General features: G+C 32.3%; 1 protein-coding gene across 3 annotated transcripts; it reads left to right on the top strand.

Annotated features, from left to right (window-relative positions):
- Positions 1–8,986: 8,986 nt before the first annotated feature.
- Positions 8,987–62,574, top strand: LOC132945965 (ABC transporter G family member 20). 3 transcript variants are annotated; one of them, XM_061015819.1, is made up of 16 exons: positions 8,987–9,146; positions 43,357–43,662; positions 46,018–46,177; positions 52,645–52,799; positions 52,873–52,980; positions 53,075–53,168; positions 53,302–53,472; positions 53,615–53,862; positions 54,162–54,369; positions 54,452–54,629; positions 54,734–54,849; positions 54,950–55,020; positions 55,099–55,187; positions 55,848–56,024; positions 56,083–56,169; positions 59,786–62,574. In XM_061015819.1, exons 2-16 carry the CDS (start codon positions 43,394–43,396, stop codon positions 59,998–60,000), a joined length of 2,346 nt encoding a protein of 781 aa, XP_060871802.1. In that variant the 5' UTR covers positions 8,987–9,146; positions 43,357–43,393; the 3' UTR covers positions 60,001–62,574. The 3 variants fall into 3 exon arrangements, with proteins under 3 accessions (XP_060871802.1, XP_060871800.1, XP_060871801.1); XM_061015817.1 differs by lacking the exon at positions 8,987–9,146 and adding an exon at positions 12,728–13,115; XM_061015818.1 differs by lacking the exon at positions 8,987–9,146 and adding an exon at positions 34,455–34,841.
- Positions 62,575–125,154: the final 62,580 nt, after the last annotated feature.

Here is a 125,154-nt window from a genome sequence, read left to right on the forward strand (position 1 = left end):
GATTGTAATTTAATTTAATTTAATTCAATGGAATGTATTATAATATTATTATAAATGTGTTTATTAATGACTATACATTAAATACCTTCTGAACTATTATTAAACTTTGGAATTTTTACTGAAAAATAAAATAATTAACAATATAATCATGTTTTTTTTTAAAAAAAACCCATACCAATATTGTGCACAAATATTTGTTAACTATAATAATATAGTATATTTGTGTATTTAATATTAGATTCTGAGCGAAGCGATGAATGTATTTCTATATTTAAATCATAATTGCATGTAGGTACGGACATCGAGCTCAGGTGACAAGAAGTGAAGAAAACTCGAGTAAAAAAATCATTACTAAAAAATACAGATTGAGTTAAGTTTACAAGTGGTATCATGTATGCATTATCATACATGGTTAAACGAAATACTCAATATCAGTGAAATTTCTAGAATTTACTAAATTTTTACATCTAGGTTTTACCGTGTTGTATTATAGCTAGGTATTTTTTATGAATCAGTTAAAAAAACAAATATTTTGTTTCCTATTTTCCTGACGTGTTCCAATCATGTTAGACGAAACATAAAATATAACAGATAAAAGCGTTTTATCGGATACGTACTTACCTACTTAAAATTTTAATAAATAATTAATTCAAGACATACCTAATTATCTGTTCTGAGAATCACTATATGTTCCACGATTCGTTCCACAATTGTTATAAAAAATTCTAAATACGCATTTTTAATCCCATTAATATTTTTAAATAGTTCTATATTATAATGTTAATCGTTTGTTGTACACAAAGGAAGCTGTTTACATTATTATAATAATTTACTTTATTACGTAACAACACAACATAATAATATACTACTTGGCGAGGTATTGACGGTAAATTATTATATTAATTTTTGTCTTTTTTACTACACAGCATTAATATTTGTGCAGGTGCATACCTATACTGACTTATACGAACTGAGAAATTCACATATTATACGTAGCTTAATCGTAAACGGCATTCGTGTTGGCCTCATTATCTATCCCGCTCTAACAATCATTGTCCATTGGTAAAAAAACAATATTCTATACTTTTAACACAACACTATTCAATAATCATTAATAATTAAATTATCTTTGACTTATGCGATGTTATGCGTTTGCTCCTTGTCGGGACCACAGAAGTTTGAAAAAAGTATACTTAAGCCAATAAAATCGTAGGGAATTCCAAGATAATAATATATCAGTTAAACCTTTCTTTAAAAAATGATGTGGTTTCGATACTCTATAATTTATAGTACATTAATCGAAGTATTTAACCGTCTGTGTTGCAGTTATTATTTATAAAATTATACTCTACTGCGTCATAATTTGTTTTTTTTTCATATATATCGACAAGTGTCTACTATGTAAAGTGGTCAGATAAAATTTTATAAGATCCGGGACAACAAATTCCAACTTGACCTAACCATTATCTACTTTACGGTTTATCTTACCATTTATAATTATGCGTAAAATGTATTGCATTATACGCGTATTGGCACGTGGGATTACTTTACTACACCGATTGACGAGTTGACGGTAAACATATTATTTTCATCAACCGAAAATAATAAAAATAATATATTAAAATATATTTTACTTGGGTTAAAATCCGGGACTTTGTTATGTTACTGGTGAAACCAGGTAATAAGTCCAAATCAAAAGAACGTCTTCGGGGCACGAATTCTTTGAATTTCCATTCAAATGTCACAGTATGTCAAACTGGTTGCATCATGACGTATACGTTGGTCGTAATAACAGTAAAATATTGGACAAACCCAGACTCACCCTCGTCTACTATCTGCCTATGTATCTGTTGTGGTATTAACTATTATGATACAGTCGAGTCGCAATCACTTCGAGATGTTCTTATTATTTTAGGAACCTATCTCGAATTTAACTTAATCTTACCTCGAGGGAAATAAAAAAAAAATCGAGTTTTCGCGACTCGGCCGTATTCGCGTTAGGTATATTATTTAAATAACCAGTACTTATACTATACTGTATACAATATGTGTACAAGGCTAATTGATTTAAAAATTGACTTTTACAATGAGTCAATGACTCGAATAAAATAATATGATAAATAATATATATTAGTATATCAAAACGAATATCTAAGAAATTTTTAAATAACAAAAACGAGATAAACCATATGTAACCATACCATAGGCTGTAATATTACGTACAACAAAACTAAAGTGATTGTTATGGTAAAAATAGAAAAAATTTTAATTTAAATTGAATTTAAATAAAAATAATAATTTCTCTACATTATAGATAGCCAATTTATGATATCAAAAAATACCTCTCAGTTTACGAAATGCGATTATTTAATCACTACCGAATTGAAAATTAAATAGGTATACCTTTATAAAATTATAAATAAACCATTATAATTAATGAACTATGAGATTTAACAAGTAATTTAAAGTTGTTTACCATAAAATATAATACTTGTAATATTATTGTGTTTTTAATATTTTCCAAAACAGGAAGTAAATACTCGTAAATATTTTTCTTCGTTTTTTTCATTTAATTATTATTATGGTATAACCATAGCTGGATTTAGATTTAGAGGTTTAACTTATCCTTCTAAAAATCACCCAATTATAATAATTTTGTTCGTAAAATATTATTACTTATTTCAACCATCTAAACATTATGCTTGACAATGACATATTTATCACAGCGTATCACATTATTAAAAACTACCTAGGTATACTGATTGGAGAAGATATAAATTCATAATCATATTTTTTCCAGCACATTTTGAACGTTAATTTGACACTGTTAAAAATCATGTAGATACACTATCCGGCGCTGATATACCTAGGTACTTATCTTTTATTTTTCCAAACTGAATTGATTTGAACTTCTTTATCCTGTTCGTGTACTGTTTCAATATTTTATTTATTCAAATTAAGTTTATTATTATTAATCAGATACCTTTTTAATCATGTAAATATGTAATAATAAATTTAAAACATCTAAACTGATATGTTTCCTTTTATTAAATATACGAAGGTCATAACACATTACACAAATTAAAAACAAAAGTAATGGTAGGTAATCATAGAAAATTGCCACCATATGGGGGGGGGGGGAGGGGGTAGGTATCATTTGTTTTGTGAATGTTAAATTTCAATATAAATGCTTCCGTGGAAATTAACTCCATTTCGATTAAACGACATACATGTAATGTGTTAGACTGGCTATACATTTTTTTTACTCAATAGTCAATTGTAATAGGTTGTGTTAAGTATAATAGGTACCTTCATTATTATGATACAAGTTAACAAATTTAATAGCGTATAGGTACCCAGCTGTATTGCATTTCTGTTTCTTCAGAAAAATATTCAGAGCCATAGACTTGTAATTGATATTCACATGATAAGTGTGTTAACATAAATATATTATATTAAATAATATTCTCTCGAACATAAGAACTAAAATTAATTACTCTAGATGCAAATATTTTTACTGCTTATTCGCTCAACATAAAAATATGAATATTATAAAAATATAAAAGAGACGCTATTTTATTTTATTACTAGTGTTGCATAGGTATGTAAACATATCTTGCAGAAAATAAATTTGTCGAACATACTTTCACCATCATATCTGCCCCTTCCGTGTATACTTTCATTTATACGCATATTATTCGCTTTATTCTTATTGGTTTATACTTTATACATATTATTATTATTATTATTATTATTATACCAAAACATTGATAACAATTTTCGATAAATCAATCATACGCAATAATATAATATTTTTTTTTCAATTTTTTAAAATTTGTTTGACTTATGATACAATATTAATTATTTCTATGCATATTGATTATATATTCTTATCCTGTAATCATAATAATACATCATACTATCGTAAATAATTACATTTAGGTACCTACGTTTTTAAATTCTGAGCGAAGCGTCTTACAATAATGACGTGTACCTTTTAAAAGAAAATTTTTCAGTCTGTAATCTCTTTTTGGGACGATAAAAACACTTCAATCAGTTCTATGGTACTTTTCAAAATAATCAGGGAAAAACAATTCAGGGACGGAAAACAGTGACCTACTCAATGGTTAGGTACACTTGAAACTACCTACTACAGTGCACAGTGATTTTCTCTGGTTTTTATTTTTATTTTACAGTTGAGAAATATAAATAAATACAATATTACTCGTATTGAGTCAGTATCGGGTACATAATTTAGTATTTAGATATTTGCTCGGGCATATATTACTATCGGATTACCACAAATCGATACATTTTACATTATTCAATTTGGTTTTTATATTTTATTTATAATATTATAACGAGTCTAACGAACCATGAAAATTCAATAAATGATTACGAATAATAAACGGGTTTTATTAAAAAAAAAAAAAAAAATGTTTTATCAAAAACCTGTACTCTGAAATAATTTGATTGTTCATATATTTTAACTGCACCATCCAGGCATCTAATAAATATAAATTATAACACACTATAATGTAGGTATTGTACTAAAATCAAAACATTTTAAAACAGTAAAAACGTCATGAAATATAATCCGCAACATATTTAGTTATTAGTTTTTTTTGTTCCATTCAACGAAACCAAAATATTATTTTACTAGCAATATTTTCACTGCCGTTATGTAATAACTAATAACTAATAATATAAACAAACCGTGATTTCTGGTAAGTAATATTAGTATAATATTACAATAAACTCGAGTAAGTACGAGACATTTTCGTAATTTTTTTTTTCATATATCGATCTCATTGCATTAAATCAAGAAAAAAATGTATTCAACTAGGTGAGTGTCTCAATATTCTCTAAAATAAAATATCAAAAAAAATATTTTTAATGGTTACTCAATGTTACTCATATTCACACTGTTATAACTTTTCAGTTCAAATTACCTTGTTTATAAAAATTGACAAATCATGCTATATACAATATACATAATATTATATATATATAGATATTTGCCCCTTGTTACACAACAACTTTTTCCATTTTCTCCTTTTCAAAAAATAATAATTACCAATCAAACAAGGAGTTTTTTTTTCAATTTTAGTGAGCCTTCAAAACAATCAAGTTTACTATTTGGTTTTCAATTTATATTGAATTTGAATTGATTATTTTATGTTTAATATTGTAATTTCAAATTTGTAGTGTATGCCTACACTTCAGTCATTAAATTACTTTTTATTTGCTTCCACCAATTATAAATTTTTCATTGGGTTCATTTCACCGGCCTCGGCATTACTTCATTTTCAATCAAAACTGCAGTATCCGTTTATGCAGCAGATCGTATGATCGTTTAAAATGTAAAACCGTGCTGTGTTTAATTTAATATTGAAAACGCAATTCAGTTATCAAAAACAATCTTATAGATATTAAAATGTAAGTAACAAAGCTGTTTAAAGGGTGAAAGTTTGGCTTATTTTAAAAGATAAACATTTTAAACCATAATTTAATGTATACTGCAGCGAATAATGATAACAACCGACTTCAATGTCAACAAAACTCTTTTCTACATATTTTATATTTAGAAAATAAATATAAAAGTCATATACATAATACATATTGACATTTTGTTATAAAATATTATATCAGTTTAAAACGATATTGATAAAACAAAAAATCAATTACAGCCAATTTTTTTTTTTTTATTAATCGATTTCTGATTTCATGCATATTTAGTGGTTATCAAAATTAAAAAAATATATATAAATAATTTTGAGTTAACAATGCCGTTTATTCCCAATTGTATCGAAATTTCTGTTTTAATAATTGGTTTTCATTAAAAACTTTAACTGAAAGTTTAAGTTTTTTCTTATTTTTTTCAGAACGTCTTAAAGTCCTGGTAAACTTACATAATTAGTGTGGTTAGGTTAGATTATATACATTAAATATTCTCCGTCTGCGTTGAGCATAATAATTTAACTCAAATCGTTCTTCATTTTAGAATCGTCACGAACGACAACAGAACCTTTATTATATTTCTCTGATTAGCCTGAGGCAGGTTAATCTGGTCGAACTCGTTAGCTACATCTCCTTTAAATTATGTCAAATGTAATACCGTAGTCCCAAATCTCAATAGACATCAAATCTAAAAAAACTCAAACTTACAAAATATAATGGTCTATTATTTAAATTGTATTTTCTTGTGTTCGACTTTTTAATTAAGCTACTTAAAAAAACAATTTTTAAAACTATAAGTAGGTATTTTAAGTTGAAATTATTGTTTTTATATAAAATAGAGTTGAATAATATGTTATGTACATATTAAATGTTATATGAATAAAATTATTATATTACTCATATTTTGTTCATGAGATAATTGTTTGATTAAAATAATGTAATTGTAAGCTCCTCGAAATTTTAGTCGTGGTGTAATTATTTGAATAAACCGCCATGAAATAAAAACTAAATTAATTATAAACTGCAGGACTGGAATAAGGGTCTAATGAAATAAGATTCGGCGATAAAATGGTGAGGGGAGGGCTACATTAAATAATTGTGGTTAGGAAATCATTATGATTTACAGTAAATACTTTTGTCAGTCGAAAGCGGATGCTCATAAGAAGGACGTGATTTATGACCTGCGGAGAATAATCAAACAGCTGGTGAACATGCAAGGATTACTACTGAAGCTTCTGGAAAGGCAACCAAGAAAAGTTTACGCATCTGGCATCTTATCACTTATCAAAAGATGACGTTTTTCGATGATATTTTATTAATATTATTATAACAATTAAATTGTGTGGAAATTAAATTCAATGAATAAATATTAATATATAATACATTTATTATATTAATATTATGATCTAAACAAACCATTCATAGGTAATAATTATTTAACTTGTTTACCTATCAAGTGACACTGCATTTTATTACGAAGTAAGTACCTATTGGTAGGCAGGGGCATCGACTTTCGCGCGTTTGTTTGTACAAAATTGTTGTTTGTCGGAAAATGATAATTTCATACAAAAGTTTAACAAAACACATTCAACGCACTATCCACAGACACTAAGTGAAATAATATGTATATACGACCGGCGCTAATCAATGGTTGAGTTATTAGTCTGAAAAAAAGAGTAAATGCGCAATTAACCTATTTTAGTTTTTAAGAAAAAACTTTCATAAATGCACGCAGGTAGGTACTTTAGCGGTTAATTAATGATAATATTATTGGCCCATATTATATCTGTATGGGTACAATAGAAGAAAAAGTCGAGTCGTAATAATCAAGGCTTATTCAACCACTAATATTTTAGTCCACGAGCAATTTTTGTAATATCCTCGAGGCAGTATTCATAGCGTATGTATAAACATCTGCAGTAGGTATTGAAAACATTTTTTTAATTTTTTTATTTCAATGCGCATACTGTACATTATAACGTGCATAATAGTATGTATAGACTAAAAGCCGAGTAAAAAATCTTTCAGTTATTTTACTTGTCTATATAATAATTGAATGACATACCTGTGGATGGTGTAGTTTTTTTTTTGTTTAAATATACAACAGCACTACGTCATTTTTTATTTTCGTTAAATATAAAACTATATGTCATCGTTTGATTTTTCTGAAACCGACTTGAAACGAGATTATTTAACATTGACTACAAAATATTGTTTTACCTATTCTCGAGTAACGCATAGAACGAGATAATAGAATCGTACAAAAACACATGATAGGACAAAGGTGCTTGTTGTAAAATTAAAAATTGAATGAATGAAATATGCGTTAAAACGAAATATGTAATAAAATAATATAATACACATATAACCTTAAACCTTTAATTAGTGAACAACCTTTAATTGGCACAGTGATGTTTGAGAATACAATAAATAATGATTACGCGTTAAACAATTGTCAAGAAAATGCAACCATGAGTTTAGTTTTTATTATCATATTGTGTGCGTTAATGGTAACCGCTGAAATGATAATATTTAAACACATTATTATTACATATGTTATATAATAACGAAATGTTAAATTTAAACATTTTTTTTGCCATTTTTTTTTTATCGACGATAAATTTAGGAGACGTTACGGAAGTTACCTCAGACCACTGAAACATATTATCATAACATACACAATCACCGCAACTACACTGACCGCTGCGAGCTGCAGAATATCAGACTTTCTCGACTTTAATAGCTCTAGCTGTAGTTTACGACCCACACGTGCATATATACAGATAGATAGGTACTATGTAATAATCATTGTCGCGTAACTGATAACGGACGACGCGTCAGAAAAATTATTTGACGGTTAAAATCCAGATCTGCAGTCCTTGACGTCAAATTTGGTACCTAAATTGGAAGGGTTGAAACAAAAATAAAAAAAACGTACATAACCTACCTGTATACCTACCCGCAATATATTTCTCGCATGCAAATAATATAAAATGCGACCGCCGCCGTTTAGTTGTCACGCAAGCAGCGATCATTAATAATTATTATTATTACAATTTGTCAAACTATGGCGTGTACACTATTATACATATTATATACTTACATGATAAGTTATTTCTTTGAGCGTAAGCGAATTACTGAATTATTAAATTGTACGCATATATGTAAATAGTTCCAACCAATAGGTCAATCGGAGCCCGCGGGAGTTTATCTCAGAGCAATATAATTTGTTAAGACAGAACAATTATAATACACTGCTGCAGTGTAGCCCACGGTTGCTACACTGAAAATATAACACTTTAATAATAATAATAATTATAATATTATTATTATTGCGATAAGAGTTAACTCGTGTTCGCTAGATATTATACACGGACAAATTAATACGAATCAAATTAGTCATGTTAGCACATTGCGATGCACTAAAAAAATTCTTACCGGCAAAATATAATAATAATAATAATCGTTTTACCATAATAATGTTATAGTAGTGAATTTATAGTGTGATTTTGACCGTGTTAAAATGTATTGTTCATTCGCAAAATGTTTGAGACAATACGATGAAGTAACACGAGTTTTTCGTTTGTTCTGTTTTTTCCTCAATGTAAATTTAATATAGTGCGTGCACGACAGTTTTTAATTCGCATAGTACGTACACGTTACGCATTTAATTCAACAATATCAAAGTAAGTGGTATATCGCAGGCGTATTGCATATCTGAAATAGTCTTAATCTCACATTTGCTTTGATATCCAATATTCTTGCGAGAAAATCTCGAAACACTCAGAAATTTTGCAAATTGTACTCTTAGTTTCAAAAAAAAAAACACAACAATGTCTTTTGTGTCATGAATATTATTTTCCATCAAAAGTTACAACGGTCACAGTGATATTATTCTTATATGATTCGTCATGACTACACAGTCGCAGATATAAAAAACTTGATGATTACATGTGAATTAGTTGAATTATAATGCAATATACATCATAATTAATTTAACATTCTTTTTTTTTTTTACCTATCTCAAACGATTTTACGATGAAATCCGATTGATTTTTAATAGTAGTTGACTAATATGTTGCACTGTGACCGCGTGTTATCACTGACACTGTAGTGATGCCTTATTTTAATATGATAATATCATAGATATAACAGATAGGTACAACTTGAATAATTATCTATATATTTTGTAAAAAGGAAAACTTACAACCAAATAGGTACCTACTTATGTAGATGTAATATTTACACAATATTATCTCTGGCGTATAATTTTAAATAAGATCATGATTTATTTCCTACGTGCAAATATCAATCAAATTACAACAACGGTATTTTAAATGTAAATATTAAAGCTTAAAGCGTTCAATTCCCTAATAGTTTACGAACTTTATATTTTCGGCCAAAGTGCGACCCTTGCCCTTTTTTACCATGTCCGTTTTCTACCAAAGGTTATATTCCGATTTCCACAATTTTTTTGTTTATTGTTTTAGATATTTTTTGACTATTTTTTATATACCGTATTATTATTATTTCATTGCGACCGGAAACCTAAGAAGCCTGACCGCAGATGCTGACAAAAGCTTCAGTTGACGTATGGATTTTCGAATTGATGAGTAACTGTGTTGTTTGCGTTTATTGTACAATGTCTGAAAATATTGAACTGATAACGTGTAACAATGATCATAATATATAATGCTAATTTATAATAATTTTACATTTATCCATGACTGTATATATCTCAAAATATCATTACACGATGTAGGTTCTAGAAAAAAAAAGTCTTATATTCGTATAATATTAAGACTTGTAATTAACGAAATGCTTACAATTTTGTACTTTTTATAAAATTTAACTTTATAATTTAATATACTTGGACGCTTAGTGATCTTGATATGACATAGAGATTATACGAAGTGAGGTGAGCTGAAATCATTATAATGTTCGATGGATGTTGGTTCGAGAATTCTCAACAAATATATAAAATAATAATATAAACATTTTTTTCTGGCAGAAATTGAAGTATATAACCTTTGAAGGTGAGGGTCAATTTTGAGGAAAACTGTTACGCGCCTCTAGTGAATACTGAATAACGATGACGGAGAGTACTCTATAACATAGTTTTAATAATTGTATTGACTATTTGATTGTTATCCTTATATAATACTATAATAGACATTTTTAAATTACTTAAATGTATACCTATTACCTATCGTGTGGCACGCATAGAATTTTATTTTACAGTTTTTCTATTGCGTTTAATACACAATTTGCGACTTTTGGATACTATAATAGAGACATATTTTGATGAGCAAAAATATAATATAATATAGATTGAATTAAATAATTCCGTTTTAAGATCTGAGTTAAGCGATACAAGGCTATCCGTATGATGTTATCGGATATAACATTCATGGCATTTTAAAATTTGGTTGTCAACAGTATTTCTTTAGAGATTTAAGGTTTCAACTATGGTGATTATTTATTTTTTTAATTTTGATAATAATATCACTCTAGATGCACATGTTCAAGATTGGTTATAATAAGAAAACTACACATACGACATATTTCCATAGGTTTGTGCAATACTTACATGACGTTTAAAGTTATTGATCGTTAATGATTTTTACCAGTAACTCTTATAACGGTTTTCTAAGAGTTCCACTTAGGGTCTGTTATTTGACCGACACGAATATTATAGTATTTCATCAAGATCAAATTGTTAATAAATAATACACCACCTTCCTGTGGCGAGGTGAGCTAAACTATATAGACATGCCACTTACCGCACTTGATCATGGTGTCCGAACATTTTTTTATACCTACCTACCTACTTGGTTATGCGCATACCTAGGTTCATTTTGATCGTAATCGAAAACAATTTCATCCGTAGATATTATCCGTGCAGTTGTAGTACCAGCTATTATAGGCGGCCTATAGCGCTTAAGATTATTGATCGATACAAATACGAGTGGTTTGATTATTTTCATTGAAAACCTAAAGTCTTATATTATTGTCGTATCTGCGTATGTGGGTACAAATTTTGGTCGGTATGAGATCCGCGAGTTTTGTCTGCAATAAGCATTATTTCGTCAAATGTATCATTACGATATCGACACGGAGTTACGCAAGTATAATATGTAGGTAAAACAACTACTCTAAAATAGGTCTTTATAGTTATATAATAATAATATATCAAACTATTAATGTTTTAATATGCAAGGCTAATAGTATTATATTTGCAAGGTGATGAATTTATCTGTTTTACGATGAAATATTCTTTATATATTATAATAATATTGCAAAATCACGCGAATTACCTAAGCAATTTGTATCACCGCAGCGCCAACATAGGTCACCGCTATAAATCCAGCCTAAAAAGTGTGTAGAATATATATTATATATGCTTGCCTCTGCAGTTACCTGCAGAACCTCCACGTATTTTGATCCTTATTGCTGTTTTATTTTTAACTTGTAATCATTTCGTCCTTCTTGATACATAATAATAATATTTATAAGTATATAGGTGCCGCAGTTATAATTTCAAACGTGTTCATATTAATTGTAATATTATTACCAACCCGATCCGCAACAGTCGGCCGGAGACCGCGTAAAGACGGGCTTATAATAATATCATTATATTAGATAGGTAGGTATAAAATATGTGTATTATAAAGTATATACAGCGTACGAAACATTCTAACGCGTATACAGCTCGAATATCGGATGTTACGACTACGTCGATGATAAGTCGTTTGTGATAAAATATAAAAGAGAAAGAATGAAATGAAGAAAATAAAAAAAAGCGAACGCGCGTTACATTATTATTATCACTACCATTATTATTATTAGTTATTACTATTACTATTATGTGGGACCATCGTCGAATGTCGTCGTAGGAATGTCGCACGTGAACCGGTACACCCGGTCGACCTTCCTGGGCGAGCGCGCGCGCACGTACCCGATGTTCGGAGGACGGTGCCACCACGAAGAGTGAAAACGAGCTCGCTCGAGACCCGACACACACACACACACACAAACACAAAATATGCAACTCACACACACAAAATATACGACATCTTACACACACACACACACACACACACACACGCCGATAGATATTATTACGCGTGCGAATAATACGCGTTCGCCAAACTCGTAGCGCCTCTTATTGCTATAATGTGAATTATATATTATTCTTCCGGCACCAACCCGCTGCAACCTGTGGACGACGAAGGTGGCGGCGGTGGCGGTGGAGGTGGCGGTGGCCAAGTCTGCACAATCGTTTCACTTACGTCGCGTCGGTGACTCGTGCAGTGTGAGCGTGAATGCAGTGTGCGTTCGCGTCGAAACGTAAAAATAAAACAATAACACAATAATATTATAATATTATAACGTCGGAAACACGTCCGCACGCGACGTTCAAACGTTATCGTAATAATTAGTTTTTCTCCTGTTTTTTTTTTTTTTTTAAATTTTCTTTCGGCATTTTCGTTTTTTCTCTTTTATCTACATATACTATTATTGTATAAGATAATTCGTGGTCGACACGCGAGTCGCTAAGGTTCGCCACACGTATACGGCGAAAACGACGACGACGACGACATGGACGACAAGGATAAGATACGGAAGATGTTCAGCTGGAGCACTAGTCTCACGTGAGTACACGAAAACACGTCATTCCGTCCGCGACACCACGGAAAACAGCCCCTACCAGTGTACCCCGTGTTGATTAGGAAAATATCGATAGGTCCTAGTCATTAGGTATACCGTCATTCAACAAAGTGTCGCAGTGTGCCGCGAGTCGTAAAGGCGCCTTTGCGACAACCGTGTTTTTTGCGTGTCGTCGCCGGTCGTTCAAGTCTACGCGCCATCAGCGGCTGTCCGATTGCCCGGAGAACGGGGCGACGGTCCCTCAAATTTGACCCTGAACAACATTATATTACTCGTAGGTGCAGGGCAAAATTTGAATAGTTGATTTTCTGATTTGAGAAACTGTGTTCAATGATTAGGCCGTCGCCCCCCTGCAGCAGTCTCGGGCAGTCTTATATCGTGTACACCATATTATTTTGTTTACGTTTGCCGTCGTATGACAGCCACTGGCTCGGGATCTTCGCGGCGACATCATTAGATGTTGTAAATATAATAACATACACAACTATATATTATCATAATGATGTATCCCGTGTATAGCTGTTGTTTTCCAACCTTTGTTATTCGCAGCAGCCGTACGGTGGATTAACATTATTATTTTTCACGTGAAATGGATTTTTTCTTCTTTCTTTCCCGTTTCACACGCAATGTTACGACCGCACAGTGGCTATAACCTAACCGTGGTTACGCAACCGAAGAAGAAATCGACGGTGGCAGCGGCGGCCGCGCTAGTATATTATGGCCAGTGGCGATGGCCGGCAAAGGGGGACAACCACCGCGAATACCGGTTTGTTACGCCACGGACGACGAGCGCTCCCACCGCCACTGATGCAGTCGCCTGCACGCGCGCCGGCCATCGGGAAAGCTGGTTTCGGGGTGTCGGCCGTGAGACCTGATCGTTTTTTATAAATACTATGTTTTTTTTTATCGTGTGCTGAACACGTCGATTAACAATAATAATATTAATAATAATAATAGATAATAATAACTAGTAATAATAATCGATAATAATGCGTCGTGCGTTTCTTATGTACGTATTACATACTCGCAGCAATTAAATAGGTATAATATAAAAAAAATATTGTATTTATTTTAAATCTTCGACGTTAGTGTGTTACCGAGCGAATGCAATCGGAGTTCCGGAAACGAGAAAAAGAATAAATAAAAAATACACCTCACGAATAGATAACTAACAATACACGTGGTCATAAAAAATTGCCTACACTAGTAGTTCTACGGCACTATGTTGTTTTTGTCAATTATTTTTTCATGTACCGTTTTATTACAATAATAATATTATAGGTAGGTACCTACTAATATACCTGGAGTTACATTAATCCGATGTTTTATTTATATAATAATATAGTATTAATATTCTATCAACTCTCGACGTTCGCCGTCGCGTTAAACTATTCAGTCATCTACGACTTTCATTCGCATACATAATAATATTATTCTATTATGTTATTTTTTGGCAAACTATAGCGATGCAAAATAATAAGCCCATTATGCACATAGTCAAACATGACGCGTCTGAAACATACCAATGGCTTTAATGAGAATTTGAACCGTCAAAATGTTGATAAAAGACGTAATAAATCCAACTTTTCAGTTGACAATCTATTGCTATATTTTATTATACCCATCACCGGAAGCTGACTGACTACTTATTTGTGTCAAGGTCAATTCGTAACGATACAAACATTCAACAACAATAGTAAAATCCTACATAACTTTTGTACGGAATTTTGTTTTATCATAAAATATAATAATAAATTAAAATACGAATTTTAGTTTTTTCTTATCAGTTTCCGATGATTATGGATTATTTAAAATTTGTATGTACAACCCAACCTTTAAATAATAAATCTCAATTAAACCATACATATAATACTCATAGTAGTACACAATATTTTACCATAAGATTTATTTCAGTACCCACAATAAGTCAATAGTTATCTTAATATTATATTTATAATTTAGTGTAGGTACCTACCTTATTATACAATAAATACAGAACTTACAACCTTGCAATGAATGGTTCAATGATTTGAACTATTGTACAAGTACTGTTAGATTCATTTTAACTTTTAATAATTTTAATTAAAATTGTCCAGTTATCTGTGATCAGTAGTTTGGTCTTAAAAAATAGGTATTCCGTATTCCTTTGGGTAGTTATGGTAGTTTCTACACTCCTGAAGGTCAGATCTCGTAAAAAGTGTCGTAATACCTATAAATTGAAACTTGAATATTATGTTTATATTTTGAATGTACCTTTTCAACATAACATATAATTGTGTTTATTATAAGTGCACGTTAGGTATACCGTGGTAAATTATTTATAATTTATGTTATCATTGTTACATTAATATAATACTGCAAAATACTTCTTAAACATAACAATCAATTATTAAACAAAATTCCAACGATTTAACAGAATTGTATGATTTAAATTGAATGCAAAACTCTAGCCATAGCTACTAAAATATTCACACATTGTTGAGATGTATGTAGTGCTCGTTCATTTGATTAAAATATGTAATATACGTTATTCGATAACGGAAGACGATTCAAAACTGAACGACTGAAAAAAAGTGAACGTAAGTGAAAGGGTAAAAAAGATAACGAAACCGAAACCTTAACAATTCATTTTGTAGGAAGGAGAATAATGATATCAAATAAATAACATAATATTATACATTTATGCTTACCAATGTACTTATACTTAAGTATAAATATTAAGATAATTAAAAATAAATTGATAATAATCATAATATTTTTGGATTTACAGTATCTTATAGGCTGGTTAATAAATACAATATAAAACGACCAAAATTAAATAATTCAATTTCATGATATTTTGAGTCACGGCTTGATGTTTGTATATTGAATGCTAACTTATAATGACATTTAATGTGGTAAACGTCGTCCTTTATAGTTATTTTGATTTTTCTTGATAATATAATATATTGATTTGGTACGTTTTATATAATATTATGATATTTTCTTCTTAAGATCCAATTCGTCTTCGAAATACTGTCAGCAAAAATTGCACTACTAGAATCGTCAACTAATGTTGTAATGTTTATCTTTATTAAATTTAATAAAAATCTGTCACCAACCAAGTCCAGATTTGTGTGCCTTTACATAATATAATACAATAAATTAACCGAATATATGCAGCTTTCAGTGGTGAAAAATGAGAGCGATTTGTAAAACATGGCGAGTTCGTAGAAAAAAAAATATATTGCCCATATAAAAGCACATTTTAGAGATTATGTAATATTTATCGTATTTATCAAATATGAGTGTATTATTTTGTAGAAGCCCGTGTAGAAAAATCGTATATTTTATCATTTTCACTGTCAATTTTTTTCTTCTCGTTTTAAAGGGGATGAGATATTTCGATTCATTTTTCATCTAATCGTCTACTCTATGATTTGTGTTAAGAAAATGTCTACGTCGGTTTTCCTATAATACAACAGCCATCCGCATGGTAATGTGATTTCATACATGACGTTTGCCTAAAAACTAATAAATGTATTATGGACATTGGCAATCAACCATGAATTATAGACTCTCTTGATAATGGATACAAGCGTTTAATTTACTTTTGTAAATACACACTATATGTCTATATCCTCATATCGATATATACGCGACAACGTCTAAACGCATACCTAGTACCTACATACATTCTACATGCTGACTTTTGATAAGTTGAAATTTGTTTTTATCTTAAGTTATCGATATACAAGGTTTCGACGGACATGCTAAAAATTGTTGATTTTTTGTTCACAATTATTATTATGAAAGGTTAATTCGGTATAGTTTAAAAAAAAATTAAAATAAATATAGAAATATAAAAAAATTCCTAGCTTTATCTCGAGGTCAAATTTATTGTATTCGTCAGAAATCGTCAGAAATAACACCTGCGCCTGTATGATTTGCGTCGAACACATAATATGACCATATTTTATTTTGTGTATTCGAATCTATAATAATATAAGAACTTAACAGGTACAAATACTAACGGAAATCGACTTATTAGTCCTGTAGTGAATGTGTACATCATAAATTTAATCAAAATGGAAATCACGAAACATATAAAACGCATAACTAAAAACGATCTCTATCTCAACACAATATTTGTCAGAGTTTTATGTTAGCTCGATCAAACTAATATAATTATATAAAAGTATATAAAAGTAGATACATATTATATGTTATGTACACACTATTTGAGTATGAAAATATAAATATAATATGTACCATAACTATTAATGATTGTACAATGTTTATAATAATATGTTAGACATATATAATATTATATTATATACACGCTTCAAAAAAAATAATATAAGTATTGTAAGTAGTCGTAATGATTCGAAATCACTATAAAACGACCTTCGTAGATTATTCCGTAGGTACCTACTGACGTAATCATTCATAAATGAAATCGAATACATATTATTATCAATCACCAATCAGCCTGAGAAAATGATATTGTTTTACCTAAAAAAAAATGATTTAATTTTTCTTATTAAGTGTACGGATAATGACTAAAAGATAACGATTGTACAACGGACGTTACGTTTATAATTTAAAAACAAAAATGATCAACCTTTTTAACGTTATCATGGCAATATTAAAAACAAAACCTATAACGTCTTATTAACCGTTTTGGAATCTACCTAAATGTTATTAAATTTATTTTTTATACCCATCCATAGTATACTTATTGGACATTAAGGACTTTAAGATTATAATATTATATTATGCTCAGCATCTCCTTGTTTAAACGACACAAGTCACGTTAATATTTTCCGTGAAATCACTATTCATTGAAATGTGTGTATGTGTGTGTGTTGTTAAAATTAATACAAAACAGAACAATGATAATGTAGGTCAGTAGACAAATATTCTTTTTACAATTTCTTCTAACCATTTCATCTTTTACATGTAGGTATAATATGTCAGTATTTTCTATAATGTGTTCATGTAAGTACCTAATTATAATCATATTTTTAAACCACAATACAGACATCAAATTTATTTGAAAAAAATCAAATAATAATTACTTAGAGCGTCCTTGCTTGTTTTGATTTAATTATAATACTCTCTTATAGTAACACATACATATTATTCTATTATATAATTGCCATTTGCTGATTGCCCTAAATTATAAAACACGTTTTTATTGATTATAAATCTACATTAGGTAAAACCTTCATTTATTTTAGTGGTTTCTTTTTTTATATACTTTCGTCAACTTAATACAAAATGATATACTATATTTATTTTACTTAACACATCAAAGTTAAGTAATCTATACTTAAATTATGATTATCTTGTAAAATAAAAATATGGTTTTCTGAAATAGGATGTTTGTGAAATTGTTTTCTTCTGATTTTCGTAATATTTTGTATTTTTTACATATATAAAGATGTACTGACTGTTATATTATTTTAATAATTGTGTGTAGGGTGTAACAAAAATGTTAAGGTTTTTTTTATTTGTTTGTTTTTATTTTTCTGTTTCAACATCAAGTTGATTTTCAAGTCACATCGTTTAAGACATTTACGTTCAAGTCATAATATCAACTGCTGTGTTTTTTAATTTGTTATTTTTAAATTAGTCAAATTAAATTTAAACTAACATTATAATTTTAATGTCTAATTTAAAATGAAATGTGTATTTTTATTGACTTTATTAATTACAATTTTAAAAAAATCATGCTAAAATCAATACATACTGACATTAAACGTGCGAGAAAATTTAACGAGTTATTTGCAAGCGTATTGTAAGGTTATTTTACGATAACATGACTGAAAATAATAATATAACTTGAAGGTTAGAAATATTATTATTATTTTAATAAACGATCGCGGTAATAACGTAGATATTAAAATATATAAATGCTGTATTCATATTATTTCATTCCCATACCAGGTAACTAAAATATACCACTTATATGCCAGATAATTAAACGAGTAAATGGCCTACAGTATACCTACCTAATACGTATATTTTACTTCGATAAAAAATATAAATAAAGGTTGTACATGGATACACTTTAATGTATTAGTAAACACTGTGTTCGAAACCTTTTAAGAATGGATAGAGATACCTTCGCAATATTTGTTGTATATTCTAACAACTAATATTGTTGTATTTGTATAACATAATATACATTAAGCAACATAAGTATGTAACTGATGCATTTTGTAATTGTCGGAAAACAACAACTGAACAACGTTTAATTAAATAAACCAAAGGAATGTTTTAATCCAAAGAGATAATAAATAACCTTCGTACAGAACCACACTAAATATAAAAATAAATACAGATGAGGACATCCATTACAATAGATGTCATAATGTATGGTTTTATGATTTATTATTTTTATATACCTAAGAGTTAAACGTAATGAACATCATACACGGTAATTTGCAAAACGTCATCGAATTTGATTAACAATCGAATTATGGTCAAGTGAAATAATTGCTTTTGATTTACGTCAGACTAAAATATATAAAAGCATTTCCTCGTGGCAAACTAATACAATAATTTATTTAACAATTGAACCACGTTGAAGTATTAGTTTTTGGTCGGTTTTTCAATAATAGGTACTAAACATTTTATCACTGATAAAATAATGGACATCAATTAAGTTTTTAATTAATTTGAACATGTATGTGTACAAAATAAGTGTTTGGGTATACACTATATTATACTATACAGTATAATATATTACATAGGAAAATAATTGCGTACAATAAACTATATATTATTATATTATATGTGCACACGATATATTTAACTTTTAAGAACTTTTTTATGAACGTTATACATTATTTTTACACAACGTTCTAGAAACAATTAATGTTTCAGAAACTAATTTCTATTGCGTACGTTATAAATAAATAAATGATTAAACGATATTGTTCTTTAACTGCTACAACGGTTTATTATTATTTTATTTTTTGTTTATTGAAGTATAGTACGTTCCGAATGACACCTGAATAAACAACCGAAGACAAACACGTCTATGGTATATACCTACAGTACAATAATAAGGTATAATATAATAATATATATATGTATAGAATACCTACCGCATTACGACAGGGTCAGGGTCAATTATAGTACGGGCAATTTTATCTTTAACTCCTTGTTTTCAAAATTCTACACGCTTTTCCAGCGGTCTGCGCAGCAGCCGGTAGATAGGTATTTTCAAAATTATTTATACTACACCCATTACAGTGATTACAATAATAATAATAATAATGTACCTAGGTACTTGTAGTATAATATGTATAACATTTCAGCGAATGGCCGATTTAAATGGGTAAAATGTAGTATATGTTGTGCCTACACAGCAGCCGCAGCTGCTGTATTGACGGCGGTCAGGTAAATTTCAAAATAATATGTACCCGTGTGTATAAAATTAACGCGGATAATACTGTTCTACCTTTGGATTGGATTGAATTGCTTCTGATTGATCAGATCCGTTTTCAATTAATTCGTATAGGATATTAATATCATATTCTCTGTTACTAAAACCCGTATCTTTTTACTTCGTAGTCCGCTGCAGTGAACGTATAGGTATAATGCCATTGAATAAATATACAAATTCATATTAAATATATTTATATAGTCACATTCACATATAGTACATACAAACATAATATTACAATATATACATATTCAATCAATGGTAATACCTAAAAACTATTTTAGCCCAAAGAACTTGTTGGAGTACTTAATGCAGCGTTAAACGAAAAAAGGCGGGGAATTTGTGCGCCCCATATGACTATATTACAGTGTTGCATTTTGTGAAATTTGACCAACGAATTAATTTCATATTAATTTTACTTTTTTGAATACCAAAATACTATGAAATTGGAAAAGTTATTTCAGAAAATAATACGTCTTCAATTCATTATTGTCGTTTTCTTTATTCTCTATTTAACAATAATACGTTTAAAAAAAAAAAAAATTTGAAACCGTGCATGACGAATTACTTTCAGACGAAAAATGCACTGTATTAAGTTCGACGTCGGTATTTGAACTAAATTTTAACTCACGTAGTTTGTAATGTACACAAATTTATTTTATAGTATATTCGTGTGACGTTCGAAAACAAATTTCTACTCCTAAGAAAAGTATAATTAAAATTTGTTTGTTTCCAAATGCCCCGGTGTTTTTTATTCTATTTTATTTATGTATATTTTGTTTTAGAGGTGTATTAATTGTGTTTATATACTTTCGATAATCGTCATCTACTGATTTGTTCATTTATTGAAATACAATAATATTATTATCTTATCAAAACCGTCGTGGGGGGACCGCCAAAAGAATATTAAAACAGAATCATACGAAAACAAATAAAACATCACAAACTCGATGGCATGAGTCGGTGGCGAATGGGCCGACGGTCGTGATGATCGGCGGTTTGGCCGATTTCAAAACATGTTTACACGGACAAATGATAAATCATAATACGAAACGGCCAGCTCGCTGGTTGATGACCCCCAAAAATCGTAACGCCCGACGGTTTTTTTTTTTTGTTTTCGATATAATAACACGTGGACATAGTTCGTTAGGTAACATTATTATGGTCGCGGACGGTATCCGCGACACGCGTTTTCCACCGGTTCATCGTACGTCATCGATGGTAATTATTATTATTATTAATGCATATTCCGTCGTTCGGGGAAATAATATATTATACGGAATTTGTGCCACGTGCGCACCGCGTCGTTCGGAGGAGGACTTGTGTCATTATTTTTCGACATTAAACTAGAATAATAATAATAATATGTTTAATGCCAATATACATCATGATGTATATTATCCTATAATGTTTTCCAAACTTGTTTTATTTATTTATTTTTTTTTAATAGCTTTCTTTTACGGTTCGATGATTACAGTACAGCAATATCACGAACGACCATATAATAGTACCGCGGTTATGTGCGCTCGTAAAGTATATTTGGACTGAACGCCGCCGCCACCGCGTCTGACGTTAGGCGTCTTCGTTTTGTTTCACGACGTGTCCTCTCCCATCAAATAATAATGAGCACGGCCCCCCCGACAACCGTAAATATAATATTTTCTGGAGTTCGCGAAGGAGTTCGTGTGCCTAGCCAATGTCTTGACGAGAATATGCGATGAAGAAAAACAATAAGCATGTAGTGTCTTGTGATTCGCGAACCATGTGACACAATAAGGTTTTTGAACAAGCAATGCTCGGTATATATTATTATTATTATGATGAAGACCGACTGGTTCATGACTCGGCGCAAGTGTCAGCGTATGTTGCAGAGAAGCGTCTCAAGAATGGTCTCTCGCCCTCTCTGCGCCTTTTCGGGGTTCCGTGCCACAGAGGGGAGTGGGCAGTTATGGTTACTTAAAATGCCAATGTATCTGGCATTCCGGTTATTTATAATGTCATGTGAATAGAACGATTGTTTAAAATTAAAAAACAATACAGAGTACTTCGATTATGAAAAAAAAAAAACGTCTATTTTCCGTGGGCCACCCTGCAGTGTATATACGGGCATAGCGGAGTGCGAAGAACGCCGATCGCCGGACCGTTGCAACGATCACTACCGCGTTAAAAACCACTTTTTAAGCTGCGCAGTGTCTGCAGGTCTATTTGAACAGGCTGTATAATATTATACAACCAGCCTACCAGCCGCTGCTGATGCGACACTATTATTGTTATTATAATATGATATCCGGCACAATATTGTTTTCGGCGCCGTATAACCTTCTGCGGCGTCGTCGACACGGGTCGCCGACACTTCGGCCGTGCCACTGAGGGTTTTCGGTATATACACACGTCACAACATAGATACTCACTCGATACACGTATATAACATAGATGTATAACCTACGTGATGAACGGCCGACACTGCGCTGCGAAATATGATATATGTTATTAATTATTATTATTATTATTATTACGTCGTTCAGTCGGACAGCGGCACGCAATAAGCGTTTTTCTCGTATTATTTTCACCGGCCTCTCGGGTGACGTCGTCCATTATACAGCTATTACCTATATATAGGAAACGACTCCGATCTCGGACTTTCGCGGCCCCGGAACGTAATATTATGATCATAATACACAACAATACGTCTTGATGTTTAAGTCTGTAGCGCCGTCGAACCCACCGAATACGGATCGCGTATAATATAATACAAACAAGTATAATAAAAATAATAATAATATATAGTGATGTGCATAGCCCATAGATATTAAGTCGGTGGACAAATTAGAAAATGGTGTAGTGGCATCATAGACCTGACCGCGTAGCACCGAAGCGACCGAAGCACAGGGCACATGCGCAGTAGCGACACATCCATATTATGTACAATTACGATTGCTGTTATCATTCTTCATTACCTCTATTATCAAATATTACCACTAATTTATTAGTAATTCTCTTGAACGAATTTTTATTAAGTTTGGTTCTCGTAATTTTACTAAATTTATTATGGCTAAACGAAGTGGTTCAATTTGATATATTTTTAAAAATACTAAAAATTTGGTTATTGATTTTTATAAGTTCAATAGAATACAAAAAACATCAATGAATTGAAATATTACGGCAGAAAACTACTACAAATCCAATTTGTATAAACAATTCTTGGACAATTTTTTAACACAACTACAGAGTAGATATTTAAAACATCGTGAGTTACAATGTTTTCGCGTCTTCTTCCAGGATATATTATTCATATTCAGACACCGATAATGACATCAAACTTTTGTTTAAATCATACAAATATTATTTAGACTCGAGAGAAATGAATTTATGGCAAAACAAGTGTACATTTATGAGAACCTACATCAACAAGTATCGTGCAATCGTTTCGTGAATGCGAGAATACAATTTTTCCATGTATCTACAAGCTTTTAAAAATCCTCATCATTGAGTTTGAAAACGTATTTAAGAAATACGACGGGGCAGTCAGGGTTAAATGGATTGGCGTTAATGGACATTGAACACACATCGAGACATTTCATTAACTTCTGAACAAAATAAATTTTTATTTATGACACCTCCTCCTCCCCCCCCCCCCCCCATACCAAATTTCTGCTTCACGCCACTGAATGACGTAGTCGCGCGCCGGCCGCCGCGGACGTATTATTTTCCCAGACGAATTTACACGAGAAGACGCAACAGCTAAATCATAATAATATATAATATGTATATATGAATTCACACACACACACACAAAAGACCGGGACGACTGTGTTATATATATGTTTAGGTTCAAGAAGGCGGCGGCGGCGGTGGTGGTGGTGGTGGCAAAAAGTGAAAGTACTATCGGACGTAGTGACCGTGAAGGTAATTCGATAATAATTCGGTTTCGAGGCAACGGCGCACACATATCTATGGCGAAAGCTCTTTTTCCTCTCTCGTGTCGTCATTGGTATTTTTTCTCCGTCTCATTATGTGTGTTACATTATTACATCTGTTGCCGTAGCAGCACTCCGGTGATTCTTATAGATATCCGTAGGTACAATTTCCTCGCTTTGTTTTTCGCGCGGTCTCTGCTTTTCACCGTCGTCGCGTGCTCCGCCGTCTTGTGCTGTTTCTCGCCATTGCTCGGATGACAATAATAATATGCACAATATGGTCATGTAGTCACGTACCCACTGTGAGAACTACTCACGTTTGTCGTTTGTCGTCTTCGCGCGAGAATGGGCACCGCAGTGCAGTTTTGCGCAACGGTCGCCGCCAAAAAGGGTTTCGCCTTGTAAACTATTAGCGTTATAATATTAGTATATGACGACGATGACGGTACACACACGACGGTTATTTAACACCTCGCCGTAAGTCATTTGGAATAAAACACACACACACCATGATTGTGCCGAGTGTCAATACAAACTATACGACATTAATCATTTTATGTACCTACTTACCTACCTGCGATAACTGGGTATAAGTGTTAAAAATACAATTATAATGTGTCGACATTGGTTTGACCGCCGCGGCCGTTTCCATTTGTCGAGTTCCCGTGGTTAGTTTTCGACGAATTGTAAACATTATGCAAACATAAGAATATTACATAGGTCCATGCTCATTACAGATTACGAGCTTTCGACAGAACTATCTATTTGTGTTGGGTAAAAATTACCGATACAAATATATTAAACCATGATATAACATTATAGTCATATAGATTATTGAGCGTTTATGACATAATTGAGTTAATAATATGTGTTAATTATCTCGTTGAGTTATAGGTACCTACTTTTATATAATGTATATTATTTGTGGTTAATATAGTATTAGCGACTAAGTGATAACTATATTAGTACCTAGTGAATAATATATTAATAGTAAATTAATACATTTAGTTTCAAATGTTTCAATTTCAATCGGATCGGATCGCTTGTGACGAAAAAAAGAGGAGTAACAATATTTGATGAATTTAAAAACCTATTTCCGAGCTGTTGGACAAATACATCCATTTATTGCAAAAGTAACAATTTTCATATAATCGAGTTATACAATGGCTAAAAGAGAAGATTTTCATCAATCGTGCGAGCACATATACACTTGAAATAATGACAAATACGCTTTCCTTTGTGTAGGGCCCGACCTCATTTTGCGTTGGTTTTCAAAAGGTTTATTGATTTATATATATATAAATTTATTTCCAGTTCTACAAACTAAAGTAAAACGTCTTGTTTCATACAAACTTTAAATAATAGCGTTTGTTATAGAAAGTTTTTTAGTTTTCGTATAGATACATCATCCAACACTTTGACATAATAAATAATTACATTTCCAATATTTATATAATATTAATATAATATAATAATATGCAATATATATTTTTAGAACAATTACATTTTGTAGATTTGTACAAAACGACTTGAACGATTACAAGATATTAATAATAATAATAATAATAATATAATAATATATTTGTATTGTAATATTATTTATTATAGTTCCGTACAGCTGTGCTTAAACATGTGTACAATAGTTATTATGGCCGCGCCTAATTGATCCATAAAAACAAATCACTCGTTCTACAACTATATTGAAGTAGTAAAACTCCGAAAACAATTCTTATGTGATTAAAAAAAAAAAAAAAAAAAACACTTACATTTGAATGTGTACCGAATTTCATATGCGCATAACTCGTTTCCGGCGTCGTATCCGAATAATTCCCCGTCGTCGTATAAAAGCGTAAGCGACCGTCGCGTAAGCCAAAACAAGAAATCGATTTACATAACACTTTTAAACTCGTTTGCTCTTTCCGTCGCGGGTCCAACACTCTCATTGTTTCGCGTGATCCGGATAGACTCGGCGGCGGTCTGACTCGAAAAATGTCGACGTACGGACAGAGGGTCATACACGGTGCAGACATAATGATATATTTTACGCAACGTAAATAAAAAATGATAATGCGGTGGTATAAGATATAATGTAATATTATTAGTATTTGTTATAATATTATACCTGCGATGTGCGCGTGCAGGATCTCGAAATCGGGCTCAGCTAGGGCTTGGACCCTGGGGGTATCGCGACATTCGCGCTAACAATAATGACAATAATATATTATGCGCGTGATACGTATGACGTATACGCGACGTGATAAACGATCGGCTCAAACACACGTGGGAATACCTCGCCGACAGCATTGCGACGACGACGGCGGCGACGTAAACCCCGCCGGATGTGTATCCGCAATCCGCCGCCCGACGTGTGGGTTTCGCGGCGACTTTCGGCACACCAAAATACAAACATATTTCCAAGTCAGACGTGTGCGCATGGAAAACGAGGCCGACCGGAGCCGACGAGATTAGACCGTTCGTTTGGTAACCGTTTGTGAGTCGCCCCGACCCAAATCCCATCGCACTGCAGGACCGGGGAACGTTTTGCCGCCGCAGCACATCGACGGGGTGCGTCAAGCTGCACGTCGTACGTTCGACGTACGACCGGCGTACAGTAGGTATATTATAGGTACGTTTCGATGTATCGAGGAATACAACTACCCTCTGCAGTGCAACACCGCCGCAGTCGTGGTCCATTGCGGTTATAACCGTAATGTGTTATCATCACGGCGACCGCGGTTGTATCGTATATAATATAGGAGGTAGGTCCGTCAAATTATATTCCGAACGCCGGGGATCGGCCGCCGACGTGTGTCCAAATAACGGGCGGACCTATACCTAATACGATTTCCATTCTCGACGCGCGCCGGGAAAACACCGAAAGTGGGTCAAGTGGATATTATTCGTATTGTCCGATTTTCCCGTATACCGCCGCGACCCCGGCGGCAGCGACGCCGAACGCGTATAGTTTTCCGTTGGGAGGGAAATATACATAAAACCGACTACATACATTATATATATATATATATATATATATACCTATATACGCCTGCGACAAGTCTGCGCTTGTTTATACATGTAACATAATGTACGATAAAATAATGTAGGCACGCGCAATATATTATACATTATAATACCGTATGTTTATCGCGGAGCAATGCGAAAATTGTGGGCGGGGAAACCGTATAGTCGGAAAACTGTGTGTATATAATAATATTGTCCGCTGTAAAATTCATGTACCGTAATATTGGCCGTGGAGACCTTCACGCGACGCTTTCACCCGTGGCCAGATATACCAGCTATAATATGCTATAATAGGTATATATAATACGGACCTACCTATATATAATTTATAGTGGTCCGGGCGTCGTAATTTTGCGCGAGTTCGCGGGAAAAATCGCAGACGGTTTTATTGCATTAACTATTTTCTTTCGTTTTCGCCGGCCGACCGACCGCGGGCGAGAACGATTTCCCACATACACACGCTATCGATATCCCGCGGCCCGATCCGGGGGACGAAAATTATTACGTGTTTTGAGCACCCCTGCCGCCACCAACGACGTGACCATCATATTATGCAACTTGCGTGCCGAAGAATGTCGTTTTTCGAACGGCCACGGCCGTCGTCTCGTGTCGATCGGTCTTCGGGCCAGGAAAACTATGTATAATATGTATTATATATATATATCACCGCCGTCGTCATCGTCCAATAATTTGAAATTCCACACACGCACACTCACGCCGGCATCACCACGTATACACGCACGACTATAAAGTAGCGATTGTATAAGCTGCGATAAAATCGATAGCAATATTATTGATATCAATAAGCCGACTGCGATATCGTGAATTAAAATATTATAGTTTAGTGACGACGTTTACACTTCAGTTGGAGCCCGCTGTAGTCGCGGTATAGTCTTGGTCTTGGTCTTGTCGTCGTCGTCGTCGTCGTCGTCGTCGTTGACGTCATCGTAAACACAATATTACAGTGGCGTAATGTCCACGATCATTGCGACGATAATAACGTTATAGTATCGCGGAAAATATAATTATAACCGAGGTGGCGATGTATTATTATAATAATGGACGAGGCCGGAAATTATTGAAAACATAATATTATATTTAATTGTATCGCTCTCGCCGAGACGCAATTCTACGTGTCTCGACCGTGACCGTCGACGCGAACTGCGACAACTTATTTCCACACCAGATTTATACCACGAGTTTTTCATCGGAGTACTTCATAGCGACTGGACGACCCGACTCGGAACATAAACATCGCTGTCAGCAAAACACCACATTTGATCGGTATGACTCCGGGACAAACCGTATATGATAATCACATATTATTAAAGTTATAACTTATATTGCAACTGTACATACTTGGCTACTTATATACAAGCGCCAATGCACCAATCACCTTAAACATTTCTACTGACATCGCTTTTTTTTTTTTTTTATCGCCGATCGGTGATCTGCGGTTTTGAATACAATTAGCCGGGTTCGTTATACAACAAGTAGGTATTGTCATTGAGTTCTACGTGCTTGACGTAGTGATTTTTCAAGTTTTTAATATTTTACATATAGTATAGGTATTTATATTCGAACGAGAAATGAAGAAATATTACTTTTATAATATTATTGTACTGTGTTTCGGGATGATATTATTATTATTGATAAATACTTCAACGGGTCTCGTGGGGAATTATCTATTGCGTTTAACGAACTATACGGTTTTCGTAAAAGTCGTCCACCCCTACACCAAATCCGCTAGGTAATATTGGGTTTCACGATGATAATTCAGTCGGGACAACGCCGAAAATGTCGGCTTACCGCGAATAGCTGTTTAATTCATCGCCATTAGCTGTTCACGGACCAGTAGCCGCGCATGGGATGTGCGAAAACCGATTAATTATTATCGAGGAGTACCTATATAATAATAATATAGAGGTATAATAGATACCTTAAGCCAAACGGCTTAAACATCCGTTTGACACGATGTTTGTAAGGATCCGGTCTACCCGCGGCTCTCTAAATATTGACAATATTATGACGAACCCAGGTCGCTCGTCACTTTTAAATCCTACGACTACAACAACAACAGTCAACAGTTTTACATTATAATTTACGACCGTGTACGTATAATAATATATTTATTTAAACGTAATGTCACCGCAATAGATTATTATATAGTATCGACGACTGTGCGCACGCGTGTGTGTGCTCAAGTCTTATACAACAACACGTCTGGTTGCAGTTATCCACTGTAAACGTTTAAAAGTGAAAACCATTGAATGGTCTTTAGACGAAACAAATATTGCGCAATCCAATATTATTTATTTTTGTAATAATTAATTATATTATTACCTACCTATGTTTTATGTAACACTCGCCGGCAACGTACAATGTCGTACATATGTACAACCCGACCTACTGGGTACTTCCAAGTTCCAGTACACGCGCTGCAGTTTTTTCGTATTATAGGTATGGCACTTATTTTCACTCGAAGTTTGTATTGAAATGGACGATTGGTACAATTAATGCAATATGGTCGTGGTGGCAAAGTGTGCAACAAGAACTGCGATAGAAAACTCAGACGACCGCAGCAGATCGTCGTCGGTTCGCGTCCACTACCTATTATTTACGATGCGTCTCGGATTTCGGTTAAATTGTAAAATAATAATACGTTGCGTTATTGAATGACTGCGCGCCGCCAAAAGCGAACTTTAACGCCGTCGCAATCGATTTGTACAAGCGAGGAAATGGAACCCCAAACGTATTTAGGTACCTAACTAAATAACACCAGCTGCCTGCACACTAAATACAATTTCATCACGCCAAACGTGCACATTATAACGTAATTATGTTTATACGCGCAAATAAATAATATTATATAATATAATAATTTACTTATAATGTGTGATTATTATATTATTATTCTTTTGTATGAGACACGAGTCCATAACATTATTAAGTACGAGTGAATAATATCAGCAGTGTATATGCAAACGTATCATTATTACAACTACCTGCCTAACCTAACCTACCTACTAAATTTTTAGTGAAAATCATGTACTTATTCTAAATGTTTTGTTCTTTAATTATTTGTGTGTGCGTACCTACTGCCTATAATGGTAACTGGCTGTCTTAAAATAATAATACAAATAAAACAATGACAGTCGTGTTGTAGTTGTTTACGGTTCCTTGACGGCACACACTGTTATTATTCATAAATAGTATTTCTCGTCTTACATAAACATTAGAGTAGTTCACTCATTTGTACGTACATTATAATTCATAATAATATCCTAGCGTTACATGTTAATCATTCGAAAAATATGCGCTTTACTTTGATTACCTACGTTATTTGTTAAATAAAATGTCCGTGCCCAGTAATCGACGAGCACATCAGGTTGTTGCACAAAGCATTTCGTGTAGAACGGTTGATTTTACACAGAAGCAGTGTGACTTATTAGGTTATTATATACATTATATTGTATCGTCCTAAGTCCTTAAATGGTTTATTCAAGTTTTCAAAACGCATCTACTGCATTATACGAGCAAGTTCTCGATATAGTTACTATAACATTCATTGAGCAAACTATATTAGTTAATGTGATTTGATAATTAACCAACTTCAACTTCAACGATTTATGATTTTTATTTTATTTTTTCACAGCATATTATTATTGGTATTAAGTTAAATAAAAATTAAATAGCTACAATTTAAAAACTTCCAAAATACAACGGTCAAACTATAGATTTTTTGAGTTGCACTACTTGTAACTATGTACATTATCTAGACAGGTAATAGAACGGATAATCGATTTTTTTTTTTATATTCTGGGATTTTTATTTGAATTTTATTAAAAACTAGTTTATGGGTACCTCCAACCTATCAATGAATTTCAGCTTGAAATATAAAATTATAAACAAAAAAAATATCATTATAGAATATAATACAAATTGCACAATGCGTGTATTATTATATGTACAACTGAATTGATGATATCATCAGTTCGTTCGTCAGCGACCGAAACATCATTTTGCAAGGTTGATATATTTTTGTTTTTATCGAAAAGTTTTAATCTTTGTACAATGAAATTATATGAACACTTTATTCTGTAAAAATCTGACAATTTGTCAAAAAGAATCATTTATATATATATATTATATATTCATAGCGCAATGAGGAAACACACTGTATTATAATTATTAATATTTTTAAATATTTATAATATTATAATATTAAAAAACAACTTGTCATTTTACCTTGTAGGTACATTTATTCGAATTATACCTCTAGTTTTGATAAATATATTATCATTTTCAATAACATAATATATATTTCATAGTAAAAACATAGAAATAATTATTATGTAATCTCTTCACACGCCATTTTTTTACCTATAATTATTATTATTTTGAAACATAAAATACGTTTTTTAAAATAATAAAATTATAGTGTAATAAAAATGTATGTCTTTAATGATGAGTAATAGTAATATAATATTGCAATAAGATTTGTTATTTTATTTGTATTTTTACTATTGCTAAGTTTAGATTATTTTATTATCATATTTTTATTTAGTGAACAAAACTAAATTCTTTACACGAATTAAAGACATTTTTTTTGAAAATGTACAAGTTATGTTGTATTTTTATTTAATATCACTTAGGTATCAGTCTTATTTTAAATTTCAATGAGATTAATAGTTTTTAGTACCAATATGCTAATGGTAGAGTTCTTATTAAAATTAAAAATTAACGAATATATTTAAATATTTGTAATATTACTTATGAATATAGGTGCATAATTCACGAAATATATTTTAATTAGCTTTTAATGATTCAAATACATTTCCGAGGAAATTAATCTATTCATTATGGTTTATGTTTCATCTTGATTCAGTTATTTTATATACCAAAATATAGTCAATTAAAATGAAATAGCGTATATTATATTACTAGCTGATCCCGTGCACTTCGTTACCCGTTAAATGTACAAACTGTATATGACTCAAACCTTGTTCAATGCCTTATTTAATATTCAGTGTATGATGTTCTAGATTCATCTTAACTTTTCTGTTGCCCGGAATAAAAATTCTTATTCGCAGGTTAGGTTAGGGTAAAGTCGCGGACCTCATGCTGTTTGTACGCAAGTGTATGATTCAACTCAAAAGTATCAAAGTTATAATTATTAAGTAATAATAATTATTATAATAGTTTAAAATCTATGGCAACCATTTAAAAACAAAAATTTCCACCGTAAATTTCGAAATCCCCGTTTGAGCACATCCCCTGGTTGGACCTAGGGTGATGGTTTGAGAATCTAAACCATCCGAGGCGTCACCCAAACGCATACAAAAAAATTCATTCGAATCGGTCCAACCGTTTAGGAGGAGTTCAGTCACAACACACGTACAGTAGAATTATATATAAAAAGATAACTTATTATTTGATAATAATATAATAATAATAAATATTATAAAAAAATCTTATGATCTCAATACTTTGAATGAATCGGTTCAAATAAATTTTTTTTAGTAATGTTAAATAAGTGATTATTATTATTATTGCTGTTATTTGTTAGATATATTATTTTTCCATGATAATATGATTATTGGTTAATTACTTATATAATATCGATTTTGTATTTAGTTTTTTAGACTTTTTTTTAAATTTTTCTCTCTCCGTAAGAACCATCCACATACTTCAAGGAATATTATAAAAAAAGAATTAGCGAAGTCGCTTCAGCTGATCTCGAGATTTGCACTTAGCAACACATTCAGCGATTCATTTTTATATTATTGATAATAATATTTTGTATTTATAACACAATAATATTTTAATTGTTCTATTAATTTGTTTTTGTAAAAATTAACTTTGATAATAAACTACCCCAAATTTTTATCGATATTACGGTTTACATAAGATTGAGTTAATATAGTTCAAAATATGATCAAAATGCTTCTTACATTCGTACATATTAATATATTATCATTGATTATAAAATATACTACCTAGTATTTATAATCAATGATATTATACGGGTGGATAAAAGAGAATGCGTATAATTTGTAATTACTAATTAGTAATTACCCTATATATTGTAAAAAAAAAGTTCTAGGCGTGGATTCCACTAACAAAATATTTGATACTGGACATTTTTCTTATCTTAAACTATCTATGGAAAACGTAAAACGCATTACAAAGTCAAAACACAAATGAAAAGTTTTTTTTTGTTTTCCGAAAAAACCCTTGACTTTTGAGTTTTGACTCGTATTATGTCTTACCGTCAAATTTGATTGTAATCCAATATTACATAAAGATACTGATTTTAAACTTCAAAATAACGTAGGTACCATGTTGAATAGATTTTAACATAATGCGATTTAAATTCTAGATCAAATTTACGTTGCAACATAACGTAATATTATGTTTTTAAACAGTTTTTTGGAGTTGTCGTAAACAGGGCAGTGGGGCAGTTCCTGTATTATATTATGCACAAAACTGGCATGAACAATACCGTAATACTATTGTTCGCCCCAATCGATGATTAGAGGACCCATTTTAATCGAAATCAATAAAATATAATATGTGGCTGCTTATTATACATAACATTATAGTCGACCGTTGTAGGTGTAGTACCTACATCATTATTATGATGTATCGAAGACTCGAGACATGCAATATTAATAAATTACATTACGGATAGCAGGTAGGTAGGTAGATACCGGCACCGTGTTATTATGTAGACTTGGGCGCTTCTTCGTGTTGTTAACGCGTGTACGTACACACACACGATATAATAGCATACAGACGGGGGGTCACACTCGATAGTGGAAAAACACATAGACAACTGTGTTATACTATACGTCGCTCGGACGAAGAAAGGAAAAAAAAAATGGTGGGGTCCATCGAGGAAGGCATTGTGGTCGATGGCACTGTCGTTCTTTCCCAACCACCATAGTAGTTACCTATTGTCGTCGGCCGCGGTCCGTCCCCGGTACGTTCACTTTTCGTTTTGTTATTTTTTATCTTATTATTTTACTTATATATCGTGTATTAGTTTAATTTTTATTTTTTTTTCCGTTAATCGTTTTCGGGCATTCCGTTTTTTTTTTTTTTTTTTCATTCCATTCGCCGTCTAAAAAATTATTGTCGTCCGCACAGTGTACAACAAAATATTTCGAGATAAAATCACGTACGTGCGCTTTAAACGAAAAATGTGCGTCCAGTGTTCGTCGAATAATTAGTGTTTCCGAATCCATATCATCATAGTTGTACGCACAGCCTACTCCACACCGAGACCGTTCTCTGCGGCGACTCGACCGCGCTGCACCATCGCTGTCAAAGTTTGTATTTTATTTTCGTCTGCCCCATACAGTAAAACATTGTAATATAATATTCGTGATTTTATGTCAATTGCGTCGCGTGAAAAGTGTCTGTGCGCGATCCCCCTATATTGTCATTATTGTCATTTCCTCGCAATATCGTCTCCGGATTCAATACATATTATAATATAATATTGTTATTAGTATTATTATTATTATTATTATTATAACAGACGCGGTCGTTGTTGGTGCGACGTCGCGCTCGTCGCTTCGTGTAATATATGGCTTTAATAACTGTCAACACGCCGACTCCGTGGTCGTACGCCAAATATTATTGTTATCATTACTCGGTGCATGCACTTGCGAAAACCGAGCTAGCTCGTCAGTCCGGTATGATATGTTTATCTGGTCGACGTAAATAACAACAACCGCAGTTGTTGTAGTTGTAAGAACCACGGACTCGTTGGCGGGCGCAAAAAATGCGAGTGCGCGCTGACGAGGATGCGATGACGCGCGCAAGGGGTTTTTCTCAGCCAAAGACGTCATCGCCGCGGTCGGATGGTTAAAACCAAAAAAACCGGTTACGCCGACGTCCGCGTGGCGCGTGATTTTCGACCAGACGCGCGTTTTCCGCAGCTAAGCACGACAACGACGACGGTAATCACAATAATCATAACAAATATCGCGGTAATATTATATTATTATCTACGCGATATATATCAACCACGGAATTACGTACGAGTATATCGTGTACAGAAAACATATTGAAATACCGAAGCGTAATAATAATAATATAATATTATTATTTATGTATTATATAATGTACATGCGCGTATCGTTTTTACACGGTATTCGACGGGCGTACGCTGTAAAGGTGCCCACTACTGCACAACACGGCCGTCGGTATTCATTATAATGTCGCGTACCTATACATGACGTGTTTCCGATCGGATCCGTCTTGGCAATTTTTCATTTTTTTTTATTTTTACCAACAAACCGAACGAAAAAAATAAATTTATACGCTCACTACGCAGCGCGCCGCTGCCGTTCCGCATAGTAATCGCGCGCGCGCGCGCGCGCTGCTCGCCGTGCAGACCGTTCCGAAACAAGGTCGTCGTCAGTCGAGTCAGGTTGAATTGTGTACGAAATATTATCGTAAAGTTACAAAACCGCCGTCGGATAAATATGCGAGAGCGCGCGCGCGTGTGTGTATACCTAAATAATAATAATAATAATAATAATAATAGTATATAGGTATATAGGCAGTATATACCTATAAAAAGTATTTTGCTGTTTATGATATTACGATTATTGTATTATATTATATATATTTGCACGGGTAATTTTCGATTGGCCGACGCGGACCCGAGATTATAATATCGCGTACCCGCGGGACCAAACCGAGAGACGACCGCGAAATGGCCGGCCACGATGTCGATATTTATATATTATACAGATTGCCTATAGTATATTTATATAGGCTCTGCAGGGTGTTAAGGCAAATTCACACTTTACATTCGTACAATATTATATATTACGTGGAAATGATATGCATTTAAATATCGTAAGTTTTGACCCCATAAACCAGTGCTCAAGAGAGTCCAATAGAGGAACTTCTTCCCGTGTGCTTATATAGTATAATAATTCGGGGCCATACTTTTTGCAGAATCCACGCAATAGGCAAATATGAGTCATTTAACAGCGAGTCCTCTAATAAGCGGCCACTATACCATTATATACTGCAGTATTTCGCAAGCTGCAGCCCGTGGCCTGTGACACACGGTATAAGTTGGTCACAAGTTGCGTGAACGGAAAATTGGATTTATAAAAATGGTAAATCCGATGCGAACATAGTATTATAATTCATAATAATGTCACGAATCTGCCTATATAATATATTTTACACGGTTTTCGACCGACCCGGCTGGCGACGACAACGAAACGTATAGAACCTATACTTATATAGTCGTTTGTAGGTACCTATAATATACTTGCGAGTGTTACACGTGTTGCACTGCGAGTAGAATAATAATTGATACATTTATGGAATTTTTCGGATACCTGTTGCAATAACCTGCTTCTGTGTGCCATTAGATAACTGGCTGTACGGAACATAATATATCATAGGTGTATATATATATATATTTAATACATACGTTTCAGTAATCATGCCACCACTCTGCACATTCGACGTGCGGTCGGCTAAAATAATTTTTTTTTCTTTTTTTTCTTTATGGAAACGCGCGATTTGCAAAAGAAAACCTATTATCTATAGATATAGTCCACGCGCGCCAGTGCGGCTGCTATTATTAAAACCTTGTTGGCTCACCTATAACCTGCTGACTGTAGTCTAGTCTCGATTAGGTATAGATATTCGAATATTGTACACCGTTGCACTATCTGCACAATCGATTTGCGGCAACTTTTTGTTTTCGTTAACGAGAGTGTATTGATATTGTTTTTTTCTTTTGTGTGGGCATATTAAGTACGTTTTGCTATTCAATATATTGCGCGGCTTTTTTTTTTCACGCTATTATTAAATCTTTAGTCTCTCACCTATAATCTACTGAATACTCGACTAGGTAGGTGTTCTAATATTGTAAGTCGTTGCACTATCTACACAATCGATTTGTGGCAACTTTTCGTTTTCGTTAACGAGAGTACCTATACTATAGGTATAATACCTCTATTGATATTGCTTTTTTCTTTCATATGGGCCGTGTTATTACCAACTATAATATAATATATTTGATTATATTATATTTTATTATATTTTTGATTATATTTTGATATATTAATATTATTGATTCGCGCGATAAATACGTTTTGCTATATTCGATATGTGCCATTTTTGTTCTGCAGTACGTAGGTTTCGTACATTTCGAAACCGAAAAAGTTTGGTTTCGATAGGAAAAAAATATCTCCTCACAACTAGTTGCGCGTCTTTCATTAAATACATCATTGTGTCAGACCGTTATTGTGTTATTTCGTACATTTTCACCGAGATAATCTCGCGTGGAATAATTCGGAAAAAGCGAATACATGTTTATGCGTTTCGGTGACTAATTAAAACTGTGGCTGTTGGCGGGGCTACAATGAATACAAACAAGTTTTAATAACAAAATATGTTTCGCAAACCGTACATATTGTCAAGGTTGAATAGCTCTATAAAGGGCATGGCACATGAATGAAGACGACGTTTTTCGCGCATGTAAACAATGAAAAATGGCACAAACACTATTATTGGATATAGGTTACTGTCGTGCGGCTAATATTCCAATGATCGGTTATATTGTAATCTAATTATTACAATCGGCCGCTGTTATAACGATGAGGTGTATCCACAACCTATACCGTTGGTTATTAGCGCCCTAATTATTTGTCGATATGTTATTATTACTCGCATTACCATTGTAATTTTGTGCAGTATACTTTGTTGAAATATTCGTAGTAATAACGATTGCAAAAGATGCTCGCATAATAATATTATATATACGCACTAATATTATTATGTGTAATACGCTGCTAATTCCACTAAAATTCCACGGTCGGCTTCAGTAACGCGTTAATAAAATATAATATAATATAAGAAGGACATGCGAGGAGCTCCATTATCCATTGTCTTAATAACACGTTACGTTTTAATACAGTATAATATAGTGTCGCATCATTATCATGTTTATCATATATATATATATATATATTTTTCACAAAAGCCGAAATAATTGGCAATGAAAAACGTGCAGTATCCGTGCAGGTTTACAATACGGCTACATATTTTGTCCGTAGATCTATAGATTTGGCATACCCGATAATTAGTTTATAATATTATTTTAAACGAGCCCGCGTACCGATAAAAATAACAACCTCGGGCGGTACATTAATTTACGGATACCTTCATCCGCGGCGACGTCGGACGGCACACAATATAAAATATTATATTTTCTGCAGTTTGGCGCAAAACGACCGGAGCTGCACACGGCCGGAGTTGGGATTTTCGGGCGGTCGGAGTCGCGGGTTGAGGTCAAGGAAACGTGTGCCCATATAATATTATACGAAACGTATAACAATATTATATTATTATGTTATGTACTATTGCGAAACAACGTGTAATTCGTTGAGGTCGTTCCCGGAACGTCCCGCGACACGTATCGTTTGACGCGGCGAAAAGTGACTTACGCATAATATAACGGCGGCCGTATAATATCACGACGATTTATAATATTACATTATTATTATTATTATTATTATTATGTTGTCCTCGCGCGCGCACTTGTACGAGAAACAAAATATACAAACACTCACACATACATTATTATTGTTATAATCGCGTTTTCTCTCTTCTTTATTGCGGGGTTTTATGGGTTTCAGATATGGTTTAAGACCGAACGATACGATACTATACGATAATATTTTTTTACCACCGCGGGATCGTATAATAATAATATGTATAACGTAGCAGAGAGGAGAGTGTATTATACGTGGCATTCGGTGGTGGGTGAGTGGGTGGGTGGGTCGGGGAGCAGGGAGAACGGCACAAAGTCGACGCGAACGATTTCGCTTCGAGCGGGCGCAGACGCTCGCGCGCACGCAAAACCGCCGCAGGGCATAATATTCCCGTTGCGAGACGCTCGCTCGTCGTTTCCGGATCGGTCGTTTACATTCACTTTGGATTAGGTAACCCGCGTAATCGGCGCCGGCCCACGGTCCACAAATGTATGATAATTTTGTGTTATACACACGCAGACCATATCGTAATATCATATCGACGTGTAAAATGTAATAATAATATGCAGGGACACGACTCCTAGGCGTAACTATATCATATGATATTATAACGATGTGCAGACGTACGACGGAAGCAGAGGGCTGCATGAGCGGCTGTCTCTGTAATTTCCAAAATCGCGGAGAAAAAAACCGACTGTACCCCACTCGACGCTGCGCCGCAGCGCAAATTCATTGTTGATCTACACAATATATAATTCGTTTCATCATACGATAATTAGCGATTGCCGTCTTGTACTAGTGTATTAAGCAGTTGGTTTTTTTTTTTCACATTAATAATTTATTTTATGGCGTCGTTTTAATATTTTTCACAAACGTCACAATTACTATGCGTATATAGTTGTAGTAGTCAGTATAGCAAATCTCATCGATAAACCGGCGGTTAGAAGGCGTTTAACTGAAATGGCGAGCAAAGGCTGAACGATGTAGTTTTGTAGTTTTAGTTATGTATATTACAAAATATGTATTACAAATACACCATTGGTGTTATGACTAGATTGAGCAATAATAATAAAGTCTATGCGTATGTGTAACCGACAACAGTGTGTATACTGTACGTGTGTAAAACCTTATAATTTACCAAAAAATATGCTACAAGATTATCGTCACTGATAATGATACTATTAAAAAATGATAAATTGCTATATTGCTAATGTGTACGCTCCCCAAAAACTCCACACCTGTGATTACCCCCTCCCACCCTAATTTAACACCGATGGTTACATAAATATTTTGGTGCCGGACGTTAAATAATAATAATATGCCGTCTCTGCGGTCGAGGTCTGGTCACACCTACGTACTATGTGCAAACGTATTTTCCGGATTCCAGTCGACGTCACTTCGTCGCTCGTCCGAGTGTCCGACTCAATCTTATATTTTACGTAAGCAAATCAAGTCTATATCTATATAATAATAAAATATTGTATATGGGTAAAATTTCATATAAATTCTACAAATATAGCGCGATAAGCCGTTTAATATTTTAGGCATATAAAATATTACAACTTGTGAAACTGACTCGGCGACGACGTCCAGTCAGTCGCGTGTTCAGGGCTGAAAAACTTAATATTCGCATTCCGACCGCGAATTCTCAAAATGTAAGGTCAACGCAATCATCATTTCAAGGTGTACAACTGCTTCAATATGTACCTATCTATGTGAGCTCCGCGGATCGGACACTGACGATGGGTCGACGTGTATAAATACTACAACAGCTATCGTGTGTCGAAAAGACTTGAGACTTTAGACAAACCACAAACATAATAATATTATATATTAATAAGCCGCATGACAATCCGAAAACCACACGTCATAAAATTATAGTCGTATAATCGTATATCATGGCAAATCATATAGATTTGTTCGTCGGGATCCGCTAATTACCATACTAATATTATCGAGAGAGAGAGAGAGAGAGAAAACGTCCCGAACGTGATAGGTCGTGAAAATCGCCGAATTAGTATTTACATATTATGTACACTCACGCGATGAATATTAAAACGACGTACGTAGTGTGTCAATGACTAGGAAATAGATTTGTCAACAGATGTACGGAAACGAAGACTCACAATTACAACGTTCGGTTGAATGTCAAATTATGAGTTTTTTTTTATCAAGGTAATCTATCCTAGATTAGGTGATTCTTTAAATTGAGTGACCATTCAATCAAACCCTTAGTTAGTAATCATATAACCATACACAGCAACACAGGTTTACGGATCCATTTGTAGTGATGGACAACAATATCGATAATTCGATACGATATCCACGATATATATATGACATATCGATATTGTTTTATGCATCGGGAACTAGTTTTTTTTTATCTTCATTTAGCTAGGTAAAGGAAATTGTTGATTAGTAATAAGTAATAACCAATAACCAATAACTAATAAGTACTAAGTAGATAATATTTCAAATGTGTATTTTCGACACGATATTGTACAACCTACGATATTATAGCGATACAATATCGGAAAAATCGGATCGATATCGATTATTCACACAATTGTTGCCCAACACTATCCGTTTGTCTTCGCATTTCCAATACACGTTGATAATAATATGTAAAACATAAATAATATTATTATTCCGATACGATTAACGGTGGACAGCCATGTCAGCGAAAATCTCACGATAGTTAATCTTACAAGTCTATTATACCTATACCTATTAATTACGCGTTGTTGATCGTTGTATACATTGCATTGGAAGCGGAATCTCCTTGAGACTTGAACGTTCACAAGACGCGCATAAAATATATTATATCGACTTGCACTCGTTAAGTTCATTCGGGAAACGTCGTGTATACTAAAAAAAAAAAACAATAAAACAAATGTTTTTTTCATAATATACAGTCACGAATAATAATGATATAACGGCGTATAATAGTTCTAATGCCGATTGCTGAACCCTTTGTGCATAGGTCAATATCGAACAAATTGTAGACTGTCATTATTAGGTGATAAACATAATAATATAATATACGTGCGATCGTCTATTTTCGATGTAATAATAGTTAATACCTTTGGACAATTGGACCTATACGCGGATTATTTGTTTTTATCTAAAAACGTCTAATGAGACGATATTTTGTTAATATAGCTGATCCATTTAAATTCCAATTCTTAAACCAAAGCATGGTTTATTGTATAAATATACGGTGTAATTCCTCTAGAGTTAGAGTTGGTCTCAGCTGCAGTCAGCGTAGACGTAACGCTGACACTCGCCTTTAAGCATATTCCCGGTTTACAGGTCTGATAATCAGACATAAACTTTTCGTTCTGTCGTCAAATCAATTGAAAGTTCAACTTAAAACCGTGTAATTCAGACGTATAAGGTATCATAAATGTGTTTCAATTAATTTATACCTACAAGTGACATGTCCGATGCGCGTGAAACCATGACGGGTGGTACGATCGATATGAATACGTGTGCGTCCATTAGGTAAGTAACGGGCTCACCACAGAGTCAAAAATAATGTCTCAGAACAACACTGAACATATCGTGTGAACAAATCGTTATAAAATTATAATGTTAGGGAGTTGTCGCGATGTAATACCGTCGATGAGCCGCACTGCAGACGTGGGCTGTTGGAAAACGTCTCATATTCGGTGTGTGTCGTAGAGGACACTCGAACGTCTCAAACGCTATTATTGTAACACGATAAAATTATCACATTACACCATTGATTTAACTTATTCAGTAATCAGTTTACTTACTCGACGTGACAAGTCGTGTACCTGTACAATAATTATTAAGAACCGATAGTCGCTGTTGATGCGCAACCCTTTTGACGGCAAGACGTTTGCGTACACCAAAATTATTATCATAAAATATGTATAATATTAATAATATGTTAGTAAAACGTTTCTCGCGTGTCGTCGATCGAAGTATAACATTGTCGTGATGTCCACTCCGCGGGTGTAACGATCGAGTGGTATAACGAATTCGAAAAATCATGTCGATTCGGGCAATTTCTAAACAGGGGGGTAGTGGCTATACTTGATTAATCCTCGGGCGTACACCGTCATCACTCTCCACATTATATTATAATAATATGTGCACTCCTGCACTCTACACCCGAATTGTGTATATTGCGGCCCCATCTCCCGTTATGCTTGAACGATAATAATATAATGTTATACGTCCCTGTCACGTTGCCTGTAATTATTGTGTTAAACTCTCTTCGGAGGACTATAATAATAATACGAAATGTCTAATTTTTGTTTTTTGGTTTTTTTTCCAACAGAGAAGGGAACGAAGAATCCGGCGGCGTTAAGGCGACGATGACGTCCGGCGTGGGCAGTTCTCCGGACGTGGTGGCCATGGAGCCCCGGAACGGCGGCGGTAGCGTCAGCGTGGGATTAGCGGACGGCGGTGGTGGAATCGTCAACCCCGCGTTTCAACCGCCCTCGTTGCTCAGCCAACAGAGCACCGTGTGGACGCGCCGCCAGCAGGCCGTTTGCGTCCGACACGCGTTCAAGCACTACGGTTCCGCGAGCAAGCCGAACCACGTGCTCAGCAACCTCAACATGACGGTCGCTAAGGGCACAATGTCAGTATACAAACGATATCGTTTTTTCACTAATATTAACTGAATGTGTCTAAGCCGTTTGTCAGAACGCAGAGATGTCTCTCATTCAGTAACTCACTCTCTATAATATCTACCTATCGGTTAGTGCCCTAAAAACGTGCTATTGCTTCCGAAAACCTGCAACATAATATTTCAGAACATTTTTTTTTCGTCGAAAAATTCGAGTTGTCGATAGGATTTTTCAACCGTAGACTGTGTAGGAACATTCAATTATTATCACCATCAACCGTCGTATTACTGTTCTATATTTCCATTAGGATATTTCACCTTACCTTACCGGGACACGACATTAAGATATTAGGTCGGGGCACTATTGCCTCGTAATAAGATTATGCTAAGTGATTCGGTCACGCGGAGACGGCGTCTTAGCCGAGCTCGTTAGACTTTTTTCTAGAGAGCGCCAAGGAGGAAATCCTATTTGAGCTACACTTATGCAAATTGTGCCATAGATTTAATGAATTAGCATAACTTCACAATAAATATTCGTTATTTTCAATCATACGTTCATACGTGTCCGATGTCCGCCACCGTGTCACGTCACAGTCGAGTGTTTTTCCTCATATGTTTCGTCAAAAACTACGTCCTATCCCGGAAAAACCGTACGGCGTCGTTATAAAGGCTTTCCGAGCAGGCGCTGTGGTATACCTATACTCGTCGAGTGATTCGCACCGGTTTCGAGTGCGATTTTCTACGACACCACTCGAATTTTATACCTCTGAGCTGAATATCGTTTTGAGTGGTTTCCTCGAGCGTGTAAAACCTATAATAATAGCCTCCACCAATGCGTCAACATGCGTCATCGCTCCCGCGGCATTAATCCTAGGCCGCCGAACAAATGCATGTGTATATTTGTGTTTGTTTTTTTCGTACTCTCTCGACCTCCGTAACACGCAATTTAAAGCCAGAATTTGCCAGGATGAAACTGCAAATAAAAACTAAAAAAAAACGTAGGTAGGTACATACGCGCATGCTAGTAAAATAAGTGCTCGAGCGGCTGTCAACGCGTAGGTTCGTGAATATCGTTTCGGAAACGACTATAATGGAGTGCCGGTGGTGTTTGCGGACGACAAACAGACGATAATTATAATAATATTACATTAAAGTTAGGTACCGTCTACGACGTCAAAGCGCATATTATAATACATGTTTTTACGCCATCGTCGCTCGATTTTTATCCATCATATTATTACTTACTTACCTGTAATGTACGCATGGACGTCATGTAGAGACGCATTATCCTTGGTACGACCTCCGGACGCAACCGGTTTGCATGGGTTCCGCCGACGACCAGGCAATCTTCCGTAGGTTATACGCATACATTATAGGCGTAATAGTAGTAATAATAATAATAATAATAATAATAATATTAGTAATAATAATAAAAATATTAATATCGTGTGCCGGACCGCGAAGCTGATACCGAGGCGGCGGCGCTGTGGCTGTGACGGCATTCGACTCATATCAGATTTTCGATGACCGAAAACAGAATTTTACAATAATTATTATTTTCGATCGGCGTTACGATTATCTCACAATGCGTCTCATAATATATATAATATATAATACGGTCGTACGTAATACAATATTTCGACGATGGCAGTAATTAATACGCATCGCTATTATATGACGTTATTCTCAATAGTCTACATAATTTATATGTCTAGGTATGCTATGTTAGCAGCGTGTGCCCCCCGCGGTCTGGAATCATTCCGTTTTTCCGATTCACCGTCACGATTCTCCCAGAGTGTTGGATAAACGCAGACCTGTCGATTTTATGTAATTCACCGAATCGCTTCGTTCCTGTAGACAGAACTTTTCGAACAAACGGCCTGCTGCTTATCGCGATTATTTTTCTCACAAAAATATCGAATAATTATTCTTCGTCATGAATGTTCACAACCCCTAGATAATATGGCTTTCCAAAATAATAAAAATCAAAATGTGTTCTATAATAAGGTAAAAATATAAAAAAAAAAAAAAACAATGTCCCACACTTTTCAAACTCTTTATAGTTTGATTAAACCTGAAATCGTACCTTTTACTCATAATGTATCTATTATTTTATCGAAATTTAAATTTTTTTATAATAATATATATTTAGAGTTTTTTTTAAAAATAATTTTGATTTGTGAAAATACGTAAGGATTCTATAGAAAATATATATTTTTTCGTAAATCTTACCAAATAAATAAATAGTAGTCTTTATGAAGGTATCCCAACTTCATTACTGAGATGGACGTTTCTGACTTTTGAATTACGTTTTATGTGGTTTGGGAATTTCAATATTTTTCTCACAGACCTTATTACCAATTATAGATATGGACTGCTGGGAGCTAGTGGTTGCGGTAAGACAACATTGCTCAGCTGCATTGTTGGCCGGAGGCGACTAAACACTGGACAGATATTTGTGCTCGGAGGAAAGCCCGGAACAAAAGGAAGCGGTGTGCCCGGAAAACGCGTTGGATACATGCCTCAGGTAATTAATGTTTATTAAAATGTTATACTAATGACGAGTAAAAAACCAATAACTGAAAAAAACTCTCAAAACGATACGAAAAAAAAAACAGAATTATGTATAACCGTGAAAGTTCTATACAGATGATACATCCAAAATATTTTTTAAAAACTATTTAAAAAATAATAATTTATGGCTGGAATTTATCATGCTTAGAAATTTAATATTTGCTAGTCGTTTTCGATGGAAATTAAATACAGATTTATTGTTATAACGGTTTATACTGGAAGGTAGTAGACAAAATTAGGTCTAAAAAGAAACTTGGATATTTCTAATAATTGTAGGCTTGAAATATCTGTGAACCTCGCCGCACTTCAACGCAATATTAACGTTTGAAACCAGTTGCGATAAAACCGGAAAAACGTGATGCGCTGCAATTGTTTAAAAGTTGGATTAGGCGTATGGAAGCAACGGCCGCGGGTAATAACTAACAAACATCGGGACATATCATATAATATATTATAATTATATAAAATGCATAATAAGTGGTGGGGCCCCATATGTTCTACCAGCAGTCGGACGGACTCCTGGACAATCCTGGTTGGAAAACGAAAAACCGTTATTATTATCATAGGTTAGGTTAGGTTAGCCTAACCTGCCTAATATATTTTATACAGTGTGCCCCATATCATATATTACAATACGTGGAACCATTGATTATAGAATACCTAGTCTGTTCTATACAAATCAATGGTGGAACTAACTATCTCAACCCGATGACATTATACTAAAATACGGTTTGCTGTGATAGCGAAGCAGCTACACATTCTGTGAAAATTTCACATACCCGCGGGTTCGCAGCGAATATCCACACAATTTTAAGCACTCAATGAGTCCGATTATTTCCAAATTTCAAACGGCTGTAACTCGATCAATTTTATGTTTAGGACCATGCAGGTCTTTGAAATAACTTAAAAAAAAAAAAAAAATAATCTAGTCATATCTGACGATTAAAATATCGAATACTGTTTTTTATAAAAAAAAAAACGCGAGTGAAATCGATATTGCACATTCTTAAAAATGTGAAATCGTCCCAAAATACTTATCGGTATCGTGTAGGTATAGTGTAATATCACAGCAAACCGTATTTCCATGTATAAGGTCGTCTGGCCGAGATATTTAGTGATACTATAAAACATGTAAGACGCGCTGTAGGATTATTTTAACAACGACGACAGTGTAATTCGTGAGCGTGTGGCCGATTTCGACCTCTGGTGGCGGCTGTATGACACGTCATCGTGTACGATCGACTATAACGCGGGCCCGGCCGGACTCGTAAGCGAAAACGCCGTGCAAACGGTCCTTGGGTTTTGGCAAAAGTCTGTCGAAACGTCGTCTGTATACGCGTCCGCATCATACGCAGTCGTCGTCGGGAGAGCAAGGCCAGCCGACGCGGATAAATCGTCGATCGGTCGGCCGGAGCTTTTCAAGGCACAAAGACGCGTTCACGCATGCGCGCGCCAACTGCAGTCTACTTTTCTTGCGCGTATAATTTTATTTTTTATTTTGAGGACGCCCCCAAGGCTGAGCATTACTCATTTGATATATATTTATCACCAATATTAAATCATATTTAGTATCTCCCCATACTTATACCTAGGACACTGCAGCCACGTTGACGAGTGGTTTTTATCCCCTTTCGATAGCGGTCGCCGCGGTCATCAATCGTCAGATAAACATAGGAAATACCAACAGAAAAACTCATATTACCTGAAGTTATAATATTGACGTGTTGTACATATTATGTATATTATTACGATAAAAAAAAAAATATATATAATAATTTTCTATCGTTGCTATTACATTATTCGGAATGGTTGCTAAAACCGCGGGAAGCATCGACCCGAGTCGTGTGCAACACTCGCACATACCTACATAATAATATAATAATATAACCCCGTTGCACGGGAGTCAACATAACATGATAATAATAAGAATAATAGTAATAATACGCCAAGAATGAAACGAGGTGACTTACTAGCGTGAAGCCCAACCGACTGATGTCTGATTGGCATTCCGTACACTGTGAATTGCGATTTCTTAACGTTTACTGTTTTGTATATAAAAAAAAAAATGATAGTAATAATAATAATAATAATGATAAAAACTAAACGAGAAAAAAGTTTCTGTACGCCGTATCTTGCAGTTGTAATTTAATTAGAAGTTTTGATAAGTACATTTTATTCCCACGCAGAGTTTAATGAAATTTTAATTTTAAAACGTTTAAAACATTATTTGAAAGAAAAAATATTTTGCCAAATGATGGCATAGCAACCAGTAAGTACCTGCCTACCTTTTTTTCTGGTCGGTAGCATAAGTTTCCATTTGAGTTCATGCATTTTTAAAAGTTTTACAAATAAATTATAAGTTTATATTAATATAGTATTAATAATAATAATAATAATATTAATTTAAAAAGTATGTTACTAAAGATTTCCCTTTAGTGAGTAAGTCATTAGTCAGAATGTGTTAGTAAAGCTTACTGTCTATGATCATCTTAGAAAGTAAAACAATCAAGTCGCCTTGTCAACACCACCAGCTAATATTCTAAATTGGGTTTGAATATAATATTTGTACGACACATAGGTATTATCAAGTTTTTCCGAGTGGCATAATTAGGAAACGATAACTGTACTATCTAGCTATCGTCTAATTTCAGTTATTCGTTACGATTCAATTTTAAAGACCAAAAATGGTTTCTATAAGATATCAATTCATTTTTTTTTTTTTTTTAATAAAGAAAAAAGCCTATGCAAAATATTAAGTGCTTTTTGTAAGACGATATTATTTTGTAATTTTATACGTCGATAACTACTTATTTTGTTCATCATAAGTAGTGTTTGTTAAACACCTCTCTAGTCTCTATATTTAGTTGTTTACTCGAACAAATAATTTCCTAAGAGCATAAAAAATGTATTAGTCGCATTAGGTATATATTTTTTTTAATAAAAAGGTTTTTTCACCATTTCAATATCTTAAGTTACAAATTTAAAAATATCCCAAATATTTTACTTGTGTGTATAATATACGAATTCGTGGTATTATATTATATTATATTCATCGGTAATATAAATGTATAATAGTGATGTATTAGGTAGGTACGGTGTTTGGGATAAGACGTGGTTTTACACGAAATCTCTTTAGCGAAAAAATATCTTGCAACCTTATACAATTTCGCGTGAACTCGTATCGATGTGCCGAATAACCTTAGTAGCGGGCTTAAGAATAAAATATTTAAGTTCGGATTGCCATTTTATGAAAACTTGCTACTTATTATATGAAACCAATTTTTTAAACTAAAACAATACTAACGTGTTGAATATTTCAACCGTTAATGGAATAATCGTTTCAAAATACGTTTGTCAGACAGTATTTTATTCCGTGAAAATAGGTCGGTATGACGTATTTTGGTATTTTTTATTCAAGTACGTTTGAAAGTTTGATATGTACATTTATTTATAGTACCGTAATCTTAAAATCTAATTTAACGAGTCATATTATTATGTCTTGGTATAATATATTATACCGTATTGTTATGGACTATTATTTGTTAATATTAATAAAACGTCTAATATTATTTAATATATTACCTCACATTGTGAATTTGTTACTGCGCACAGTTGAAGTCATGATAAGTTTTCATAATAATTTTCATTTTTCCGGTAACAACTTTTTGTTTAAAAAAAACCAAATAAATAAATACATTGTCAACTTATATTAACAATGACAAGACAACTCTTCAGAGAACATGTTTGAATCCATATTTGTTCCGCAATGTTTTGAAATTGTGGAGCACGTATTTCAAGTTATTTTTTTCACACACGTGCATACTTATAAAAACGTCCGTGTCCGTAACACATTCACAGCATAACATAAAGGAACAATTAATATTTACCTTTTTGAATTGAAGGTTTCAATAAATTAATATGATTTATCAGTGTGATTTATCAGTGTGATTTGTTATTGGTTTATAATTACTCGAGATTGTATAGTACCTACATTTTATATTATGTTATATTTAGTTATTAGTAATTATTCTTATATTTTTTTTCAAACTCCAATTACAATATAATATAATGGTGATATAAAAAATATAGGTATAGTTTCAATGACATAATTTTATATTTTGTCATGATTATGTACTATAATGCCTCATTCTTCTACTATTATATTATTAAAAAATAAGATTTAAACGTTTCAAGGGAATGCGTAAAAATGTTCCGAAAAACGATCAATAATCATTTATTGATTTTAGTACGTATAGTTTTTAATTCGCTTAAATAATATAGTATGAGACAAAAAATATTTTATTATACTACACTGTGTTTTATTTTAAAAAAATAACAAAATATTCCGTTTTTCTTTTATTATTTTTTTAATCTAAAGTATAATGTATACAATTATAGTTGTACTTGTTATTTGGTAGGTATTATACTGAAAAATGAATTTCTGTCGAATATTACTACCTATAAGGCACTTAAGTCAGTGCCTTAAATTTAAGTATGCTTGTATTTATAACTCATTTTAATTTTAAATAGGTACCTATTTATTTAATAGTTCTTGAAAGCAAAAGTTCAGTTAATTTTGGTTTATATTAGTTGATAATAATTGCATTTACCAAATGTATTATAGTTTTGGAAATTTATCAATGACATCGAATAACTGGTATTATATTTGACACTTGTATATTTTCAATTTGTATTCAATCGTTCTTCAGACAATTACTCGAATGACGTTAATAGTTGACGTTCGTGTCGATTGTTTAGAAATTATTCTTCGGCGCCACGTCGCATCAATAATTTGTAATGACAATTTAGATTTCTATGAGACAAAAAAAAAGTCTTACAGTCTTCACTCCTCAGACATCAAATACATTACTGAATATTGATCACTCACAGAATTATTACTCTTGGACTCATTCTCCTATTATCTTTTTTTGCTAAATATTTACAGACTACATCATTTAATTGTGTCTATATTTTACATTTTAATACTGAACATTGGTCATTATCCATAACGTTTTACTGACCTCGTAACGACATCATAATTGGTATTTTAGATATCGTGCTGGATTTTATGACGATCGTAACGCAAGAGGGAGGGGGGACAAGCGATTATAATAATATGAAAGACGATTTGATGAATAATTTGTGTCCTAATCGCTAAAATATTTAGAAAACAAGTTTATTGCCTTTGAAGGCTATTGAAATTAAAATAGAAAAAATCTATAGCCCTAATGACTCTTGTAAAAAAAAAGAATTACCACAAAGCATTATTTTTTTATGAGATTAAACTCCTTAATTATAACTCGATATTTTCTGAGACAGTTGTTTTTGAACAAATCATTAAAACAGTTTTCCCACAGTTAGATTTCAAAATGTCTACTTATTGCTTTCTACTTATTGATCGTGGCTAAGCACAGGTTTTAACTTAAGCGACTGTAGTCTATAAAATATATTATATAGTTTATGTTTAAACCACAAACATTATTTTCTAAATGAATTCCAGCTGGCACGTAGCAGTCGGATATGATTATATAACACACCGTTAATATTTTTATTTTTTAATCTATTTTTAGTCTTTACACATGTATTGACAGATTTTTAGTTTTTACCGATTCTGGCGATTATTATAAACGTTATACGTGGCTGAGATACTCATATATTTCAAACTCTCGTATTCAGAATGTGTACGTGGAAACACGATTTCTCCGGTGCAGCACACCATTTTTTTTTCCTATACTAGAATCACCGACTGTAACGGATAAAATCGGGCATTTAGACCATATATTTTTTTTTAAATGTTGATATTGGTAAAAAAAAACACTGATGTTATAACGGCAATATTAAATCGTAATGATATTTATATTATATATATTATCCTTTGTATACTCACGTCAATCGTTAATAATATTGTAAAACAGTATAAATTATATAAATACGAAAAACACGTAATTTAAAAATTATAGAAATAAAAATAAGTTTAATTTATGAAAAAAAAAACTCAAACATAAATAATTTGATATTATAGTTGTTAGGGTTTATTTATTTTTTAACTTGAAATTTATTAATTCACGGAAATCGTTTTCGTATAATATTTTTTTTATTATCCTATACACGTTGGCTATAAATGTCATGTAAGGATGAAGTATTGTCGTAAATACAAACTCAACGTCTGGAAAGTACAAGATTGTTTTATCGAAACCAGTAGTTTTGTTCCCAGGTGGGACAGGCCATTGTAATATTCATACACATTTAGAAATTAAATTACGAATGTATGAGTGTTCTGAGTGGTAATACGCCAATTTTATAGAGTTTCGTTGTCGTGTTTCATATAATACACATTTTGGTTATCTAAACAATTGTGGTATTTTATATTTTTGTGATTTATACATCAAATTAATAATTTATGTTTTATTTTGTTTATAGGAAATAGCTCTGTATGGAGAGTTTTCCATCAAAGAGACAATGATGTATTTTGGTTGGATATTCGGTATGGAAACGTCGGAAATTAATGACAGACTTCAATTCCTTTTGAACTTCTTAGATTTGCCCAGCCAGTCTAGATTGGTGAAAAATCTCAGGTAATTAATTTTTGAAAACTCAACGCGTTCAAGACTTAAAATTGATTGTAATAAAAATTAAATTATGTTTCAGTGGTGGTCAACAAAGAAGAGTTTCATTCGCTGTGGCTCTTATGCACGATCCGGAGCTCTTGATTTTAGACGAACCTACGGTCGGTGTAGACCCGTTACTCCGTCAAAGGTATAACAATAATTGAAGACAATATTATTTAGCCTAGTAATTATTTCATAAATTCCTTTTGATTACATTTGAATATTATTGTTTGGTAAATTAGTATTTGGAATCATCTGGTTCAAATCACAAAAGACGGACACAAAACAGTTATCATCACTACACATTACATCGAGGAGGCTCGGCAAGCGCACACTGTAAGTACATTTTCCAGCATACTATGAAATATTTAAATATAATATACTATAATATTATACTAACTATATTATGTTAATATTATAAAGTAAAACGTAATCGATATTGTAAAAAAAAATTGATTGGCTTGTGTAGATCGGTTTAATGAGGAGTGGAAGGTTATTGGCCGAAGAATCTCCACGTGCACTGTTGTCTATGTATCACTGTCAGTCATTAGAGGAAGTGTTTTTAAAACTGAGTAGAAAACAAGGAACGGACGGACAACCGCAGGAAACGCCAGTCAACATATCGAATAACATTTCACTGGTAAGTAATTATTTATTATTTGCATTGTATCGGGATATTATAACAATAATGTCGTTTTCAAATACGGCGGTTTAAGTAGGCAAACAATACACATTTCGTTTTGTTATCGGAACGACTAATTGTATTGGTTTTACTTTTTCAGGCTACGTTGAACTGGGGTAAAAAGGACGAACCTGTTTACGTAACGGAAGAGAGCGGTGTAGTGGGCTTGAACTTCCACCAATCAAAGGAGGTGCTTGCGCAAGAGCAGTCAAATGGCATTAATGGTAAATTGGCCGAGATGCAAATGATGGAGCCACAATACGACTCTAGTTGTTGCGAAATCACTACTCGAGGAAAAACAAAGGCGCTGTTGCAAAAGAACTTTTTGAGAATGTGGAGAAATGTTGGGTAGGTTTACTCAGGGTCTCCGCATTATTATACAATATTATGCTATTAATTATAAGTATTTCACTTAGTGTGGTGTAAAATAATGTATCGTTGCATTTTAAAACGCGTCAAACGCACGCTTTGTTGACTATTATACCTAATAATAATCGTTTAATACTGGATTTCAAGCATCGATGAATAATAAAATTCATATATTCTGCAATTTTTATTCAATTTTTATTCAATTTTGTCGACATTTTGATAAAACCCTACGAACAAATTACTGAATAAATTATAAAAATATTTTACTATATTTACAGAGTGATGTTGTTCATATTTGCATTGCCAGTGATGCAAGTCATACTTTTCTGTTTGGCCATCGGTAGAGATCCAACGGGCTTACATTTGGCTGTAGTCAACAAGGAAATGAACTGGGAAACAAAGGCGTGTCCTATTTATGATAACTGTACACTTGAAATGTTTTCGTGTAGGTATTTAAATGCTTTACCGAAAGACACCGTAGTATTAGTGAGTATATTAGTGATATTATTAACATAGTTATTACGCGTCGGGCAAATTATAGTGGATTACAAAATTTTACTTTTTTCAGGACTATTATGACACCCCCGAGACAGCCATAAATGCCGTTAAGGTGGGCGACGCCTGGGGAGCTCTTTACTTCACTGAAAACTTTACCGACGCACTCGTCGCAAGAATGGCGTTGGGCAGAGAATCTGACGAAGAAACATTGGACCAGAGTGAAGTGCGGGTGTGGCTTGACATGTCGAGTAAGTGTTGGACCAGATTAATTGTTTCACATTTTAAAAATCACCACGCGCCTACGAACGCAACCAGTTGTTTATAATATTTTATTTCGTTTTTCGTTTTTCAGACCAGCAGATCGGTTTGATGTTGAACAGAGACTTGCAACTGTCTTACAGAGACTTTGGACAAGGTTTGCTGTCGAGCTGTGAGCAAAATCCAAAGCTCGCGGACATTCCGATTCAGGTAAATTTCGGCATTTATAATATTATGTTTGAAAATTAAAAAATACCTATATGTAACGATAATCATAATGTCATATTATTGTTTTTTCTTCTGTACACAGTTCAAAGAACCAATATACGGCAGTAGTGATCCCAGTTTCACGGATTTCGTAGCACCGGGAGTTATTTTAACGTAAGCATCCAATATATTTACGTTTTCTAGTCTGTTAAAGTCTTTATAATATTAATATTTTTTTTATCGTCTATCTAGAATCGTTTTCTTCTTGGCCGTCGCACTCACGTCTTCGGCGCTGATCATCGAGCGGACCGAGGGTCTGCTGGACAGGAGTTGGGTCGCTGGTAAATATTACGATCACAATTTTCAGCTAAAAATATAAAACCGTTATTGCAGTTTGCGGGGTTTTCGCGCTTTGTTGGCTGTGTATTATCACATGTAACACTGCTGCACAGTTACATTGTGGCGTAAGCGTATGAATATTTAGCCGCTTCCATCCACACACCATCCGATAAAAAGATCAGATATGTTTTACGGCTTTTAATCTTGGCGCAAGTTTTCGCGGTGGCAATAAAATTGTTGCGGGTACCAGTATTTACATAGGACATTTGAATGCGTAACGTGTTTTTTTCCTTTTCATTTTACATAATTTACACCCACTCACAGATCTTACGTCTTATAACGAGTGTGACTGTATATAGTATCGCTTGCAGTTTTCCATTTCGAAAAATAAATGTTACGACTGAAACGGAAAAAGGTTTTATTGTTGTCGGGAAAATTAATACGTTCGAACGCCATCGACTATATTTTTATAATAATATATGACTTTCGCAATGTACAACGGGTATTCATCATCATATTATTTCGTATACCGATCAAAGCTATCGGAGGTCCTATAATAATATTATGATATCGGAGCCTCCGCATAAACGAGCTAAACATGAGATGCTAAACATTTTTTACACACAGAAATTAATTTTTTTCCCCCAAAATTTTTTCCGCAGGTGTGACGCCGTTAGAAATATTGTTCTCCCATGTCATTACGCAGTTCGTAGTCATGTGTGGACAGACGGCACTTGTACTCATATTCATGATTATTGTATTCGGCGTGGAATGCAAAGGAGACATTACTCTTGTGATCACCCTCACGATATTGCAGGGTCTGTGCGGCATGTGCTTCGGTAAGTGAAACATAAATCAACAGTTTTCCCAGACCATGTGTAACTTTTCTTCTTACAGGTTTCGTAATATCAGCCATTTGTGAACTGGAAAGAAACGCTATCCAGTTGGCCCTGGGAAGCTTTTACCCGACACTTCTGCTCAGTGGTATGTGTATATTATACAGTTCTGAATCATATATCACACAATATTAGGATTTAATCGAAACAAATTTACTAAACTCCGTACAGTTAGTGCCTGCGTAACACATGCATAGGGGGAAAACAATAAAATATTATGATTGTTTATTTAATATTTGTTAACAATCTCGAATATTACCTTCGAAATATCGCCAATCGTAAACAATAAATATCAATGTCACCGTAACCTTCGACTTACACGCTGTTGTAAATGTTAACTAATCAAATTTTAATTAGGTAGGTACACCATAATTAATGCTGAGCTCCCGACGTGTGGTACTAAAAAATATATTTTTGTGATATTTATCATTTATAACGACAAACATTTGAGGTCGAGCGTTTTCCTCAAATATAAAACGTATATATATATAAATAGGTGCTAGGTGCTTTACCGAATAGTATTGTACTACAATGAAATAATGTGTACGTTTACATAACTCGGGTGGCTAAAATGTACATAATATACAAACGTATACTGTATACGGTACAAAAAATATAAAATGTTAATGTAAGCTGAAGTAATTTTACCACGATCCGGGTAAAAAGTAAATTTCCCACACAGTGTTTGTAGGTTTCGACTTTGTTTCTTTTCTTTCTTATACACCGTAATATATACTTAAATAATTTAATTCAAGAGTATGTACGTAACTTTTTTTTATCATAATTTTTCACAAATCGTTTATTAAAGAAAAAATTTATCGTACACATTTCAGTTTATATGTGTCGATATAGTTTTATTTTATTTCTTATAGTTGTAGTGATCCATAGAAGCATATTTTTCCAATATAGGTAGGTACACCACTTGAAAAAAAATACTTTGAAATCGGGGTCAAGAAGTCTAGTTGTCTATATTCTATACGACAGTAATATGCATATTTTTAAAGTGGTTTACTATACTATATAAATTTTTTTCTACTTGTAAATTGTAATTAACAACAATAAAAAATATTCTACTTTCTGATAAACTATTCTCATTTTAATCTAGATGGTACAGCCTTTATTGTGTTATATTTAAGATATGGTAATATTCGAAAGAGAAAAAGTTTGAATAGAAAAAACGCTGATGATAATAATTGGTTTTATATTTACTAAACATTTGTTTAACTGAAAAATAGGACTTTTGTCATATTAGTTTATTTAGCGATTACCAATACATAATACGCATTGTATACACGATACGTTCAGTGCGACAAGTAGTTACGTAATTGATATCACGCAATTATTTTTATTTTGCCAATTAATTATTTTGCCATAATATAGGTAGTAGGTTATATTATTGTGTTTATAACCTACTTCCAACTTGTAAAAATTAAAATATATGAACGCTAAATCGTATCAAACGTTAAAAACTATTTATTACCTATTTAACAATATTGTATTATTACATATTGTGTTGTTCGGTGGTCGCGTACCAAAGGCCAACTAAAAAAAGTACTTTTGACAAATCAATGACGGTCGAGACGAAATCAACCGAAAATAAATAATAAAAATATCGATGACAGCGGAGACACCAGCTTAGACAACCCCCCCCCCTCACCCCTCTCCTCACAGATATAAGGTACGATACGATCGGGCGCACATAATACGTGGCTAGTCGACATTACGTAACGCGAGGGTTGAAAATAAACAAAGATATTTTCAGCACTGTCCTCTTACATAACTACCATCGTTAGGAGTCCCGGACGTATACGAGACTCTGTTGTATTATTATAGTGTCGTCGCCGCCGTGTAGTCATGTAGAGCAGCTGAATTTGAAGTGTATTATATCCGAGTTGTCGAGGCGCAAACACTCCAAGCCCGTCCGGACCGAATAATAATAATTATTGACGATTCAATGAGTCCCGTTCGACTAAAACCACGCGCTCCCCCCCCCCCCCCCCCCAACCCACACACTGTCTGTATCGCGCTAATTGGCAATAATACAATAATAATGTGACAGCACACCTCGTACGTATATGTATAGGTACAGGTACAGTATGTCCGTTTCACGGTTGTGCAGCAAATCATTGGCAAAACGTGCGAGTTATTACGTAACCCGCAGCCAACAACACAATATACACCTAATATTTTAATGCAAAATAATATGTCTCGTCATATATTTTTTTTTCGTTTCCGTCCGACTTTCATCGTCCGATTGCAGACAGTTGCGCCCGTATAATATTGTAGTCACCCGGCGTCGATTCGGTCGCATGAAATTAATATCATAATATCGTTATAAATTAGTAATTTTATCATAAAAGTCGAACTATATTGATCACGTCTCATCGCTTACGCATTAGCATAATATTATTATGTCCGTATTAAGCGGAGCGTACCGCAGTTCTTGGTACACGCGATTCTTGCGCGAGTCGTTCTATTTATCGCTCCAGTTCAATTACACGTCTTACGACATTCTTAGTTATGTTTGTTTAGTTTTTTATATAGTTTTTTTTTTTCATCGCAAACAAGTTATAGGGTTCCCCCTTTGTCGTATGATGAATACAATTTTTAACGTCACCCGCTCGAAAAAAAAGCACTACAGTACGGGTATTTTTTAAGAACACTTTGAAACTAATTTTAAAATGTTAATAACACTTTGGCGATGATAATATTATGTCAATCATATTATAAAGAATTGTAAGTTTTTGCCGTAACGCAGAAGACTAATAATCTAAATATTATTTACATATTTTTTTTACATAAACCAAAGTAAACATTTTGTGTTAACGCGTTGAATAATAATAATAGGTATTATTCGACACACACTCATTGTTTTTATAAGAACAATAGAATTTTTTCGTTTTATTTGTAACGGCTGAAAGACACATACAATTATTATAACAAAAGTCGTATTAATAAATTATTGATTGTAAGTAAGCGCGAGCACACACAACTTTTTACCTCGATCTTACTTTTAGACCAGTCGAATGTGATTTAATAATATTGGAGGTATATGTGGCCTCCATTGCAATTATATTTGTATAATGACGATATAGACATACACAGTATAAATGTATTTATATGATGTACAATCGTATATATACAATTATCACGGTTCCAAACGGATGACGACATAACAACGTCCGAGAGGTCGAGTCTTTGCAGTATATTATAATATAGGTACTTCCTATGCGGATAGTCGTAACATTAAGGGGTACGGTACACATTGGGACGGCCAAGTGGCCCTAAAAATTACGTTTCAAGTACCCCCCACTAAAGGAATCCATTAGCGAATCATTCAATCTCGTCATTTCCGCCACTCTGAACATTATAATATTATTGTAATACCTAATACGTTTGTTAATTATTTCGACGTGGGCCGCGACAGTCATATTGCAGTGTAGAAGTCCCCGCAGCGTAACACCGCTAAATCCTAATTATTGCGACCCAATTAATACATAATACCTACCTAGGTATATGGTGTACACGCACATTTAATGATTTCATCGCCAAACAACGATGTTTACATAATAATAATAACAATATAACGAGACGTATTGGCGCGACGATCGATAATATAACATCGACGCCTCACACCTGTACCTGCAGCTCGCCGCACAGTATACTAACATTATAACAACGTGAACAATAATTATTTTTTTCAGGCGTCATCTGGCCGGTGGAGGGCATGCCCATCCTGTTGCGGTACGTCAGCTACTGTCTGCCGCTGACCATGGCCACGACGTCGCTGCGGAGCATACTGACCCGCGGCTGGAACCTGCTGGAACCCGACGTGTACTTGGGCTTCGTGTCCACCATCTCGTGGATAGTGTTGTTCCTGTCCATCAGCATGGCCGTGCTCAAGTTCAAGCGCGGCTGAGCGTCGCCGCCCAAAGTTCCCCCCCCCCGTCACTTCCCCGTCGCCCCCCGTCGTTCCGCCAGCACTCGCGGGGTCCTCTCGCCCCCCCGGACGTCTGCGTGTTTTGTTTTTTTTTTTTTCGAACGGCCTGCACCGGAAGCGAGGTGACCGCGAACGAATCCGTCCGGAAACGCGAACGCCGATTTTCCCCTCCACACCCCCTGCATAATTGTATCTACCCAACCCCCTCACAACGCCCTCCCCCCTCCCCCCCATAAACATCGTGACGTGTATTATATTATTATAATGACGATTTCTTAGATTAAAACGATAATATTTGCTCAGCATTCTTTTGTGACATAAATTAATCAAATTTACCGTCCAAAATTATATTATGTACAATGTACGTGTGCGTATGTCTGTGTGTGTGCGTGTAACGTGTCTACGTCTAACGAATTCGCGACCGTGAACACGAATAACGCGCATGCATAGGCATAAACATATATATTTTTTTTTTTTACCCAGTGACTTTTTATTACTTAATTAGGATACAATCTAGTATTTATATATATTTTTTTTTTAGACATATATATATATTTATATGTGTGTGAATATTTTTATGTAATCTACATCACCCACGCGCATGATTATTTCAAAATAGTTAACATTTGTGAGATCGAAGGGCTGCGGATCGTTTTCAATAGATTTCAATTCAAGTGGCATTATCGGCGTAAAATAATAATATTGTTGTATTGTATAGGCATTGTAGTGTTATTTTTAAAGTACTATCTACATGATATTGTAAAAACAAATCGACGCGCGACCGTTGCATCAGCGTCTACAGCCCTTCGGTGTATTATATTATTTTAAAATACATTTTGTGATTGGTAAATTACTGTTGTAGTTGTTTTATTAATAAGGCGAAAACCGATCGATTCGCCGTTTCCGTATTTCTTTATCGAATCTTATTAATTATTATGTATCCATGTACTATATTATTATTATTATTATTTGTATTATTATTATTATTATTATTATTATTATTATTATTATTATTATTAATATTAAGGTCGTGGAAAATTAACGTTATTCGGGGCCGATTTATATAATCTGGCGCCAGTTAAAAAAAAAAAAATAATAATAATAAAAAAATTAAATTAATAAAAAATAGCAATCCAAAAAACTAGAATTTTTCTTTGCGCGCCAGGCGCTGCAGTTTTGAGGTCTGTACAATATACAAATATTTTGTTTTGTAATCGCATAACGAACAGACAACAACCAATACACGACATTTCATTGTGCTGCAGGAAGTCCGCAGAAGATAATAATGATGAACTGTGCGGCGGCGGTACATTAATAATATAATAACACAACAATAATTGCTTACTGTCGAAAAACGCAGACGCGAACCAAAGTCTCGTCGTTTTTTTTTGTTTTGATCATAACTGCAGCGTATAATATAGGTCGTGTGTAGGAAGATGATTTTTATCGTCTCGTTGACGATATCGTTTTTTATTTCAATAGATGCGAGGACGATGACTGCTGCAAGTCCTGGTGCAGGAAACCGCATAATATAATAATATGCGACGGTGTAAAATAAAGAATAATAATAATTATAATATTAATTTCGTCGCCACACACACACTCGATACGAGTACAATACCAAAATACTGTACGATCTAACACTACAACTTATTGTTGTAACATAAGCAGCGTAACGTAATTATTATCGTTATTATTATTAAGGGCTTAAAATAATTAATAATTATTGTTAAAATGCCGTCTTGTGCGTTTATGTCAAATCGTCGTTATACATCCACTGGCTGCGAGGGCTGTAATAACAATACCTAATGATAATGATATCATAGCCGGAAGACGGAAACTAAAATATTATCATAATATCCGTCATTATCATTTTCCCGACCTTGACATTGTCCGAAGTGGGCTGCCCAGAGCACTGTCCGTACGGTCTCGGCTCACAGCTGAGAGACGTTACAATATAACTTTGCCGAGTATCTCTACTTAATAATAATAATTTCACCATCGCACTATTCGCCGACGAATTCCCGAGGGTTAAATTATTGTCGATGACTGTGTATAATTATGGTGTCCGGGGCTGCGGTTGACAGTTTTGGGGACGTTATAATAATATTATTATTCGCCGCCGCCGCCGCCGTCATCACTAAACTTCCGTTTATATATTATTTTTTTCGTCGGATGTCGTTGTCGCTATAATAACCGTCCCTGTTTAGTGTACGCTCCGAGTATAATATAATATTTCTAATTTCTATAGACGAATAGAGATTTTATTGTGATTCAAAAATGTTCAACTTCCCGACTCCTGTCTACACGCCAGAACGGTATTGCTGTTAGACCAAGGCGTCGAATTTATTCGATACCAAGTGCGGACGGTTTTATCACAATTACTCACGATTAATTTACAAATTATCTTGTTGAGATTTTATGCACGGACGTAGTTATTATTAATGTTATTATTATTATTATTATTATGGCTAAGCGATATTGTTATTATTACTAGGTATTGATGTTTTAATTATTATGATTTTGCTCAAATACAAGATTAAAATACGTTGACGTGGCTCTATTTAATTCGTTAAGTGAAGTAAACGTGAATTTGTATTATTATTATTATTATTATCTTATTATCGTTATTGAATTTCGTTGTTAAGTAAAATAATTACATATCCAAATATTATGAGCGGATGAAAAACTCGTCCAATCAAAAGCTATATAACATATATTTTTTTTTCTTTTTGAGCTTGAGCCCGGCAACTTAGGCCATTAGCTGTTGGTTTTTTATTTGTTTGTAGGTTGTTAGTAGGGGAGAGGGAACGGTTGAAAACACGTTTTTTTGTATCTGTGGTAAGGATTTGTTGCTAAAAATCCCGGGTGGTCACCCATCCGGGAACTAGCAACGCCGGCCTCTCAGTGCCAACTCAGTGCGTTTCCGCAGTTAAATGTACCTACGCACTGCGCCACACCAAGCCACTATATAATATAATATAATGTAGGAGTATTTATGTAATATTTTGTTATCGTATTTTATAATATTATGATATAACTAGCTGACCCTGTGCACTTCGTTGCCCGTTAAATGTACCAACTCTATATGACTCAAACTTTGTTCAATGCCTTATTTAATATTCGGTGTATGATGTTCTAGATTCATCTTAACTTTTCTGTTGCCCGGAATAAAAATTCTTATTCGCAGCAGTATATTATCAGGTAGGCAATCTACCTGCGGTAGATCGTGGACCTCATGCTGTTTGTACGTAACTGTATGGATTTAACTCTAAAGTATCAAAGTTATACCAAGTTTATTTTGATATGATACGGTGGATCAATATAATCAATCAATACATAATCCTAACCTAGCCTAACCGTACTAAAATCCGATGAATAAAAAAAACCAAATTTAACCCTTTTTAAATTAGCCTATCTTCTTCCCAGAGATCTGCACACAACCATTAATTTATACATAATATAGCTGATCCTGCGCACTTCGTGGCCCATAAAAAATGACAAAAATATTGTGAATGTTCAACTCCTTTTTGGTGTAACTCACTGCAGTAAGTGCAACTCAGCCACCCTGGTAGGCAATATGCGAAAATTCGATGCATGCTTGTACCTGATCTGCCCGATTAACCAATAGCAACCAATAATAAATAAATACTATTTCTATTAATTATTTTTCCTATAAACAATAGCAACCATTTATAAAAAAATATTTCCATCGTAAATCTCAAAATCCCTGTTTGAGCACTTCTATTAATTGGTCGTAGCGTGATGTTATATAGCCTATAGCCTTCCTTGATGAATGGACTATCCAACAAAAAAATAATTTTTCAATTCGAACCAGTAGTTTCTGAGATTAGCGCGTTCAAACACACAAACTCTACAGCTTTATATAATAGTATAGATATATTACCTAAACGTCTATAGATAACTTAAAAAGTTATCTCAACCGGTATAACATAAAGCTGATTAACTGTTTACAACCTAATCCGTAGTTTTGGCTTTTTAGTAGGTAGCTAACCTAGAAGTATAATACGAGTTTACCTATTATCAATACTGGATGTAATAGGTATATGCGTTAAGAATTAAATTGACCCCGACCAGTTTATTTGATCAGACAATATTAAAGACGATAAAAACAATCTATTCAACGACTAAAGGATAATTACTATTGACGATCGACTTGAGCGGTAAGAGTACAGAAAAAAAAATCGATTCCTGCATTTCATTCCTTAACAGGTGCGTAGGTATAGCTGAATAGTGGCGCCGAACACGTACTTAAGGTGGTGCATTTGCACCACCTAATATTGGTGGGTGGGTTCTGGCCACTGGGTGTCTGGGTCCACATAGTTTTGAAAAACTGACACTTATTGGTTAAAACTTAAAATGTAAAAATTAATTATATACCTACATATATATGTATTTTATAGATAGATCATAAATGTATCAATTTTTGTACAAAACAATATTTTATTAAAGTTTTATTGGATATTTTGATTTTGAACCTAATTGAAAATACAATTTTTGTGGGTGTCTAGGTAGGGGTGGGAGGGTGGTTCAAATTTGTGTCTGCACTACCTACTAAAAAGTAGTTCGGCGCCACTGTAGCTGATATATATATTTCTAAAGTATGTATTAAGTAAGAGGTGAATAGTTTACTATTGACAATTATTGGATGACAAGAAACGTAATATTTCCAATTAATAATATAATAATATTATGTATAGGTTGTACAGCATCACATTTGTGCGATTGTGATTTCGTCAAAACTTGGCTTCGTCAATAAAAATCCGTATCTTTCTCAGAGCCCCGTCTGTCGATGGGGCAAATATATTATTCAAAGACACGTTCACGTTTAGCTCTATTCATCATACAAAACGCATTTTTGTTTTTGCATCGTAAAGCAGTTTTCGTTAGACAAGTTATTACTTATATGGCTTGAATACAAAGCCTACGAGAGTATATAATATTGTTTAATATTATGTGGCGTTTACTCGAGTGAACTGCAAACGTGGTAATAATCAACATTGTTTATTATTTTATTTAGGTACATTACGATAAAAACTTCCCGACCACCGGTCTCCGCTCGTATAAGTGTACTGTAGTAAGCAATATTTTTAAGATTTTACATGCCGTTAAAATATGGCGCACACGAATAACGGACGAAAGAATGCGACGGAGTCGTTTCTCAAAAACAATTTGTTATGGGTAAATAACAGTACGCCATAATATAATATAGTATTATTATATTACAGTTGACGAATAAAAATGTGTTTACTACGGGAACTCATTCGGTCGTATTTTGATGTGCTCTGTACAAAATTATTGTTCTTATTTTTTTTTTTTCAATTATCCCCTTTGCGTAGAGTACAGAATTCTGAATAAAAAAAAATATATAAAATCGTATACGCCACACCTACATGATATTTATTTTAACAATAGTATGATATACAAGGTGATCTATTCAAGAGTCTACAAACATTATTTCGAAATGTTTTAACTTTTATGTCACTGCAAAAAAAAAACACAGTGAAAGTTATACTTTTTAAAATTATTATTTTGATTGCGGTCGTTATGATTGTTTAAGCTTTTACTTTTTTGAATGATTACCTACAGTTATTATTTCATATTCCATAACAGAATATTTTTTCAGAGTATTTTATGATTTATACAAATTTAATTTTGAAAGTGTAGTTAATCAGGTACATATCAGTAGGTATTTAATGTTTTTTGACGAGGGGTATAGAGTGGCATAGAGGTGCCCCGCAGATTCACTACCTACTCCGTTCGTCAAAATGTTAAACAAGTACCTCATATTAGCGATGATTAATCAACTGCTAGTTTGAGATTCTTTTTTTATGTCTCAAATTACTCTAAAAAATATTATACTTACTACAGAATATAAAATTAAAAATATTTTGTCGTTCAAAAAGTAAAATATTTAACAGCCATAACGATATAAAATTCAAAAAATAAAACATTTTACGATGAAATCAAAATATAAACTACCTATCTAAAAATAACGTGTTTTTAAATAAGTTAAGACTTTTCGAAATAATCAGTGTAGACACTTCTATGGATCACCTTATATTATGTTCATATATGTATAACGTTGATATTGTCAAGAAGTCTTAAAAGTGATGTAAGTCAATAGGATAATAAAATTATATTACACGCCATACACACCTACATACCGACTTTTGAGCACACATACGTTTTTATTTTTTATTATTATTATTTTTTTTTATCTTATAATAACACTAATCATTATGTCATGGAAGTTGTTGCATTCGCTATTATTTTTTTTTATATGAACACTCGGATTTAAAGCTTAGTTGACTATACAAATGTGTTTCACTATAATATAATACGTAGTCTTTGATGGCGCACACGTTTCTAAATATTAACATATTGATTTAAATTGAAAAAATAACCAGTAAAAGCGAGTGAAAATGCCTTTCAATTTTGTCCATAAATATTAAAAACAATTTTTTTCTTTGAAATATTCACAATAAGACCATTTAAAAAAAATATAGTTTGTAATATTAAAATACCATAGTATTAGAGAAAATATTTGTATACGCCTAAGTAATATACTAATATTGTAATAATAATTAATAAACCCAACAATAATAACAAAACAACAAGACTAGTGTTCAATTTTTTTTAATAATATTATACACGCTAAATATTTTGCATGGTGATCCAATCATTTATATATAAACTTATTTAAAAAAAAAAAATGTTAATATATAAATAATAAAAACTCGAGAAATAACTGTATGATTAAAAAGTTTACAATTTAATTTTATTGCAAAAATGAAGTGTTAGGGCATATAATAATATAATATAAAAAACACTAAAAAATATGTAGACAATATAAAAAATAAACCCGGTGAAAGCCAACCGAGAAAGACGTGCTGAACGATAATAACGACCGACGAAAATTGAAATTTTTTCGTTATTGTTAATTTTGCATAAAACTATATAAGGAATTATTCAGTCCGAAGTCAATTTCTATACATAACGCAACGATTTATTAAGTTACGCCTGTTAAGTTAGGCGTGTGTTTGTGCCGAGGGTGCACAAAAGGGTTGTTAAGTTATGTTGTCAACGATAACATAATTAACAATATATTTCGCCCACACGACGACAAACCCCGGCCAACCTGAGGATGTTAGTATTATATAAGTGTTACTCGGACTACCACCTCCCCAAACGCTAATGTCTAAAAATCGACACCCGCGGCAAACATGTGAGGGGTGTCTCTGCATACTTTTATAATACTGTTCTTGGTGTGTTCGGACCAGTCCAGCGCGTTTAACTTCCGCTAGACGGTCGAGACCACCGTTGTAGCGACTTAGGGGCAGTGAGGAGTGCGGCAACATTGACCCGCGAAACGCTACGGAAAAATGGGTATCCTCCCCCTCTGCACGACGTCATCCCCCGACGATGAGCACCCTCGCCACCGACCGGAAATTGCTGTATCGATGTGCGCCACTCGTGAAAAACGGCCACTATATATTATTGGTTGTGTGTGTGTGTGTGTGGGGGGGGGGGGGGGATTAGGGGTTCGATACCCCTGTGGACCTTTTTTCTGAAGAATAAAAAGACGTGTTTTTATGAAATAATGTTTATACCTTAAAATCTATATAATATTAATATACGCATACCACTCTTTTTTTTTTGTCATACCAATATAACTGCGTCAACGTGCACTGCAGTAGCATTAGGGGAAACACAGAGATAATATTAGGTCATTAGAAAGGTATGCTAATTGTAGAGTAGATTAGAACAAACGTTTTTTCTTTCACATATTATTATTAAGCGGCAGTTTAAGGCGGGTAAGTTAAGATAAATATATTGGAATGCACCAAAGCACCAATAGTGCCATCTGTATAATTAAATTTAAAAAATGTAAATAAAAATCTTTTACCGTGCGAAGTCGAGTAATACGAAATATAAAAAGTAGGAACTTAAATATTAGTGTAGTACATATTTTAAGAAAATAAGATAATAGTTGGTTAATGTACAGACAATGTTATGTCCGTTTCGATGTATGTTCGTATACTTATTGGCTCAAAACTCAAGTGATAATAATATGAAATATCTGTTTTTCTCGTGTAAAACGTTCGTACGATTATGATGAGAAGAAATACTACACGCCGATATCGAACCGTGCTTGCGATGAGAAATCCAATATTTTAGAACGTGTTGATTTTACGAAAAAAAAAAAAACGGATTTTGTGGTCAAATTTCAACAAACGGACGATGCTAGGATTATAATACTATTATTGTTCATCAAAAATTCCAGTTATATTTCGTTTTAACGTAATATTATTATATTTCACTCATTTCCGAGATGTATAGGAATCTGATATAGTAGTACAATTTACTATATACATACTCTATAACATGGGTCCCGGACATTCTTTCCCGCCGGCCTAAATCAGCTGTGATACGCTTCGGCATCACGGGCCAACATTTTTGTCGGATAAGAATATAGAGGTGATAATGGAATTAGAGATTTATAAGAACTATTTTTGGTAATATTGTTGATATATTGAATAATATATTTTCAAAACACCGACGCGGGCGGTTCGAAAAGCTTGGAGGTCTGGGATAGTACCGCGGGCAGTAGGCTGTATAGACCTCTGCTCTATATCGTGTAATCTATAACATAGTATATGGAGTGGACTGTGGTATATAAATTATTATATTATACACAAGATATAAAATATAAATCTCTCCATCACTTGCGATAAGCCGGGGCCGCATCATAATATGATAGAAAAACGCGATGTTCGCTTCGTCACTGATGAAAACACCATGGACAAAATTTAATATCGGCGAGAGAGAAAAGAAAATTCTGGTCGTACATATAATTTGATTATTTTAGATTCTGAAACGCCGACATTAATTAGTGTTATTACTATTAAATAATATCGTTGATTATAAACGCCATTGATTGATCGCTGGGCGGTTTTTGGTTTTAGTATTTTATAATCAATGATAACCACGTTTTATTAGAACTCATAGGTAATTTATAATATGACTATGAATATTATAATATTGTTTATTATATGATTTCACAAACATAGGCGTAAATTATAATATTATATTATTTTATGGCATTATAATAAATGAATACCTACCTACCTCGAAACGCATATTATTATTATTTTTTTTTTTCGTTTTCGTTAACATAGGTGAGGTTTGTTCCACCGATCCCACCTACCGTAAAAAGTTGCATATTATTATACTTCACTGATGGGATGTCTCACCGTATTTCCAGTTCTCGTCCATACATTCCCGACTATGACTAGATTAATAATATACTCTTGTACATGATATCTGCAACCCGCAGCCTATAGACGTTAAAAACCTCGCCTAAACATTATAATAGGTATTTTGTAATATGTATCTGATGGAAATGTGTAATATAACTGTTAAAGTATGTATTTACACATACCATACATAGGCCTAATGTTTATGTTATATAGATTGTCGAGAAACACAAAAAAAAATAGGTACACCTATTTACTATTTAGTTTTATTATTGTTATTATTTATTTATATGAGTTATTTATGAGTTATTAGTACAGAAATAAAAAACGATGGCCATTTGCTCTTCGTATCGATTCGTTCACGGACGTCAGAGCCGCAATGGTCGTTTATCGTTATTATTACATAGGTACAATATTCAATAAATTATTATTAACATTATAATGTCTGTGGCTTTATACGGTTACGGTAAACGTACGCGATTTGACTTATGGGCAAATTCACATCAATGCGTGTTTTGGAAAAGCATTTTTTTTTTTTTTTTTTTTGATAATTTATGTTTCTGTATGATTACACAATCTTGCAGCGTAAAAAAGAATAAAATATATTTTAATAATAATGTAAATTTAATATTTATTTTTAAATTTAAAAAAAAATACTACGCGTATAGGTATTTTAATGATTATAATATTATTATTTTGTTCAGTTTTATAATCAATATTGCAATTTGCTTATTGCTTATTCGGTGAAAAGAAGCAAAACTGTAAACAATTATAAGGTTTATGACTTTATGAGTATAGACTATAACTGTTAACATTAAATTTGTATGCTTGGTTCAATGACGGAGGTAAATATTACCATGTCTAACCTTATATTGTATACATTGATAAGCAAAACAGAACAAATTGTGTTTATTATATTTTTTCCACAGCTTCGATACTGTAATAATATATTTATATAATTATATATTTATAGACAGTGAATTCATAAAATATACCACCCGATGGTTTTGTTTCATAGTATGTAATTAATTAATATTTATATAAAAAAAGTCAATGCTTTTAGGTGATTATTTATAATTTAGGCTAAACATTTTAAGGCACAAGTTCATATTACAGGTATATTATTGATTCTCAAAAACAGATCACAATTCCACCAACATTTGTTCGTATTATTAGCCTTGACCAAATTTTAATCAATATGCTATAATAATTTTGGCGCACAAGTCCATCGTTAAAAAATGTATCAAAAATGTATTGGTTTACAAGAATTGAAGTGTGAAGTATAATCATGTATTATAACCGCTTATCCGACGAAGAAGAAGATAAAAACGATATTTTAAAATTATGGCCTTTTTATGCACGAAACCTGAAATGACGACATTAACTATGTACCTTGTCTATTATAGCATCTTAGGTAACACATCATAATAATATATCATAATCATAACGAGTTGTTTACGATTATAATAATTTCACTCTCTTTCCCTCTCACTGTCTGTTTAAAATCATTATTCAATTCCTTTTTGAAATCCGACCACGCCGGTTTTGTGACGACACCGGTATTCTTTTTAATAACAATAATATTAATATTATAACGATCTGATAAAATACATTGTGTTCGCGCAAACGTCGCGCACCGATACGAATTCAATCGAATAATACCGACAGAGGTTCCGGTGATTATAAGCGCATTAGGATCTACAGTCGATTATTTAGATTTAAACATTCTACTGACCGAACGGAGTCTTAATCGTGAACGTTCTATATTTTATTTCATATTAGGTAAAGCACTGTAATAATATTATGTTTTAGGTACAACGTGTTTGTCAACAACGTTTTCCGAGTTGTATTTTTGAAATTATTTTCGCTTAGTCATTTTACTATAATAATAATAGTTATTTCAAGCTACGTTTTTTCGATCACGTTTAAATATTTAATTTTATTCGATGTGAATTCGATCGAATAATATCACTGGAGGTTCCGGTGTTGATTAATACGCGCATTATTACGATCTATAGTCGATTATTTAGATTTAAATATTTTACTGACTGAACAGAGTCTTAATCGTGGACGTTCTATTTATTTCATAATGTAATAATATAAATATAATAAATTATAATATTTTGTTGTAGGTACAAAGTGTTTGTCAACAACGTTTTCTGAGTTGTATTTTTGAAATTATTTTTGCTTAGTCATTTTACTATAGTACCTAGTTTATTATTTTAAGCATTATTTTTTAGATCACGTTTAAATATTGAATTTTATCCGATGCGAATTCGATTGAATAATTTCACAGGAGATTAGGTTAGTTGCAATATGATCAACAGTCGATAGTTTAATATTCCTCTGATAGAACAGAATCTTAATCACAGACGACAATATATTTATTACATAGGTATGATAATAATAATTAATATCACTATAATCACATAAACACTATAAACTATAATATGATAATATTACTGTGCAGTGTTTGTCAACAAAAATTTCTGAGTTCGTATTTTTGAAATTATTTTTGTTCGGTGATTTTATCTTAATAATTTTAAGTATTATATTTTTTTCGATCACTTTTAAATATTGAGTTTTAATTTCCACGAAACAAGCCGTAAGAGTTTTAATGTTTTGAGTGTAGGTACAAACGTATGCGTTTGTTATTCATTCCTAATCAATCAAGTAGGTATAGAGGTACCTACGAATACATTTCACCGAGATAATATCTTTGCTATACACATTGGTGTTCGAATTCTTGAAACATTGACAGTTGTGCGACGCTGCGATTCAACAATGGTTTCAAAATATTATGTGGATAATTTCAAATGTATTCAGACGATGGTGGAAACATGCGACTTGCCTTTCGGCTGTGCAAAGTTCAATACGTACATCGATTGTACCCTGCAACGGTGTTACGAGAAAATACAAAAGTAGGTATTACTCTGGTCTCTTTGTGTTCAATTTTAAGATCAATCGCGACATTAAATTATACAATATAAATGTTTTCATTAACTTTATTCATTGTCGTACATCAGTAGTATTCATATTGATCACCCGAATATTGTCAAAATACAATACCTACTTTGAAGAGTTTATTTTTTGTTAGTGCGTTTCCATTCGCATCCCAATGTTATTTACTCGAAATTGTTTTTTTACTTTTTATCCGTCCCAATCGGTTCCTCGTCAAATTGTGAAAAATGATCGTACCTTTCGGGCACCCGAGGGCTTTGCTCGAAAAATTCTCATTGTTCATATTCTATAGTTTGCATATTATAATATCTAGTCCAATATGTTGTTAGGTATTGGTCTTACGGGGCCATGTGTGTCTATAAATAAATTATCGATTCGACTAAGATAAATTATTATTCTTATCGAAATATATAAAATATAATATTAAAATGCGTATTTATAAAAAAATTCTAAAATGAAAATAATTTAAGACTATATATTATACAACAAGTCTTTTTAACTTTATATAATTTGATAAAATATTACATTAAATTATTGAATCTAATGGCATACGTACAGTATATATTTTAATTTTCAGTGTCTATAAATTAATTATCATACACCACAATACTATATCATGATAATAATAATATGTAATAGAAAATAATATAAAAAAATTAAATTATCGTTCCGAATAGTTTTTTATTATTTTGTACCATCTTATATTATCATTCAAATTATTAATTATTTCCTAGATCTTATATTATGTACCTACGTAGTTGCATTATGTCGTTAAACCATACCATATAATAGTCTGTATTTACTTGTAGATTGTATAAAAGCCGGACTAGTAACAGATACTATTATTACAGGTTGTGGTTTTCGGTGAAAAGTAGAAAAGTAGAAAATAATTATGGTTTGGATTAGAGTATTTATTTATTTTATTTTGCCATCATATAATTTATATTATAATTTTCAGGGTTTTGGCAGATAATCGAAAATGAACTGACATATTATTATTATCATTTCTGTAGATATTTCACTAGTATGGTATTGGCGTATTGCAGAATACAATATTATTTTAACTATTTAATACGCATCTCACTACACCTAATCCCCTTCCATATCACTGTACTTTTTTTCATTTGACGATTAACTAGTAGATATGAGATATTAGATCATCAAGACGTATAGATTTGTTGAACCGAAATAAAATTGCCGGTTATGATTTAATCGTGCTTCGAGTCCTAACTTTTATTTAAGTTTAGTTCTGGTCCGGCTTTAATTAATTAATTCGGTGAGTATAGGTTATACGGGTTACGTTCTATTATAATATACGAGCCTTGCATAAAACCACAGATATATATAATAACTAGATAGCCAATTTCTTCTTATCAATGACGCTGGTAGCCATGTACAACTTGGGCAATGTTTACTAATCGTTAGAAAGGTAAAATTATAATAAACAACAACATTTCATACCAAACAATCCCGTTGCCAATGAAAATGATTAAAAATGATAAGAATTTGTAAGCATTGCTCAAATGACAAATGGCGTTTGGGCATCATAATTCAGTAATTAATTTTGTTGTATATGGAGTCAGCTATCTAGTTATTATATATACCTGTGCGTAAAACCAATTATAAACATAATATTATTGTTAAACCGTGATTCGCAAGGCATTTATTTCCTCTAAACAATGTCATAACTTGATGAGACGATGCGTAAGTCAATTTATGTAGTGTACTTCAGGGAAAGTGAAATATTGTGTTTGACACACTTATTATCTTATTATCCGTGACGTAAATATATGATTTGTGAATTTCTTCATTAATTTTTGTTGAACACTAGATATTGTACTTTTGACATTTTAATGTTATAACGTCGCGGCAAGCCTACTAAAAAAAATAAATAATAATAAACTAGTATAACACATATAGTATAGAAAAACACGTTTTTTTTAAAATAAATTGTCCAACCAGGTTTTATCGTCGACGCTAAGTATATTTGCCATATCGAGAAATAAGTATCGGCAATTCCACTCGGTATCGAATCAAAAACGAATATCAGTGCCCTCCAAGTAACGTTATGAAAGCATCAATATTTTCTTATATTAATACCAAGAACATTTGAAAATCATAAAAAAATCAAAAATATATACAGGTAGTTTAATATATGTACTTAAATAATATGAAAAATATGAAATATAAAAACGACAACATACATGGGATGCAAGCCACCAGATGAGAGAATAATCATAGTTTGAAAAGTAACGTACGATAAAAAATAATTTGAGTTCGTTAAGAAAAGTAAATATTAAAAAAAAATTTAATGTATAGTTAACAAACGATATTATTTTTAACTCAAAGAGTTCAAAGTTTACTTGGAGAAAATATTAATTTAACTCGGTTAAAAATAAGTTGATTAATTTCTTTTAATTATCAGCCTAGTCACATAACGATTTTAGTGCAACTTTCAATTTTTTTTAAATAATAACTAAATATTTTGCTAAACATCCATCCTAGTATTTCTTATTGTATCTTCTTATTGAACGTATAATATATAGTGGTTTGAGGAATTGCACGTTAGTAGTACATTTAATGTGAACTAAATACTATATAATCCAGGAATATTTTTTGTTTTTATTTAAAATAATTGTACTCACGGTGATTAAATAACAAACCATTAATATTTAATAGTTAATTTTTCTTAACTGCGGAAAATGATAGTTTATTTCAATTATAACACTTAAAATATTTATTTTTTTAGTAAATTCCTCCGGAGGATCACTTCGCACTGGAGCTAAAAAAGATCCGCAGAAAACTGTAGATGACCCTAATAAGACCAATTTGGCGACAGAGGCCTGGAAGATCAGAATTCTTCGGACCTGAAGAGCTGGGCATAGAGACATACTAAGGACCTTACGTTCTACCACGATATCACTCGTCTCAGTCTGGACATGGGTTTTTCAAGCAATACCTGTATCGGAAGCGACTTGCCCCTTATTCAACCTGGTCATACTGTCAGCCCTCGTGCAGGTCACTGTCAATCACACGCTATTCGACTGCCAACATTGGAAGTCATACTGGCAAGCAATGTAAGCGTATTATGTCAGCGGCAGGAACATCGTCCTGAGTGACGTCCAGGATTTTCTGTGTGGCCTCACACGGACATTCCGTGTCGTGAGGATGACCGGTTCTAGACACCATCAACCCTATCAACTTACGAGTTATCCATATATTATAACGTAAGCCTAGTACCTACACACTTTAATACGAACTTGTGACAAACATTTTATAAGTAAAATAAATTATGATCACACGTATAGTGGCATCGACGGAGTGAGATGCAAATGAGACATTACAGAATATCGGATATTTTGCACGATCCGTTGACAATAACGAAGATTAATGAAAAGAAAAGAGAAGAAAAACTGAAACCCGAAATCATATTCGTATATATTATAGACAGGTACCAATAGTATACAGAATATAATATATATGCATACAGGTATACTATAAATATAAATAAGTATCTATACGAGCGGCACTTGGTCGAATAGACCACTCTACAGGTGTCGGAAAAAGATGATAAATTATTATCGTTCAGATGCTTTTATATAACATAATACACATAGGTACCCTCCCCAGTAGAACACATCGATTTTACTTCCACGCGAGCATTAATAATAATTACCAGTATTATACCGGGTGGGTTATTTTCTTAACAATAAACACAATGCTCCTCATTATCTCAAAAAGTATTGACATATTTTAAAATAGTTTTTTTTTACATAAATTGAATTTATTACCTAAACCACTGTTTAAAATATTTTATTTATTGTTATTATAGGTAGTTTTTTATATTTTTACTTTTTTGATTTCATAAGACATCTTTTTCTAAAGGTTTATAATATTATAATGTATATAAAAAAAATTCAATATTTAAATGAGTACCTAAATAATCAGTTACTTATAATTTATGAGCAATCAAATTTTAGATGAGCGATGCAGTGGAGTGGTACAGAATTACAGATGTTCCAGCTGATGTCCTGCAGATGTAAAATAATATTTTCGTAAACGTTAACATACGTCACATAATATAAAGATGACGAGTGTTCCATCCGTCGCATGACAGCTATTATCCCTGTATGTGTTAACATCATTATTATTTTCTTATAAAATATTATTACCTCTACACAAATATTATCAGGTATATTACTACGCCTCTATAATATACGTTGCCGATTAACGCGTGTGGTGTTTTTTTTTTCTGTTGAAAAATTATGATGTCGTGATACCGTACGATTCGTGTATATCACCCCAAGTGCAGCCCCCCCCCCCCCCCCCCCCCGTTCGCGTTATAATGGCGAAAAGAATTTTCACCCTAATCGCGTGTTGCCTAGCGTGAGTGGCAGGCGTGGTGCAGTTGGTCGGCACAATTGTATTACACTGCGCACACACACACACACACACACACGGTGGAAACCTTGCGAATATTTTAATTTTCCGCGCGAAAACGTACCTGTAAATAAAAAAAAAATATGCAAAACGCGGAAAAAATGAAATAAAAATGTAAATAAATAATACGATTTCCACGGCCGGGAGCTCGTGTCGCGGGCCGAGTGCACCGCGTGCGCGTCGAGTACAGCGGACACGTTTATTCAACTAGGAAAGTATTTTCCGGGTACGCGTAAGCTTCCGATCTCTCCACATGCGGACACACGCGCCACCGCCCCTACACGCTCGGCATTCCCGGAACACACACACTCATACATCACACCCCCCCCCCTCCCCCCCAACAACCCCGCCGATCGCCATCAGGATGCACGGCGAGAGCGTATATAATATTCAACTCTGCACGTCGTATATTTCGCGTTAAGTACTTTAAAATTACTTTTTTTTTTTAAATCTGCAGCAGATACTACTAATTTTATTTCGCGCGATGCGGAAAAGTTTCGGCTTTCAAAAAAAAAAAAAACCGTACAGCGAGCGAGCCATAACACTGTCTTAACGCGAGTGCGGGGCCCGCGACGATAATAATAATATAATAATAGTGTAATGTCATATCATGTTTCGCAAATAAGTCTTCAAAACCTTTGATCATCTCGTATATGGGACGTATAATGTATGGAGTGTCTTACCACGTCGCGGACTTTGTGACGTCCGCGCGCGCACATATCGCATTAAATCCGCCGCAGGATTTTTTTATGCAACGCGCGGTTGTAATATTATATGGGTTAGGATGGATACCTGCAGCAGGTCCTCCATATAATAACGCGTCCAAACGTAATTTATTACACGGTTTCGTCTCGATGACGGACCATTAAGTGAGCGGTGAAATTGTCTTTTAATGACACGCCGAAAACGTTTGGATTTTATCGTCCATTATAAATAACCGCCAACACGACTGTGGATAAGCAAAAAAAACAACCCCCAAGCGAAAACGCCAGGATTTTAGATTTTTCGTCACCGAATCCGTCTGTAAATCTGCTGCAGTCGAGACGACCGCATCATCGACGTCATCGGAAAACCACCGCGGGAATAATACTTGAAAACGAAATCAATCCACTGCAAGTCGTTTGAAATAAGCTGCACCTCGTGATTCTAAAATATTATAAAGACGCGTATGTAGGTATATCTGGTCATATTATTATACCTAAATTATGTTCAACAACGACCGACGTCGAGTATAAAATATTATGATAGGGACAACCGATACATTTCCATTACCGATAACGGTCAGGATGTTTGTTTCGGACGTTTCAAGTTATTCTCCGCCGTTCGCGCGGACGCTCAAAGTTTTTCGGCTAGTACAAAGTTTCCAACTCGCTCGAATTTGCAAGGACAAAATCGTAATATATTACACGGCGCAAATCATTGCACATTTAAAATAATGTAAAGTAACGTCATATGTTAGACGGGTGTTCCGAACTTTGTGACTTGAAATATGAGTATTTCAATGCCGTGGGATAGCTAGCGAGTTTGGGAGAGTGATTCGAATACTTATCAGAATCGATGGCGTACGCAAAATACGTTTAATGGGCGGGAGAGGGGGCCCACCAAAAATATAAATAAATATAGTAAAAATATGTTTATACAATTCTCGTTACATTATTACAATTTTAAATACAAAGCTATTATGGGGAGGGACTACCACCCACTCCGCCGATCGGTACGCCACCGACGAGCATCGCGTCTCAATAACAATATTGGTTCAGTTGTCCTCGTGAATAATAGACAGAAAAAATTGAGTCAGACACAATTATACACTATAGTATTTTTGTCGTATCAATGAGGTAACATTTTACTTATCTACTTTTTTAGAGTTTTGTGATTTCGTTATCTGCAGTGATATGCAACATCGTTTTTATTTCTCTTGGTCTTGAGCCGCTGGTTACGATATTGATTTAATAAAAACATAAAATCAATATCAGAATTTCTATTTATTTATTTTTCTATTTTTGCTATTGATTTTTTCATGCAATTTTGTTGCATTTATATTATTATATATGCAACAACAACCGAATCCTATAGTGATATTATTTAAACGATGATTTTCAATTATTAATGTTAGGAAAATGGAAGACTGCACGAAAAGCCGCAACAATCATCTAACAAAATCAACAGAGCTTGAGAAATCGCTTGATAGTTGTTGTTGGCGGGTAGTGTGATTCAAGAAAAAGACGTTGAAACTCGCAAGTAGGGGTCTGATTGGCCACCTTTGTCACACCGTAATTCTCGACACAATAACTTATTTTATGTCCTCAGCGAATAACCGAATAACCGAGGTACGAATATTTTACTTTTTTTGCGAAACTTTGTAGTAGAAGGACTAGGTACTCAAAAATGTTTCATAATATTCTATTATATTTTATTTTATACAGATCAAGTGTGGATAGTAAGTAACTACTTTGTAGAAATCGTTTTTAAATTTACTCAATAATTACTTCGAGTGAAAGTAATAATTATATCATACCTAGGTATCTTCTATATTACTAAAAAGTAAAAACCACCGAAAATGTTTGAATAGAAGTCAGCAATCGTGGTTTTCCACTCAGAATCGTTTTTCATTTTATTTTTTTATGGAGATGATTTAACACCTTCTTTCGGTATACTGCCGGAATATTTTTTTACTTTCTTTTTTTATCACAGAACTTTTTAGATCAAGTTTGTATGTCTTACTTTTTTCCTTGCCTTCGTGATCCCCCTACAGAGTTTATATTTATCAGATCATTTTTTTTTTTTAATGTAAATAGCCGAGTTGTCGTTCTTCCGTGTTGCATAATTATAATGTTCTTTATCTAAGATTTTGAGATCAAATTTCGAGTCGTTTTTTGCACCCACGTTCCACAGCGGTCAAATGGATTATAATCTTGTTCCTAATGACCGCAGCTTAATGTTTGTCCAACGCACGATATCTTTATAACAGTAACAATACAGCTAAACTAATCTGTGCACTGCAACCATGTAAAACAAACAATATTCTAATTATTGCCATAAAATATGTATGCTAATAATAATAATAATAATAATAATAATAATAATAATGACTTACCACCAAATTGGGCGTGACTCGGGGACATTTTTGCGGGTAGGGGTTACGTAACGGTGACGAGGGGTGGGGTAAACTTTATTTTATGTAGGTATGAAAACCATATAGATTAGATTTACTTAATCTGCAGTAACAACATAATATTATCATCAGAGCTAAATGTTTATAATATGTAAAACTAATGACGTAACTTGATGGTGTGGGAGTCTATATCCTATGGATATATTCTGTCTGTACATACATGCACCACCGTATGTCTGTATCTTAATTTATTATTTTTTTGTAGCATGAAAATGTGTGTATCGCGTCCGTAAAAATATTATAATCACGTTATCACAATTAGGAACACGACAGACTTTAATTGTTTTCCGCGGTCTTAGAAGAAGATCACCGTGTTGTCCATCGAGGTTTTCGACTGAAGTTGGTTTATTGTGACTCGTAACAGTCGTAACGTCTTGTGAGTATATTATTTTATCGCACTCTTATCACAAAATCGTAGATCAGATGTTCACGTTTTTATTCATTGTATTCAATTGCAATGAACAAAAAACATAAAAGTAATCGATATAGTTGTTCTCTCTTTAGTATCTAATCATTTAAAATATGATATTTTCTTTAATGAAACAAAACCACTCCTCCACCACCCCCCTGTAAATCCATAACGCCTTTTCGATTATATTTTTCTTATCGATCTAGAAAATACTAAGAGGGAGGAAGAGGGGCAATGCTGATTACCCTGTTTAATATTTAGAGAGGAGGGTCGATTGCATATTGTACACATTATACACTTTTGTGTGGGCACATATGCTACGGCATGAAATATTTCAAATACCACAGTATTGTCACCTACGTAAGTATACTATATTTTGTACTTTTGGTACGAATATTGTTGGAAACAATGTATGTATTAAACTGGAAAATATTGTTCGTTCTGGTGTTACCGTGACCGTATGACCATAACCAAATGATGTAAAACATAAACAGAATAATCCGGATGTAGAAACCGATGTTGGCATGCTCTTTGCTACTATCGGTTACTTCGGTAGAGCACATAAACGCATACAGTCCAATTTTTAGAACTTGAGTCCACCACGATATTGATTTTAAAAAACGCGGGCCGCAGAATAATGGCGTAACTGTATAGTTATCAAATTCAAACACGAAATACTATTTACATTCAATATCTATATTTTATATCTGTTAAGCAAACGGACTAGCTGACAAACACACATAGGGTTTAATAGAATTGAACTTAACCTTTCCTTGAATTGTTTCAACTGTAAATAGTTACGCTTAAATAAATCACTGAGCCAAATTGAACACTACATATTTTCGTTATTAATTATCTAGAATAGATTTCTAATTTGCATAATATGTTCTAACGAACATATTTTACTAGCATTGATTTCACTAACAAAAAGGGTTCGTAGAAAATATTATAATGCAAAAACATATTAACAACAGTATTGTGAAATCGTTCATCGTTTCATGCGGAATACAAAAATATACGAAATAAAATATTGTTGTTTGGTATTTTACAAAATAAGTAATTTCTTGGTCGAGGTTTTTTTAAAGAAAATTCCAATGTTGAACAAATTATATTATGTGCAATTTTCTGAACCAAACTATTTTAACTGTAATATTAATTTCTACATTTATAAACACATTTAATTCAACGATTAACGTAATTGATTAAAAACTATCTGTTTAATATATTCTATTTTGTGTACAAAAATAAAATAAACAACAAATTTCGAGTTTTTATAAACGTTATTTAGTGTTTATCTATATAGGTTGTAATTAAAAATCTGCTACTGGACTTTGCCCGGGATAATGATTTCAGTTTCGGGTACAGTACTCGTCTCGCTTCAAACAACTTTGGCCGGCCGGAACATTTAATATGGAGGACGCGCAATCGATTTTCTTCGCTCAGCCTCGGATGGGTTTAAGTTTTGTTGACACTTTAAATTTGAAAGATAATATTCTGAGTGAAGTAGTTCTATAGTGAAATGGTGTTTTACATTTTATTACGATTAAAATAATAATCAAATCAGCAAGGTAAAAAAAAATTATTTTCCAATTTTTCTCTATTTTTCATCGAATATCGGGTCATCTTTCTATCATAATTAACTTGAATAGATTTTTATAAAAAGTGTATCACCTATCTAAGTTACATAAAAAATAAACCACATTACAATATAGATTTAAATAATAGGTATATACAGATATAAATATTGTTGGTTTTAATACATTTTGTGGTATAAAACATTTATGTCAAGGTATAAAACTGTTGACATTTGAGAATATTATTTATAATTTATTACAATTAAATTTTCAAGACTATTTATATCATTATTATTTTATGAATAATGGAAAATAAAGAAAACATTGAGAAAAGACAAAAGATATGATGAAATTTCGGTGGTTTGTCCTAAATTCAGAAAAAATACAATGTAGCGGTACCTCTACATAACATTATCTGTTTTTACAAAAGATTAAGCTGAATACAGCTACATTTTTATATTAGTTTTCATTTTTTCTTATTATATCCTCATGCATTGTTTACCTAATATATAAATCAACCAAGTTATAAACAATATAATTTATATTGTCTACTTAATATTATACTAGTCTCGTGTTGTTGAATAAAATTTAATAAGTTTTTCTATGAAAAGTTCATTAACCTGGCTGAGGCTCACATACTACAATACTAATAGTCAATATTATTATTATCATCAATAATGATATTATTATTATGGTTACTGATGAGTACAATTTATTCAAAAATTCATTCACTATTCAACAAAAGATGATATTTTATTTCATCAATTTTAATTATCTCGTTAAAATATATTTTCCGTGTAACAATACGTCATGCTGACCTGTAATAATACAATAAAATTTTGTGGTGACAATAATATCATAAATGTTCAATAGGTACCTATAATACTCGAATGACGTGTAAAACTGTTTTCGTGTCAGTCAAAAATTAAATCCATCATCGTTTATGACATGATTACAGAAAACAAATAATAATAATTATTATTGTATTAATAGAACAATATATTGTTAATATTTTGTAAGTACATTTTCCAGTTTTGTATTGACGGAATTCAGATATCGTAAAAAATGTAGAAAATTCGTTGCGTTTTAAATTGTTTTTATTAAATTGGTCGAAAAGTCGTATAATTTATACTGAACATAAAATTATCGTTTCCGACAGGCGACAACCTTTTATGCATAATGTTATACGTAACCTCCACGTGCATTACTGTGTATATTAAATATTTAAATATATAATTACACGAGTATGAAACAATAATTATTATGTGAACTACATGAACATTTTAGGCGATTTTATTGTTTCTACGAGTAGTACCTATAAACATTTCGTGATCGATTTTGGTGTGAATTAAATTAAATTGCGTTAGGTTGTGTTGAATTGCATGCATAAGACATACACACATATATATATATATATTATACAGTTGTTATATAATAATTATAAGACTATTGTTAAACCTTAATTGATACTCGTTTTAAATTCTCGAGTCTCAAAGGAGGTCATGTAGCTTTGAATACATAAACAAACAAATCGTATTACTCAAATAGACTATCACCTGGTAAATATATATAATTTATATATGTATACAGGGTGATTAATCAAACGTAATTCACTCTTCACCCACCCCCCTTCCTATTCTTACCAGTTTCCTTTAACAATGAATATTTATTAAAGTTCTGATTTTTGAAATTTTGTTGTATTTATTTTCAAACACTTTGTGTTCTTTAAACCATTTAAGGAGTGTGTCCTGTGGCAATTCAAACTTATTACTATCTACCTAATCTCTTTTACTATACAATTATTGTAAAGAAGATGATTTTTATGAAAATGTTGATACACCATTCAATTTCGAACGAGCAGTTTCTGATTTATTAAAATTAATGTTTTTTATACTAGGATTATGTTCTTTACAATGTTTGAAAAAATAAAAATCGGATGTTTTATTGAAACTAGTGTTTATTATACTCGAACAATTTTTGTAAATTATAATATAATGTTAATAAATAAATATTAATACATTTCTACAATAAATTTCCAATTCATTATAGCCCCTATAATAGCTTCCACATTGTAGTAGTGGCAGGGCACTTCTTTAATGATATATATAAATATAAATGCTTATAAATTTAGTAGGTACGCAAAAAATTCCATAAATTAGAATTTGAATAAATTCGTTATAATTCTGTTTTTTTTCATCACCCTTCGCTCCAAAACCAAACTAAGTCACTCACTATTGTCTTACATTTGCATAAATATTACATTTTAACCGAAAAATTTGGGACGAGCATGCTTGGTCAATCACTCTGTTTATAATATTATGTACACATTTGGTATAAGGCTCAATCAACGACGTATGCAAAGACCAGCCCAGACCATTATTGTGCATCCAAGGTCGTCAAAAACAATAACTATATATCACTATTATACCGTTCAATTAATATTACAATGAAACAACGTTTTCACAAAATGCGAGTGGTGGTTCAATTATTGAACGGGACCATACGAGGGCGGTAAATTTGATGAAAATAAGTATTCACAGAAACGTGTGTGTTGTTACCTCGGTTTCGAAACTGTAATAATGCTGCGATATCGTTTTCTATTTGCAATGACTATTCTTTACATGGACCCATAAACACGGCACGGAGGTAAGCGCTGTATGCACGTGTACAATAATAATATATTAATATATGCACCGTGGGATCATCAATAATATAGACTTTAGATTTAAACCTATATAGCTTTGCAACACCGGTGCAGCAGAACAGCGAGCGTAACATTATTCATCCGACTGACATTTAATCTGGATTTTCAATAATTCAACGAACGCTAAAGAATACATGGGATGTACTCTGAAGTCCAAACAATTATTTATATCAAACCTACTACGGCACCGTCTCGGGGTTATTAAGTTTTATGGTGATAGAAAAAAAATATAACGACAAGAAAAACTCCGATGCCTATTTATAGCCGGAGTCGCTTGTAACGAAAACAATTCTACCGAACTTATTTTTTTCAAAACGAATTGCCAGTTGAATTCACATACGTTGAATTTGGACGAATATAATTATAACTTACGAATTCTCCGAGTAGTTAAAATAATTACATTTCAGATACCTATAATTTGAAAAACACATTTAAACCCGATTACCTATAGTTTTAAAATGATTGTCGTTGCTAAGCCATACACTAATATTTGATTACCCCTATTTTATTTTATTGATTGAATATAATATTATATTGTACAAATAAATTAGTATAGGTACCGGTTGAATGTGTCGCAATAATATGAGTAATAGTAATAACATTTGTTGCACAAAATTATTGTCATCATTATGCTTTGGAATATCGCCAAGTATAACAATTTATTATTTATAATATGTTCCAAATTAAAGTCTTAAATATTAATTTTTTATAAATAATTTTATTTTCATATATTATTAAATTAATAATATACATTTTTTCAAGAACACTATTGTGATATTTAATAAAGTTTTTATTTTATTCAATAATTAATAGTATATAATATATGTCACTATTTTTTTGGATGGAAACTGTGTGGGTGGTACACATTTCGTGCTCATTTAAAATCTAGTTACATTTACAATTATAAAATAAACTGATTATTAACTAAATCTCTCAAAACTTGACATGTGAATGATTACAAACATTTTTCTTCTCTTTTTCAGACGACTCATTTAATTTCTTCACTAAGCAAGTTGATTAGAATAATTGATTCCGTACGCATTTTTAACACCAAACGATCTATGTGATTATGTGATGAATTCGTCGTCTCCAAACACGTATGATTGTACCCAAAAACAAGTAACACATATAATACGAAGGATATATGTATAGAATATTATGCAAACGCGTAATTTTCTCCCAATCAAATTAATTAATACAAGATATTATATAATACAAAATATATATGATACGTCGTAATAATAATATATTAATATCGAAACGAAACTAGTAAATAATTCACACCTCGTCGAGACCCCGCCGAGTTGCCGATATGTCGGTGTGCCGATTGGGTACAATAAGTGCAACGGACGGATAAATAGTTCGACGATCACGTTTGACGATAACAATTTATTATAATATCGTTTCTCGAAATGTCCGATAAAGGGACGGAAGATCAGTGCAACAATCGACGCGTTCGCCGATTTCGGGTTTTCCGGTCGGATATTGGACCAGTTTCGATGGAATTTCTCACAAAAAACTCGACCACGCGACATTCGTCTGGCCGGCCGACACATCTGTCGACGGTCCCGCACGGTCGGTCGGCCACGTACGCGATAATACTTGTTGCCAAAACTTTGCCGGAGACGACATTTTTACCACCATTGGCCTCCGCCGCGCTCGTTCTCGCGAAACTTGCAGTACGCGTACGTGTTTCAGTCGGGGGGTTAAGAATGGGTCGAGGGGATGGATGTCGACAGGGGTGTGTATAACACGAGCGGCGCAGACGTGGGGGATGCTCGCCGTATACGGTCGCAAACGTCCGGCGCACGAAGTCCATGCACACGTGTCCCTCGCCAGCCGTCGAATGATTTCAGGAGAGATTATACGGTCCACGGGGTGTGTATATATATACGAAATGAAATAAGTTGACGACGGTCCCCGCTCGGTTGGGCGATAAAACATAAAAACAAGCAATCCATTGTCGTATGCGCTGTTATGCAATTTACGGCCAATACAGATATTAAGCTCCCGATCGAAATACAATATCGGTATCGGCTTCGGAAAATTTGATCGCCTTCACATAATAGTATTATATTATATATTTTCAAAGGTGGATATTATATTCACTATCAACTATGAATTAAAACGGTTGGATTGAGCTGTTATTCTAGTGTTTTTAAAACGTCAAGCATCTAGTATCGAGTATGTTTGTTAACTTTCTAATATTAATTTAATAATAATAATAAGTAATATTATGATAACACGGCGACTTGGATAGGCATTTTAGGTACACAACTTTAATCGCAGATCAATATTTTTTGCTGTGTATTAATTATAAGGTATATAATAACGTTTTAAATAATACAACTATAAACACATGTCATTTTGGATTTAATATAGATCAGAATTCTCAGTAGCTTAAAAACATTATCGTTTATTAAAATGCGTTAAAGTACGATACAAGTGAGTAACTATAAATAAAGTGAAATGTTTAGTGTTAGCATGCATATTAACTATGAATAGAATGAACAAAAAAATACTTTATAGGAAAAACCCTTACGACTCATTGATATGTCAAATTTGGATATATTTTTCAGCTAAAAGATAAGAACTTTTTCCAGGTCAGATCAAAGACCGAATTTTTATTTTTATTTAAATAGTGCTAAGAAGATACGTTTGGAAAATAAGAAATATCGAGCATTATTCAAATGAATATTTTAGCTTCTATAATAAATTGTAATTTGGAAAACGGGCTTTGATCCGACCTGCGAAATATTTTCTTCTAATAAAAACTTATAATTAAAAACAAAATCCAAAGTTCGCGACTAATTTACAGGGCGTGAGAGTTTTTCCTGTGAGAAATTTTTTTGTACTGAAAATGCACCGATGCCCTTGAAAATATTAATATTATAATATTAAAAATAAAAATACAAATAAAATATATAATATTTTGGTAATTTTCCTGTATCGGTAGTAACAGTGGGGTGGTTTCTTACGATACTCAAAATAAAAAATCCGTAGTTAGCTAAAATAGTATTATTATAAATACGCGTAATGTATGGTATTCTGTAACGTTTGCTCATCAACTGCGCGAACAGTTCACCCGGTTAGGTTTACTATAGGTATTGAAATATAATTGTGTTAGGCAGTGAATTCGTCAAATATGACAGTAGTTGGAAAACATGATTTAAAAGTCACATATTTACGTGCCGAATATACGATTATTGGAATACTTGTCAAATATAATAACATAAGTAGTGGGGAACCGCCTGCTGTATATACATTATTATAATAATACGAAAGTTATTATAAATTGACGAAAAAATGCAGCCGTCAACCTGCTTAGTCATGAGATTGGAAAAAGCATATTTTAAAATAATGTATCTAAAATATTGTATCCGGAAGTTTAATAATCCAGACGAATATATAATGCATATTATGATGAATATGTAATAAAATATGAATTATCATGTTTCATAAAATCAGGAAGTGACAGTACAACCGTTTAGTGACTAGAATATTAAATTGTGAAAATTATAATTTTGCTTCAAATGGTGTTAGATCGATATTTTCATTTATATTGACGTCGAGGCTTAAATAGTTCATGTATACCTATTTGCTTGTTAGCCATATTATAACTTAACGTTCTCGTGGTGACTTATCTTGACGATCTTGGCGACGACGTATATTATTACTACAATAATACATTTTGAGTAGGATACGTACAGAGTACATTGTTCCCATATTGTTATAAACATAAGTCTTGCGTACGTTTGACAATCGCGTTATGCAAAACGATATGAGCTATATATAGGTACCTACGTTAATCAGCCTTCGGTGCTACAGTAATATCGTATTGTTGTTGCAGGTGTCAGATCATGCGTCGTTTATTCAGTATAATAATTATTAATATTATTATAGGTGTCTATTATAACAGTGCAGTGGAGATTAGATGTCGGAGGTGAACGTTTTAAATCGTTCAGCCTCTTTATTACGCCGTAATATACCAAAACACACGATAATAATAATAATAATAATAATAATAATAATATTAGAAATTCTAATTACGCAGTAGGTAAACGAACGTGTTATCGGAAAACGTAGAGCATTATACGAGAGCTATCAGACGCTTAAAACCGAAATCATAACGTTATAGGTACACACCGATAATTAATAATATATTAATTATATTATTACACAAACGTTATGTTTGTTCGGTCGTTTTAATGTGTACGTATGTATTATGTACGAATGTATAACATTGTATGGGTAATGTATACGAGAAGAAGTACCACTGTACTGCATAATATCACGAAATGGCGGATCATTGAAAATTAAACGAAATTAATATCAGGCGTTATACCGTGCAGAGTTTGCGCTTTGAATTAATATTTAAATTGAAATCAAGGAACCGCGTAGGTATACGAAACACGGTCTGAAACCATAAACAGACGCACGTTGAACATTTAAACTCTGTATTCGTTGATGTGTTTTTAAGACTTTCGCCATTTTGTATACGGCTTAGTTTATTTGTTCACATCCGTAAAACGGCGTCGGCGGCGGCGGCGGTGGTAATTTATCAATTTTGACGTATCACAATAACAACATCTGCATGCAATTTCCGGTCTCTCAGAGCTCGAAATCGGAACGCCGAACAATACAACAACACTACTTATGTACACTGTGAGCGAGAAAATGGTTTTCGAGAAATGCAGAAACCGGACAGCAAGCGACCGCAGCAAATAAGGAGGAGTATCGATCGGTCGGGCCGCAGATTCGGGGGCTGCAGGCCGTGTACATCGCACAGAGTCGCGTCAAAGTGACCTGGCAAGATGTCTGCGGTGTATAGCAATTAAATGTTGCCAATCGATTCCGACAGAGAAATAATTCATTCTAAACAGTTACAATAATAATTTCTCACCAGGTCGTTGACTGTTTTTGCTACTGCACTGCGGAGGCGGTCGATAGCTGTTATTCGATAGTGTCCTATCGTTCGGTTTTCGTAAACTCCATCCGTCCGACTCCTGATCGTAATAGACGAATGACGATTTTCGTCGTATTCAAACGATTTACATTTGGACCCAGTCTACGATTTCAGTCAGTTGACGGTATGCTAAAATATTTTTGAGCAAAAAATAATATGTGCTCGTCGAACCAACGTCACATTGCCGTCACCACTCCGCGGAGTATACAACTTTACACAATGTACTGTCTATAAAATATATTATATTTCACCACTAGAATTTTTCGTCTGTCTCTAATAATAAACAATTATAATATGTCGTAAACGTAAATACATTCATCGTCGTAATATTACAAGTATCAACAATTACGATTAATGACTGAGTAAATATGTATGTGCTAAGTACGTACTGTAATTTATACAAGAAGTGAATATTTGCCTAAAGTATTTTATCTTAACAACAGATGATATAAAGTCTTAACCAATTCATGTTTTTAATTTAAAAAATGGCACTTGGTATAAAGTGATTAAATATTATTAAATGTTTTGTGATTTAAAAATAAAATAAAAATTATTTTTCATTTAATGTTTCTAATCATAATGTCGTATATACTTGTATATTCTTGTTGACTAGTTAGTTGATTCATTTTATATTATCGTTCGCGTTTTTTATCCCGACTTCTCGACGTGTTTAATTTTTGCGACTATATTAATTATGCTAAACACAACGAATTAAATGGAAATACGAAATTAAAAATGTTTTAAAAAACACTTTTCCTAAAGATTATTCCACAAATGTATCGTTGACGTTTTAATTCTTTTTGCATGGATATTTTTTAATTTTACAAATTTGTAGTCGTTGCATTTCTCATTTAAACCCATTTATCACATGGTTTTTTTTTTACCATACACCTTTTCTGAAAAGCGAATTGAGTTTTAAAATATGTCTGAAACAAATTACCGAAAATATTTTTTGCGTGATTGACGTAAGTTGTCAACCTGATTTAAGTATTATCAATTGATTGGCCACACATCACAGTAGTTTTTCTTGTCAATATTCAATACATATTTTTTTCTAATAAATATTATGCATCCGTACCTCTGTACTGTATCGGTTTGTACGTCGTTCAAAGCGTTTAAGTTGCGATTCCAATATCCTATAAATGTATGCATTTTCGTCAGTTTGATACTTTCTTGTGCAGTTTGAAATAAAAATACGTTTTCCATTTGTTCTTTGTTCGATTTATTTACATACATATTTGAATATTTCTTATTCCAAAAATGGACAGATGGAATACAACATTCTGTGGAGAATTGCATAATATGAAATTTTATCTGAAACATGTTTTTTTTCCATACTGTACTAATCTCCTGACCCGTTTTTATAATATTATGATAAAAGTAAATAATATCGAGAACGCTCACACATTTTATATTTATTTGTAATTTAGTTATAATGAAATTATTAGTACTTACCAACAAACTATGCAAATATTCCAATATATTTTACAGTTTAATTAATTTGATTTATTATGAACAATATTATGGTAAATGAGTTATACTCAGAGTAGGGAATTTTACACAAATAAAATGTTGTATTAATAATGATCTAAATAAAAATTTTTTTGAAAGCATTTTTTACAATTTATTACTCAAATAACATATTAAATTAAATATTTGTATGATTGATTTTCAAGCATATTCATATTTTTTTCTAACTTTATTCTAAGAATTTTCCGTTATTTTATTTGAATAACATAATATGTTACAAGAATCGTTATTGATTTTAATTGAAAATAATTCAAATATTTTTTTAAAATTAATTTCAATACGTTTTTTATGTACTTATTACACATTCGATTTTTCATCTGAATAAAAATGTGCATAACTTCGTCTGTAACCAAGAATATGAACAGTAATTCCTACTTACTGCTTAACCTGTGATTGTTTAATATAATAAAAATGAGTGATAATCAACAATTTGAATAACAATAATTAATAACCCTTTTCGTAATAATTTATAATTCAATTGTATTAAGTTATTGTATGCATATTATGGTTGAGACATAATTTTACGATCAGAAAGTGATAACATAAAAGCTGTAGTCACCTCGTGAGCCAACTTTAAAATTGCCGTACCACTTCTTCCCATACCAAAATAATAAACTATAATTAAAATGCTCGTGACGCCTATCTCCATAACTGATTTTGGACGAACAATTGTAAACGTAGGTATTCGTTTATTTATATAAATACGGTTCATCTTAAATTTAAAATATAGGTCATCTCCTGGATGCAAGCTGAGAACGAAAAGTTTAAAGTTTTATTATAATTGGATAGACTGAAATAATATAATGTTATAATATATTAGATTTACCTAAGTATTATGTTTGTTGTCCTCTGACTCGAACAAATTTAAGGAAACAATTATATTCGGTTAGTGGTTCCAGTTATTTGACAATGGATATTTTATTATTATTATTATTATTATTATTATTATTTATTGTAACTATTCTAACTCAAAAAAAATACTGTATACATTTAAATATATAAGTACAGCGGGTGATCCGTTTAACGTAAGACAATCATTATTTCAAAAACTAACAACGTTTATGAAAATATTTTTATTGCATAATTTTTAAGCAGTTAAAAAACGACATATTTTTTCTTATAGTGACTATCTATTTAAGTAGATTCATAAATATCCTACTTGGGTCTATTTTTCAATAAGACTTTTAAAAAATAAAATCGATATTCATTCGTTGATTTTTCTGAATATAATATTGCAAAGTGGCTATAAGAGTCTTAAATCCTAATGAGAAAAAAATGTAAGAGTTGTTGAATTGTATCTAACATTATTTATTTACATAACTTTATAATAATCAATAATTTATCATCATGGTTTAGTGAATTTATTGTAATTTAATTATCGAAAAATTATGATTACTTATTCCTTATTCGAATAAAATGTGGCATAAAGATAAAGGGGCCCTTGCAGCCGAACAATGCCAAATATTTGGAAAGTTCATGACGGGTGAATATTGTCATTAACTAGAATATGGAATGTGGTCTGAGAGCTCAACATTTACCATCAGCAAATAATTAAGTTCCAATACATCTTTAACTGAACGTTGTCCTCTTATATAAATCGAAGATTGTTGAAACTATCTTTAATTTACGTTGAACACTTAAATAAATTTAACAATAATTACTCATGTTAGTTGTAGCGTTGGAGAAGCCACTCGACACGATTTATTTTACTGTTTGTCATCCTCTGTCAGAATTACTTTATTCTCTGTTCATCAACGGTTTGCGTTCATTTGGTTACCTAGGGTAATACAACTTCAAAACTAATGAACGATAATACAATTATTAAATGAATTTAATTGACATTGAAAATCCCACATCTCACTCACATCGATACTAAAATAATTATTCGCAATAAGCTTACTAATACATATAGTATTATAATTAAGTACAAAAAAATCGCAAAAACCGTTATAATAATGATATGTTAATGTAGTTTTTTTGGAGTAAATTTCAATATTATATCAAAATACGTTTCATTCAAAAATTGTTTGCTTGTTTATAATCTTTAGTGTATAAGCTTTTAGTTTCGATTAGAAATATCGATTCATTAGTGGAGAGCCGAAGCGGAGCTTGGGTATTACAATGACGCATGTTTTTAAATTCTGTCATCACCTTTTGGATCAGAAAATATGCTTTATACTTTGAGGGTGATTTTTGGTAGCAAAATAATAATTCTAGTTTTCTGTACTTTGGGTTTCAAAATTTCACAGTATTTTTTAAAATAATCAGGAAAAACAAATTAATATTGGAAAAAATTAATACATTTTGATTCATACTTAAAATTTTATTTTGATAGTATCGATTTTCTTTTTTGTTGTAATAAAAAAATAATAACTGGACTCACTTAAAATGCTCACTAAATATATAATATGTATATTAGAATTTACTAGATATGATTAAATTTTAAAAATATTTTGGTGCTTTATATTGTGTTATTTATGGTCATTTGAATTTTTTTTTAAGCTATGCAAGCTAATTATATTACTATAATATTAATATTTATAATATAACAATTACAAGACCCCTAATAAGTCATTTATTTAGGAATTTAAAATTGTCAGAAATTCAGTCATGGTTGTTTTTTATGAGCATTTAAAGTTCAAATTTTTACAAAATTCATTAAAATCACAAATATTTGAAATTTTTACTTTAGTTAAAAATTCATAAGATTTTCAATTTTTTTACCTAAGATTTGAAGTATATTAATACAAGATGGCTCATAAGTTTTTTTACTGATAATTAAAAAAAAGGTTTTTTGAAAATAACAAATGTATGAACGATTAAAGTTCTTCAAGTTTTGTTGATATTGCATATTTAAACATAAGACATCTCAAGTTTTGTCAATTTTAAACAATTATACGTTGTAGAAACTTGCAATATTCTACTACGACTTAAATTATGATTTTCTATTCCCAATATTATGTGGTTTTCAAAGTATTTAGAATAATTTTAAACTATTTATAAGTATTTTAATTTTTTAAATATTATAAAAGTCCCTATTGGAAAAAATGCTTGGCCTCGGTCAAAAAGCTTTAAAATTGAATACAAATTCCTACATATTAATTTTTTCATGTAGACATTTAGATATTTAAAGTACAATTTTATATACAAAAATGGTTATTTAAACACTTTACTTGTGTTGGTAGTAGCAGAAAGCAATAGTTAACAGATATTAAAAATGTCAAGACATAAACCCCTAGATCTATGTACAGTTCACTAATCCAACTTGAATTCGTTTGGAGACGAAATGAATTGGTATAGAGTATATAAAACTAATTCCATCAAGTCATTTTTCACTCAAACAATGCAGCGTAGTTGATTACGCGCGACTTAAAAGTCACTAAAACCTACGACCTCAAAACGTTTATGATGATTTATATTTTCTACAATCACCTTGATTAAATACGAGTTTTTTTTTCTTATATATTTCTATTCCAGTATATTATAATATTTTATTGTTCCAAAATAAACGATAAATAATGATTGTTCAAGTATTTCAGAGTATACTTTTGAAAACCAGATGAAAGTGTTATTAGAAAGTTCAAATACAGACAAATAGAAATTAGTAAATAAGAGGGAAGAAAAGAAAAAACTTTTATATTATTCTTGATGGGTAGGCAGGTAGAATCAACTATTTTTAGGATATTACATATAGTGTTTTTCAGCTGGAAAACACCTACTCGTAAAAATACAATAAATATATTATTTTTTGAATGAATATTACTATTATTATTACTATCATTGTTATTACTATTATTATTACTGTCATAAGCGGAATACAATAATCGTTGACACTAATTGAGGATAGATTATCAAATAATGTACATTAAACTCACGAATGCAGCTTAAAAAAAAATGTATTATTTATTATAATTACAATAACCTGTATTACGATTATTGAGCAACACTCAATCCAATATCATCAATATAAGTTTAACTCAACTCGATTCCCTGCTTTATTAGTTCGTTATAAAATGTTTTATAAACTATCGTGAATATTATTAAACAGTTATTTATTAATCATCATTACATTTGTATTATTAGCGAAAACACGATGACAAATTATAATAATTATTCTTTAACGTCTACATTTTAACGTGTAAACATATTATTGATATTTTTTTCATCCAAAATAATGTAATATACAACACAATTAATGCAAATAAATAAATGTTATATGCTCCTATTTTTAACTTGCCTTGAAATACAACTTACTTCTTTAAGGTTTGATTTTCGCCATGAACCATGACTGTGTAAAAATGCAAACTATAGTTCATGGTTTGAATTATTCAATGTTTTAGTACCCATCGAATACATTATGATTCATACATTTTTTTTCATCTGCTGAAATCAACTATAAAAAAAATACGCAATGTCTGGTTGTTATTTAGAGTGTTCTATGATCGTTAATTTTTTAACAACGCGGAAATGTGCCTACGGAAAAAAATACCCAAATTACATTTCGTCATTGTAAAACTATAGGTAGGTACAGTTCTTAATCTACAAACAAATGACCTTTACTTTATTTACAAAAACAACCTAACGTGGAAACTCATGGTCAGAATAAGATTAATTGTCCGTGTCGCACAGTAATGAGAATGTTGAGCACACGAGTATATATATTTAGTACTTGGCATGTTCAAAAAATATATCAAAAAGTTGTTGGCAAATGTACAACTTTAGCTAATTGTTTAATTTATACGAAATATTTAACAGTACGTTCTACTTAATACGTACACTGAAGTAAGGGTCTGCGTGACTCGTAGGTACGCACAATGCGTAAAGTTATGCGTAATGTTAAAGAATTATACGTGTAAGTTCCAAACCAAAAGTTCAAAATGCATTATTATTTGTTCTCAATAAAACAGACGACGATTATCGACCGGCGTTTGGAACGATTTTAGAATACTTTATCGTAGATATTGATGTCACAAAAATACAGATGTTCATAATCATGTGAACATATTATTATTTCCGTCTTATAATAGGTGCATCGCAGCAAAAACAAATATCCAATGTACATTTTTTTTCTCAGAGAAACGGTTGACAATTACTATCAATCGGCGCTTGGAATGGTTTCAGATTATTTTACCGTTGATATTTATGTCTTAAAAATGTAGATATTCATCGTCATGCGAATATATTACTGTCTCATAGGTGCGGCACAATACAATCTCGAACTGGCTCGAATGACATTCGCTGTCGTATTCAATTCGCATGCAATAAAGATTAAATTCTAAATCAAATATGAGATGAGTGGTTTTGTATCTCGTTCGCGGAAATAATGACATTTTTTTCCATTTTAATATCAACCGAACAATTTACGATCGAAAGCATATACCGCATAATATTATGACGTTGTTTGATCATTTTTTTTTTTTTTTTACTACATCTCACTAAAAATTGCTTTAGTGGTCGTAAGACCAATAACATGCTCGCTCCACTTAGGAAACTCGGGCAAAGAAGAATTTTATATTGGTTATCTTGGTTATTGAGTGAATTATCTTTGTACAAAAAAGCGTTAAATGCATGTCCAAAACACGGAAGTAACATCTACCGTGGTTATGAGATAAACCTTTTTCAGTAGAACCCCTCAAAACGGCGTGTAATATATTATTTTACAGCGGCTGTGTTATTAAAAGGGTAAATATTTACTAATTAATCATTCCGGTTTCGTTCCGTAGGTATACAAAATAGTAGTGTTAGAAATTATAAATTTTGTATCAAAGAGAAGATATAGAAGTTAAAGTGTCATATGTAATATACACTTTGAAAACAGGATTTATTAGTTGACACTTTGTTGAAAACTCCCTGAATTATAAATGTATTTAAAATTTGAAAAGTTTAAACGACTTTCCTTTTACATTGGAATTTATTTACAAATCAAATATATACAATACAAACATGAAACAAAAAAAGACAAAACTGATGACTAAGCTATGACTCGAAAATGTTATGTAAAATACTTGATAAAAAGTAAATATAATCAATCTTATATTATGTTTAAGACATCAACATTCAACATGTTTGGCACTTTAAGTATGAAAATAATACTACTTTTACAGTCGTAAATTATACATAACATTTTATATCATGACATATTTTGTAACTTCAAAAAAGTGGTCAGGATACAATTGCTGTGTATGTTGTTGCGGGCACCATCTACAGTTTTTTTTCATTTACCAAAAGTAATTTTCTCGAAAAGAACTGAAAAATACCAAAGCTGAATTGTTATATGTTTTGTATTCGATTCTTAGACGATGAGAAGGGCTCAACAAAATATTTAGAGCAACGAGCAAAAACGTATATACCAACAAAACAACACATCGAACTACCGTAAAATCAATATAGATTACTAGCCTGACCACAATTTACAATCTAGTAATTTTAATTAAAAATAGAGGTTCCTGCGTAAAGAACATATTTTGAGAAAACCTTTTTTTTTAATGTTATCGAAAAATTGTCAAGAATAACGAAAAAGCAACTGTCAGGAATTCAAATTAACATCATACAGAATACCTATATAAGACTTAGTTGTACTTAACTATAAAGTCGCCGATATTATGAAATATACTAAATATCTTTTTTAAGTTATTAATTGAATCATATTGTTCAGTTAGAAGTAGTTCAGAGAATTTTCCTTTAAATATTTTCAACCGTTTTTAGATGTTTTTGTTGCAAAACGACTTGTACTCAGATTGAAAAAAAAATTAGTTAATTATTGAATAAAATCAAGCGTGAAAATATTTATAAAATTATTGCATTATCTGTACATTATCACATTTAGATTATTGGCTTATTCTATCAAGTTTTCCTCCGAGCATGACTTAATTCCTTGTGGTCTAAGTTATACTGCGTGAATATTAATAATATGATTTTACAACTTACGAATTAATAAAAACGCCCAGACGCAAAACGTATAATACATTATAGAATATGCTATTTATTTTCCTCTACTGTGTCTAAGAATGACGTTTTGCAAACTTGGCGCTATGTATACTTCATAGGAAAAACTACACGCTAATGTGTTTATAACAGTAAGATGGTCATGGTGACACATGTTTGAGAGTACACATATGATGTTGACGTCTAACTTTCTCTTCTCGGAAATTTATAGACGACACTATGTTGCTATCGTGTCGTTCCTACAGTGATAATAATAATTTATTCCAACACAGACAGGTAACACATATTATTAATTGCGTGTTGGAGGACTTATTCATTCGGGTTATTCGCAGGACGAGGGGGCGACAGGTTTGGTGTCCGTTAATCAAGCGCCGGATTGAAATGTGTTCAAAATATCACCTGGTATGGAGATTTTAATTAAGTATTCAATCCAAGTTGGAATAATATACAGAGTTATATAGTTTAATATAATTCTAATATTTTTAACTGGTGCACTATAAGGAACTTTTTGACATCGTAATATTGTTCTAAATTATTATTAATTGTTTTTTATTAAAAAAAAAAAAAATCGATTGGAAATTATAGTTAAGGGCAGGCACGGTTGTGATACCTATTATCTACATTTCAAATATACGAAATGTGGCAATTGAACGTTTTTTAGCATTTCATCTTAATAAATAATGTTCATAAAAATTAAAAAGTACATTTTTAATATGTACGTTATATTTTACTTATCTACGTTGATGTTCCATTTCTTAACTTTATGTTTTTGGAATTCAAATTTGAGTCACTTGTCTTAGACTTACAACACAAATGAGTACAACTATTTTAGGCCTATCACTAGGTTGGTATGTCGAATGAGAACTTAATTTTTATATCCGAGTATTAATAATTAGAGTCTGATGACATAAAAATCTATTTTTTCAGAAAAAAATGTTCTAACAATTTAAAAACAACGAAAATGTCTCTTATAAATTAATTGAAGTGAAGTATTATGTTTTTACGACTATAATGTCAACATAAGATAGGAATAACAAAACAAATATTTAAGTCCCTACAGTCTTCAAGACGGGTTTGTACAAAAAAATAAAATGTATTATTTAATAATTGAAGAATTGAGCTAAATTGCATCATGTTTGATGTTGTGTTACTTTTTTTCCAATATATTTTAAAAAAAAGTCTGACAAAAAACTGCGCATCGACAAAGAAAAGTCCAAACCACAACGTTCAAAATAAATTCTAAAATTCAGTTTTAAATTGTTACTACTGAATAATTTTGGGTGACTTAAATTAAATTTCTATAAAGACGAATTTTGTATAAAATAATTTGAAAAAAAATTGCAAATGCATCATATTATTCATGCTTATACATTGTGTTCTTGAATCAAATACTCGATCGATTGCACTATAATGTTGCTATATTTGCCATTGAAACAAAAATACTTACCCAAAACGAATAGCTCCCTATGTCTGATCAAACTCTAAAACGTTCTAAAATACACTAAATGTATCACAATGTGCATACAAATAATATATTGTATACATATAAACGACAGTAAAATTACTTCCGTTTCTGTAATTGAAACAGTTCCTTGAAATGGCTCCAAGCCAATTTGATTGTTCCGTGTAACATAATATATTATTATATTAAATCGACATGAACTTGTCTTATGTGGTATAGCATTATTATCTGAATATGTAACTAGATATAATTTATATTATAAATTAAATTATATAATTATCTTTTTGAGTACCACAGCGCAATTTAGAACGCTCGGTAAACATTAATCATTTCATTTTTCATTTTTATAGTTATACCGATAAAACTTTCTGATGGCATTCATAATATTATATAGATTGGAAATTTAATTAAAGTGTGACGTTAAAAAGTAATTTTGGATTTTTCCGCTAATTCGGTTTCCGGTGAAACAATTTTTTTTTTAATCCACCGTCACCCGTGTCAAACACGACCTATTCAGGTTATGTTTTGTCGTCCCTCGGAGCATTTTATTATTCCTTCCTAATTATACTGGTGCAGCTTCGTGTTCAATATTCTCGATCGCCTATATCGCACGATAAGACGACTAAATCAATCGCACTCGAGAGACATCGCTGGTGAAACATGCGCACACTAATGTTATGCAAATCAGCGCAGAATCGACTGGACGCACATTATTATGTTGTGCGTACGAACTTCCGTATACGCTTCCGCTGCGTGAATTCGCTATACGTCCGGATTTTTTTTTGTATTTCCGAAATCGGAACGAAAGTCGGCAAACAATAGAAATTTAAAAAAAAAAAAAAAACAAAACAGTATTGACCATTGTTTGCTGGCATTTCGAGCAACACTGTCACATTGTAAAGGTGTTTTACTGACATGATGAATAATGTGCACATGTGTGCGTGCGTGTACTTGTGTTACTACCACGAAAATTATCTTAGGTGAAAGAATAGACATAATATATATATATATATATATATATATATATATATATACATATACAGAGGTGTTCCAGAGAACTACACAATATATATTGTATAAATACACGGTCTGGTAAAACGTGACATGAATTAATGAAACCCGACATTTTGTTCATGTTTTTAGCAAAAACCCGAGACTTTTGATATTGCCATGTCAAACCAAGATTATAGATTACTGCGGTGAATAACATCGACGGAAAAAATAAAGGCTGCTGCGGTGCGTAAGCTCGAAGTGAATTGAATTATAGTTTTTAACCACAATATTCGTTGTGTAGCGAAAATGATTGTTGTCAACAAAAGAAGAAAAAAAAATATGAAAATTTCTCGATCTTTATAAAATTTATAAAAAGAAAAACCATATTGTAATAATAATTATTATTAGGGAGCGGGTTGGTATGCATTTGCATATTTTTTTCTGAACTGTCGTATTATTTGCTAGGTAATAAGTTTAATATAGAGTGTCGTTGATGGGAATACAAAAATTCTCATTACCTATTTCTGTATGTTTTAATAATTTTTAATAATAATTGTTATATAATATACAATATATAATATTTTAATAAACAGTTATACGATTTAAATTTCATATTTCGTCTATTAAAAGATTTTTGTTGTTTTTTCCCCATAATATATTATGTCTTAAGAAAATATTAATTGTCAATACGTTTTAGGTGAAAAAAATGTATACATCTACCTACCTACCTATATATATTTTTTTACAATTTTCAATATGTTCTATTTATTGTACTTAATTGAATCTATTTAATTTATCGCACATATACTAATTCATAAGAACAAAATCATTTTTAATATTTTTTTGTTAAAATTTAATTTTTGGAGCATATTATATATTAATTTTTTGTGTGTATCTACCTACTTGTATTTCTACTTTCTAGTTTATAATGGAAATTATAAATTATAAATATGCATTCTAATAACTATTATGATTTAAATATTAAATAATTAAACAATTCGGCTCGGCCTTTAAAATATACCTAGCATTGAGATTTAGATGAATTAAAATGTTCTGTAAGTTATCACTCGTTGATACATTAATAAATTGTAGACATAGGATTGTACGTTCACGACCAATATATATAATATTGCAATGATATACAGTTATGAAAATATTTCAAAAATTTGTCAAATTATTGACGAACTAAAATGTCATTATTATTATTATTATTAGGTTGTTATTAAATTGTTCAATTATTTTCAGATTTTGTTTTCAAAGGAAAAATATAATACGTTTAGCAGTCCTCCGTGAAATGGTTTAACGCCGTAACGGTTCGCATGCACAGTAATTTTGTTTTCTTTTGATCATTTAGTTTTAGCTTAACTACTTCAACGTCGAGAATATCCCTTTTTGGCTTAAAATGCAAAAAGCGTCCTTGTCAATTTCGTCCGTAAGACCTGACTGGACGGATTCCAAATCGTTAGCCCATAATCCAAGACCGAACGAACCCTTGAGACAATTTACGCAACGCAATCTGAGTCATTTTCCGAAATAAACCCCAATGTCTGCAGTGTTAGCCGTGTTCCACACAGGATATATCCTACACATCCTGTTTGTCCGACGTTGTGAGGTTTGCACACAATAATAACCATATAAACAGTGAACGATATACTTTATAAAATTATGTTATTACAAAATTATCGTAGTAATAAATAATAATATTATAGTATACCTGATTGTGATTGTAAATATAATTAATTACGATTTACAACAATAATTATTTATTTTATTTTTTCAGTGAAGCAATGATGACATTTTTATATTTTATGATTTCTGCTCCGACATCTAGTGAGACGTAATTTTCATCGTATAATTATTATTGTCTGCTGATGAGAAAAACATAAAGATATAAATTTATAATTCACAAATAATTACAGTTGTAATGACGCGTATTAAGTAAGTTGTACAGTCGGAGATGAAATCAATTATTCAAGTGGGATCATCTTTGTCGACTGCTTTTTTCATATCATGAAGGGACGCTAAATATTGAACGTGTGGGTTGTATATTCAAAGTACGCCTAAAATTATAATACAATATTATTATGTTCATTTCTTATTTTTGTCCAAACATAATATATTAATATTCTCAACAACTGTTGACAACAATTTTGTATTTATTAAATCTTTACTAGTAACTTACTGCACTACATAATACTCTGTTTAACAGTAAATCGTATACACGTACGGGGGAAAAAAAGTCATCATGTACTTACTTCAAACGTAAATTTTAATAAAGCACTACCAGCAATTTCTCATTTGTAACCTAAATGCTTGACTTTAACATCAAATTGTAAACATCACACGGATGCTCATACAAGTCGATTCCAAGTTTCGATAATGTTCACAACATCAATCACAAACCACAACCTTAATAACTTTCTTGTCGAAGTACTTTGCTCGTGTATAAACAAACCCAGTGTCTATAGACTTATATGTTCAAAAACTTGTCAAAAGTTGAATGTTATATAAAAATAAAAAAAAAAAAACAACACGTACGGTACAAATGGTAAAACGTTTTTACAGCTACCTACTCAACAATAAATCATTAACGTTTCGGTATACATTCGTACTTTAGGTAAGACCAGGCAAGAGGGTTTTAGCGTATAATAGACAACTTAATAACAACAATATCATGCGAGTGAATCCAATGTAAATGCAAATTATGATTTCCTAAAATAGCACATATAATATTACATTTGCTGGGACGGATGATAATAAATTAGTTAAATTTAAGCCTGACACATCTACAGCTGTAGCTGTACGGGTACTTAAGTCATAAACGCATATATAGCAGGGAAGATATTGCGTCCTAAAATCTGTAATAATGGCCAAAAGTGATCAATCATTTTTCACGTCGTCTGGTGAATCACTTCTAATGGACTGTCTCGCATACCAGTAATATATCGTGAAATAGCACCGATGGCCATCTCTGGTCGATTTCACATCGATGATAATAAATAATAATACTTTGATACCTATCAATCGAAATAGTTGATGGTTTGAAAATCAAATACATTTTAATATTTTTTTTCCATCAATTATAATATTATAATATTCTTATATACTATTGTTTTAAACGATAGTATAGTCTATATGCTGAACTGCGACCATAATATTTACCTATATTATAATTTAAACCGATGTCGTATAAAAAAAAGCAATTTACTTGTGAACCAGCTAGTACACAAACACAACCGGTGGAAAAGAACAATCAATGGTTGAAAACAACCCCGAACCGAATGGGACTATTTGAACGGCCAATTCCAGAGAAATTTATTAGAAAAATGAGAGCCTTCTCGTACAAACTGTACATTCTGTACAAACTATAGTCTTATAATAAAATCTGTAAAATCTGTTGTACACCGTGCGCTGAGTCTTGCACCGGAATTACGCGCGTACGACATGACGTGTCCTGTTGAGAAACATACCGAATCATCGACATTATATCTGTATAATGTCAAGAACACATAAACCTTGCCGGCTGATTAATATTCAAATATTTATACGTAATCGTTGAGATGAGTTGAATTCCACTATTTAGCGCTAGGAGCACATGGTGGCGTGTGCAGCGAGATCGGGAAAGATGTTATAGAAAATCTAGAAAAACGAGTTTTTCAAAACAAGAAACGAACACTGAAAAAACCACACTGCACTGGTCCGTAATCCCCCAATAGGTTAGGTTATAGGCTTACAACTACAAACGTCCAGAATAAATTATCACATCTTCGATAATGTTATTATACCTACTACCTATAACACGCAACGTGTTCGCCTGATTTTTGGATTTTTTTGAAGGATAGATAGATACGCCGATGGTCTATGGATCCGCGTTATAATCGTCAAATATTTGTGGTTTTCGATCAAATGATAGAGTTAGAGCTCATACAATTCAATTGGTAAAAAAATATTATTATACCTATTCGCGAATGAACAGTTTCGTAAAAACGACGGTTAAAATATATTTGAATACTACAATACTATACAATTCATATCCGTCTAAACAAAAGCAAGAAAATTATTACTTAACCAAACGTAGTTTCTCAAAATATTATGCGTTTATCAAAACGCTCTCGTTTAACGGCTTTAAAAGATTACATTATTTTTTTCGGAAGAAAATACATTAATTTACACCATAGTATAATATTATTATATTATTATTTATTCAAGTGATAATGTGGAATAGTTTTAATATGTTTTCCGTATTCTTTAATTGTACGGTTATTAATTATTATTATTATTTCAGATCCTTTAATATTTTAATGACCAGCGCTAATATTTTTATCATTTATTCAAACCAACGAAGAACAATTTTAAACCGTATTAAGTAATGTCTTTCAAAATATAAAACATTATAGTTTTTCATGCAATAAATATCATTAATATTTTTGCTTTTACAGTGGAATCTATAATTATATAATTATCATAAATTATAGAATAATGTTACTAACTAATATTAAATTTGATTAAACAATACTTATAAGCCGTAATAACTTACAAAATACAAAATAGTTAAGTGAAAATGTTTGTTAATCACTTAATTAATTTATTATTATTTTAATTGAATAATTTGGCCCAGACGTAATGATATTACATAAACGAATAAGGAAATTCCATAAGAGTATTATTGAACAATTGCCATACTTTTAAAGTAATATATTATTCTTTAGGATAAATTGAATTATTACACGTTTGTAATTAATATTTGACTCAATTTGTCTTATGAACATTTCTATCGATTTGATTTTTTTTTTTTGTAAAGAATTTTAATAAATATTTTGATGTTTGAAAAAATACTTCATTTTGTAATCAAGAACAATTTTAACTTTTAAAGTTCGATGTTTTATAATAAAATACAATATAAACATATTTATATTTTAAGATGATATAAAAAAAAAAAAAAGAAAAAAATCCTAACTACAACTTCCATACGAAAGAGTTTCCAAACACTATTGGCGAATAGTTATCGAATGATAATAGGTTTGGAAATTCATCGATTACAACTGCAGCCGCAGTTGACTGCAGTTTGATTATAGAATTACGTTGGTTTCGCATATTTAAAATGTATGCAGTCTCACGTACGATTCAGTTACTCCGAGCGAACGCATTTATCACATATTTTACGAAACATTAAAACTGTACGATAGCCTTTTGTTCCATCTACGTACACTAAATCCCGAGTGCCTGCAGTGTCAACGCAGCTATAGACGCGTACTTTTTGGTTTAGACGCAAATCTGTCGTAGACATGGCACGAATTTTATACCGCGTTTCACGTAGAAAAAGTCAGCAAGAGTCCATCGGTACAAACACAAAAGGTCGTTTATTTCAATTATTATATGCATACGTCAAGTTTCTCCAGATCAAAGTTAACAACTGACCCGAGCGTACCTATATACATCCGTTATGGGACTTTTTATCCGAATGAAATAACGTCGATCGAATGTTTTATAATATTCTTATTCGTATTCCAACACAGGTTCGAGTGGTTTGTTTGACTTTCCGAGTCCAAAATCGATATTCATCGATCGGTTTTCGTGTTCCGACACATTCATTTCGGCACATTCTTTTTGGCTCTGGTGCTTTTATAAGTATAATATTTACCATCCGTATTTATAATATTAATTGTCGTCATCGGCGTTCCCGAATATTTGTGATAAGAACTTCAGGTCATTATTATTTAGGTTGATATCATAATATAAACGTACTACCTAGTTTAAGATTTATAAAATATATTATATTGAAGCGCTTCAGTCCAAGCAATTGCAGCAATCGATTTTCAAATGAAAGAAACAATCTATATTTGTGTTAATTATTTTCAATGTTCACGACTTGTATTTTTTGTAATTATTTTATTGATTACTCAGTATAAGATAATGAGATGTTATTATTAGAAGATAAATCCATCACATAACTCCAGACCAACTAGTTATGTAGGAAGGCACTCTTTCGTTGTTATTAAGAGAATCGCAAATTTTAAATTATCCCCTCCATTGATTGGTTCAAATATGCAACAGTAAATATTATTTTTATTAATATTATTCGACCACACAGATTGTGAAAGTCTTACAACTGCTTCTTCGCACACTTTGGCGCCTGTGCATACGTACTCAAGACATACAATTACGTCTATACAACGATATGCACATAATAATAATAGTATTCTGCGGTATACGCGCTTTGTCCGTTTCAGAAGGAGTATGAATACCAACCGTTTCTAAGGAGTTCAATATAGGCAATTTTCTATTTGTGAGCATGTGGGTCGTGTAAATGTGTGCGTAGTAAGTGATCATTAGTGTGAGTGATTGTGTATAAAATAAATAGCAGAGCGCACCCGCACGGGCACGCACATGTCAGTCACGCAGCACTTTACGTACACACTAATTACAAATGAGAATTTTAGTGAAACACTGAAACTTAGTTTCGTATTTCCAATAATATAATATAGCTTACGGAGTGATATTACAGTATGAACATCTATTATACAAATTGAAGAGAAGACGTTTATCTAGGCTTGTAATATAAGAGTCGATTTTTGAAATTTTATTTTCAATGTCCATAATTTAACTCTAAAACTTGTGATATTTTACTTTTTGAATTTGAGTTATTGAGTTTAATACCTAATTAAAATATCGAAAACTGACTTTATACAGGCATAGATTAACTTCTCTTCTACAATACTGATAATATGTTTATTTACTCTCAAACCGCTCAATAAACCATATTATTAGAAATACAAAAATACATTTTCATAGAATTTTTCAATACTATTCATACCCCTTACATCAATCGAATGAATTTCAATGTCTTGCGTGCACAGGTTTAGCGATAATAGAAGACAACTGTAGATGATAATATCATTGATGTCATTGGAAAAATGATAATAGACTTTTTTTTTTTATTAGTTAACTTGCGGCAACTTAAGCCATTGGGTAGTTTTTAAACTGTAGGGGAGGGAACGGTAGGTGTAAGCACGTGTGTGTAGTTTTAGCAGATTTTCAAGTGGGCACCCGTAGGTATCTGCCATGCCCGGGTGGGAGGGATGGCGGCACTTGTTCTCCGGACACCGTGACTTGCCCGAAGAAAAATGCCACCCGTGTACCGAGGTTTGAACCGGTGTGCGTCACAACCGACGCCTTAGTCCGTCCGCTCGGCCACTCCGAGGTAATAGACTTATTGTACACTACGTGAAGACACCCTCGCGATATCGTTGAGACAATAAAAATATTTTAAATCATCCCCATCCCCTTAATTGATTGATCAGATTTGATCTTTAGATATGCAGCAGTAAATATTATTATTATATAATACATATACGCCCACGCCAATCGTGAAACTTTAACAATCTCTTCGCGCACGCTGGCGACGTCTATCCGAAGTCTGTGCGACTGTGCATATTATACAGCATACGTATGACACATGTAATTACTGCATTGGTATAGTTTTATGAGCACGCAACAATAATATTATACCGCGGTATACGCGCTTTGTCCATTTTCGGGCAAATCAATAGGGCGGATTTAGATTTCCCGCGTTTCAGCGATAATAGAAAACAGCCGTAGAGTGTAGGTGACATCGCTGATGTCATTGAAAATGGAAAAATAACTATAGAATTTTTGTACCTAAAGACACCCTCGCGATATTGTCGAGACAATCGCAAATGTTATATACACGTCCACACCAATCGTGAAACTTTGACAAGTTCTTCGAGCGCTGCACCGACGACGTCTATATCGGCGAAATCTGTGCATGCACACGGATGGCATGTAATTACCGCAGCTGAATATAGTGTTATAATTAATCATTATTACACCGAGACCCATTATTCGATCAGTCGGACGGATTTCGATGTCGTGCGTGAGCCGTTTCAGCGACGGCGGAAGAAAACTGTGGCTGAAGATATTATTATACAAAGGAAAGAAACAAAAAAAAAAAAAAAAAAGCGCGTTTCTGCAGTAAACCGTGTGTAGTAGGTACATTGTTGTTGTTATTTTTTCCGTCGCCCGTCGCAGACACCAACGTGGACGTTTTCCCGTGTTTGTCGGATTTGAATTGGTACTTATTGTGGCCGCACAATAATGTCCTCTTTTAATAGTAATTGTCCCTTTGCTGCGTTTTGCTTTTAGTGGCTTTTGTCAATCTCGAATACCCGTCGTGTGCAAACACTTTTGCGAGATTCGCCGATGTTGTTTTTGCAAGAAGTTTCGGCTCAGCTAGACTGCTTTTTACTTAATAAACGTACGCGTATATATACGCCCTTAAAGTTAAAGGTTAAACCGCATTTACTTTGCTTGCGACCGCACCACGACGGTTATTCTACAATGGTCGGTTGTTGTTATACTGTTATGTTACACGTCGTGTTGTACAAATATAATATAATAGGTTGAGTCTTCCGTGTCAGTCATTTCGGAAATCGTTTATAAGAACCACGTCTCATTTATAACTATTTATCATTATTTTGACGACGGCTATTATGTAGTTACTTTTGATTAAATTCTATACTATTATTGGCTACATACATTTTGTTGTTTTACTGTGGTTTTACTGCAAGAGCGAAGGTATACATTCACTAGGAGGTTCCTAGTTTTAAACAATATTAAAGTGTATTAGAAAAATGTATAACTTTTATTTTTGTATTAATAAACAGCTATATGAAAAAAAGAACTTTTAAGTTATTTCTTTAGTCAAACAAATTAAAACGAAATTGAACGATTGGCCCAGTACTGACAATAGGACTTTAAAATTAAAATAGTAATTATAGTTTCGTCCTATCAGAGTGTATACTATAAACAATTAGGTACATATAGGTACATACGAGTGCATAGTGTACATAATGTACATAATGTCGCTTCACGATATTAGGACTTTTACAAGTGGTACCTAAGTGTTATTGGCTCTGGGAATAAAAACGAAAACTATTTGCCATATCTTTATATATTTTACTTTGGCATGTTGTAAAATAATTATTATCTACTAGTGTAAAATATGTATACTACGGACAATTTTTATTTTGATCATAAAGTAAATGCCCTAAAGATAACTAATGGAAAAACGAAACAGGTAAACGTAGGTGAAGTCCAATATGCCTACTCTAATTTAAGAGTGGTTATGCTTATTTTAATGCAATCAAAATGCGATTGATAAGACATCAAACCATACAAGGTAATTATAATTTATAATTGTAGAATAATATCTACCTAGGCACTTATAATACGTTGGAGTACCTACTTCGAATTATACAATTTATCATTCAGCAAAACCATGATTAATACTAGTCTTGATTTACTAGTCTTGGCAATTAATCTTGGCCATAAACCATAATCTAATTATTGCGCATTAACAATTTTTTAGGAACAATATCATTAAAAATCCACATTTTCGATTATTTAAAAACATAAATTACGCAGGTAAATTAGAGGTAGGTATAAAAATGTATTTATTAGTCACAAATTCGACAAATTCTCATTTTTTCCTCACATTAGACACACGTGTCATATTCGAAATTATGATAATAATATTTACTAATAATTATTATCCATCAAAATTAAGCTGATAAATAATGTTACGTTCGAATACAACGAACAAATTAAACTAAATGCGACCAAATTATTATTTATTGTAGCTAGATTTAGAATATTTTTTTTTCCAAATACTACTGCAGAATAATCATTATGATTAATTTTAATTAGGTCCTAAAAGCTTTAAAGCAACACGTCTTGTTAATCATTTTTTTTTTTAGTTCTCTGTCTCCCTGACTTACTCCCATCCATCCACTTGGTTACCAACGACTTTAACCACGTCAAATGAATCAATGACGACTAATACGCAAAACGAATTGTTACAGTGCTCGCAAAACAATCGTATGGTACAACATTTTTACAGCTTATTGCACGGAATACGATGTAAAAAGGCTAATCGAAACTATTGACAATATTATAATATTAATTTATCGTGCTATCCGTACCTATGTGTTATTATTTATGTTAACACCTTTAATATTATGTTTAATCATTTAACACAAAATATATGATTTGTTCGCCAATTAATAATGTTCATTTGGAATCGTGCGTTCGCGTAACTACATGATTTATCGCGTTCGGTTTTAAAATGACGACACACACGCCCGTGTTGCTCACCCAAACACAATAGGAATTTTCACTCCACTTGTGCAGAATACGACACGATCGGTTTTTCTAGTAATTTTGCTCTATTGTGAAATAAATATTATATTATTGTCAATGCGTTGTAACACATTGAGATCAGTCAATTGAAACGTAATAACACAATACGCATAATTTTACTATGATATAATATACGGATAGGTATAATACGACAGGTATATGATTAAATGCGATTTCATCAAGGTCACACGAAATCCAACGAGACGAATATCACGGTCGTGCCTGTATTCAATTTCACTATTAAAAACGTCAGACTGGAGTTGGTAAAATATCCGTATCGACTATGAACCTGCATTTGCATATAGAATACAAAAAAACACAAATTTAGGCATAAGGTAAGTAAGTATATTAGTTACCTAAGACAAGGTACATATTATATCAATAATTTATGTGACAGTTTTTTTTTTTATATAATATATTATATCCTCATTACCTAACTTATTGATAATTTTAAGAGAACAATTATCCACTCACTAGGAGTTATATAAAAACAATATTATAAAAAACTTAAAATCAATTTCAACGACTCTCGCGGTGCGTTCTGCAGTCATCCAGCATTCTACTGTGTAACATCGTTCGGAAAATCATTACAATTTTTTTTCCTTTATGCAACTTGTCCGATCCAATAATAACGAGAGAATAAATAATTCTATACATATATTATATTATAAATTAATTTGTTTGTCGTAATTTCAGCATCCGAGTGAAAATAACACCGACATTGCATTACACGCAGTAGCAGCATCAGCAGCACCGGCGCAGGGTACAACTGCTGCCGCAGTGGTCTGATTAAAAAGTTTGCAATCAAATTAATTTAACAGTTTCGTACAGACAGCTAACGAAGTCTTTAACGAATTATTTAATTAACGACGATTACAACAAGTGCACTCCTGAAGGTGCAGGTGGCCGGAGGGAAGGAAACGAACGGATCGGTCCGGCCCGGCACAATACTGAATCAACTTCTCACCCTCTCTCACTCTCTGTCTCTCCCTCTCTCTCTCTCTCTCTCTCTCTCTCTCTCTCTCTCTCTCTCTCTCCTCTCTCTATTTCACCACCTTCTCTCCGATAGCTTTGGTGCATATAATATTGCAGGACGAGTGCGGAATAAGGGACCCCTCCACACTGCCGCCACCACCGCACGACCGGTGCTCAGGAGTTTGTAAAGCGTAATTTTTTCCAAGGAGGACAAGACGACTTTTCAGGAATGGGAATTTTAATCAGCGTTGAGAGACTCGCCTAAAGGGTATAATAATATATTTTAACAAGATAATAATATATTTTATTAATGTCCTATATTGTTATAATATTATCTTGACCAATAAAAATTATTATACGACAAGATAACGTGAACGTAACGTCCTATGTGTCTTACATTTTGTCTAAATAAATTTCAGTTTCGTTATCTTCATCGTATCTCCTCGGTAAAAACTTTATTCCCAGCACCTATTTAAAATAAAAAAATAAAAATAAAACTACCAGGGTTAAAAACTGATTATAATTCACATTTCACGTGATAAGTATAAAAAAATATAATTAATATAAGTATCCAAGTATAACTGTATTTTTATTTTGTTTTTTAAATTCCACTAGGTAGTGTCACTATTGCGGATGACTTCTTTCTTCAAAAGTTTCAGTTGCGTTTCCACTTCTGAAATTGTATTTTTACAAATAAAATACACTTTATAATTTTAATTTTTCGGCAATATTATGTTATAAGACGATAGGTACCTACTTTAAAAAAGTGTTGACGTTCTTAACATTTTACTCCATGTTATTATCTGTGTCTGACGATATTTTGCTTGTCAGTTCAATAATAATAATAAGTGTCTTTATTTACTATATCAAGCGTTATTCTTTAAAACATATTTTTTTATTTTTGTTAATATATTTGGTTTATACGCTTTACGCCTATACGGTACAGAGTTTCTCAAGCTATAGGTTTAACAATAATTAATTTTAATTGGGTCGCTATGACTGAGGTTTGATTTTCGAAAATTAATCCCACCCATTAACCATCATGATAACTACGATATTAAACATATTGATTGAGTTAGTGTTAAGTTTAAGTTCAGGATGTATATTTAAACATTTCCAAATATTTTTAAATAACTAAACATTTTGTCAAAAATACTACCTATACTATTTCTTCTATTATTACACACTGGATTATAGTGATGTATACAAATTATATATTTGTATCTACTATAATTATTACTAAACTATTAAATCAAAAAATATGAATTGTTGTTTAATCTTTATTTCAAATAACTGTCTATATACACAGCGTGATTAAGCAAGAACAATTTTCTCAAATTTTTTTCGGTTCCAACTACAAAAGTACATTAAACATAAACATAATCTTGGTCTGTCGTACGTTTATTGATTATAAAACTCACTCAAACTAACGAAAAAAAAATATACAAGTTATTACATTGGACAATGTCATTAATCTAGTTAAGTTATCAAGGTAATAAATAATCACAATAAGAACATGAAGAATAAAATTATGTATTTAATTGATATGTTTAAAAAAATAATAGCTTTTTTAGCTGGTTAATGGCCGCCACCTTTGGTATACACAATATAACATATTATTATTATTATATAAATAATAATATACATATGTACGCGTGGGCACCGTGTCGTGAGTGGAAGTCATCGTTCAGACGTTTTACGCATTTAAGAAACAACGTCCTTGCCCTTCATAATCGAACCGTAGCCGAGTCGTCTTGCCGTAGTATAGATACACAGCAAAATATAACCTTTGGAAACATAATATTAATTTTTTTCTCAGTGATCATCGCTGTACAGTATATTTGCGTCTCGTTTATATCTTTTTCCGCAGAATATTACGTACAACAATTATACACGATACGCGTACACGTCATTGGGTTTATTATTTTGGGCGGCGGTCCAGAGAAATTCACGGTTTGCTACGCCAGAGACCGTCGGGAAAGCTTCGGATGCAGAATGTTATACGCAACGTCTGTAGCAGCTGCCTACTGCCATTGAGTATATTATTATTATTATTATTTGCCGACGTCCAAACGATCGCCGGTTGTTGTGCGTCACTATATAGTTACTATAATAACACCGAAGCGAATTCAACGTCGCCGAAAGCGGATTAGTGCGAATGAGTGTTGTAGTGGTACCTTAAACACCACATTGACCGTCGTCATTAGCGCGTGCAATCGTTTGCGGAACATAATAATATTAATATATTACTATAATATCTTGGGACGCAATAATACATACTATAGTAATGGTTTCTTCGCGGGCAGTAGATAAATCGATCGTGTCTTCGGCCAACGGTATAAGAAACCCGCACGGCAGACACACGTATCCGGAGGAGCTAATGGGGCTAAAGCCCTCCACACGTTGACCGTGTTTATTTTGGAGTATATTATATTATTAAAAAATTGATTTTATAAAAAGTGTAAGGAAAAAGAAAGTTCCGTGGGAATTTTTCGTGCGGCTTGGTCCCTCTCCCACTCCTATACGAAATTCCTGAATACGCCACCGTCACACGGGTACCTACACCTACGACTTTAACGGTAACACTGGTTCTAAGAAAATCCACACACAGGCCAGGACGCGGTCCGTTCAAGCATTCGAGAATATTTTGCGATACGCTCAAAGTACGAAGCGGAGGTGAAAGGAGTCATTGGGTTTATTGTTTTGGGCTGCGGTCCAGAGAAATTCACGGTTTGGGACCGTTGGGAAAGCTTCGGGTGGAGCATAAAATTATACGGAACGTCTTCAGCAGCAAGCTGTCCCGCCTGCCATTGCAGAGTATATTATTATTATTATTATTATTATTTTCCGACGTCCAAATACGATTGCCGGTTGTCATGTACGAGCAGTGAGCACAATTATTTAATAGCAACGTAGCGATTTTAACGTCGCCGGAAGATTAGTTCGAATGAGTGTAGTGGTACCTTAAATACTATATATTTACCGTCATCATTAGCGTCCTTAATTGTTCAAAGAACAAATCATATTATTGTATATTATGAGACGCAATAACATAGGTAGTAACGGTTTCTCGGGTAGAAGGTATAAATCGTTCGCGTCTTTAACAAACGGTATAGCCAACCCTTGACTAACAGTAAAACTGTTTCAAAAACAATCCACACTCAGGCCAAGATAGTCCGCACGAGGTAATCTCGCAGAGACGCTTAAAACACGAACCGACTGAGGTGTGTAAATATTTTTTAAAAATGTGAAGCAATCTTTGGCGAAATTTAAATACGAACAATTCTTATACAAAATAAATAATTAATATATACAATTATTGGTAGGTTACGAGAATGTAATTATTATTGTAAACATTTTATTTTTATAATGAGTCATTGTTGTATTTTATTTTTGGTAGACTATTTTTAAACGACTTTTTTTAGAGGAGCGAGGGATCTAGTGGTTTTACAATGGTGTTTATTTTTTATTTTTTTTATCTTGTATACAACATTTTCACCAGAAAGAGTGCTTGGATTTCAACATGTAGTACCTTATCTTTTAGAAAATTGAATCAAGATGGTACTTTAAGAAGGTCATTTTTCGATTTTCTCAATAGTTATTTAATGCCACGAAAAAAACCACCGACAAATTACAAAAAAATCGCTAAAAATTGGATTTTAATTTCTAACACTTTGTTAATCACCATAGAAACGAATAAAAATAATGACTTTAGTTATTTTGTTGTAATTTATAATATTAATTCAACTTACTGGCTATAATAAAATATAAAAACAATATAAAATATCCAGACTGACAAACCGTCTCCGCTCAGAATCGTTTTTCGTATACAATGATTTGGTATCATTGAATTCAAATTTAATACAATTCATTATACAGTGACCCACTTGTAACCTACTGTACAGCAGAGCGACATCCACTTACTCATTTTTTTTATTTCTTTATTTTTTTACTTAACGACTATTTAGCGTTTATAATATTGTTTAGAAAAAATAATATTATCGATATGTGGAATTTAAAATCAAAACATTTAATTTAATTTCAAGCCCTATTCAGTTTTCACTTATTAGTTATAAGTTCCAAGATTTTGATTTGATACATCTAAAAAACATGATCAAACATAATACATGTCCAAATATATACAAATAGTTTATTGACATTTTTTTACAATATTATAACTAACTTTACATTAATGACGAAATATAAATAGTAATGAAGACTGTATAAATTTCAGGTGGGCACTCACACTACTGATTAGTTAGGCCGAGTGTTCAATGTTAAATTGTTATAACTTATAAAACATTTTTGCTCAAAAAAGACATAACTGCCTCATAATTATAATTAATGTCCACGCTAACTTTCCGATCGTTGTCCCAGGAAGGCGGGAACTAACTCGTGCACATCACAAACAACGAGTTAATAAGACATTCGTAATTAAGTACGTACTACGAACCTCGCCGGGTCTTAAAATATATACTGATCGCATAATCACAAGCGAATCTCACGGGCAACGTCGGGCGCAATGACTGTTATATAATCGAACGTGTCCTCACTGACTGATCAAAGTGTAGTGCCTAACTAATGATAGCTCGAGGCTTCAATTTTCACGGTACCTATTATAATGTTATATCAATCAATCTCACAGGTCTAAGATATTTGTCGGCAAGATATTATTCTAGACGGTAATGGGGAGGTGTGATACACAAATATTTTACACTCGGGCAAAGCCGGGTAATTCAGCTAGTGCTATAATATAAATCTTGATGGACCCGAACGACTCGATTCGGCTTTGTCCGCACATTCCCGAAGAACTGCTCTCCGACATTCGTCGCTGAACGTTTTTTTTAAAATTATTATCATTACATTGATAACGATGCCCATTAATTATTATGTTTATATTAATTGATTCGACGCAATTGCAATATTGTAGAACGCTGAATCAGAAAATAATATAATATACTGTGTGTTGTTGTCACCGCATTGTCTGTGGACGGGCTATTGTTAATCGCTATTGACGTTTAAATAAAAACGTGTAAAACATTCATGGCGTATCAAAAAAAAAATTACCGTCACGAATACGTCACAAATTTTGTTCGCCGTCGGCCCCATGTACAACGTACGGTGATAGAAGTTTACAACTCACGTGGCTACGAGATCAATTAATGTTAATTAGAAGTGCATCGACTTTGCGCCCATCGTTGTATTATCAAACCAGCACGGTTTAAAATAATACATAACATAAGCTTTGCGCCCCTTTGGCTATGCCCTGACTGTTACTATACCATAATATACAGAGCGAAGCACGCCATTCTTTGCATTTTTCATTTGATGGGTAATGAATTCAAACTTTGATTTAATTTTTTTTGAAATTTCAAGTAGGTATACAAATGAGCAACACGATTTCAATTATTTAAAACTTTTATAATATCGTTGATATTAAGAAGTGCCCCGTGGCAATATTCAAACTCCTTTTATTCCCCAATGATAACCATCCTCTTTTTTACTGTAAATTATCAAACGGGTGAGTGTTTATTTAATATTGGTGCATCTAAATTAAAATTCAGACGAGTATAGTTTCTGAGTTATTAAAATAATGTGTACACAATGGATAATTATTGTCTATAAAAAAGGTTTCATAAAAAATAACAGTATGAATGTATCAGGGATTGTTCAACGTGCCAATTTATGTCACACATCAAAAAAAGATTTCAGCCGTGCCACTTGTTATTTTTGTTAACACAAAAAATGTTCACAAAATATAAATGAAAAATTAATGATAATAAAGTAGAAAAAAATTATTAAAAAAACCAATTTTTATTGTGTGTTAGGAACATTTTGCTTCATATTGCTTGAAAGATTTTTATGTCTGGTTGATAATATGCTGTTGAGTGCAAGGTATACAAATATGTAAGGACACATGTAAGTCTTTCGGGTGCCATCGAAAATTTCCCGCGTGCCGAGCATTGCATTTGTTTGCCATCACTGGTACATATTATATTGGGCATATAATTTATTATGATTGAGAAATCTTTACGTGTCTTAAAAAAATATTCTCATATTTTGACAAACATAGAAGTTGTTGTCGTCACGGTATACTCCTTATAGATTGCACAAGTCTAAGTAATTAAGAATACGGTCAAATGAAAATATTTTAATATAATGTTCTTCGTATCATCGAAGGGAAAACGCGGGGGTGAGCATGCTCGATTAATCGCCCTGTATACATTGTGTATACACCGCGGGAGTATCCTACAATAATAATTACCATTGTTATAAGCGAATATCGCACTCTGCAGACCGAACCGCTATTGTACGGTATTGTAATAATAATAATACAAGTGCGTGCATTATACGAAGCTGGTACCTACCTCCACGCGCAATCTTAAAAAACAAAAACAATAACGATCGTCGTCGTAGTCGTCGTCATCGCCGTCGTACAGCACTCGTACTGTACCTGCTACGTCGCACTTGGCGCACTGTTTGTTTTGTTCTTTACAAAATATTACCATTCTTCGAGTGCGCTCTGCGGGGGAAATACGATACACACATAATAAAATAGGTACCTATGTATGGGCCGTATATGTTATAACATTATTATACTGTATACAAATAAGTATACCGCGGCCAGAATCGGGTTGGGTTTAATTACTTACGGACGTGAGTATAATATTATAATATTATAATGACACTGCAACTGCAGTAGAACATGCTTCCTACGTAACGGGTTTTTACGACAAACGTAAACTATAGTTGCCTAGTGCTTACCTATATATTATTATCATTTATATGAATATACCACGGTGAGATCATATTTTCAACAGTGAATAACACTCGTATTATTTGAAAACTATCTACTTGTAAAAATATTTTTTTTTTTTTTGGAAAATGTAACATATGTGTGTGTATATATATATATATAGGTATGTTAAATAATAAAATTAATGCATGTGAATTCACCATCATGATATTTGTATTAAGTACGACTACAATATTCAAACTACAATTAAAATTACAAGATCTCTACCGGATCATAAGACGTTCACGTTTTATTTCAAGAAACTACCATACCACGCTACTCAATATTTTTCCACTACAAGGAAAATCTATGAATCGTAAGTATACTGTCATTAATAAGTAACCATGACAACGAAAACTTAACAAAAAAACGTGTATCCAGCCCAAAAACATATTATTATATTTTATGCTAATATTTCGAGAATTCACAAGATATCTGCACCATCACGTTATATCACAAATGTACGACCATTAACTACGCACACGTCAATACTCACCAAGAGAGATTGTATGGGATTTTTAATTCAACATTTAAGTCGAAAACCGAATACTACGTTTGGACTATAAAAGTGCTTAATAAGTTTTCGTGCACGTTAACATGCACTATCTCTTTTGAAACGGACGTGATGGAATAAGGTTAATGTCATTTGAATTTAGTTATTTTATCACACTTTTGATACTTAAGTATCTACCTAGTACCTGATAGGCCCCTAATCACACTTAAGACTCAACTTTAGGTCATCATTATCATAATATATTCTAATGGCATTGAATTAATTTAGGTTATAACGGTTTCCATCTTCAAAATTACAACTAAACAATAATATGTTTACAATTAAATAATAATCGACCTAAAAATTAAATATTGGTACATAATATGTACTGAGTTTTATTCAAAGACGTTTATCAAAAATCAGAATATTGAGTTATTTTTAGTAACAACATAGTTCAAGTTTATTGTACCAACTACCAACTAATATAGTACCTATAGGTATAAAAACACTGAACAATTTCAAAATAAGTACCAACAGTTCTTCCTTAATTTGATATTTAATATTTTAGTATCAACTACTGTTGTCAACGAATAGAATTTTGTAAAATGATACTAACGAGAAAGATTGATTGACAAGTCGAATATATTTGTCAAAAAATGTTCAATATTGAAGTAAGATACTAGAAAAAACTGATTACGCGTGTCAAATAAACTATACGCGTGCAAACATGTTATGCTGTTAATGACAAAATAAACTAAGAAAAAAAGATAATTAAGGTATGCCTGTGGTAATTTGTTAAGGATTCATTATATACATCACTCGAACGGCGACGAAGTTTTCAGACATTAATATTATACTGTCGGAAAAAAAAATATGGATTTTATGTCTTGCTCTGAACTAAACGAGGAGTGAAGTGATATAAGCTGTCTTGCGCGTGGAATTTAGGTACATTTATTAGGTAAATAGTTTACCTAATATTGGAAGCCAATCCTATGGTCACCAAAAAATTTACCTAAATTTCACGTGGAAGATAGCAGATCATTGAATTGACTCCCGATATTAGGTAAAGTAACCATGGCACATTGAATTGACTCCCAAGGAACACAATATTGAATTGCCTCCCAATATAATTTTCAACAAGTGGTTCTCAAAATATAAAAGTTGAAAAAGTACGGGACTTTAATATTTTTAGCGACACAGCGCCGGATAAATGCTTGCAATTATCTAATCGTTAATCCGATAACGTTTTAAACGGTCACTATCATATCACTAAACGCAGTATAGCGGTTTTTCACAATCCATCGCAGTATTCGCAGCTAATCTCAATCCCTCGTAGTTCATTGTAATTTGTCGCAATTCGTCATATCACAGTAAAATATAAAATTAATTTGGTCGAAAAAATGCTCAGTGAAAGGGAGAATTAATTTCAATAGTAAATAAGTTCAAATTTAGCTATCATAAGCTTCTTCAAAATGCATTTAAACGATTCAAATATACTAAACTATGATGCAAAGCTTATTTAAGAATTTATAACAACGAAAATATTGTATGGGAATCGTCCAATCTTAATCAAAACCATGATCCAGATGAAGAAAATAAACTTAAATGCCAAATTATTAGTAACGGATTGAAAAGAAAAGGTATCAAAAGTATATGTGAACACCTTTCCAAATTTTTGTACTCATGCTTAATACAACAAATTAAACTACAACGCAAGATGTTAAATAGGTACATCAAACACAATATGCTCCAAGCTCGTGCTTTAGTACGTCTAAAGTTACCCTAAAACAGACAAGAAGTGCATGATAATTTACAAACAGTGGTTATAAAAACATATGACGGTAAATAATTTTTACAAATGAATGATGCGGAAAAAGGGGTCTTATTCTTTTGCACAGAAGGAAATTTAAAAATGAAAATGTTAGTTTACTCAATATAATATGTCGATGGTACATTCTCGTGTTGTACAACATTTTTTACCAGTTTTTCACAGTCCACGTAATGAAAAATAATCACTACCTATATACCTTGGGTTTTTACTTTACTAAAAGATAAAAATCAAAAATCGTCCATTAACATTTTTTAACCTATAATAATCAATACTAAACGAAAAAATGTATGTTGATTTGTAATAATAGCTGTACAAAACGCAATAAATGAAGTTTGGCCGTTGAGCGAAATACGTGGTTTTCGGTTTCACCTAGGGTAATCATAGTATAGAACAATTAAAAAATTGGGTCTTTCTACAAAGTATAAACAAAAAGCAAAAATTGGCGAATATTTGATGTATATAATTGGTTTACCATTTCTAGATCCGCAATCAGTCGGCGATTGCTTTTCATTTGAACTGGCTGAGATACAACCAAATAATGAAAAAGTCAGAAAATGTATGGACTATTTAGTTGAAAATTATATTGAAAATAATTCTATATTTCCACCTCTAATTTGAGCAGAAAAAAGCAGTAGTGTCTATCGTACAACTAATTAATGTAAATCTTTTCACTCAAATGTAATTCTCAATTTTGTTCTACGAAACCCAAATATTTACAATTGCATGGCTGCATTGTATGGTATTCAAGCGGATACTGCATTTATTAAAAAAAGCTCCAATGTAGAAAGACCATACAAAAAAAATATTCAAGAAAAAATACAATTTATAGACAATCAAATTCAGAAATATGACAATGGTATAGTATCCAGATTTGAATATATAAAAATTCTTTCAAACAAATTTAAGCTTACTAAATAATATGAAAAAGTGCAGGTCAGTGAATATTTGTATATTACATTTTTTTTATGCATAGTTGAATTTATATTCGAACAATTTTGGTTGACTATACAATTTAATATTTATACTTTAAATTATTTGAATGTATTGTTGAATTTCTTTTTGAACAATTTTGATAACCAATGGATTTATAAAACAAATGTCAAGGGAGCCAACTCAATGCATAAATCTTGGGAGCCAATTCAATACGTAAAAATATCGATTACCTGTGTTTGGGAGCCAAATCAATAGCTCTGAATTTTTAAACGTGTACAATGACGGGGCAATGAGAACATACAAGAGTAGGCTACACCCGATCTATAGAGTAAAAAAAATTACCTTCGAAAATGTTGTTGTGGCTAAGCGCATAATATGTTTTCTAGACAATGATTTCGTGTATAACTTTGAATCGTCGTAAATTCGTATAAAAATTACGGGATTCGACGACCTCTATAAGATAATCCTATAGGATTCTTGGACTATATTATACATTATCTTGTAGAAACGCGACGGTTTGTTTGACAGTCATTTATTAATAGTTCAAACACTAGGCAGGGGAACACTTTTACCGATAATTAAAAAGGTACCTACTACAATTTACTCCCTCGAACGAAAGGCGCACGAGACGATAAGCCAACACGGGCTATACACACATCACCATAAATTTCGTCGACTTTTCATTGGCCCTGGTGCCACTGATGCAGAAATTCACGCTAGCTGGAGTCGCTCTAAATAAAAATGTGTTTGAAAACACGAAACACACACACACACACACACACACAAACATACAAACAATGTCACTGATTTGCCGGACCGGAACTTGAAGCAATAAGTGTTGGTTACATTTAAATAAAATATTATAAATAACGCATAGGTATCTATTATATATTTTTAATAGTTTTAAGACCCTATTAAACACTGCGTGGATGACTGATGAAACAATCAAATTGTTGTTAACATGGATAATAATGACCACAAATGACAATTCGAATTGAAATAGGTAGGTACCAATTAAAAAAATGGAATCTGGTAAATAATTAGTCGCAATAAAAATATTCCGAAACTAACATAGCTTTTGATACTTAATATTGTTATTAATAACTCGCTCAACGTAAATGGATACCACGTCAGTGATAACATTACGTCAAGGGAAAAACTGAATTTAAAAAGAAAAGGAGAAATCGCATTAAATCGACTACGCATTGGTCTCATCACGTTTACTAGCGGATTTCTTGTGGCAAGCTAAAAAGTCCTTATGTATGAGTCCTGTGATGTTGACCTAACAGTATCAGACATTTTAACCCAATGCCACGACGTCTATAATCCTCACCGTATCCAACTCAACACAAAAGACTATATCTGCAATACGTTATGACACAAATCAAACTGTTTAGCCAAATAAAAAAAAAATACCGTGGGCTAATGATCATATTATTATAATGGCCAAAGGGCAAAGTTGTAATTAAGATGGATATAAAAAAAAAAAATAAAAACATTATACGTAGCTATATCAAACAGTTTAGTAGATAACTCCTGGCTTAGGTAATTCAGATTAAAATAAAATAGTTGACCATGAAAAAAAAAATATTATATTTTTAAATAAATAAGTGAGATATAGGTAAATACTAAATTTATGCAAATATATTCTTAAATTATTTTAATAAAAAAGTATAAATTTAATGATAAGAATAAAGAATTAATAAGCTTAAAACAATTTGGACATAATAAAAAGACTTTAAGTCCACGCTCTGGTTTCGTTCCGACCAGAGGCGAGGTACCCCAAGTCAGTAATTTATTCAGTAATTAACAATTAATTTAAATTTAAAAACAACGACTTATCGTTGCATTCAAAAGTAGTAGGTTTTGACAAAGCTTAGTTTATAGAATATTTAAAGAACGTGTTTGAATTATTAGTGCTCATTTAAGTAAATCGTGGTTGAAGTTTTCAAACATGTATTGAGAAAATTAATGATATTAACATTTTTATTACATTTACTTGTCTTAATAAGAAAAAATGAAGGTACTTAAAAGCAATTAAAAAAATTATTATATCCATAAAAGGAAAAAGTGTATTAAAAATTATAATATAAATACAAAAGCGAATTAACAGTGAATCTATTAAGACTAATAAAAATAATTGTTGAAATACAAGGAAATCGATTTTGTTAAATTTCATAATTTTTATTCGTTGATTTCCATGAGTCTTTGGAATTATCCGAAATATAAATGAAAAATTTAAAAAAACGAACTCTACATGACTGTTGGTACTATTTTTGATGAATTTTCAAATAGTATGAAAGTAATACACACATATTATAATATAACAAATAAACAATCGTTTCCTTTAAAATCTAAAAATGTATAATCATAAAAATTAAATTAAATTATGTAATGGTAATTTAATATTATGTAGGTAGCTTACATGCATACCAAACTCGAAAAATGGGCTGACACTTAAATGCATTATAATGGCAATTTTAAGTAAAATATGTAAAAAAAAGGATCCATTAACTTTTAATTAGTTTATCATTAATATGCTGCATTTTTTTATGTATGTACATAATACATATCTATTTATGTATATATACATCAAAAATGTTATCCAGAATGATGTAAAAAAAGTTAATTACTCATTAAATTTTTTTTGTTGAACACAAAAAGTTGTGAAAGCAAACTATTTTAAATTGAACTTAGAAATTAAAAATCTAAGAACATTAGCTTCACCAACACAAGTATTTTTTTTATGACTTGCGGACCTTTTAAATGAATTTGTACTATTTTGAAAACAATGTATGACGTATAGAATTTTTTAAGCACTGAATAGGATTAACGACGTTATAAAAAAAATAAAAAATATATATAACATATAATAAAAATATTAAGTTAAAAGGATAATAAATAAAATGCATCATTGTAAATGCAGGTAATTGTGTTCTAGTTAGTTACTATAAGGATGTAAGATGTTGCGACATTTGTGACAGAGATTTATTTTTACTCATATATTATTATATGCGTTATAAATGCTCAATAATAATATTATGAAATACGACTACTTCACACGTTACATAAAATGTATGGCAATATTAGTGTAAAAGTATTATGCATTAGTATATTTTATTGTCAAGCAGAAAAAACAGAAAACGTTGGATAAAATAACAGAATAAGTATAATATACACTATACAGAAAAATAGATAAAAATAAATTTTTTCTCTCTGAAATCAATTCAATAAATTATACGTGCGTCACTGGAATAAGTATGTACATTTTAACATAAAATTCATTAATAATCATTCTTATCAGTTATCAAATTAGTAAATTGTTGACTCCCAAATTTATTTAAATTTTGCGACTGAACATGATATCAATTTTATTATATACTATATTGTATCTTGTACGAGCAATTAAAAAATATAAATAAGTACATTTTTTAAATTATACAAATA

Source organism: Metopolophium dirhodum, chromosome 5 (assembly GCF_019925205.1).
Source record: "Metopolophium dirhodum isolate CAU chromosome 5, ASM1992520v1, whole genome shotgun sequence".
NCBI lineage: Eukaryota > Metazoa > Arthropoda > Insecta > Hemiptera > Aphididae > Metopolophium > Metopolophium dirhodum.

What these genes read in the sequence shown, in the direction of transcription:
- LOC132945965 (XM_061015817.1), top strand. Translation starts at nt 13,063, where the DNA reads ATGGACGACAAGGATAAGATACGGAAGATGTTCAGCTGGAGCACTAGT. An exon ending in GCGTTGGATACATGCCTCAG is followed by an intron (nt 46,178 to 52,644) that starts GTAATTAATGTT and finishes TTTTGTTTATAG; the next exon opens with GAAATAGCTCTGTATGGAGA. An exon ending in AGGCTCGGCAAGCGCACACT is followed by an intron (nt 53,169 to 53,301) that starts GTAAGTACATTT and finishes TGGCTTGTGTAG; the next exon opens with ATCGGTTTAATGAGGAGTGG.